The sequence below is a fragment of the Megalops cyprinoides genome, chromosome 12 (assembly GCF_013368585.1).
Source record: "Megalops cyprinoides isolate fMegCyp1 chromosome 12, fMegCyp1.pri, whole genome shotgun sequence".
NCBI lineage: Eukaryota > Metazoa > Chordata > Actinopteri > Elopiformes > Megalopidae > Megalops > Megalops cyprinoides.
In genome coordinates this window covers 9,044,194-9,187,667 of record NC_050594.1, presented here as the reverse complement: position 1 = coordinate 9,187,667, position 143,474 = coordinate 9,044,194, and the positions used below count along the sequence as shown (strand labels likewise).

At 43.2% G+C, this 143,474-nt stretch overlaps 5 protein-coding genes across 12 annotated transcripts; 2 read left to right on the top strand and 3 right to left on the bottom strand.

The window, feature by feature from the left end:
* Positions 1 to 21,384: 21,384 nt before the first annotated feature.
* On the bottom strand, positions 21,385 to 40,066 carry LOC118786863 (doublecortin domain-containing protein 2). Its single transcript, XM_036542204.1, has 9 exons — positions 39,774 to 40,066; positions 39,457 to 39,505; positions 33,978 to 34,054; positions 32,992 to 33,123; positions 32,442 to 32,591; positions 31,816 to 31,870; positions 25,148 to 25,301; positions 22,183 to 22,283; positions 21,385 to 21,537 (listed from the first exon to the last, which is right to left on the bottom strand). The coding sequence occupies exons 1-9, from the start codon at positions 40,064 to 40,066 to the stop codon at positions 21,385 to 21,387; spliced, it is 1,164 nt and encodes a 387-aa protein (XP_036398097.1).
* A 4,602-nt stretch (positions 40,067 to 44,668) lies between these two features.
* Positions 44,669 to 51,544, bottom strand: colec11 (collectin sub-family member 11). Of its 4 annotated transcripts, none has more exons than XM_036542667.1 (7): positions 51,417 to 51,544; positions 50,205 to 50,342; positions 49,529 to 49,600; positions 47,570 to 47,641; positions 46,967 to 47,020; positions 46,554 to 46,649; positions 44,669 to 45,860 (listed from the first exon to the last, which is right to left on the bottom strand). In XM_036542667.1, exons 1-7 carry the CDS (start codon positions 51,511 to 51,513, stop codon positions 45,436 to 45,438), a joined length of 954 nt encoding a protein of 317 aa, XP_036398560.1. In that variant the 5' UTR covers positions 51,514 to 51,544; the 3' UTR covers positions 44,669 to 45,435. The 4 variants fall into 4 exon arrangements, with proteins under 4 accessions (XP_036398560.1, XP_036398561.1, XP_036398563.1 ...); XM_036542668.1 differs by having other exon boundaries at positions 44,669 to 45,845; XM_036542670.1 differs by lacking the exon at positions 51,417 to 51,544 and adding an exon at positions 51,350 to 51,400.
* A 755-nt stretch (positions 51,545 to 52,299) lies between these two features.
* On the bottom strand, positions 52,300 to 57,701 carry LOC118787039 (40S ribosomal protein S7). Its single transcript, XM_036542439.1, has 7 exons — positions 57,636 to 57,701; positions 56,879 to 56,962; positions 56,680 to 56,751; positions 55,768 to 55,911; positions 53,920 to 53,984; positions 53,071 to 53,221; positions 52,300 to 52,395 (listed from the first exon to the last, which is right to left on the bottom strand). Exons 2-7 carry the CDS (start codon positions 56,951 to 56,953, stop codon positions 52,318 to 52,320), a joined length of 585 nt encoding a protein of 194 aa, XP_036398332.1. The 5' UTR covers positions 56,954 to 56,962; positions 57,636 to 57,701; the 3' UTR covers positions 52,300 to 52,317.
* Positions 57,702 to 58,829: 1,128 nt separating this feature from the next.
* On the top strand, positions 58,830 to 75,812 carry senp6b (SUMO specific peptidase 6b). 4 transcript variants are annotated; one of them, XM_036542435.1, is made up of 21 exons: positions 58,830 to 59,147; positions 63,727 to 63,845; positions 64,131 to 64,283; positions 64,802 to 64,872; positions 65,372 to 65,463; positions 65,654 to 66,044; positions 66,694 to 66,923; positions 67,507 to 67,650; positions 67,904 to 67,937; positions 68,296 to 68,484; positions 69,329 to 69,513; positions 70,496 to 70,623; positions 70,736 to 70,852; positions 71,085 to 71,207; positions 71,757 to 71,849; positions 72,316 to 72,599; positions 73,527 to 73,576; positions 73,986 to 74,077; positions 74,569 to 74,637; positions 74,827 to 74,977; positions 75,451 to 75,812. In XM_036542435.1, exons 2-21 carry the CDS (start codon positions 63,820 to 63,822, stop codon positions 75,637 to 75,639), a joined length of 2,811 nt encoding a protein of 936 aa, XP_036398328.1. In that variant the 5' UTR covers positions 58,830 to 59,147; positions 63,727 to 63,819; the 3' UTR covers positions 75,640 to 75,812. The 4 variants fall into 4 exon arrangements, with proteins under 4 accessions (XP_036398328.1, XP_036398327.1, XP_036398326.1 ...); XM_036542434.1 differs by having other exon boundaries at positions 66,694 to 66,944; positions 70,499 to 70,623; XM_036542433.1 differs by having other exon boundaries at positions 66,694 to 66,944.
* Positions 75,813 to 80,427: 4,615 nt separating this feature from the next.
* myo6b (myosin VIb) lies at positions 80,428 to 139,255 on the top strand. 2 transcript variants are annotated; one of them, XM_036542220.1, is made up of 32 exons: positions 80,428 to 80,560; positions 95,382 to 95,535; positions 98,660 to 98,729; positions 99,221 to 99,294; positions 100,336 to 100,465; positions 100,852 to 100,957; positions 101,182 to 101,237; positions 101,359 to 101,456; positions 102,109 to 102,273; positions 105,627 to 105,707; positions 108,560 to 108,740; positions 109,406 to 109,550; positions 113,115 to 113,272; positions 113,720 to 113,811; positions 114,602 to 114,674; positions 117,448 to 117,575; positions 117,832 to 117,927; positions 118,418 to 118,588; positions 121,894 to 121,932; positions 122,607 to 122,700; positions 123,490 to 123,620; positions 123,727 to 123,804; positions 124,340 to 124,469; positions 125,004 to 125,094; positions 125,737 to 125,887; positions 128,591 to 128,799; positions 129,525 to 129,603; positions 131,772 to 131,932; positions 135,506 to 135,609; positions 136,311 to 136,442; positions 138,069 to 138,287; positions 138,741 to 139,255. In XM_036542220.1, exons 2-32 carry the CDS (start codon positions 95,419 to 95,421, stop codon positions 138,938 to 138,940), a joined length of 3,759 nt encoding a protein of 1,252 aa, XP_036398113.1. In that variant the 5' UTR covers positions 80,428 to 80,560; positions 95,382 to 95,418; the 3' UTR covers positions 138,941 to 139,255. The 2 variants fall into 2 exon arrangements, 1 of the variants encoding a protein (XP_036398113.1); XR_005005359.1 differs by lacking the exons at positions 122,607 to 122,700; positions 123,490 to 123,620; positions 123,727 to 123,804; ... (8 more) ...; positions 138,069 to 138,287; positions 138,741 to 139,255 and adding an exon at positions 119,790 to 119,978 and having other exon boundaries at positions 121,894 to 121,925.
* Positions 139,256 to 143,474: the final 4,219 nt, after the last annotated feature.

The window sequence follows — 143,474 nt, the reverse complement described above, 5'->3', positions numbered from 1 at the left end:
GATACATTCCAAAACACATGACTGTGTCACATGGGAAAGTCCTTAGGTATGTGTTCTGGGCAAAATGCACATGTAATTAAAGACTGCACGTAGCTCAAGCGCCATGCTGGCCTGCACTTTAAATCGTCAGTTGACGTTTGAATAAAGCGGAATGAATGTTTGAATGTCTAGCACACTCCTTTTGGGCCGTTACGTCAGGAAAGCTCGTTACGTAAAATGCAGGCTTCGTAAACCTGGTGCACAAAACTGCAAACAGCATTTCCGACTATGGCATTCATCACTAACAGTCACAAATCCCTCTCACCAAGACATAACTGATTTTTGGCAGAACACTGCGCATGCTTTTCCTTCTTTTGCTTTACTGACATGCTGTTGCCAGCAACTGTCACATGCATTAGGTGGTACTATGACAGCCACAAAATGTATGTGTATTATTTCCTATTTATTGTGCACTACTGATTAAAGTCCTGCGCACACAAAGAGCCACAGGCGGACATTTTCCTCTGCGCGTCTTCATCCCGTTAAGCTTGACACAACATCAGCGGCCGCTGCATTATCACAGACTAATGCACATCGGACCTGCAGGATTTCTCCATGAACACCGGGTCCCACGCGCAATGAGCGTCGGCCAGATAAGGCACCCGAAGACCATTCCTTTTGACATTCACGACAGCAAACTCATCTGTCATGCTGTCAGAGGCGTGTGTCTGGTCTGGCTTTGGGTATATGAGAAATAATGATGGGGTGAAAATTGCTGTAAGGCTTGGCAGCCCTGGCTCTGGTTTGGGGAATTCGGTATGGAGGGACGTCTCTGAATAAAAACTCAATTTCTTTTGCCCGTGACCCACTGAATTGATTTCTCGTTCTGTATGCTTACAGTCCTTTTTTTCCACCATTTTGATTTTGTTTTCAGACTGTAGTCTCTGAATGCAGAGTTCATTGCGGGTGTCATTTTTTAAAAAGAAGCAGACAAGTTTTTTTTTTTCCCTTAAGAGTTTTAAGTTCCCAAAACTAGTAATGAAAATACTTACTCATTCAGCAGTGTGTTTACTGTAGCTGTTGTGTCTAAAATGTAATTTCATAACACTATTAAATGCAAATGTGTTCTGGACTAGTTATTGCAGACAACAAAATATTTTGGTATTAAGTTAATACACAGTTTTGTAATTCAGCAGCATATTCAAAATGCACTGTAAAATTTCATGTAAGGCATCATTTTTAGTGTGGAGATAGGTGGCTCATCATAATAAAGTTTTATTAAGGGAAATAAATTTGTTACTGAGAAGGAGTGGAGAGGATGCTAACACCCCACCCAACAACACAAAAATATCATGTTGCCACAGCAACAGCATCTTGTGACACGTTGTCTTTGTTTCTCCCGAGAGTTATGACAGGTGGTGACGGATTGGCCCGGCGAAGGACATGTGGCGGGATGCTCTAACCCCTCTGAGAGCCACGGAGTCAGTGTCACAGATACAGCGAAGAGAGAAAAAAGACGGCATTGCCCGCCAGCTGGGAAACGCTGAAGCTTGTGCAGGTTAACAGACGGAAACACGACGCAGCAACACGGTATTTGTGAATCCGTAAAAACACAGATTCAGCTTAGTGGCACGGCAGCTGGCATGCTCAGAACGGTGTTGGTTTAAATCCTGCCTTTGCACCCTTGAGCAAGTATATATAGCCTCAGCTACCTCTGCAAACATCCAGTTGTACATTCGAGAATGGTGATATATTGCCATCAATAAAGCTGTCTACTAAGCAAAAATATATACACACATTGTTAGGTAAAGCTTCTTACAACACTTCACTTCACTGTCTAAGGGCAACCAGGCTGTTTATTTATTTATTTCAAACAAATAAATATGGATGACTCGAGATCAAGTATGTGTCCTGGGCTCTTGAAGCCCTACAGAGCTTTGGCAGTTGGTGTAATTCCACCTTTTTAAAAGACGGCCAGAGGGAACAGGGTGGACGTCTCTTAAGCATCTCATTAATTCCGAAGCACCTCGTTCCACACCTGGCTTGCCGAGGACCGCCTGGAGAAAGGCAGAATGCTCGTTTTCGGGTCCCTGAAGAGAACAGCGTTTTAAATTATTTCTTGAGTGTGGATGGTTAGCATGAAGTGTCCAGGATTTTGCGATGTAGCTCCCAGGATTTGATTAGCCATAACATGCAGCAGGTCTTCAGGTCTGCGTTATTGTCAATGGTCACACACCTAACACTATGAATCAATGAATGCTGAAATGCCTCCTAGTGGGGAAAGTAAGGTGCTGACTTTACTTGGGGAGAGCCACAGTGAGGGCATCAGGTGAGCAAAGGATTCTCAGTCTCAGCACATATTCCACAGCTGCAACTGCAAGAGCCTTTCATTTACACTCCTCTATTCAAAAAGAGTGTATCAGTCTAAGGATCAGCTTGGGCTTCATTTTGAAATAATTTAGGTTTTTTAAGACAAGATTACTTTGGGGTTGAATTACATATACATGTGAAGTGATAACTGTAAGTGATATTTTCCTTTACGACAAGTGTACATTCCATCAGGTAAAATTTTCATTTTCTCACAGCTGTAAGATAATCTTTCACTTTGCACCTGTAAATCAGTACAGAAACCTGTGCCTCTGTACATTCGTATTTTCTGTCACTACAAATAAGACAAGATTGGTCATACACACTTTTTCATTTTGACCTTTTCAAAATACTCAGTATTTGTTTTGTTTTTCTTTCCTGTTGTTGTTGTTTTTTTTTTTTTTTTTTGCCAAAGTCCACCACCCCCCTCCAGCAACCCCCTACCCTCTCAGCATGGCCATCTCACTGGAGACTAACCTATCGGCAGGCACGGCCAAGCAGGCGAATCTCACTCCGCACAGAAACCCCTGTTCAGGAAGTATACGGGAGAGCAAGGAGTTTTTCAATGAATTTAGATGAGACCTCTAAGAAAGGTCCCTGATGCAGATACCAATGATCTTTCACTGTAGCTACCAGGGACATATTGGTTAATGGGGGAGGGGGAGTGTTTCACTGGGTGTAAAAAAAAAAAAAAAAAAAAAAGATGATGGATACAAATTGTATACTCGGCTTCCCGGTCCTTTGTTTGGTATTCCGTGTTTGTACCAGAGGTCATTAAAAAAGAACAGCCAATAACTTTGCTTCGAAAATAACGGCCAGACTGGTTATATTGCCACTCTGCCGATCTGTTGGTCCGTTTGACTGACAAACAGCTCAGAGAGCCCTTCAAGGATTCAGTGTTGACAGCTTGAAGTGAAAATTTTCAAGGGTAGTAATACAGTTTGGTTTTCATCCACTGTTCATTTGTTGTACTCCCCAAAGGAAGGAGAACATACGTATCCATTACCTTAAATATTTAGGAAGATGTTCAGAGCAAATGGCCTTGCACAAGATTGTATCAGGTAACATGAAAATGTCGTTATAAAAATGCATGCATTCATGCATGAGTTCCCACAGAGATTTTAGTTTGAAGACAATCAGTTTTGCAGTAAGAGAGGGTTTAGGTACCTGTGGACCAATGCTGCCATATAGAAAGACAAGGTGTTCATGTAAGGGCAAAAGTCAAAAGGGGCCACACCCATTTAAAGCAGTGATAAGCAAATAAATATTCCTCAAACCTTCAATACATTTCTGCAACACAGGCCATACCTGTAGTGTTCCCTGCTCCTGAAAAGTGTTCCATCGAATTGTTTGGCTGTTTTGTTCTGACCCAACTAGTTGTCTTCCTGCAGGGTTGTGTTATAGAGGCCTCTGTTTGGCTGAAACTGATGAGACAGTGAACCAATTAAAACTTCCATCCATTAACTGGTGTTATTATTCACAAAATCAGAATCCTTTAAATATTCAGGGACTCAGGTGAAAAGAGTACCACTTAGGAACCTCCAGGAAGTCATTTTGCCAGGAAGTATAACCACTTTCTTCTTCAGTTGGAAGTTTAACATCAGTGATGGCTAAAGTATGTGAGATATGAACAGCAAGTTATGATTGTTAATATACAAAACTTATTTCATTGCTTAACCCTCAATCTTAAAGTTTTAATGGAAGACAGAATGTGTTACGGGCATATTGGTGAAATACTGGTATTCGGATTTTGGGCACACAGAAAGATTCGTAACTCCCTCGTTGTACACATAAAAATAAAAATAAAATAAGTCTCATTTTTCACATCAACATTTCCGTAGCTTCTGTTGTAGGATATTGATCAATTAATGAAACGAAGTTTCTCCGTCATCTTTTTATATGTGTATCTGACAGCAGGCGCCCACGGAGTTATTATACCATATATTCATAGAGCAGAAATATGCCCCAGCCCACGATAATAGGGACTGTGCCTTTGTCTCCGCGCCATCAGGGGACTCCGCTGTGTTAAATGCTGGAGGCGCTTGTCGGATGGCCTAATAATTTATCTGAAATAGCTTCCCTGGGAGGAATCCGTAAGAAGTCAACATCTGGAATTCTGGGGATGTAGTCTGTCGTGCAGCGAGCGGGAGGTACTCCACACAGTGCACAGGGTGATGTGTTTGCACACCCTCGAAATGTTGTTGTTTAAAAAAAAAAAAGGCACATTTTCAAAGTGGCGTACTACATTCGTGTGAGCAGCCTTTGCGATCGTATACGGTCCCTTCTGTCTGGGACAAAACCGGCAAGTTCAGTTGATGCAATAGGAGTAGGTGAGGGGAACTCTCAGAACAGAGTGCTCTCCTGCAAAGAGAGCAGGAACAACTACAAAAATGCCACTGATTTTAGCATTGTGGGATGGTCTTTAAAGCACTAGGCTTATAACAAGTGGGGTGTAGGACTGGATCTCCATTTGCCCAGTGCTGGTGTACGTTTGATCAAAGTACTTAAAGTTAATTGCCAGTAAATGTCCACCTGTATAAATGGATGATAAAGTCAGATGCAAGCGGTGTATCACCAAGAGTACCTCTTAAAATGTTTTAAGCCGACAAGCTCAACTCATTAAGCTTAATTAGTTGTTCAATTCATTGTTCTTGGCATTAAAACATTTAATCAATCAAACCCCTAATTAATCTTAATTAAGTTAAACACTAATCCTTGTTGAGCAAATGGTCAGAGGGAAGAAGAACAAAAATAGTGAAAAATACCTTTGCTTTGATCTTTTTTTACTGGCGCAAATACACAACCAAGAGCACTTTTATTTCACAAAAGGGCTGCAGACTTTAAGAGTGTCAAACCAAATAAGTGCTCAATTATCAGCCCAGCCAGACGTTACTACTTGAGCCCAGTTGAAACTAAAAGCAGTAACCACGGTGAGTCCCCCTAAGACTAGGACCAAGAAACAGAGCTGTAAAAGACTTTGAACAAGACACCGGGCGACTGTGAAATGTTATGCAGAAACGAAGCATCACTGTGATTTACTCTTAATCCGTCATTATCCTGCCTTTGAAATGACCTCATTGGATGCACATTCCAATGGCTCTCTCAGTCTCCTCATTAACCAGGAGGAAATCAAGCCTGTACACATGCTGTCTTTGATGTTCCCAGACAGCTACAAGCCAAGATGAGGGAAAAAAAAAGAAGAAAAAAAAAATTTATGGGTTCTAATCAATTACAGCTTTCACCTTTGGGGCCATTGCCTTCATTACATCTGACTGGAACAGATAAAGGACGATATTCGGAATGCAGGCTGAGAATGAAAATCAAGACATCAGACCAGCTATAAGACAGAGGGACCATTTCACAGCAAAGCTTCTGCACACACAGAAATATCAGCAGAAACTTCCATATTTTTTAATGTACAATGTGATTTATTGCCCTCTAGCCATCTCTAAAATTGAATATGGATATCAACAAGAGGGCCAAATATGCTGTGTTTAAATGTTAGGAATTGTAAAACTTTATGATAGGTTCATTTAATTTCACTGGCTGACAAAGACAGGTCATCGTCAAGCACAATGGAATTTAATTGGATGGGTTTTTTTTTTTTTTTGGCAGGAGAGGGGGGATATAAACATTAGCATTTGCATGTACACTAAAAGGAACAGCTAATGTGAACACTGGAATAAATTATATTCCATAAAGATGTGCGCAACGGTTATAGTGGTATTCATTTAAAACGTGCTTGCATTTATAGCACAACTGTGCAAAAATATCAGAGTGGTTCACAATGTTTTGAGGGTATGTCATGTAAAGGGAGTTCTGTACAGGTATGTTGATGCCACGGTTGATTACCCAGAGGAACGCAGAGCTAGCTGAGCTTGCCACTGAGCAGTGGTACCTACACTTGCTTAGGTTTGACAGTTAGGTATGGTAATATAACACAGGCAGTCCCTGGTTCAAGATAATCCAGTTTATGGCTGTCCAGGTTTACTTGGACAACATCTTCCATTGACCTGTGACACAAAATCCAGATTTAAGATGAGACAGGGGCTGGGTGGCGAGAACAGGAGCAAGGAACCAACCCAGGAAATCGTGAAGTAAATTAACTGAGAAGTCAACAAAGGATTTATCTTCCCTGTTTGTTGTCTGCTGGGTGTCTAACGTAATGACAAACACCAGCTGCTCCCTGATTAAATGAAAGTCAAGCCGTTTTCTATGAATGAAAAACCATTTTTGCTACTCAGATCCATGCCCATATTGGAGTTACCTGTTGTTGCATGGTCATGTTATCCAGCCAGCCTATGACAGGGGCAGGGTACCTCCCGTTTTCAGGCTGTCCCTGACTGTCTCTTGACACCATTCAAGATTACCGGTTTGTGACCCTGATTTCTGCTCCAAATCAAATACAAATTACTGCGGTTTATTTTGCTCATGGATTTTTGAACACCTCCTCCGAATTGTCCATCTCTAGCAAATAAGCCGATGTCCATAAAGATGTCCGCAAGAAGTACCTTAAAGAATGACTTGAGTCTCAACTCATTTGTTTCCCATATTGTTTGACATTCTATAGTGGGATGTCTTCAATAGCCCCTCTCTCCCCCACCTACCTCCCCAGGACCACACGATTGGCTCACGTACACGGCAGGAACTGAAGAAATCCCCATGCAGCCGGTCTCACCGGCAGAGGTCAGCGCAGGTGGCCTCACATTCAAATTAATACAATTTTAAGTCAATTTCATCGAGCTGAAATAACTGCAAGTCTGCACTTGCTAATGAGGTCATGACAGCTTGGGGAAAAAAGAAAAAATTGAAATGGATCGCTGCCCATTAGAGCACCTTGAAAGCAGTGGCCTAATTGAAAGGAAGGCCTTCCTGGGACACAGAATTAGTGTGATGTGCTCTTTTGTTGAATTTAACAGGGTGCACCATTTGAGCGGGAACATTTGTTAAGTATATAAAATGAAGTAAGTAGTGCACACAAATACCATTAAATACACAGTGTACAGACGTATTAGCAGTAGACACAGTACGAGACTGAAAAAGGAGAGAACTTGCACAATGACAACCAGAACAAACTGCCAAGTGAGACATGGCTAAGACAGTGTGTTTAAGATGTGTTCAGGTGTTTCTCATGTTACGCTTGCTCTTTCACCAACAGTGCGTCCAAACTCATGTTGCCTTTCCCTAATTTGCTCTGCAGCAATTCCATTGTCAAGGACTCTACGTTAAGTAAAATCTGATTGATTGATTGATGGCGTTCCTCTTGGAAAGTGACACACATTAGACAGACAAACTTGAATTTCAGCCCCCTACATTTTCCCTCTCCTGGTTTGTCTGTGGAACTTACCAGACAAAGCAGACATAATGATCAGCAGCTCCAAAATCATCCGCCTCCTCTGCTGTCATTAAAGGGAAAATCAACACCGGGCCATTCACACCACGGACAAAAGCACTGAGGATCACGCATATTTTCCGGAACTCTTCCACTCGTTACAGGAATCCAACGGGTGGTTACATCCATTGTCTGCGTCTCTGGCTAATGAGCAGGAAAAAAAGGTACCCGCTCATTTGCATAATTTAATAGCATAGCAGGCACGTCTGCACATTTCGCCATGAGATTATAGCAGCTAATGACACTCCGAAGCACATGTGTAGTCTGTCATACACAAATGTGACATTCTACATGGCTTCAGTGATCTTTTTAATGGCCTATAATGAGCAGAATACGTCTCAACCATTTGCTTCTTTTACGACATACAGTAGCTTAAGACTTATTTTGTACCATTTTTTTTTTTTTAAGAACACGCATTTCATCTGTTGGTTTTTAACTCGGAGCCAAGGCCCGGGTTAAATCAAAGTAGTATTTCAAGCAGCACTGGTCGCCAAAGGCTTTGTACATCTGTCCGGTGCAAGCAAGTAATCCCCTACATGCGTTTGCCAGGGAAAATCTGCATTCTGCATTAATCCAAACTCCACAATGCTCGTTTGAGACACTCCTTTCATGCATGGAAAATGAATCACGCAATCTTCCATTGTAAAGATTTCTAAAACCGACTGAATAGCGTCTCTGTTTATCTGGGTCTCACACATTTGTCAGCTTTTTTGATGTCACTACAGTTGCAAACAAACAAAAAAAAGGCGTCTTTGGATTGTTGGGAAAACAGACTAGTCACATGTGCCAGTGTTGGGGTGCTTGGCGCCGGCTGGCATTGGCACTGACTGCAAGGTCCTCCAAGTTTACTTAAAAAGAAACGAAGAACACCTTTTCAGAGAAATGGGTTTAAATGCGATGAAGTCTGAGGCAGTGCAATCACACACCATAGCAAAAATGTGTTGAAAGCAAGTGCTGGGGGGGGGGTTACAATATCCTGCAGCTCTCACTCCAGTCTCACCACCAGATTTATCAGGTGATTTCATTTGTATAATTATCATTAACACTTAGACACAGTGAAGACTCCATTTAAAAGATCTATTTTAGATCATATATGAAAGTGTAACTGCAGCCAGTTTTGAAGTGAAACTTAACGGAGTTTTCCTTCCATAAGGCTGAGAACCACAGGCAGAAAAGACAAAGATATTAGAGCGGTGTACGTTACATTGTATTAGCGCATGCTGGTTTTGCTGTGGTAAATACGCGACAATTTATAAGTGAAGAAAATGGTTGGATTGCTCCTGTAGTTCTGTCATAAAGGGAGCCAGACCGGCAAACGGCAGAAGCAGTACCAAAGTTAGCGTGCAGGTTCATAGCCCTGGCGCCACGGTCTATATTCCGCAAGTATGCTAACTACGTGCATTATTACAAATAAATCAACTCGGGGAACTAAAGCAAGTGACTTAAACATTGGTTAAATGTATGTGAGAATATTCTGGGGGATAATACTTGTAGATATTATATAAAGGTAATATAACTTACCCAATTGTTTGGTGCTTTTGGGGTCGCGTCCGGAGCGTCAGGTGACGGAAAAGATGGGAAGGTGTCTGACGCGAAACTCTATTATTGATCTGCAGAAGCCTGAAAAAAGCCGAACTAATGTGGGAGGGGGATAACGATGATATTACACAGACCTGTCAAATGTTACAGTGCAATTATTGATTGTATTCTTCGAGCAATTTGGGTAATGTTGTTAATAATAAAAGTATGTAAATATTGTAATTGATTTTTACATAGTTGGTATGTTCTGGGGGAGGAGCTTAAGAGGGGAACATGAAGCTGGTCCCGATATTCAGTTGGGAGGTTTTGAGCTGAGTGGAGTTGAATTTTGCTGATTGAAAAACACAGCAGTTGTTAATGTATGTGTTCCAAAGTGTTTTTGTCATTTGTAAATAGTCTGCAGGCATTATTTTTCTTGCATTTCTTGGGGAAAATAAATCTCTCACCAGTGGTTTGCACTACAACTATTGTGCTGTGCTCGTTACTGTTCCCACTGCTGGGTCATCAGCTCACAAGTGGCACAGTGGTTAATGGCCTGACCGGTCCCCTGGACAGTTGCAGGTTTGAACCCCAGATGAGACAATTGCTCTTTTGAAAATAGATTTTTGTATACTTTTGCTATGTTTTAACCCAAATTATACACACATTTTATATACTAGTAGCAATGAATGTGGAGGGGTGCTTGATGAGCAAATAAAAGGCACAGTAGTACCCACGGTTCTCAGCAGCAATGCTACTGATTAGCAGACTTAGACTATGAGGAGAAAAATTTAGGGAACCACAGGGAGGTTGTAGGTTGTAATGTTGTGTGTTGGCACAGTTTCTGTTGAGCGTGCAAAGTAATTTACTTATTGGCTATTTCTACAAAGGGATAACATGTAATCTACGCTGTACGCAAAGCAAACAGCTAATGATGCCCTACAGATGTGTGTTTCCATCTAGTTGTCATGAAAACAGAACATTGACAACAAAGTCAATGCAATGATGCCAGCAAAGCTTTGCCATTATTTGGTTATTTCCCAACAGAGGTCCGCATCCTGTGATCAAGTATTGCAGTCATACTGGAGTCCCAACTCAATCGCGACCTTGCAATCATGAGGCAACTAACCCCATACAATGACCTTCTTATGTTCTTTGCCAGCCACTCTACCGTGTTCTTTATCAGAGGGGTTTTGAGAACAGAGGCGTTCTCATCCTCTCGGCACAGATCCATCCGTTTCAAAGGGCCTCATCTACAAAGTGACGTTCCATCCTTTCAACAGAGCGGTCTGAACACTGTCAGACTGGCTGCATCCTTACACACTTCTTACCCTCAAGATTACACAGATGAAATTAAACCTATGCACCTGGGTCAATGGTGGCAGCCCTCATTTTACACACCATCTACTCTAATATATTTTAATATCACAACAGAGGCTGAATACACCCTCACACACACATGCACACACATATATAGTCTCTCTCATATATATCACACTCCATATATATATACTCTATATATAATATACTCTATTATAGTAATATTATATTTATATATATATATATATATATTTTAAATAAAGAAATATATATGTGCATAATGTGTATAATGTGTATATTTTGATCCATTCCAATATCATTATGTTATTAGTTGATTCTGCAGGTTTTAATCAGGGGAGTAATTTGTCTCCCAGGACAGTAAGATTCTCTGTGCAATTACGCTGTGCACCACGCTTGCTGATTAGGCAGAAACACCAAAATAATTCATCAGAAAAATTGCGAAAAGAGTTCATCAGGCGCACGACTCTGAAATCCCACTCCGGACCTCTGCTTCTTAATAATTAAACCTCGCAATTAAGCCAGCTTACCATACGGACGGGGGTGAGGATCCATGCAATATTCATAAGAATACATAATTACACTATATATTCCTGGAATTAAAAAAAAAGATGCAAATTCACAACGGGGCTGTCAAGATGCAGACGTTTTTATTTGGTTCATAACAGGTTTTATCTCATGCGTGAGGAGTTTGCAATGAGGCAGGCCGCGTTTCTCCACCGGGCTCCGTCGCAGAAGCTTCCTGATCCGTCAGATTCTGGAGATAGAAGGAAGGACAGATACTGTTGATGCATTCAGAACCACAGCGGGGCTGGGGAGGGACTCTAATATCAAAGTGCATAAAACGCAACAAAGGCATACCTTGTAAAACAGGTTGACCACTGACTCTGTCAACATGAAAAGTAAAGAATTGCATGGAATTAAAAGCAGAGCCCGTCTGGGGAAAAAAAACGCGCCGGACGATAAATTATAAATTGCTTTCGTCTCGGCGAAAAGTTGGCCTGGCAACCCCCCCTGGATGGCGGGTGAAGCCGGCATGGTAGAGCGGGCTACAGTGGACAAGTTGGACGAGCTTTGCTTTCATCTGGTGTCGTGGCTCAAAGCTCGTCTGTGAATAGAGCAAACTGGCAGTCAAAGCTAACGTGTGGCCGGACTGAGGCCAGGCACACTTCACAGGGCCAGCCATAAGAACCACGGCCCAGATCACACAGAAGCATGCTCTTTCTTTCACATATCCCAAACCCACTCTCTCCACCCAAGGCCTTAGGACTCTGGATTTTTTTTCCCTTTTCCCTGTAACAAAAATACTGCTAGTGGAAACTTTTTTTCCCCTGAATACACCTGCTGTGGACAGCATATGGTGAATAAGTAGCTTTTTTGTAAACTTGATGTAGTTACTTGATAACGCAACTTTTTTGTGCATAAATAAATTGGGGCACAGCATGTAACATGGGATGCGGTAAATACCAATGAAACATGGTAAAAAAAAGTCACAGAAACTCGCAAGTTGGTACAACAGAGGAGTTACAGTTTTAACAAGGTTGCACACTTACCAAATGATACCAAAAACACTCAAAGGAAAAGCCATAGATGTAAAGCACTTTTCTTGCATTGCAAACCAAAAAGTTCAAAAGGGAGAATTTGAGAAAGAGAGGAGACTCACCCCTGAATCGTGGACACTGTGGTGTTCAAACTTGTCATATTTTCCTTTGGTCTACAACAAAATCAGAGAGATCAGTGTGGTCTTACGACAAGAGGAAGGCCTCACACACAGACTCCAGTTACAACACAAGGAATTCATTAAGATCAATACAGAGGACTGGAGCTTTCAGGGGACATTTAAGCATGAAGAGGATGTAGAATACTGGGCCATACAGAGAATAACCTAAATAAACAAATTCATATTATATTTTGATGCATAATGATGCAATATTCTTAAGAAATTAAAACCCCTGACAAACCGCACTGAGATGATCTGCATTTCATCAGTGGCATGAATATGCATTGTTGATGCGTCTTGGTTAATTATTTCTTTGCAGCTTAACTGTTTGTCTAAAATACATTATGCAGAGGAAAAAAAACATGAACAACATATTTAGACTTACTTATTTATGAGATGAGAATATTGGAGGGCACAATGGTTAATTTGGGAACCGCATCAAGCAAATTACGAAGTTGTCTGGGGAATATGGCTTCGGTTTATGCGTTATCCAGTCAGTAAATAAAAGGGAACTGCCGAGGAATTTGTCATCAAACCTAATTAGGCACATTCAGCAGTAAAATAAACGGAGCGCCACTCGCTTTCAGGATGCAAACAAATACGCGGGGACCTGAGAGTTTACTAAACGCATCTGCGGTGTGCAGCCCCCCACAGCAGAAGGGCATCCCTGCTTTGTAGCCTTTGATAAATACATCAGGTCAACCAGTTTAAAAAAAAAAAACAGCCTTTTTATTACAGTCACACTCGCAATTTACGCAGGTAAAATTCAAGGCAGCATAACAATCGTCATTCAGGCGCAGTCAGTCAGTTCTCCCGGTTGTGAATTTGATATACTACTCGTTAATTTGGCAAATGGAATCATTTAACCATGACGAGGCATACTGCTCACAGGCATGTAGTGTGTGTGTGTGTGTGTATGTGTGTGTGTGAGACAGAGAGACACAGACAGAGGGATTATATACCATGACTGAACACATCCTACACCTCCAGTGAATCATGGTGCTTTACCGCTGATACCAGTGCACCGTAAGTCTCCATAAATAACTTGACCCATTGATCGTGCTGCCAATAACTTTTGAAGGAGAACCTTCCCAGACATTGTGCTGTCTAATCCTCTGACAGAATGAACCAGGAGAAAGGTCTGCACTCAATCAAAAAACCGGCCACAGTTTGGAAGAGAGATTTGGTGCACACTTCCAGTGTGCTGGAGGTTTCTCATTTCCACCCAGTGGACAACCAGCAAACTAGGTTTAGTCCTCATAGACAGACATGTGGATTGGCATTCTTTCAAAAAAGCAGGTTTTGGTTCTCGATTCTGTTGGTTTGGCATTTATTTCCTTTCATCTGTACATCTAATAAATATTTTTTTCTATTTTATACATTTTTGTTAAGTGCCATATATGAATATGTGGCTCTGCACTCTGTATTTAAATCTAAATAAAAATCCTGTCCAAATCCTTCTTTTATCTAATATGTGGAAAAAGTGTATCCGCGTGTTTTAGAGTTCAGTAAATCCACTGTGTCTGCTTCTGCTGCAGCATCCTATCTCTCCTATTCCCTTCCTGTAACTCTAATTCTCAGCCACAAGGGCTCTGCTTCAGCAGATGAATCCAGGGGCCTCGGGCACAGTCTGGAGAGCAAGGCCTGTGGTTCAACCTTCCCTTTCCCTTGTCATCGTCCCTTCCCCTCTCTCTGCTCAATGCCTCTCTTAGTCTTTTTCCCTCTGCCTCCATCTATCCATGCCTCCTTTCTTTCTCCACCCTCTCCATATCCTAAATGGGAAACCATGTGGTGTAGTGTTAAGGAGCAGGGCTTGTAACCCAGATGTTCGATTAGTCTTTGGGGCACTGCTGTTGCACCCCTGGGCAAAGTACTTAACCCAAACTGCCTCAGTAAATGTCTACCTGTGTAAATGGAGAACATGTAAAAATGTTGAGCGATGGAAGTCACTCTGGATAACAGCATCTGCTAAGCCACTGTAATGTCCCCATCGTCCCATCACCTTATCCTCCCCTCCCCCAGTCCAGGACAGCAAATTGCATTTACATTCTTCATATCTAACTTAAAACAGAAGTATAAAACCATTCTAAATTCGAGGATTTTCAATATTGTGTGAGTCTCTGTGAATCCCTAAATTATTTCTTTCTCATGGCCAACTACCTTAAAGACTATTAACCAAAATACACATTATTTTTCACTGTCCATTTTCAAAGCATAAAAGAATTGATTAAATGAATTGGGAGTGATCACTGACTGATACCTTCAATTCCCACTGTGTAGTTACCTGTTGGAGAGTGTCCAAAATGAGCACTTAAAGGGGTATGGGAGAACAGCATGGTCTGTACAGGTGGGAGAACCTCAACAGCCATTTAATAGGAAAGCAAGTCATCTGGGAGTAACAGGAGTCCTGGTCAGATAGCACTACAGCGTATGGAAGCTCTTGCAGCTGTTCCCCTGGAGACACGGACTGGTGACAGGAAGGAAATTGGTAATGTGGACAGTGTCCACACAGACACTCTGTGTCGAGATTGTTTTTTTATGGGATGTGGAACACCATCGTTCCAGCGTTTTGATAAACCTCCTGTCTTTAAGCCATGATATCTGTGAATGTGTTCCACATTTTGCGCCATATATCTGTCAAATGCCATACATTATACTGACATGCATGACATACAAAAACTACCTCTCCCCGCTTTTTGAGGTGACTGCCCACAATTGTTTGTTTGTTTCAAGGATAAATGGTGTTAAAGTCTGTTTACAATCATTTTCAAGACTTCTCTGAATCATAGAAAAAAACACAAGATGATATGTCAGATTATGTCATGAACAGCCCGTTAACTGATTGCAAAACACAAATAAACTGCATTATCAGAGACAGGAATCTCCTATCCTGATCTACTAGTCTTTGTGGTGCCTCAACTCTTGATTGATTTAAGTCAATTTATTGAGAGTGGAAGACTGAGGTTGATTGACAGGTGATTCCTAAACCTGCAGACCTCAGGACCAGTAGATCTAGAATTTTCCATCCCTGAGCTTATTGTGTCTCTTTGTGTGTGGAACAGAATGTGCCTATTATTCCTTAACAAGAATTCCACTGAGAAGTATAGCAATATATCATTGTGTGACAATGCCTTAGTTTAAGGGCACCTCTGTCCAATTAATTCAGCTTTTAATATTTTCAGGTGAGCACTCACTAGGTGTTGGCTACATTATTCACAATCACAGATCAGTTTAGAAGACCATAACTAAAGTAAGTGAAAACTGCAAACCAGCTATGTCTCTTTGGAGCTGGTGCTCACCGTGTCACTGATAAGTTCAAATGCATGCTACTGCTGGTCTGTATATTCCTAAGATGTTTTCTGGAAAGCCAGCACTATGATCCAGTAATCTGCATGAACAGCTCCAGTGACAGCCTCGTGTGACCCCCAGAGGGTTTTCAATCCTTGTCCTGGAGGACACGCTGCCATACTCCGTCATCCGCTAACACTCTCAGCTGCCAGTACTTACAACCCCCACCAGATCTTGTTAATAGTACCTAGGTTCATTTCTAGGTACTATATACAGTGGGGGTATTCAACAGTATTCAACGCATCAACATTTTTTTTTTATTATTTCACAGTTCCAATACTTTTTTCCTGTGTCATTCCACTTTATTACACATAACTCTTTATGGATTGTAATACTATGATTTCTTTACCCGTGTGGACTTCTTGAGTTAATACCAATGTCTGGTCAAAATTTCATGTAAATTGCTGTATTGGAACTGTGTAAAAAAAAAAAAAAAAAAAAATGTTGACGTGTTGAACACTAATTTCCCCCACTATATGTATGTATGTATGTTATTACACAATCTGACCCAACTGGCCTGTGAATGACTCTTCTGAATGTCATTCTTCTTCCAGACATGCCCACAAAGTGGATTTGGAGCTTCCTGCAGTGTTCCACAATCAGTATGTAAATGGTAGAGAGTGTGGCCTGTGGAAACTGAGAGAGTCCCTCAGAGCCTATGTGACTTTTCAACAGCTTCATTCACAAGGTCTCCAGACTAACCATGTTAGATTTCACACTTTCACAGGAAAAAAGGTCCTTCAGGGAGCCCAAAAAGTCACCAAATATAGCAATAAAGAACATGGCTGAGAGGATAGTTAATGAAATCATGAACAAAGAGGTAGCCAAAACTTATTGATAGGGTGTCCCTCCAGAACCTGGTCAAGGTGGCTATGTGTTATTTCCTGCGTTGCTTGCAACAACCAACGACACCTCACAGGCCATGTGTCCAGTACAAACACAGGAAATGAACAGTGAGGAATCAGCAGTGGGATAACTCAGTAGGAAATATGTAAAAACAACACACAATTTGCAGAAGAATCTGAGGGCCTTGAAGATTTGAGCATACGCACTTCTATGGCCCTGATGTCAGGACTCAGGCACGGACTCAGACGCGGACCACGAGTGCTCCAATTACAGGCGTTTATTAGCAGAATCCTCAAACAAGCAGGCAGTCCAAAAACAGGCAGGGTCAAAATACCAGGTAAGCAGTCCAAGGGCAAAACAGGGATCAAAAACAGAAACAGGTAGGGCCAAACCTTGAAGGCAGGCAGATCAGGCAATCAGGACAGAAGGGCAGGCAAAAACGAAGTCGAGGAACAGGCGAGGCAAAAACCAGCAAAATCCAAACAGGGTAAACAGGGTAAACAGGGTAAACAGGCGGGAAACGAGACAGGCAGAAACACTGAAACGATCTGGCAAACAACACAGAGACAAGCAGGGTAGATATAGGGCTGGGCTGATTTAGGTGATGGGAAGCAGGTGTGCAGGCAGGCGGGTGGAGACAATCAGGTGGGCGGAGACAGGGCGGAGAGCGGGGCAGGGCTAGAACACAAGGAAAACAAAGGCACATGGACAGGGAAAAACAAAAACACAACAGCTAGGGGGCGGGAGCCCTGACACCTGAGGTTTTTATGAGAACAACATTAAGCTTGATGATTGACTTCTGAAGCTTTTGATTTGTTGCGGGCGTGCTGAAAACACTGCTTCTTACTGTGTTGTTCACGGAGCTTTCTCTATTAGCATGAGAACGGAACATTATGAGGTACAAGCAGTTGGTGAAGCACTTAATCAAGTCTGAATAAATCATGTAAAAGACTTAAAAGCTTCGATTCTGTGCTGTCTTCCCAGCCAGTAGCCTGGCTACTATCTGCGTGTGTGAGGCAAAGACAAACAGCTTGTGTTTCTTTTCCTTTTTTTTTTACAAGAGGTTCAATGGCCCTGCGAAGAACAACAGAGCAGCCCTCCCTGATTAATGACTGCACACTGTCTAATGAACAGTAATCTAATGATAAAACGCAGCCGCCCCCAGCGCCCTCAGGACTACCTCCAGCCGCAAGATCCAGTGACAGCGGCTGGGGTTGATTAGAGTTGACCCTGAGTGTGAAGGAGGCTTCGAGAGGGGCTAGCCTAACCCGGAGACCGGTCACCGGAAAACAGCTGCAGATGAATGGGAAGGAATCGAATGTGCAAAGAACGGGGGGGATCAATGGGGGGAGTCGATATCTATTTGATTCTTATCGCAAATATTCCACAGAAGAAGAAGGCGATTGATCGATCATCGCCAGCCGTATTGGCACATCCAACGATATTAATTAAGAAGAAGCGCTTAGCTGGCGGGCTGATAAATCAGCCAATATTGTTAAATTAAAACAAACGGTTGTGATAAACAGAACATTATAGGGCCTCATACAGATACTCTTGCTTCTACAGTTTAGATATACATCTTTTCCCTCATGGCCCCATCTTCAATAAACCGTGTTTAAGGTGGGGGCAGTGAGATGTGGGCATCAGGGAGCTAGGCTTACAACTAGAAGGTCACGGGTTCAAATCCCAGATATGATGCTATTGTACCATTAATAAAAGCATATAACCTGAATTTCTCCAGGAGACATCCAGCCATAAAAGGATAACATACATAACACACCCTTGATATGGTTGTTATTTATTTAACACTAGCATTATTACTAAACATACACCATAGGCTTATCTAAAAGAACATGTGGTACAATCACCTAGACACCCCAAAAGCAGGCATTCTGTCTGCTGTTTACTGACTTTATAAATACCAGCAGACTTTTGACAAAACATCTGGCATTTAGATATTTTATGAGTGGAATGAATTTTTACTTTTTAAAGTTGTAGAAAGCAGTCAATTTATCACCAGCATACAGTATTTCCACTGTGCCATAGTTCAGGGGAACAGAAGATGCTATCAGTGTCACAAGGACCCACTTTACAACATTTATAAAAACATTTAGAAAAATGGCATTCTTGATTGCCTCACAACACAAAATCCAGATTTATGGTGAGAGAAAGCCTGGAAAGTGAGAGTAGGAAAAATAGTGTCTTATTTCAGTTTGTTTTCATTCATTGAACCTGTGAGGGGGAGATGAGTAAGATTTATTGATTCTATCCTTTTTGTGTGTGTGGCGTCTTGCTCACCCAGTAGCTAATTAAACACTAGTCTACAGACTGCAGTTTACATCTTGCTGATCTCTGTGACTGTTCAGTGTTGTGACACACTTCATGATCGTTAGGGAACAATGTCCTCCAGCGTGTATATTTGTGTGTGTGTGTGTGCGCGTGTGCGTGTGTTTGTGTGTGTGTGTGCATGTGTGCGTGTGTGTGTTTGTGTGTGTGCGTGTGTGCACGTGTGTGTGTGCGTGTGTGCGTGTGTGCTGGATGAACTTGCCAATTATTCATTAGACTCCTCCCACCATGACTACTTCTGCCTGTAATGACTGTTTTCCTCTCTACAGGTTCCACAAAGCACCAGGAAGCAGATGCCAGGTGTCCGAGTCACAGGGTCTTGCGAGGGCTATGAGGAGGGGACCCTGACCTACTCACTCACACCGTGGACATCGCTGTGCTGCTCTGGGCTCCCCGTCACTGTGGGTCGATCACACGGCCATGTTTGAGCCTGGACTGCAAGTCTAAGCCTGCTTTTTGAACAAACACCTTCCCTGTCTGGGACACTCATGTGCCCATGTATGAGTATATTCAAATGTACAAATGTTTCCAGCTTGCATTCAGGAACATAACATTTTGTCCGTAGTAAAAAGAGCTTCAGTTCCTGATGACCCAATTTATGACAGTGTTTCCAGAAGTGCACTGTATTGCTCACCCTGTCATGTCCTTAGCTCTGGCATCTGCTGCCTGAGGTGTCATAAATGAGGAAATGCTTTTCAAAATCACTTTTGGACCACTGTTTGAACAACACAATTGCCCTCAGTGTGTTTGAACAAGAACATTTCACAGCCTTAAAAAAAAAAACATAGCGGCTGCAGTGACCCCCATCTCATCAACCAATCCCTGCTCTCCCAAGTCCCCCCTGCAAAAAGGGCAGCAACTTCAGCTCAACTCTGTGATAATGATCCAGCCAATTAGCAGAGTCCGGGGTGAGGGAAATAATTCAATCTTTTTCCATTGTCTCCATGCCATTCCCTCAGTCCAAGGCGGTCCTGATTCAGCAACGTGCCCATCCAAGTAAATGTGGCAATTAATGAATAATGTTATTGATGCGGCCTTTAACAAGGCAATAACTGCCCCGCAGAGTCAATAATTATTTCGATAAGAGTATCTTTATTACAAAAGAGCATACCGCAGCATTATCTCCATCGCACTTAAAGTATCTCCCATTGTCCTAATTGCCTTTGCTTGAAATGATAGCTTTCATTAGACAGTGCGCTCACTTGATGATCAGGTAAATGAGAGCTGATGGCTTTGGATTTCAAAGCCGAAATTGCGTGTTACAGTAATGTCCAAATCTGGGATAAGCTCATTACTGGGTTATACAATACACATGTAATGATTTGCTGAGATGTATTAGACTGGAATGAATGTATTTAAATGGCATCTCATTACTGTAAACCATAAATTCACATAACTCTAATGTAGCATATATTTAGGAGGACAGGGGGGCAGCCTTCCTTCCTTGTGAGGGCATCTAAAATAGTGCAAGACACAGCCAGAACAGACAACTAACTGGATATGACTATTTCATCAAAGACATTCTACTGTCACAAGATAATACACTCAGGTTTTGTTTCCTTTCTGCAAAAGAGCTCCACATTCTGGAACCTAAAGTGCTTCTGCTCCATGATTGCACCCTCTGCACATTAATATTAATGAGCACTCAAGCCTATCGCGTGTTTGATTCCAGAAGTTGTAAAGATTCTACTCATATTTCAGACAGCGATTACAATCTGACCTATGCTTCACTGTCTTCCCGCTCATAAATATTAACGAGAGCAGTCTTCATCGGAAATCTGCAGTCAACAAAATAATGATCCACAAAATCAAAGCCAAGTCATGCTTCAGAGATGGAAAGTGTCACAAATTAATGCTGTGAGTTCCTATAAATGAATATATGATTTCACTCTACATCTCAGCAATAAAGATATTGAATAAAAAAAAATCAATGTTTCAGCACACTGAAGGAACATAATACTTTGTCATTATGTTGTAGTAAACATTAGGTGTATATACATATTAAAACACAGAAATATGAAGCTTCCAAAACTGGACCACATATTGGTCCAATGTAACTGTACAATTACATAGGACATATTGGTCCAATGTAAATGTACAAATTTATTTTTCAATGCCTACATAAGCTTGCTCCATCAGATTTATTAAATATGTAAGACTGCAAGGTGCTAGTGATCTATTTGCTAGGGGATAAATGATCATTGCAAAGTTGCAGCATGTAAAATGTCTCCATCAGACAGCAGTTTCATCAAGAATTCACTTGTTGATCACAGGGAATTGTATGATTTGGGGGAATTTAATACCCATACTGGCTGAAACAACATCAAGTTTGCAATCATCTAGCAATGTTTTCTGCATCATTTGTAACCTATTTCCTATTCCTTTCAACATAAAGTCCCATCTAAGGACACAAATTAGTTGCGGATAACAACATAACACATGGATCTGAGTGCTGTAGTGTGAAATGCACCAATGCTAATTGTATTTCTCCTTCTCAAATAAATTCATTTGATAGGACAAGAGGGCCATGTCACTCCCATCCAGATTTACTGACCTTCTCAGAGCCCACTGAGGTGGGTCTCTGTGAGCCGGACGTCCCAGAGCGTTTCGGGCTCTGTCCCCTGCTCTGTGGAAAAGGGTCACCGTGGTCACACTGCTCCTCCTCCACGACTTTGGCCTCAACCTGGGAAAGCAAGATACCCACACAGGACTCGTCTACAACAATGATGCAATATCCCATTTCACACTGTGTATCTGTTAATCGGGCATATACCAACATAGCATGTTATATACCCATTTATCCTCATCAAAGAGGAGTTTACTACAATATATATATCCCTTTTCCCAGCATGACAGACAGCTTTACAGCACACACAATATTCTGTGTAACTCCTGATCATGTACAATTCTGCAAGTTATTGCAAGCACTATTCTCAAAGTAACACACACAGAGAACACAGTCCATTCTTGCCAACAAGCTTTAGCTGCACATAAAATGCAGAAATCAGAGTTAACGAGGCATGGCATGATTTAAAAATCGGCCAAAGGATTTTTTTCCACAAAAAAGGTCAAAAATGCTTACACTAACTGGAGGAACAACCAACATGAATGTTATCATCATAATATATTATTATTTAACATTTGTGGAACTATTTTGGACCTCACTCCAACACGGCTGAAAGCCAGAGGCTGGCACTGAAAAAGAGGGTGCTTTTGTGTGTGTGTGTGTGTGTGTGTGTGTGTGTGTGTGTGTGTGTGTGTCTGTGTGTGTGTGTTGGGGTGTGTCACCTAGTTGGCCGTTGTTTTCTTTTTCCGGAACAGTCTTTACCTGATCGATGGGCAAGTCCACCTTCATTCCTTGGTCTTCCTGCACCTCGGTGGCTCCTGCAGCCTCCTTCCGCCTGTCTCTGGCTTTGAACACACTGCCCTCTGAGGAAAGCGATTAATCACGGTTACCTCCACCACCAGCAGTCAGTCACTCAGACGTACGCCGGCATTTTTTTTCCCCTCCGTTTTTCCTTCAACTTCAAAGGTAATCAATGACTCCGTCAATCAATTTATTTTCTATGGACTGCGCGGTGAGACTGAAGGTTATTGCGGGTCTAGACTTTTCTGCTGAGTGAAGTCAAACCCCCCAAAAGTTAACCTGAAGAAAGTATGTTTCTGATTCACTCAGTGAGTTATGTGATATGAAAATGATATGACATGACATTACATTAAATCATGTCATTCATAAGTTGTATTCTACAAAGGTATAACATTATTTAGCTGGGCTTTTGAGGGCATTGTGTCTGAGGATTTTGTTCACCATCAATGCAGCTTTATGTTTACATCAAAACATATAAAGTGATTTCAGCAGATATGAATTTACAATCAAAGTGTGAATATTGTGTTTGATGTGGTTATAGCAGCACCTTTATTTGGCTTGGAGTCTGACAAAAGGATTGAACCTGGCCACAGATGAGGTTGTGGAAATTATAAACAGGGGAAAGAAAGGGGGAGAGATGGGGTCGGGGGGTGCCATCAACAGCTGATGCAGACAGAAAGTGGCAAGTTTCATATTCTAGGTCTGGTTAGGTGCATAGAGATTGACTGAAAAATTCTTCTTCTGAATGTTCACTTGGAAATTCAAATTGGCAACATACAAGGAGCAAAGAACATGCATTGTTAAACCCTGGCACATCCTTTTACTAGTGTTTTTGCTACCCAGTGGTAAATGAAGGTATTGTCATTACTTTGGGGGAGCCACCTATTCAGTCAGTCCTCCAATGAGTGGGAGGCAATTTCTAAGGCTCTGCAGCTGCAGAAAATTTGTGAGGCCTACATAAAAATATAATAAATCAAAAATGTGTAAGCACAAGTACCATGTACAAGCAGTAACATAACTATTTTAGGACAAACTTTATAGTGGACTACTCTCCTTTACGAGATGTCCCTTCTTGGTGGTACACTCAAGAGTCAGGCTGCATGGTTAGGAAAAGGCCAAACATTTGCAGTAAGTGGGTAAAGCCCTCAGACAGCAGCCTTGTGGGATATGTGTTACAGCCCCCCCCCTACTTTTGTGAGGCCAAATTTGATTATTTTTATTGCTTTTAGACGCCACAGGCTAAACCACTCCCCAGAGTAGGGCAGTCCTAAACATCAGTGGACATGACTACAGACCTCTAAAGAGCATTCATCCAACTGGTTTCCCAGCCCCAGACGTCTTAAGGACTTCATACCCAATAAAAAAAACCCATCACACACCAAGCATTTCCAGTGTCATCTGTCAGAAACAAAGATGAGCTTGTTTAAAATGCACAGGTTTTTTTTAATGGAATTAATGAGCAACTCGTTTTCTCCAGCATATATTAAAGTTTAATGATGAGACGACCCCCCCTCAAACACACACACACCCCAGCTCCCGCTAATGACAGACTTATGCGCGATGTCAATAGCATGCAGCGACACCCCATGCCTGACCGTCCCTCAGCGGCAGATTAAAGTAGTTAAAAGAGGCCTGTGGACCACATCTTTTTTTAAAACCATCAGTAATGAGTTTACAGGAAAGCTCTAGGGTGCAAGGCCATAGTGTGTCCGAGTGGCAGCTGGAGATTTCGGCACAACACTTTCATAACCACCACCACACACACAATCTACAGCTATATATGTATGCAGGCCAAAATATTAGGAAATTTAACTCCATGGCAACAGTTCTGGGAACAGGGCTGTGTGTGAAGCGATCCCATCTTTTAAAACATCTAGAAATGACTCCCCCCCAATACTCTCAAGGAATTCCTGACCTACATGTTATTTGCTGCTTTTGGATTTGGATATTGACCGTCGCAACACACACCCTTCAAGCAGAAACATTAGCAAGCGTGTTCCTGATGTTGTGCGATCACATAAATCGCAATCAAAGCTGTGCCACTGTCAGAGCAGCAAAAAAAAAAAAATGCAATTTATGCAGAGTTTATCAACTTTAAGATCGCCTGCTACTTCTGATTGCATTATGATGAATAACTTAGGCCAGGCTTGATTCTAAATTTGATCGCTCTGTTTCCCTTGCATGGTTAACAAGGCTCCCTGCTTGGATCCTATACATGCACTTATTGGCAGATTGAATTCATTCAGGGTTCAGAGTCCTTGATCCTGTTTGAAGCCGCATTGAGTTAAATATTCACCTTGTAGGGCTGTGTTCTTTCTGAAGGCAGCAAACGTGTTTCCCCCCATGTAGGTCATTCTCTAGAGGACGGTTTGTGAATTTGAAAGGAACCTATACCGTGAGTCTATCTCCAACAATGCAGACATATGTGCATACATACACACACACACACACACACACACACACACACACACACACACACACACTCATACTCTTAGTCACACTGAAAAACAGACATACCACACATAGACAGAAACATACACCAACACAAACATACACAAACACTGAAACACCTACAAATAGACATGCCACATCTATTCACACATTTAAACTGACTGACATACACAGCCTTCTACAACTACAGCAGACTCATTCTATACCTCATAGCGCCAGCTGTGGTAAAGGTGAGACCCACAGGGAAAAGTGAAAGTCACACTCCCCCTGCAGTCAGGAGGGTGCCTCTGGGTATCCCTCTGTGGTCAGGAAAGTAACTATACCCCACAACCACGCTGTGGTCAGGAGGGTGACCATATACCACCGTCCTCCTGGGTCAGAAGAGTAACCACACCCCACGACCCCTCTGTGGTTAGGAGGGAGACCACACGCCATCTTTGCTCCACCGTCAGGCGGGTGACTCTAAGGTACCTACCCCCTGAGAGGAGGCGTGGGGTTGTGGGGACCTGCTTGGGTGGTCTTCCTCTTTCGGGCCTGGCGTAGAAGCAGGAGTCCATGTGGTTTTTCAGGTTTCCTCTGGCAGGGAGCTCTGACTCATCTCCCAGTGACTGCACTCTGAAATCTGGAAACTGACCAAATACACAACATGGGTGTGAATTTAACAACAGATAGATACAGACACACACACACATATACTATATGGCCAAAAGTATGTAGACACCCCTCCTAATTATTGAGTTCAGGTGTTTCAGCCACACCGACCGTTAGCAGGTGCATAAAATCAAGCACATAGCCATGCAATCTCCAAAGACAAACCTTGGAAGTAGAATGGCTCGTACTGGAGAGCTCAGTGACTTCAAAAATGGCACTGTCATAGGATTCCATCTTTGCCACAGGTCAGTTCATGAAATTTCTGCCCTGCTAGATCTGCCCCGGCCAACTGTAAGTGCTATTATTGTCAAGTGGAATCGTTTAGGACCAACAACAGCTCAGCCACAAAGCGGTAGACCACACAAACTCACAGAGCGGGACAGCCAAGTGCTGAAGCGCGTAGCATGTAAAAACTGCTTATCCTCTGTCACCCACTACAGAGTTCCAAACTGTCTCTGGCTGCAACATCAGTACAAGAACCGTGCGTCGGGAGCTTCATGAAAGGGGTTTCCATGGCCGAGCAGCTGCACACAAGCCCAACATCAATATGCGCAATGCCAAGCGACGGCTGGATATTAATGCCCACAATTTTGGAATGGGATGTCCAATAAGCTCATACAGGTGTGATGGTCAGGTGTCCACACACTTTTGGCCATATAGTGTATAATACACACACACACACAAGCACATACTCCAAGACAGCACACATACAAAATACAGACACACGCTCCCTCAAACACACTCTTACACACATTTTCATACTTTGAGTCTACAGTGAAACTTTGCACCGCAAAGGAAATGCATTTTATCTCAGAAAAGGATTTTTCTGCCCTGTACTCACTTAGTTTTTGCATTTCAAACATACTTAAGCACTACACATTCCTGCACCCACCAGGGTCTGATACTTTAACAACTCAGTTGAGTACATCTGTTCTAAATGCAAATCAAATGAGCAGACACAGCATATGCATGACAGTGGTTCTCATTTACAGTTACAATGTCTGGTGTATTGCAGATATCTCAATGAATAAATCAATGCTGTCATGGTGTCTGAACCAACTGGCTAACACAGCAATGCTTGTGAATTTCAGCTGGTGACACAGAGGTGCAGGCAATTTCTTTAGAAATTAGATCAACAATGTGGCCATGTATGGTAGTATACAGTCCTTTATATAAATTATAACTATTAAGTAAGCTAGCAACTGATTCCATTGTCTGTGTAGGGGAATGCATCACACCATCATCCCAATGGCTTGCTGGATGCCAAAGAGAAACATCCATACAAGCATAAATGCCAAAGTATACAGATTCGACTGAGTTTTACTCAAAGAGAAAGATTCACTCCCTGATGCATATACATTCACAGATATACAGGTCCCGTGGGGTTTTCAAAAATGGAGGAGATTATCTACACTGGCATGTAAGTTTCTAGGTATATACAGTACATATGTGTGTGTGAGTGCTTGTGTGTCCTTGTGTGTCCATGTGTACACCTGTGTTTGTGCACATGCACACACGTATGCATATATCTGTGTGTGTGGTGTGCATGCACATGGCATATGATGTGTGACTGTGCATGTGAGGGTATTTTAGTGTGCATGTGTGTCAGTGAGTGCATGTGTGAGTGTGTGTGCATGCATGTGCACAAGTGCGTGTCTGCCAGTGTGTGTGCGTGCACGCGTCCGCGAGTGTGTTTGTGTCTGTGTGAGTGTGTGTGCGTGCGTGTTTGTTGTTCATGTGTAAAATGCCAACTTGTTTTTCCTCCATTCCTTCCTTCCTTTTCTCTTTTGCATTTTACTTTGACCTCCATTTTTCATGAGCTGATGCGCTCTGCAGCTCCCCTGCGACTCCCGCAGTATTGAATTCATCTGGTTCCAATAGATCCCATGCTCAGTCAATCAATCACTGGAGAGAGCAGCTAACTAATCATTTATTGATGAAATGGGGCAGCCGTGAATTTCTAACTGCATTCGTCTTATTTATCAAGCCAGATCAAACAATGAGAATCCAAACAGGCTTAAAGGGAAGCAGACTTCCAGGGAATAGCTTATTCTTCAGGCAGACGGCAGACGTGTAGGGATGAAAAGGGGTTTGGCAGCGAGATGGGGGAGAGAGAGAGGGAAGGTGGGAGAGTGAGAGAGGAGAGGGGGGAGAAGAGCAGTTGGGAGGAGGAGTTCACAGCTCTACTGAGACGGTGAGGTGCGCATCTGAATTAATTTCTCCACAAAAATGCAATTTTGTTTTTCACAGGTTCTACACATCTACAGGACTCAGAGGTAGCGATGTGAGATGTGTCTCCTGGTGGGGAGGGGGTTTGGTTACTGCGCTCCTGGCGAACTTGAACCTGAAGCCGCCTGTGGGGAGGTTAGCTGACCTCTGCCTTACTCAAGAACATACTGCGGGCAACGCTGAGACTCAGCCCACTAAGACAGCGCCCAGGGAGGGGTACAGTGTTTGTTCGTCTGTTTCAGGGGTTTTTTTGTTGTTGTTCTTCTTTAACCAAAGGTGATGTTTGTTGATGTTCCCTTGGAATTTCAAAAGCCTTTGGTGGGTTTACAGAAATGAAGGACGGGTTCACTAGAGTCCCACAGCCTGGAGAAATATCCACACTCTCTAATGCTTTGATAGCCTCCACATATCACACCTGCTCTCTTTGCTGTGTGAACTGTGTGGCAACAAGAGCTTGCAGGCATTTGTTCCCAACAAACAGCTCTCCCGTGGAGTTTGGAGCATTCAGTGCCTCCTCTCTGAGAGGCAGTACCCTGCAACTGGAAACTGGCAATCCACAGTCTAACAGCAAGAACAGAACAGAACAGACAAACACACAACCACAAAAGTAAAACTAAACGTTGCACGGAAAGCAAGAACATGCTCACAGACAGAGTAATCGTCCCAGGTGACGTGTGCGCAGAGGAAGAGTCAGCAGCGATGTCACTGCTGGAGAAGAGTGCTTCAGGGACTGGACTCGTAACCAGATGGCTGTAGGTTCAAAGCCCAGGGGGACCCACTGCCTATGCAGCACTTAACCTGCCTCGCTTCAGTAAATATCCATCTGCATGAATGAGCGAGGTGTAAAATCTAAAAAAAAAAAGCGATTTGAGTGGTCTTGGATGAGGGCGTCTATCTGAGGCAGATAAATAATGTAATGTAGTGTAACGACAGAGGCAGCGGACTGCCCTCTCCGCCGATGTCGGGTCAGGTGGCGGGGCCCTCCGAGCGTGCCTCACGTCTGAGCCGCGAGCGCGACGTGCGAGGGTGATTTTGGTCACCGCCGCGGTCCCTCCGTCACCAGGCCGAGCCGCAGAACACCTGCGAGCGCTGGTCACGTAAACGGCACGCGCCTCGATGACCTCATCGTGCCAAGATGACCTCATTCCCAGTTAAGTGGCTGCAGAGTCTCTCGGTGAGTCATGCCGGGTGCGGATGCGGTCTCAGAGAGCTGAGGCTGGCTCCCACATAATCAGCACATTACAGTCCATCTGCCTGCTCATTCAGGGCCACTTCTGCCCTATTTAAACACACCTCACAGGCCATTCGAAATGGCAGTTCACCTTTTTATCCATTTGTTGCTGGTACGCCTATCCCCAGATCCATTCAAGCTAGGTTCCCAGGTCTGCAAAACGTCAGTCATCACAATCTGACTTGGAACTAATGACAGTAGCAGATATCCAATGTGCCTTTCCTTCCAATGCAACAGAAACCTCAACCTTCTTTTGCTGCGATGTGCAAAATCAAAAGTCCTGATTCGTCAATTCCACAATGTCATAATAATCATAACTATTTCCACTCAGCTTGCTTTTAGCCACAGCATGTGTGATATGGGAAAGGAAGTTGAGAGTTTGGTTCTGGCCCAGGCTGAAGTGTTCAGTGTAGACACATTAAAACCCCCAGGCCATGCTGATGCCTAATGGAAATCGGGCCAGTGTAAACAGAATATTAAATATCTCACAGCTTGACATAGCAACCATTTACACAGCCAAAAATCTACCAAAGCAGCTCAACCTTAAGCTACTGTGAACAGCAGTGTTTCCATGGGATCTAAACCAATAACCTTGTGCATACAAGCCGAGTTGCGCAATCACTACCCCACTACCTTGAACCTCTCAGCAGCACTCTCTGATTTGAGGATAACTGAAATTCATGATTCTGCAGCTCATCAACAGCTCAGTTTTACAAATGCACTCAACTGCAGATGTCAAAGAAACACAGTACTCAACTGTAAAAGGGAACAAAGGGCTGGTCTCTGAATAATTATTGTGCTTTACCACAGAATCATCTTATAGCCTGTAAGATCCAATTTATCGCATGTTTGTCTAAATGAGGCCTGAAAGTGAATTTTAGTTTTCTAGAGAAAAAAATCCCACATGCTGTCTGAAAACAGACCCAGGGGAACGGGTTTTACTGAGCACAGCAAGTCAAAAAAAAAGCTTTCCCTGGGTTTTGCGCTGTCAAATTTCTGCCCTGAGTTCCCTTTAAGAGTAGAAGGGGAGATGCAACATGAGAGAAGCTGTGTACAGTTTGTGACAGCTGAAACCTTTCATGGCCAGTACACATTTCAAGAAGAAATGTAATAAGAAAAAAAGATGTTAAAGTGGAAGGAGATAAAGACTGAATAGTCGTAGTCTGGGGCTCCACACACTGTCCCAGCACTGTACGGGCATTGGCCGTTTACAGGCACTGGATAGCATGTAATAGCTAACTCTCTGCCTCCCCCTTCTGGTTAAAACTGGGAATACAACATTTCATAAGTCCACAACAAAGAGATGATAAAAATATACATAATTTTAAAAAATAAAGACAGACAGAGATTGAATAATCTGTCATGTGTACAATGGCAAATTATAAAGATGATCACCTACAGACCTTTAACTAAAAAAAAGTGGTTAAATGTTCCTGATAAGATTTATGTATATTATGATAAACTGAGAGCAAATACAATGACATGATCTAGTTCTCAAATGGCTCCATAACAGGTATACATAGCCATGAATATTTGATGTAATAAACCCATTTATACAATATACACCAGTCCATGATAACATTCAGTGCCCATTACTGTCTGAATCCATCCATAAGTTACCCTGCTTTTAGTGATTAAAGATTCTTACATTTAAATAGTGTTTATCAAGCACAATCAATTAATCTGAAAGTGACACCTGGAAGAAAACAAGCCGTTTTTTTCCATCAGATAAATTGGTAAAGGTGAAACTGTCATTTTTCATGGTTATAATAAACAGGCATGCAATATTTCACGTTGATCTTATCTCAGCACAAACAGCTGAGTGAGCATGTTTTCCACTGAGCTCGTTTGCACGTGTGTCAGTGTTTGTTTATGTGTGTGTGTTTGTGTCTGTTTAACCATGTGTGTCTGCATGTGCATGCATGTCTGTTTGTGTGTGTACATATGAATGTGTGTGTCTCTCTGAGAAAGTGTGTGTGTGTGTGTGTGTGTATGTGTGTAATGGTCTCTTCCCCACCACCCTTGAGTGGCCATGGTACATTTGTCCTGTGTGAGCACTGTGTATTTAACGACAGCATAAAATTGTCACAGTCTGAGACAGAAAGACTTTGTGAGAGAGCTTTCCTCTAGTGACTCTGTGCTCTTTGCGAGTCTCGTCAGATCTGATCAAGAGGTGCGGTCACACCGCACTGGGACACCTCATCCATGTGGAAGACAAGTTACCGCGACGCCCCTGTCAGACAGTGATGGATGACAATGACATCGGATACGGAATCACAGACCGCAAGTGTTCACGCAGATGCAAACACCGACCCCAATACAGCTTGCAAATCTTTGAACAGTCTGCCATTCTGGCTATCTAAACTGCCCATTCAGACCATCTAACTGTGATACTGTTCACTAACTCTGACACATTGCTGGTGAAGATACGTGATGGGTGCCACTGTTGATGGGAAGGAATCAGTCAAGAGTACAATGACCATTCGCCGACATTCATGCTGAACAATACCGCTTTTAGCTAGTTTGACCCCTGTTCGACAATGATTCAGATGTACTGATATCCAGAGCTTAGACTAAAAGATCCATTCAAAACAAAGTCATTTCAAAGACAGACTGCAACTGCAATGAACTGATCTTAACAGGATGCTTAACTACAGGCATTGTGCAGAATCAGGATGGGAATAGCTAACACACACACACACACACACACACACACACACTCATTCACATATATGCACGTACACATACGCACACATACACACACACACACACACACAGTTTTTTCCTCACACACAAACATCTATGCAGAGATGTCCTCTTTTTTTGCACGTTTCCTGTAACCTAACACTACTAGATTTTATTTCCTAATATAACTGGGAACTAATATAACTGCCCAAGGGGCTTTCTGGTATTTAACATAACTAAACACAAACTATGACACACACATTGATATTTACCGAATTAGCAGTTTTCACAGCAATACTTTCACTGCAATAATTAAACCATGAAACATTTTAAAGCCGCACACTCACCATGTCTTTTGTGTGCTTGTTTTTTCTTAATGGTGGCAGAAAATCATTGTGGGTCCTAATTAGAAAAATAATATATAAGTACTTCAAATTAATAAAATGAGTAATTGGAGTAAAAACTCACCAACTCACACCAATTAGCAGAAAAAGAAAAGACAACCATTTCCACACAGTTATCTGCTGTCGATAAAATATTGCTGGCAATCAGAGATATCAAGGACATCTTACTTTGCCCAGCTACATTATCAGTGCCACTGCATATTTACAGTATCGATTCAAACCTGCAACTTTCTGGTTAGACGCAAAATTCTCTAACCACTAAAGCTGCAGGAGTCTTGTTAACTGAGGACCTATCATGCACCATCAATCGCTGACTTGACTGAACCAATCAAAAGATTATGCTGCCCAGCATAAAGCGCAGTGATCGGTTTTTAATGTGTGGGTGACAGATAACATTTCATTTATTCGGTCACTCTCCCATTTTTCGGTTCAGAAAGGTCCTCACCCATAACTACAGCAATACAGACATTACAGCCAAATGCTTTCCACTTATTTCCAAATGTCATATTATTAATTATTTAAACTATAAAAAAAATACTTTTAAAAAGCATTTTGCAGGTGGTACCCACCCCTGGCTGTTGTCCCGGACAGCCCCTCTTCCTGGGATCCAGTGGTCATACGGAAGAAACCGGAACCTCTCGGTTCCCACGGCAACATAATACTGGCAGTTCTCCAGCTCAGCCACACCCAGTAAGGGGGTCCCGTCTAATGTGCAGAGCCTAGGAGGACAGCCAAACCAAAATCAGCGGATATCTCATGCTGTGACCCTGAGACAACATTTGAGAGAGAGAAAAAAACATCTCTCTCCTTTCTGCAGGACTGTTACTGAAGTAGTGTGCAAGTGCATCACAGTATAACATCAAACATGTAACACTTTTCGAATCATAGCAGGGATTATGACACAGTTTTCGTTTTTTTTCTTTCATATGAGCTAGAACCAGCAATGTTAGATCACCTTGCTGCCATAACGTAGCTTGCTGGTTGTGTGCTCGCTAGCTATCACATTTGCTAGCTAAAAAGCTAACATTGCTGTCTAAAATGCAAGTTAATGCTGACAAGCTGGCAACCAGCAAAGAGTAGTTGATCTGCTCTCGGAATCAGACAGCCATAGTGTCAAACCTGTGCACAGCTCCAGTACGGAGGTGAACCTTCTCAGTGATCATGGCCAGAACTCTCTCCCAGTTCCTCAGGGTATACTTTGGTATCAGTATCCGTGCTGGGGGAACCAGGACGTCGCCGTTCGTAAAGACACTGAAAGTCACAATGACACGTCCCTCTTAGTACTGCAACCTCGTTACAGGGGAGTAAGCCTTCCAACTTTAGATGAAAAAGCACAAGCTGTCAATCACTGACTCCTCCATTATTTGTTCATATAAGTGACTGATAACATGTGATAGCACCACCCACTCTGGGATTCACCCCACCATCATTATTTTCCAAAGATGTTGGCAATAACATGATCATAGTTTTAAGTTTTGAGCTCTTAATTATTAAATTGGGTCCATTTTAATACTAAATTAATGTAGGTGACGGATTCAGTGAAAAGCAGAGGCACCTGTAGCATATAGTCATGCAGTTTAATTAGAAACATCTCTGGAACTAGACTAGATGTTCTATGAAAAACACCCACAGTGGTTCTAATGACAAAACAAACCCCAGGGATAGTTTGTTTGTTTGTACATATCAAGTGTGTATAATTTAACCTTGTAAGACACATTTCTAATTTGGTGTGCGTTTGCTTGGTACAGGCAAATAAGCGCTGTCCTTAGACTTCATTTTAAATGCTTACTCACCTTTACCAGAATACTTAAAAGTGAACAAAGTCAAGTTGTAAACAGGCATAAACTTTAAATGATCACTGTTGAAGTGAACTCTTGAAACAGTACAAGACATACTTATTTTCAAAATGCATTGAACTGTCTGTATGTGCATTTACCTTTCACCAAATCATTTCAATTCAATCAATTTAAAGTGAATCTCAGTTTAACAGAATATCCCACATCATCCATCTGATGGGAATCCCTGTACTTTTTTTTATTAGCCTGTACATGGAACATTTGCTGATGTACAATAACTGCAGGGCAAATCCAAAAATCTATACTCACTTGATAGTGCATGACTCATGAATAATTTTTCTCCAGCGTGCAGAAACAATTATTCTGCTGTGAACTACAGGCCGTATCTGAAATACAAGAGAACAAGGTGATTACAGACAACCCAACAGAACCTAATGGTAAAGCTGTGCCTGCTCCCCCTCTACACCTTTGGTTGACAAAGATGTTAAAAGCTTGGTTATATGGAGGAAAATATAGGGATTATAAGAGAAACGGACTGCTGCGCTCTCTCAGATTGTTGGTGGGGCTTATGATGATGAGTGGCGTCTCTATGACACAATTTTGCATTCCAAATTAGGGGGGGGGGGGGGGGGGGGGGGGGGGGGTTGGGGGTGACAGCAACTGTCAAAATTTAAACCACAGAAGCATATAGGATGTACCAACCTTTACACAGGTAATTTATAACTGCTTGGTACATCCAACCTGGATTTCATTTTCTTATAGAACCACGTCAAAAAGCGAACCCCTTACTTAATGTGAGATATATTAAAGGTCAACTAGACAGCTGTTATGGCTAAAATGTTGGACAAAAACAAATTCACATTACATTTATCATTAAGTACATTTGCCAAGACTGCAGTGGATGACAAAGAGGGGATAGTACTGTGCAAAATTAAACAGATAATCCGTAAGTGGGATACCTTACGCTTTAAGAATGAACGCTGCAATTCCACTCGATAACTGCTGATGGCGCTGTTGGCCAAGACATCAGGAGAGTGTTTTTTTTTTTATTTTATTTAAATGTAGTCACTTAACAAAGGCTTTTATCCAGAGCGGCTTGCAGAGTAAGAAAGAAAAAGTGCATCTAATACACTATTCATCAATTATTCACTTATCTTTACATCATATGGATGGACTAATACAAAGGGCTTAATTGAACAGAGTGATCCATCCAGGCACTTTAAGATCGGTGAATCTGCACTGATTCCAAAAGAACCATGGCTACAGTGTAAAAATAAAAATGTTCACTTTGGCCCAGCTGGCTGTTCTATATTAATCACACAAAACTAGGCAAAGTCCTTTGTTTTGACAGACAAAGGCAAATGCTCACCGTTACTGGTGTGAATTAAATTTTAAAAGGAGAAAGCATTTATGTGTATGCTGCTGGTCACTTGTGACTCCTCCAGCATGCTTCGAAACACGAAAAAGCAGACTGTGGCTATTTCATAACCTTTGCTTCTACGCATTAATATTTAGACCATAATATTTAAATCATACATTTCCTATCATCTGAATGTGGGGGAAGTTATATTTCTGCCAAAGTATGTGAACCCATGAATGTACCGTATTTTAATAATTCATAATATAATCCATGATTATATGTATAGATACAATACTGTGCATGAATAATAAAGAAATACATTTACAATACACTAAAATATTGATAGATTATGTACAACCGAGTGAAGAAGGTGAGAGGGAGGTCAGTGAAGACATAATTGAGCTATCCTGCGATCTTTTATAAAGGTTCTAAATGTAAACTTTGCACTGGAATCCACACAAATGCAATCTGAGCAGGTCTCACACAGGGGTATGAAGTGAAAGCATGCTGCAATAGGTGTTCCACATGATTAGACACACTGAAAAGCAAACAATCCACTCGAAGCAAACAGATGACTGTTTCGACGTTCAGATATGGGACATAAAACAGAGATATCGCTCACATCGCGCAGTAGCTGAAGAAAAAAATGCCTTTTCTGCGAGCTGTGGGTGTACATGAAAGCAACACGCAGGAATGGCAAGGATCACTCAGGCAAAACACATCCCGAAAGCAGCAACAGGGCCAGGGATTACATCAATCAACCCAGAGGTCAAGTCAATTTTTCACTAATGCCATTTATGAATAAACTTGTACTGGGTGCCTCTTGCAGCTGTAAAACTTTCAGTAGCACACGGCAGTATAGATCTTCTATGACCTGTCTGTTTAGAACCTTTACGGACCGCAAGCTCACTCCAATATCAAGGTTTCTATGAGCGGTCAACAGTTTTCAGGTTCTTGCATGTAGGCCAGTAACTCTGCAATCTTTGCACAAGGCCAACACAGACCAACATGAACAGACCAAATTCAGCCAATACCACCCATTCCAGAAGCTGCCCATATCAATAAGCAGATTCAAAGACTTATTAGGAGCTGAGGCAGCCAAGATACCCTAAGTTAATAGGCACTTGAGAAAAGCCTATGGGAAATATTTTTCTTTCATTGTTAAATGCCACGACATCAGTAACATTATGTAAGCGAACTGCTATTTGCCCGAGAGGTGTTCAAGTCCTGTACAACCATTCAATGATAAGGGCTGTTAACTGACAAAAGAAAAGCAGTAGATTACAGTATAATCACCATTTAGTGTGGACATCTTTATGCATTTCTGAAATTATCTGTCAATGGTGTTTGTTTAATGGACTCTGTTTCACTGTTGCGAAATTGGTGTTTAGCTGGATGTAGTTTTGAAGCACACACAAATGAGCCACAGGCTCTTAACTCAGTCTGCCCACCTCTCACAGGTGCCACTTTGGCAAGGTCATGTCACCCAATCAACAGTCACCAGTTAAGATGCAGAAACTAATATCAAGCATGCATTTCCACAATCATGCACTGAAAAGAGTATTTATGCACTGCAATCCCTTTATGACACTACACCAATCCTTTATGGATTGCACATACCTACTCCGTTTCTGAACAATTACACCTCCAGGGTCAATTGTTCAAACTTATAACAACTGCACAATATGGCATGTTTGTTCTTGTATTAGGTTTGTTTTATATTGTTTTTGACAAAAAAAAAAAACAAAATGCTGCTTGCCTGAGTTTGAGAAGTCGAGTGTGTGTGCCATGGGGAGGGTATCTGCAGAGACAGGGAAATGGAAACATAGGCAAACCTAAGACTTTAACATTTTGCCATAGTGGTCCTAAGAAACATTAATGGTTCAGGATTTTCTTCCCAAAACAGGCAAAGTGTGAGTTCTGCCCTATATTGTCAAGTGTATCGTTAAGATATTATATGCATTTATACATGGAGAGTATAGATGAAGTACCAAGTCAGTTTGATTCATGGCTGCTAATCATGTTGTATAATCATATATAATCGATTTCAATTCTGTAGCCAAGGAAAAGGAATTGACACAAAAATAACCACACTGATGCAGAAATGCTGTGGTTGAGACTTTATAGCTGAAATAAAAATGTAAATCTCATAAATCCTTTTCTTGTGTATGACATTACTGGAAACACCTTTCATCATCTTGTTTCTTGTGCATGTACATTTTATATAATAGAACTTGAAGAACATTTTGACAATGTTGAGACATTGGTGGTTTCTGTCCAAAATGAAAATGAGGTGCTAAAGGTGAAAGGGATTTGTTGAAATTGTCAGTTGGTTCAGTTATCAAATATCTAGTAATTATCCAATAATCACCTAATATTGTGAAAAATGCATCTTCGATTCAGAATTACAGAATTTGAAAAACAATTAGAACTGACATTTGCATGCATCGTTTGCTGAAATATTCATCCATTCTCATTGCAACCATTTATATGTACATTGTTTCACACTTCCACAGAAATCTTCCAGAAAGCTGGGCAAAATGATGAACACAATGGCAAAAAGTAGTGAAATTCACAATGCCAGAATGGACACAACCAGAAGCAGCAATGTACCCCTGATGAAAGAACCTACAACAGAAGCTTGAAGCATGCCAAACGAAATATGGCTGCACAGGGGTGATCACCAAGCAAAGCCTAACCTGTGAAAGATGGGCTCGGTGCACAAATAACATTGTATTCAGTGATGTCAGTTTAGGTTTAAATTATAGCTTCAATCACATATACAGTATAAAATGGGCACCAAAATGCATATAAACAGAGAAAAAAGGCTTAAGTGTTAAGAGCCTGAACTCGAGATAAGATACAAATATGTCTTCTGTAATCCTTTCATATAGTTTTTTTTTTGTTTTAATTGTTCAAACTGTTGGTGGAGGAGAAAGATGTATGTTATATAACAACTGGCCATGAGTGAGGTAGAAAAGTACAGCAACAAGGTGCTTAAAAAATAACTTGTGCTTCATACAACTGAAAATCCCTTGTACCTTGTATTGCAGGACGTCATGCCTGTGTCAGCAGGACCATGTGCCTCACCAGGTACAATGATGAGAGCTGTTAATCTGAGAATGTATTTGTACGTGTGTTAATTAGCAAAAAAAAAAAAAATAAATAAACTAGTTTTATTTTCTTATCAGGTTGTAAAGGACAACCTCTGAATATTGATTAAAATAAACAATATTTCACTGTAATTACTACTTTTGCCCTGAAAGAAATCTCTTTGCAGTTAAAAAGTGTTTGCCATTTATGGTGCTTGGGGGGAAACGATTATGTAAACATTCAGTCTTCAATTGAATACATGAATATTAAATTAATCAAACATCCCCGATTTTATAGATAGCCACACAGACACATAGTTTTGGTTATTTGAATGGTTGTTGTGAATCACTACCAATAATGAAATGACTTTTACTTAAAGACATTAATGGGTGTAATCGACAGCAACTTTTGCAGAAGTTGTGAACTTGTGTTGTTTTGTTCCACTTGAGGCAGGAGAACTGCAGAGCCCCTACCTGTCCTTCCAGGCTCACCTGGAGAAGATGGAATTCAGTGGAGTCTAGGTACTCCACCTTCACTCAGTGATCTATTTATTTACCAAGCAGCTTCTTTACTATTACAATTATCTTGTAAACTTTATATATAAACTGTACTGGGCACATATCTGTCTATCATGTCTGATATGTATTTAGCAGGACCTGTTTACGGAATGAACACGTCTAATTCTAAAATGTAGTAGTTTTAAACCAGTGCTGTTGCAGTGGGGTTGTATGTGCAGTTTCAGCGATGGTGATAGTTATTTTTCTTCTCTGCATCTCAGTAGAAACTTATTTCAATCATTTAGAGTGTAGAGATGCAACTGTGGTGGTTATCCGCTGTAGAACAGCCCAGAGAACTGACCCCAGAGACAGGAGCGTGTTCTACTCTGTACCCCCACTGCTATAAAATGTGTGTAATTTAATAATCGCGTCCATGCCACAGCATACAGCTGGAAATGTTCATAGGCATTTTGTGTACAGAATGCATACCAGCGCATATAGGTCGCGTCCCCAATGTTTGTGGACTGTGTAATGGGTCTATTAATTAAGAATTCAGTGCTGGTGAGCAGTGGGAAGCGGCATTCAACAGTTAATTAGCTGAAAACTGACACCTGTCGCTCCTCGTAAACAACTTCAGACTTTTAACACACTTGGCTGCTGGGGGATTTTACTACTTTTGAGGGAGTTCACGGCCAATTTGATGGGAAAACACACTGGCGCTGTTTCAGGTTAGCATCCGCTTCGCGTCGTTGATGGTAGGTAATGTCACCTGAGCGCCAGGCAGGTAACTTCAGCTAATCTTTCCGCGTGCAACAGGTAGGCGCCTTTCAGTTCTTACCGGCTCGCTCTTCTTTCGCTGTGGTTTCTTCGTTGCAATATGGGAATAACTAAAAATAGAAACAATAGATTAATACATTCCCGAGCTGACCAGATGAGAGCTACACATGTGTGGGTAGGCTTTGCATAACACACGCATTGTGAAAGAAGAGACCCAGTTTTTAAATAGAAAAAATACCGCATGCATATAGAGTTGCAGGATAAACACATGACATTGGACTCGATGAACTGGCAGCAGCAATACCAGTTACAAGTGTTTAGCCTGTTAATTTGATCCATTGATCAATTTGTCAAAGCGCTAAAGTTCTTTGTACCTACTCGATTTTTTTGAAACGTTCAACTCCAGCTGCAACGTATTTTTCTCCGTGTTGCAGGTTCTCCAAATCTAGAATTCTGTGTCCTTCTCGAGGGGTGTAAACGTTCCTCACAGCCCCAAAAGGGGCTTCGAGCCCATGCGTGACGGAACTAAGGAAGCTGTCGAAGGTTAACATATGACGCTGGTTGACCACGATCTTCCGTCCAGGAAAGAAAGCATCCCCATTCCGGTACACCACGATGGTTTTCGTCGGTGGAGGTTGAGGAAGGGACGTTTTACCCGATGTCCCGGGCATGTTTTGCGTCCACAGCAATGCAATACTGACTACAACTGGTTAACTCCTTCCAAGCGCCGAGGTCAAGTGGCAAAAGTTATTAAATTAGGCCATGGTAACGTGAAACCCGGAGGTATCTGATTAAGACAAGGCGTTCGGTCGGGCGTGGCGCGTCCGATCAGGTGTCCGCAGGGTACGTTGGTGTCCACTGCATTTGTAAGGGCGCTTGCTCGGTTGGTGATTTGCGTGTAAAGTACCACCACTCTTGCTCGCTCAGTGTTTGATTTGTCTCCAGGGTAACCGGCAAGAGGAGGAATGAGACCTTGAAAATAATTACAGTGACAAAACACCGATTACTTCAAATTTAAATGAGAAAGCGTGGGAGAGAGGGAGGAAGAGCGAGCGAGTGAGAGGGTTCCTGTGGGGGAAAAAATTAACAGAAAAACAACATTTGGGCAAAAGCCATTAGGACACCAGAGCATCCGCACCTGTGGTGATAATATTTCAGTCCAGGCCCTACTTGCTAGAACCTATTTTAGGAAATTTAAATTGAATTCACCTCTAACATAAACTTTATGTGGCTTTTTTACTCCTCACTTGACACACAAAAAGATCAAATTTGAACGATTACTTTTAATATAGAGCTATTTGGCTTTGTGAGTCGCTAACACAGAAAAAAAATCTCGTCAGAGGGTCATAATGACATTAAAACCATCTCTAAAAATATGAATAAATATGTATTTTCTCCTGTATGTGCCTAAAATTATCACATTCGCCAGGTGGAAATGAACAGGGACCTGTTTTACTGAACACTCATAAGTAATCTTTTATAAAAGAGGCAATGAGAGATGTGAAAGACTCTTAGAGTACCAATGTGATTTATACTGGGGGTGGGAGATAGTTCTGCACCAGGAGATGAGGAGAGGCAGAACACACCGGTGCTGTGTTAACTCACTTTACTATGTCCTTCATTTGACTTGAGTTTGTTTCATTAAAAGAGGCAAACATTTGGACCAGGAGAGCGAAGAGGAGACAGTGGGCTTGTGAGCGGAAAAAATCCTGTTTAACGGAACATAACACAACAGTTATCAAAAGAGAATTGCTAAATTTAAAATCACAACACAGACTTAGTGGCAGGTACATTTTTCTTTATTATTCAGAGACAAAGGAAGGCAAGCTGGACCTAATTTATGAAACCAGTCCTGCTGTTCCAGGGTGTTTGTTTTAATCGTCTCACACAGACCCAGTAAGCCTGCCTTACATATAATGTCAAATATCTATCATGAATGTTACAAAATTCACATTTATCCCACGAAAATTGGCCGTCCATCACGTTTTCAAAAGTCAGCTTGAGGTAATAGTAGCTTTAATGTGTGAGGACGGAGTAGCCGCAGTAACTGATTAGTAAACTGATAATGATCTCCCATCATCCCTTCACACCATCCTTAGTGCAGCCTGGATGCTGTTGTCTGTTTTTGTTCGAGGCAGAAGTAACCAGAGATTTCCACTCCCATCACAAAGGCTGACGACTGGTTTCGGCCAGACAATTCCCGGTCAATGGAATGCATAATTCATTGCTCTGTTAATCATTAATAGCCATGGGGACCATTTAAATTGTTCCTTATTTAAAAAAGAAACAAACATGTCATGCATATTCAAAGGCATTTCCAAAGGGCCGCATTTGCATTGGGAATGCTGTTTAGACTCAGGTGCTCCTTGCGTCTTAAAATGATACATGAAAATTCATAATAAGAAATAAAGCATGTCCAAATTCACTCAGTGCTAATTCACAGGTGTGTATACAGGAAGACGTTGGAGTCACAAGAGATTTTTTGAGGCAACTGAAGCTGTAGAGAATTCCTCATGCGTCGCTATTCTACATTCTAGAATTCTCAATAAATTAAATGTGTCTGAAGAGGGCTCAGAATACAGTGCACACCTGAGTTGAGTACAAAGCAATTCTTTTGTTGATAATAAATCATTATTTTTATGGATCAATAAACTCTGTGGCCCAAGAGCATGTTATTTACTCATTACCTAAGTACCAAGCATATCTTCAAATTAGCCTCACCCAACCTAGCATGAGTGACAGCTTCAGACAACTCTGGCCACATTCACATAATCATCAAGAATTCAAAACAAGTAGAGATTACTGTACCATATTCAAATTATTGGATTACTGTATCATTGGAGCATGTCCAAATGCATGGAAATGTAGCAGGTACCTTTGTTGGAAAGGGGGTACTGTTCCCACAGGACAAGAAGTAGTTTCCCTTAATTGTGTGAGCAGAACCACGTGAGCCAGTCTTATTTACCCATTGAGCAAAAGTACACGTTTTTGTCCACAGATTCAGGAAAAGAGCAGGGGCTATGCAGATGTCACATTAACAGTGGTGTCTAATGCAGATCCACAGTTTTCTGGTCCTCTTCTTAAACCTTGTGCCAAGGTTCCTAAACCTTGGAACCACTGGTTGGATGGGAACCTAAATTACCTGTTGTGTCAGCTATCATACAGCTGCAGTTTAAAAGCATCTCTAAAGGTCTTCAGGACCAGAAGATTGCTACAAATAGCATCTTTGAATTATAAATAAGACAAAATCTTGATTCCACCAATAAGCAAAGCAATGACTTTGCTTGTTTTCTTTCTTTTCTTCAGGCTACTCTGAGAAATCACTTTCTGAGCTAATTAATAGCATGTCTGCTGCCTGTTCGGTTTGACCTCTGAAGTTAGAAACAATTTCCAGCAGGTGTAATGAAGACATTTGCATTACACCATGTCTAGTCAGTCAAACTGCTGTCTCGTCTCCTCAACTTGGCAAAGAGGCAGCACGAAGCACGTTTCATTTTACAGATCCCTGTTCTTTAGATCAGTTACATTAGGATGAAAGACATCTTGGGGCTGTCAACCCTCAGCTCATCAGCCAGGAACCACTTTAACCAGCTAAATTCTGCAGGCTTGTCCTGCCCATCATATATACTTCTAGAGAGAAAGAGAGCAATGTTTGTGTGTGTGCCATACTTTTCCCTGGGCTTACTGTAAAAGCTAAATATCAAGATTAAAAAAATGATCATTTCCAGCTCCATGTTTCAAGTTACATGTTACATGATAGCAGTAACTACTGATCATTTTTCAGAGAGCAGCTCCACGTGCCCTTTAAATGGACTGATATACAGCAGTTTTGATTGACACCACTTGTTTATCAGTACCTTTTATATGCTTTTTGTGTTGCTAACATAATGCACAAACAAACACAAATGATAATACAGCTTTTCGTGTCTCATCAATACATGATATCCCGAATATTCAACCAGGTCACTCTGCCTGAATTGAGCTTCTTCTGCTCCGTCATTAACTCTGAGTAAGAAATTTTTTAAAAAGTTTTCTCTTTTTTTCTTTCTCAACATTATGAATTGTGGAGTCATTGAATTTGCAGATGTATGGGTACTTGCTTTCTTTCATTGCTCATGGTAGAGAGAAGAGCGTGTTTTGGTTTGAAAGACACAGTGGTCATTAAGTGTACAATAGCAGTAGTGTGAACTCTCCCCTGCCTTGAAGGGCTTTTCTATACAAAGAAAACAGGGGTGCTTGAGTACTGGTCTGCTTTCCATTTCAATGAAACCACCATCACTAACTTACGTGGTGATTAAAGCGGCACGCATCACTGGAGGAGAAGTTTTCATGTGCCGCGATGTTGGTCATTCTGTTTGGTGCAGACTGGGACACAAACCTTTAGAAGGTTCTGTAGCTCCAGATGGCCCCAGAAGTTTTTAGGCTAACAGCACCATAAACTCTTTTGTACAATCCATGGATTCCATAAAATGCAGGGAGGGCTGTATCATTATTGTTCTGCTCTCTGCTTTGAAGTGGTTGACCGGTAGAATGACACAATGAGTCAGGGGTGGCCAACCAGGACACAGTGTCATTGTGTAAGGCCACTGTTAACACTACAACTTTTACTCCCATGGTTTCTGTAGTGTATTGATAGCTGTCAAATGTTTTGTATTACCAATTCATGCATTCATGTATTTGTTTATTTCATGTCTGCTTTATTTTGAGCATTGATTGAGAGGTGGCAAAATGGCTGTTTAGCAGAGCATATACTATGGTGATGCCAGTTCTGCTTCTGGTGAGGTGACAGAGATACACCGGCCACTCCTTGCTCAAGGGCCCATACATGTTTTTGTGTATTGTAAATTCAACTCATAATGGGTGTGTTTGGACTGAAAAGACATCATGCTGTAATTACAATGGTTTTCAGTCAGATCAAAAGCTGATTTAGCAAGAGCAACTATTGCTTCAGGGGTCACGCACAGAGCTCTGAAGGGCTTTATTAGGCACTAGGGCCGTAGGCAGTACTATGGCTGTCCATGCAATAAATAATAATCAAACATGAAGAAGTTAATACTGTTGGCAGCAGTTGACAGCTTGGGGAAAAATGCCTTTGTTCTGCTAATGTTGATGCAGAATTGATACATTGAGAATTGGTGTTATACTAAGGGGATGGAGGGCTGGTCCTGAAAGAGAGTCATGGCTATATGCTTCTTCAGAGTACAAAAGAAAACAGAACAGCTCTGCTCTGAAACTCATACAAAATTCTCATTTATTTGTCACCAAACTCCTGTTATAAACATGGTCCTGCAACATACATGTAGAGGAAAGCAAAACTGCATTTGGTTATCAAAGGAAAATGTGAGAAAAACAACAGAAGGTGAATTAAAAGAGAGAAATATACATTCAGCACATTTTGCAAAGTTTGCTTTCTGCTGTCGTTTCCACTTTTCATGTGTGTGGCAGCTTATACATCAGTGCACCAATAAATAAATGAATAGAGGTTTTATAGAAATATTCAGTCAACTGATACATATAAACGGTCCTTATAAACAACAAAGTAATCATAACATATAACAGGTTTGCATGTTTATATGTAAAAAAAAAAAAAAACACAAGAAAGAAATGATACATACATGCTTATGAAAGCAGCTCCAGCAAAATCATCAGCACTGTCATGATAAGAGCACATAGTTCTGGTTTCATTTTGTAGTGTCATTATTATTATTAGCAATATTTTTACTTATTTACTTAGCAGATGCCCTTGCCCAGGGTTATTTGCATAGTTTTCAAATCAAATGTCATTTACATGGCTGGATATTTACTGAAGCAAAACAGAAGTTCCTCGCTCAACAGCTGTGACCAACCCATGACTCGAACCCGCAACCTTGTGGCTACAAGCCCAGTTTCCAGGTTACCCATTGCTCCACACCATTGCATGTCCTCACAGCATGATGGCTCTGTGACAGCACACCGAAAGTCCCGTAAAAGGAAAGAGAGGAGAGTAAAAGACAGGGCGGCCAAAGAGACGACGCCACCCTTGTCTCCCGCAGAGCAGAGGTCAGACGGCGTCCTTGTCGAACTCGCAGACGAAGTACATGGTGAGGTGGCAGGCCACGTCCACCCAGGCCCCCGTGGCCACCATCTCGGTGCAGTCCTCGTCCTCGTAGGCGTCGTTGGGCTCGCCGTCGCGCCACTTGCTGAAGGTGGTCATGGGGGAGCGGTCGACATAGGCGAAGTGGCCCTCGCGGTCCAGGTCGTTGATGCCGATGAAGACGCGGCTGAGGCCGGCCTGTGTGATGTAGGCGGCAACGGCGGCATTGGCGCCCTCGTCCTTGGGCATGGCCAGGTGCCCGCCCCGCCCCTGGCAGTAGAGCTCGGCGTCCAGGTAGCGCTTCTCCTCCTTGACCAGCAGGTAGACCTTGCTGTCCGTCTCCTTCAGGCCGGCGACAGCTGCGGGGGAGGGCAGTGCTGAAAAATGAGCACCTGTGTTTCTGTGATCATGCCGCCGAGTCGCCAGAGGTCACAACGCACAAACGCGAACACATCGCCACAAACGGGAGAGCGGTGGGCACAACACACACACCATCAAGCAGCGGTGTCCACCACCGGGCCTGGAGATCCATAGAGCTGTGAGGTTTAGAGGTGCCTTTCAAGTTCCACTCAGTCATTAGTGGAATTAAGTAACTATCACACAGTGAAGTAGGATCTGAGATGGATTGAAGCCCCAAAGCCCATGGTTTATCAGTGGACACCCCTACTCACATCACTGCCAGATGCAATAGAAATGTAACACAGGACATAGAATTCATGCACTGTGGCAGACCAGGCCTGAGTTCAGACCGTGCAAGTAATCTGCTATCCAAGGGCCATTCTGTCCTGGTCCTGGAGGGCTGCAGTGTCAGCAGGCTTTTATTCCATCCTGGAACTTAGCAAATTGAGTCAACTAACTGACTTCACTGAACCAGCTAAGAACATTCATGGTTTACAGAAAGCTGGAAATCTGTGTTGACTGCAGCCCTCCAAGAGTGGAGACAAGTAGCCCTCTTCTGCTCAAGACACGCGAAAGATATTGGAAAGCCTATCTCACAGCAAAATGGGCAAATCTGAAAAAGAAAATCTTTCAAAAATAAAATGAACCTTTTGTAAGTAGTTTCTCCAGACATATTAGAAACATACCATTTTTAATGAACTTCAGGTCATTCGTCAGTTGAGCCACAAGGATGTCCATTTCTCCAATCATCTTCCTAATCGGGGCGCACTCACAGGGGACACCTGGCAACACATACAGCAAAGGGAGGAATCCACTTTGGAATCCACAGGTAAACTTTTGCTATAAACCGATATATTCCGTTGGACTAAATCAGAAATGCAACAGGTGAAGAGATCTGACTGGCAATGCAATTTAGTGGTAAAGAAAAGGGTGTAAAAACCAGGCACCTGTATCTTTAGATCCCACACAGGGCCCTGCTGACGTACCCTAATTCACCTGAATCTCTTCAGGGCTGTGTGAATGGATAATACTATAAAATGTAAGCTATGTAAACAAATACTGTAGTGTTTTAACACATCTGTGAGGGAAAATGTCATACCCGGGTCTCCGGCTGGTCCCTGTGGCCCTGGATCTCCCATATCTCCCTTTAAACCTGTTGAGAATTTATTATTCTATTATTGTTTTCCACTCGTGCATATAAGTCAACCAAACAAAGTCATAACAACTGTTCATGACAGCTGCTGTGAGAGAAATTGTCTTGCATTTAGACAGCCTGTAGAGGGCACTGCTGTAGTGGTTTTCTCTTCCTTCTGACATAAAATGAAAAAGACAAGCATAGTGCATTGCACACGGCCTTTATGTAAGGGAATCGTCCATCCTACAAGTCGTTATTTTTGGTCCGGTGATATCAAATGAACTGATTCATGCTTGCACAGCTATTCTGCTATCAAATGAATCAATTTATGTTCATACTGCTCTCCTGATATCAAATGAACCAATTCACAATCATATGGCTCTGCTGATATCTAATGACCCTATTTCACACTCATACAGCTCTTCTTCTATCAAATGAACCGGTTTATGTTCATATGACTCTCCTGATATCAAGTGAACTGATTCACACTCATACGGCTTATCTGCTAATAGAGGAAATGATTCATGCTTGTATGACTCTGCTGATGTCAAATGAACTCATTCATACCTTTGGTGCCACTGGGCCCCATCTTCCCATAACGTCCTATCAGGCCTTTCTGCCCTTTGAGTCCAGGGTGCCCTATGAAAGGAAACAGAAGATCAATACAGAAGGGGCAGCAGTGTAGTATAGTGGTAAAGAGAGGGGCTCGTAACCAAAAGGTTGTTGGTTTGATTCCCCACTGGGGCACCACCACTGTCCCCCTGGTCAGGGTTCTTAACTTCTTAAATGGATGATGTGTAAAAATTGTGAACTAAGTTGCTCTTGATAACACTGTCTGCTAAATGACTACAATTGTAATGTTATGAATACTACTATACTATACTTATACTACTATGCTATACTATATAATACTTAAGTGGCAGTGTGGTGATTTGATTACACTTTACACCTGTGAAACATGGTGAAAATGTGCTTAACACAACAATGTTAAGGTGTGGGTACACAAACTTCTCCCTAAGTGTGTGGATTACCAAAGTTGTAAGACAGAGTGCAACTGCAAGTCTAATGACAAGCAAAACGTACTCAGTCCATCTGGCTTGCCATTTGTCAGTCATCTACTGAATCTGCTGCTTTCAGGTTTAGTACTGAATCACCAGATTCTGCGACTCCATTACACTTCCCAGCAGCCTGTTTCATGCATTTAAGACTCACTGTGCAAATACTTTCTTGTGTCAGTGTGCAGTGTCATAAATTCCACTCGTGCCTTCTGGTTCTGTTGACAGAACCTGAAATAATTTCCCTCGTCCTCTCTCTTTAATCCCCTTCAAAAATGTCAAATATCAATACTTCCCTGGATACCCCTGGGGCTCCAGGTTAATGAATGCTGTGAGATTATTTAAAATGTAAAATTTTTGTAAAAAATAATTAATCCATGTGCCTCCAGGTTAATGGATGCTGTGGGGTCATTTAAAATGTAAAATCTGTAAAAGCAATTAATCCTTGTGACACTCACTTCTGGGTTAGAGAGAGATTAGAGAACGCAGTAATGACGGGAGACAGAGGCTAACTAAACATGGTCGTAAAATTGTTTTTTTTTTCTTCAGGGTAATTTGGACAATACATGTGCCTACACCAACAGAAACTATAATCAAACCTGGCATCGCTCATAGCTGTCACTGAGTGATATCTGACCTGGAACAGTGGAGCAGCTGCCCTCCATGGGTGAGTTTAGTTATGCTGTCACCCCCCCAACACCCCCACCCCCCCACCCCCCATTATAAACAGTCACCATCATTAGCAGAGTCTGTATACGGCTCCCCTGGCTTCTGCGCTGCTCGCACGACCTCTGACCTCCGTCAAGTAAACATTTTGTAGCTCTGGACTTCCTTACAGTGATGTAACGAGTCAACCAGGTCAGAATTTCACTGTCAGTCGGTCAGAGTCATTGGCTCAATGCATCTGTGATGACCTTTATCCCACAGCTTGGCCAGCTATACTTTGGCTCTGTGAGAAATTAAAACCCATGGAGTTTGGCCGGATGTACTGGAAATTTCTAAATCAACCCTGTGAAGTTCATTGATGCGGTATGTGTTTGATGTGTACAAATGCTTGGCTTGGGGTTCATTCTGAAATACTGGCGGACTTCTTTCCAGAAAAATGAGCATTCATGTCAAACTTAGATTAGAAATACACAATAATAGTCAAGTAAACTGATCATTTCTAGGAAACCAGCTCTCGGTGCCCTTTAAATTTTCCAGTTCATATATCCAGTTCATAGAAGTGAAACATTATTAACTTCACCTTTATACTGTTTTTGGCCTTTCTGTAAATGACATCATCAGGACAACATTCATATTACGTATCCATGTTCACTAATAATCATACTCCTCCCCTCTACTGCAAAGGATCATGGGAGCAGTGCAGCACTGGACACTGGAGTTCATGGAACGTTCAGTTCTTGCTCCTAGTCCTCCCATTTACTATACATTCACTGAATATGCCAAGTTCTGTTGAAGAAGAACATACCTGGCTCTCCAGGTGGTCCCACTCTACCTGGCCTCCCAGGTGCTCCCTTCTCCCCTTTCTCTCCTGGCTCACCTGTCCGAGGGACAAAATGTTACGACAGCACAGGTGTTGGGAGCTGGACGTGTTATTAGAAAAGGACCAGTTCCTTTCCACAGTGGGCCTCTACTGTTGTACATTTGAGGAAGATATTTACTTTGAATACTTTCTGTAAATGTCCATCTACATAAATGAATAATATGTAAAATATCACCTAAGTCAACTGGGATAAGGGTGTTTAAAACATAGTACAACATCAGAGCAGCAATTGTGTTTCTGCAATCCACACAAAAAAGACAAATTTCAACATACGCTTTAGTAAACACTTCTATCCATGGTGAATTACAACTCTGAGTTTTTTTTTTCCTTTTACATCATGAACATACCACAACTCTTCTACATGGCTGGATATTTACTGATGAAATTTACTCAATGGTATAACACAAGTGCTCCACCAGGGATCCAATCATACCACCTTCTGGTACAGAGTTTGTTACACAAACTGTCAATCCTGGTTACCAGACAGCATTTGAACATAATACCAAAACACCCTTTCACACGGGCTGTTAGACTCGGTCTGTTTTTGGGAACTATGTACAGCATGTTTTTCTGTGTCCTTCTGTTCAGACGCAGGTGGCACCTTTGAGTCCCGGAACCAGAATCTGGACCGAGCAGGGCTCCTCGGGCAGGTGCTGGCTGTGAGTGGATCGCAGCAGCGTCAGACCGAGCAAGGAAATGAGACCACACAGCGCCAACCCCTCGCCCCTCATCCTAGTGCCTGGAGTGAATCACACACACACACAGAGGTGTGTAAACATACTTACACACTAACTAAGCAGTCCCCCAGGACCCCAGGGGGTATGAGTGGGGTATGAGTCCTCACCCAGGAGGGTCAATGCAAACGGAGGCCAAAGACATTCTGCAGTTGATGTAGCATGCGTGCTCCACAATGCTGCATACAGAAGGCAGCTGTGGCGTGACAGCTGTAACACTCCCCTAACAGCACTAAAGCAGGCAATGATGCATCGATGCCGTGATGACCTTGAGGTGATTGATAACGTCTAACACAAAGGAGATATCTAAAAGCAATGAATCAAAACAAGGGATGGCATTTACACACTCAGAGTAAACGGGCCGCTAGAGAGCCCATGGCTAACGTTAAAATTCGCAACTGAGCAATCAATAGATACTAAGTAAATAGGAGGACTCTAATGTGTACTTTCTGGAGTGTAGACTGCACACTGACTGTGACGCTCAAATTAATATTAGTGTTTCTTCGTGTACTTTATACTAGAACTGGCAAATGCAAGTAAAAACAAAATTACAACTTATGTCACATATTTTAAGGGTTATCATGCAAGTTCATGCTTTTTTAAAATGTGAAATTTAAAGTTTAGTATGATTTAAAGCAAGCTGATTATCACATCGGACCGTGTGCAATAAAGTATCCCATTTGTCGGTTTCTGCATCAAGGAAATACACTAGACAAAATAATTTTCTATTCAATCAGCTGAGCTCAATTACTCTCAAACAAATAAGACTGCAGTATTAAAAGTACAAGATCATTCATGAGGGTTCACTCACTTGAATGGTAGCTCACAGTAGAAATCAATTTAACACTAAACAAAACAAATTCTATGCACAAACGAAGTATGCGAAAGAACATACTTCAGATCTCGAGCAGTTAAGGTGGCATCAAGCTTTCATAATGTCTCACAATACCCAGTGTTAAGCATCCTACATGACTGTCGTGAGTCACTGGTCCAGCCTGCCGTATAATTTTACCTTCGCGTTTCTTTAACCATCGGGAACAATGCCATGCGACAGTGTGGTGTGCGCTGAAATGACCTACCTTTTGTCCCGAAGTTTCTAGCCCCCTGAACGACGAGCGGCTCTTGGCTTGCGGAAAGGCGCAAATGAGGATCATGACTGTTTACAGAAGCTTGCATGCAGGTCTGCTAAGCGAGGGCTCGCGTTGTTCTCCTCTGCACGCTCCCGAACCGGGGGCCAGCGCAAAAGCATCCGTAAACACTCACGCTGATAGAGCAACGACATCTGGGCCGCGGAGAGATAGAACTGCGTGGGAAACCGCAGCACTGCTGATAAGCGGAGGCCCTCTGATAAAAACTACCCCAGATTCATCTTACAGAGGGGGCAGAAAAAAAACATTTTACTCCCATAACACTGTTCTCGAAACACACCTCTCAGTCTCTTATTAAAACTTCAATGAAGTTCACAGTTTCAGTTTGGAATCAAATATACCTCTAGCACTAAACAAAATGACCACTAGAGGGAGAACAACCCTGTATTACCCTAAGAAATTCTCAAGGGGAACTCTACTAATATTGCTAGGCACTTGACACTTTAGCCCATTGTCAACGGGCTTAACAGTAAAATGGGTTACCTCATTTTCCCAATTAGGTAGCATATTAAACTCCCTTACAGTTTAGAACTGGATGGTCCTGCAATATGGGATATATGCATTACTCAATAATACAGCAGGTTTTTACTATGCTGACCCAGTATCATGAGAGGAATAAACATAACTAAAAGTGAAATAGGTCCTGAACAGGATGTGATACCCTGACAAAGTTGCCATACTATGTACGTGTATGGCAAATAAGAGTACAAAGGTGCAACATATCTATCAGATGAAGCTGTGATGCAAATGCTATATACAACAGAAAAGAAAAAAAAAAAAAAACATTGGACAGTATAGTGACAGTTCACAAATTTATTTTGTCATCTGTCCTTTACAGCTGGAATTCTGGGAATTCAAACACAACATCTTTGCCGGTGAGCTTCTTGTAGACACCAGAGAAAGTCTCGACCTGAAAAGAACAGCACTTGTCACAAATGAAGGCTTGGAAAAAACAAAACATTGTTATCTATAGGATTCCAATGCTTACACTTTACTGCATCTGTTTACTTAGAGATATACTAAGTTTCAGCATTTGCTTTTTCACTTCACATTCCCAAAAGTAAAACTATTTTATTAACTGTGGAGACTTCTATTGCAGTATTAAGCCCCCTATAAAACAATCACAAACCACTTTGCTTAATTAATGTAAAACCTGGCTGAGAGACAGCAAAGTCTACGGCATTATCATCAGGCTGCACAAAATAGAGGATAAGAGCCTTTGCTGAGCGAATCATGTTGTCACGCTGTAGCATTCAAAAGGGTGCTATTCTTGCCGGCCTGGAGTGCAGGAACAAGCCTGCAGCCCAGTGACAGGAATGAAGCTTTGTGAACCCCACAACCGGTGAGTGTCAGACTGATCTGAGCGTGCAAGAGAGCAAAGCTTTGATTGATTGTGTCAAATGAGGCAGTGACTAACAAAACATCATCAGCTCCACCCCTTATGGCGTTCAAGCCTCACTGTCCTCTCCTGTCAGTGCTGTAGAGTAATACTGTCCTGTACGACACATGGAAGACTAAAGGCAAGCCAGGCCTTCCAGGAAGGACACGTTTTGGGGAGAACCGTGACTTTTTTTGTAGCGCTCACCTTGTGCTCGACGTTGTTTTGCTGCGCCTTGTCAAGGTGCACCTTGATAAGTCGGCTGCTGTCCATCTTAACGCGGATTCGCTTGCCGACGATTTCGCTGGGGAAGACCAGGTCTTCGAGGATGGCGTCATGCACAGCGGTGAGAGTGCGGCTGGGGGAAAGGAAAACCGCCAGCTTACTTAACGGTAGGACATTGAGGAAACAGCAACATCGTATATTTTCACGTGTGGACACTTTTCTGCTGGCTACTTTTCATTGTTTTCAGTACAAATTCCTTATATTACCACTTATATTATCATATTACAACAGCCCATTCATAAATAAACATGCAAAACATTAGATAAAGAAGAGACGTGCAAAGGAATTAATGTAGATCTGATTCTGTGTAATGCTTTATCTTAACCAATTATCCCAGCACTGAATACTATCACTTTTGAATTCAGCTATTTAGTTTTACTAGTTTTAAAGAGGTCTGGAAAGAAATGCTTTGAGTCTAACCTGTTGACCTTGTTTTAATAAAGCTGTATATTTTGGTCTACTCTTAGGTATCCCTGTGTAAGTCAATCATGCACATTGAGTCCTACATTGAAGGAAAATAGCCAGATAACCTGATAAAAAATGAGCACATTCAGCAATGTGATATAGCCATTTACAACAGTTCAGTGCCCTCAGTATACCATTCCAGCAGACTGCCAACTAGCATCGACTGTTTCGAACACTGACTGTTTGAACCAAAATGTAGAGGCAGCACAGAGCCGTTTCCATGATGTGTATGACAGATGTGTCTCATTAGCACACAAGGCTGCAGCTGGCAGCAGGTAAACCCCTGCGATTCCACAGGCGACTTACCTCCTTGGCCGTTTCTGCTTGTTTTTCGTGCGGCTCTTCCTAGTCGGTTTTGGCAGAATTCTCCTCTGTAAAATAACAATCAAACCTGGTTACTTCAAGGGATCATTACTACAGATTCTGTTTAAGGAGCCAAACCTGATTAATCACAAGGCCCTGACTACAGAAGACACAAGCCCAGATACAGCCTTTTGTCCTGAATCTGAGTCATGAAATTAGGCAAATATTTTTCATTTTACACATTTTCTCTCAGGAATCCCACTAATTTTCATTTTTATGGAACTTTTATTTAAATCAACAAAGAACATTTATAGCATCAAAAAACAAAGGCTGCTTGTGGAAGAGTCAACAACTTGCTTAAACACACCACAGTTAATTTGCTTCTAAGAAAGACGTAGCAAGGTGAATGATTCAAGGCTGCGGCTAACTGATGTCGCTGTGTACCATTACTTGTACAGAGTCAGCTAGACTTGATTATCATTTGTAAAACAACCAGGCTGCATTTGTCTGCCTTACTGTCCATCTATAGTCAAAGAAAAGTCAACTGAGCTCAGTTCAAACAGAGAGCAGGTGACCAGGAACAGACCTGAGAAGCAGTGGATTATGGAAGGTATACCATATGGAATGGTAGGTATAAAAGTGAGGAAGACATAAGCAAATATCCTTATTATTGGAAATATTCTTTGATAAATATCCATAAAGATATTAAAGCATCAAACTTCACACAAAGTTCAAGGAACAAATTTTCAAGTCGCACTCTGCTTTTTCCAGGATATGCATACAATTTTTCCAGCATGCATACAATTTTATCACAAAACACACTTCCACAGCTGAACATTTGCTGATGCAATTCAGGTTCAATACAATCATAAAAAAAAAATATATCAAATCATGAGTGGAAGGTCAGTGCCTCATCTGGGTACCAAACCTACAACCTTTCAGGTACTTTACACCAGCGTTTCCCAAACCTCTCCTGGAGGACCTAATGTTTTAGATCTCTCCTTGCTCCAACACAGCTGATTTAAATGAGCAGTTTGTTATTAAGCAGCTTCAGGAGTTCATAACGAGTTGATCATTTGAATCAGCTGTGCTGGAGCAGGGAGCGATCTAAAACATGCAGGACAAGGGGTCCTCCAGGAGAGGTTTGGGAAATGCTGCTTTACACTATATTACCACCTAACAAAGCCATTTACTACTATGTATTGAGATTCAAGCCCACACATCTCAAATTCAGAGGCCAGAGATTAATGCATTACTCCACAATGGTGCCTGAAGTTGCAACAGAAGAGATCTGACCATCTGCCAGATCTGTCTGATTTAGGTCCTCAACAATCAAGCCAAATGATTTCTTATAGATTCAGCTTCATATACTGAGCAAATCTTACACGACTTATATGCCCTTCTACACCATTAGACAACTTTCACTTGGCATCATTACAGGTGATGGTGACTACAACACTGCCTCTGCAATCAACAGGTCCCTTTTTTCCTGCTACGTTACAACCCAGCTTGGTGCAATTTCTGTTGTGACACTTGCAAGTGGACCAACCAAAGGCTTTGGTGTCATAATCATGCCAAACTCCTATGCTTATTTATTTCTGAGTGACATACATCAATATACACAAGTACAGCTCATTTTTAACTGGCAACTATGTCACAGAAAGCCAGTCGATACAACTGACATTCATGCATCACAAACAGGATACCACTGTTGCCCTGTCTGGCAGAAAGCACAGGGGGGTACTGGTGGAAATGAGCTCAACCATTCTGGGACTCCAAAGTCATTTCTCCTCCAGCTTTTGGACGGCAAATGCGCAGGGGACCTCCAAATAATGCAAAGCTAGGATTTACCTGCGCGATGAACACAACGTGCTTGCCGCTGAATTTCTTCTCCAGCTCTCGCACGAGGCGCACCTGGACCTTCTGGAAGGACTTCAGCTGGGGCACAGGTACGAAGATGATGATGGCCTTCCGTCCGCCACCAACCTCAATCTCCTGAGGAGTATATCCATTTCATAAAGTCACAAAACATTCTAAGCCGACACCCTAACCCAGTGCTACAAACATAGCTGCCGTTTCATGTTATCCATTTACACAGGTGGTATTGTTCAACCTGAATTGCTTCAATAAATACCTGTCTTTTCTCATGAGCACAATCATGAGAACCTCAAAAGTGCCCTACTCTGGGTTTAAACAAGCAACCCACTCCTTACAAGTCCAGGTCCTGTCCAAGAATGATGAACTACAGATACTGGTCCTGAGCCAATTACCACACTTCCTTTATGACATCATAACAGTGGATGCTATTTTGAATGTTACCAATCTCAGGCAGGCATCTCTGGGAAAAACTTCCCATTCTAGTAATGCTCTAAAATACCTGAGATGATGTAGCTGGACAGCATACAGGAAACTGCCTAAAAATGGACCACTGCTAGCACTCAAGAACCACACTGACAAGAGCTACCAGAACACTTTCTTGCAGGATCACTTTCAACAATGTGTTCTTTAGAAGTGCTATGCCCTGGTGAAGGCAGACATGCGTGCCATATTTCCAAAACAGTTTATGCAAGATCAAGCCATCAATATACAGTAAAGATGAAAATCAAACATCTGTCAAACGAACCACCACAACAATACCCACCTTGGCCATTTTATATATGTAGCCAAAGGCTCCACAAATCCAATATCCCTTGTGAAGCCCAAAGCCAGTAAATCCAGTGAGATATAAAATAATCCATGTACACAACTGGTTTATCCACTGACCTTAGCAGCAGTGATATTGAGTTCCCTTAGCTGAGCCTTCAAGTCAGAGTTCATCTCCAACTCCAGAAGAGCCTGCAAATGGAGAACACAAACATCTCTCAACACACATACATTGACCACATAATACAACCAGTAGCGTTCCAAGAATTGCTATGTTAGAAATAAAATTGAAAGCAATGTGGCCTAGCTGACCACTGACCTGGGAGATGCCAGATTCGAATTCATCTGGCTTTTCGCCGTTGGGCTTCACGATTTTTGCGCTGGTGCTGAACATGGCCTACCTCTGGAAAAGTCACAAAACATTTAGTTACACTCTGAATCATGCAATCCACAAGTCAAGCTGCTTCGTTAAGACAACTGGCTAGCATCCACAGTTATTGTGGAAAGAAGCATGACAGTAACTAGACAGCTAGCTAAATGAACACGCCCCAGGACGACAACAGTGTAACACCACTCAGGTGATGTGCTCGCTTGCTACCATTCCTGTATACCATCGGCTACCTGTCAACTTCTTTAAGCAACGTAGATAACTGTCATGCCATCTTGAAACATTCCAAATAACAAGCGAAACAGCAATATAACACGTCTGCTGTCAGTATTTCACATTTTATTGTGCAATTCTGTTAAACAAAACCATAAACGGCTATGCATAAAAACTACGACAACATTAGTAACAAACAGCTTTCCGAAACATTGTGCACATGTCACTTAGGTAACCTGGGTAGTCTAGGAAGCTAGTCAAGAATCCTTCCTTCAGTTAGCCGGTAAGCTAGCCAACGTCTCCCAAACTTCAACTGTGTTTTAATTATATAGAGAGAATCATCCGTTATTGGACAAGTAATAATCTAAAGTATCCATAGTCCTGGCCTTTGGATAAGGGCAAAACTGTCCGATATGTACATTTTCAACATATTTACAGGACATTTCAATTCACTGTAACAAATCCCACTACCGACCTTCTACACAGAGGGCCTGGGAAAAAGAAGGAAATCACGCGAGATGCTGCTGAAATCTCATTGTGCTGAAGAATCATGGGAAACAAAATTAGAGGCAAATTATGCTCAGAAAGAGAGCTGCGTTCTCTAAAGTAATTGCCAACGTACTTTTTGTTCCATCCACGTAGAGGTGCGTTTGGCAGAAATGGTGGTTCAAGCTATGTCCCGTTCATTGTCGCAATATTTAGAACCCGCTCTAAGTATAATGTGCCTGCCCCAGTTGTAGCAAATGCCACTTCACGCATTTCAGAGTTTTTGAGTGTTGGTACTTACAATGCTTAAACTTATGCAACTTCAGTCACTTGAGATGGTAACACAACTGACCAGCAACCATATCACAAATTGTGTACGTATATTACGCATATATGTAAAGATTACTGAACCAGACATGTTTAAATGGCGTGCTGTTATTTTGTAATTGCCGTCGACAGAATGCATCCTTTTGCATGCACTTACATTATGCACCTGGCAAAATTTTACATTTTACGTGGCGTAACATCGTCCTTCAGTACAAAGTCGCCCTCATCTGGAAACATAGACTAATTTACAACATCAGTACTTATTAGACAGCGTGTGTAAAGGGAATAGACGCTGCACAGTATTCCGCCTGCGCAACGTATGTGCTACCATCCAAACATACACGCATGTCATTTGCTGTCTATCAGTAAGATGTAAACATTTTTACATTTGTGGTGCTAGCTTATGAATAGCTAGCCTTGTGGACTGGACCAGGGTCATACCGTTTTAGCTAAAAGTATGCACACTCTAATGTTATATCTTCCTATTTGAATAACCGTGGTTTTCAGCAAAGAAGTTGTTTCCAGCACTTCGAGCTGAATATATAAAATATTAATGCCTTGCTCAACTTGACTGACCTCAGCATAATGTGGCCTTTTCTAACAGCGGCCGGGGGTTTTATTTGATACTAATCCTAGCAGAGAGGGAAACGCCCGGGAAGAAATTTAGATTTCGAAAGAGTTCCAAGAATTTGAACACCGATAAAACAGGGAGATTTTTCCTTAATTTATCAGCATCAGTGCACTCTACTTTATACTTCCAATCCCAATTTTGGAGTTTCATGTGTGTGTGGTCGTTGCCAGATAATAAGATAACGCACAACACACAGCTGCTTTGCAAAGATAAGGGACAAACGCAGCTGACTAGCGCGTTAGCTAACTATCCACTACTGCCAAAATTGTTGTCCAGTTAAATACACAGTGGCCTTTTCTAATGTTGAGCTGTTAGTAGTTCACTAAGGTAAACGAAGATCAACTCATAGAATCCTGAAGAAAAATGCACGTTAGCAGAGTTACCATAGCTGATTCAGAGAAACACTAACATCACTAATCGGAGACGCAAGCACCACCAGGCAATACGAGTTGACGCGAGACATAGCAGGTTCCGTGAGCAAACAAACATCTTTCTTTAAGAGTGGAATAACCATGGTCCACGACAGGAGTATTTTTATTCAAGGTAGGCTTTTTAATAATTATTTTATGAACGCTGTGATCGGAAATGTTACTAGGTAGCTAGCTATCTTACACTGGTAACGGTTCAATTGAGATGTCTAACGTGCAACTCAGTGGTGCGTATTTTGGCTTTTAAGTGACGCCAGCTAGCCAGCCAGTCTGCTATTAGCTATCACAGTTATTCCTTTAACGTTAGCTAGCTAGCTAGCTAGCTAGCGTTAGGTAGTTAACGTTACATTTTTTGCAAGAAATGACATCAATCATTGGTGGCCAAACTAAGTCTTTATAGCCTTGAAAGAACAGTAGTAAAATATTGCTACTTAGACAGAGACTTGCTGGTTGGGAAGTCTCGACAGGTCTGTTATTATAGCTAGCTAGCTATAACCAGCAAAGCTGCGGTAGTCGACCGCAAGCTAAGATAGTTACCTGGCTAGCTACACTGGCAGCTAAACCGTTCATAGTGGCATTCAGTCAAATCAGTGCGAATGTATTATTTTAGATAGCGACAGCGAAGATGGCTCCTTTATTCAGTGTTATCACGGATTTCACATAATGTGACATCTTTTAAAATGTGTGTCAATGGCAGTCATGCAACCTATTATGCTGTTTCTGTGGTGTTTTACCAGCTGGTTTGAGAGGGTAACCGGCGTTAGTATCACTAGTTTGAAAGCCAGGTAGCTAACGTTACACACCGAACAACATTAAACGGCCTAGAAAGTTGAAACCTGAATCAATATAAACGCAGGAAGATATTCATAGGACTGCTTTTACCCACACACATCTTTAAATTGTCTAATCTCATTAATGAGGGACCATGCAAACAAAAATGGTATTATGGCTGGCTAATCTTTAAAGATAGCTAAATATGTTTAACCTCAACCTTCTAGCCAATCTCACTGATTTGCCAGAATAATCCAGACATAACGTTAAGGGTTTCAATGTTGCCACACTGCTTAAAGTGATTTTTCTTCCCCGAGAGAGACGAGCTGAATAACTCAAATCAGTGGATGTATGTATGTGTAATTTTCCTAATATAAGTGGTTTCATGAAAGTAGATTCTGATTGTTTGAACATTACATTATGCTAAGAATATAAAGACTTACACAAAGAAGTTGATACATTGTGGCAAATGTGTTAAGGTGTGCCATAATGAAGCTGGGGTGACAGGTACTGGTCGGGGTGCAGATGCAAGTTTTGGTTTACAAGTCAAATACAGGCTATGTAAACTGCATGTGAAAATGACATTTCACCATGGGGAGAGGCTCAGTGCAATGGTTTACACAAAGATTTTACATTGATATTCATTCAGTCTTTCACACCATGTGTATAGCTTTGGTAAGGCCTACATTTGGAAGGAGTGTTTTGGTTAATTTGATAGTCAGATATTCTCTGGCTCCCTGGAAAGATTCCAAGTACATGCTAATGCTGAAATTTTGGATTCAGAATGGAACACTGTAGAAAAAAAAATGAAGATCGCAAATTCACTGAAAAGCTCAGATAATCAGGGACCAAATCTGGATGTAATACTGTACACACGTTGGATTGCCAGAGCCTGCGGTTCAGAGTATTTATTTACAATTCAGAACTACTGCCCTGTTTAATTTACTAGCCAGCTATGAGTTAGCACTGAGTTTCATGAAAATAGATTCCAGTGACATTTGTTCAACCCTTTCAAATGGGTGGTCCAACTAAAAATGTCAGTTAAGTTTGTTCGAGGTGTTAAGCCGCAACTATAGCTTGGACTGTTGAGGTCCGTGCTTACAGTGGGTGCTGCTTGTTAATGCAGATGAACTCTGGTTTCACTCTGGCCAGAAGGTACCAGAATACAAGTAGTAGATAGGAGGAGGGAGTAGGTAGTAGAAGGAGCAGTAACAGAAAGTAACATGATTGTCCATGTCTGTCTTAAATTGTTTCCGCTTTTTGATTTTTCAGCCAGCAATATCCTGTTCGTAAAAGCTTGTCTAGTGATGAGCATTTGAAATTCGTATACCAGTAAGATATAAATGCTGTGTTATTGGATTGGATTGTTGTTCTACGGTTTTTATGTGTGCATCTCTCCCTGTGAAATAGGCCTGGAACCAGATACGAAAACTTCAGAAAGCATTTGTATATTAAATGCTTTGTTGTGTCTTAGCATGGGTTTTTATTTGCATTACCCTATACTATTGTTTCTATACTTTTGCACTTGTGAGTATCTTACAAACCCATCAAACTGGGTTTTGGCAGCAGGTCCAGTAATTTTACTTGATTTGAAGCACTAAAATCAATGCTTTGTCCCAGTGCCTATTTCTCTGTATTGTGTGTCATGGTTTCTGCCGTGGTGAAGCATTGACACAGTGTGGCATTAGAAAAAGAGAGAGAGCCAGAGGCATTCTCACTGTCAAGTCATAGTAAATGTTTTCAACAGCACAGGAAAGAATTTAAAAAGCAGTGATATTCTGGGGCATCTGGGTCTGTCTGTCTGTGTTGATATTGCAGACACAGAATAGTTTTTTTTTATGGTGCTGTATTCACCTTGCCTTGTTTGTGGTTTGGTTGTGAATGTGGCTGTCTGTTTGGCATCTCTTAATCACATTCCATGTAGCCCATTTAGTAGTTTTTGTATTTCTTCCAGCAGTCTGACCATGTCGTCATGTCTAATGAAACCAGGGAACCAAATGCATACCGTTTTTGGAATTGCTGGTAATCCTTTGGATTGCGAGTCAAGCACATTTTGAATAGGCCACATTAGAGGGAATCGAAAGCCATTTGGCCTGAATTGAGCCATTAAGTTTGAATTGTGGGTGGCTGGTATTTTAAACACATCTGAAGTGACGTACAGGGACTGTGAGCTGATTTTTATCCCATCCCCTCTGTGGCCCACAGATCTTCCCCTGAGATCATAAATGAGCTGGGCAGAGTGAGGATAGCAGAGGGGAAGGAGGTAAGGTAACTGAATATCTTTCTTTCTGAAAGTGGAATTCCACCAGAAAGCATTCAAATAGTCTGAAATCATTCTATGTTCCCTAACTTGAAAACAACAGGAAATGTTCATTCCTACCTTACGTCGGTCAGGAATGTAACCAAAATTCCAGAATATTTTTTCTGAGCCAGGTACAGTCTGCACAGGACCTTTGCAGATACACTGATCCATATCATATATGGATGGGATGAGAGCAAACATTCAACAATAGATGAACCAATTCACATTGCTTAGAGACCAGTGAATCTCCATGTCACATTTTCAAGTGACATGGAGGCGTTGAGGATGTGCTGAAAGGAAGCAGGAGACTGTTTTTGCAGTTAAATCGAGTCAGTTTGTCAAACGTAGTGACGCCTCCTTTATTGTAATAGTTGTCACGACATCGATGGCCAGACAAGAGTGAGGGGGGAGAGTCAGTAATATCATACAGCAGTGAATCTGATGGTATTAACCACATCTTTGAGGTGTCACTCACAGCAGCGGAGTTCCCCCTGTTTGGTTAAAGATAATTCAGGCTTTCAGGAAAGGGTATGATGTTTGTTTATCACAGCTGTTGCATGTATTGAGATTTAAAGATTATTTTTGTAATAATCTGTTGTGAGTGGGTTCATGCTATGTAGAAAGCTGATATTGTCAATGTAAGTGGGAGATTGGTTTCTGCGCAGTCCACTTCGTACAGAATGTATAAAGTGTAAGAGAGAGGTATTTAGGGTTAGGGTTTTCCCACTTTCCCAGTGATTTAGAGGTGGATGGATTGTAGCCAGTCAGTGCACCAAGTTATTACCAGCAACAGCATTTGCAAAACCTTAGGAATGCTAATGTTGCCTATTTGTTTGGTCTGCGATATACAATTGTTCCTAAAATAGATCTCTTAAACAGTGATGGAAGTGTGGTTTCATGATACTGATAATAGGTGGAGCTGTCTTGTGTTGTTTCAAATTAACCAGTCAAAACACTCTTCTGTCCTCAGCAAAACACCAGGATTGGTGGGTAACTAATCGCTAACTACACCTATTTTTGGGATCATTCAGCCTCAGTCTCCCATTACTACCTTTGATTGAATCCCTAAACTAATCTGTTAGGTAAAAATGGAAGTAAACTCAAGATTATCTAGCTACAGACCATCCAGTTTTCACATAATCTGATAGTTGTGCAAAAATATGTAGGCCTATGTGCTTCATCTGCATTAGGCTAAAATTCAGAGAATTGGTACAGCAAATTTTGAGGTTAGCAATGCTGAATTTAAACAGACTGTTACTTCTCCATTTAGCAGCCTTTCTTTCTTGGGGTTATTTGATATGAAACAGTATGTGTTGAAAAGATAATTAAACAGTTTAAATTATGTTTCACAGTTAATCTATGTTTTCAGTTGTCCATGTGACAAACTCCCTCTGTTAGACTAGATAATCAGGAGTTGCCTGTGGATATATTGATTGACAGTGTTAAGCAGTTCTTTTTTTCTTGCTTAATTGCAAGCCTCTTTATTCCAGCAGAGGAAGGAGGTTTGCGTGGAGCGACAGTGTGCAGGCGGTGTACTGTATGTTTGCTACCAGCAGAAATTCACAGGTTGAATCTTCATTCAATTCAGCGTCTTTTCTCTTTCTCCCTGTCCCTCTACCAGTGACAGTTCTGTGCAGGCGAATCTTCGAAAACAAATTCACAAAGGCCTGAAAGTCATATCAGGTCACTGAAAGGAAACGTCATTGGGCTGAATATGCTGGGAGCTGGCAGGAAACTTGGGTACTTATTTGTTGTTTCTCACAAAGCTGTAGTCTGAAGGGTGTCAAAGGTGTAATTTGTGGCAGAAATGTACAGTTGGAGATTGTTCTGCCACATTGTTCCTCAAGTGGTTAGATCCAATTCTTTGTAGCACCAAGATGTACTGGCGACTATTTCCAAACCCTCACAACAGGTTAGGCTACCTTTTTTGTTTCGTTTTTCCATGTGGAACACATTCTCTGAATGGGCCGTTGTGATTTGGTAAGCCTCCTGTAACCTCTCATTTTCTTTGATTATCTCTTGAAGTGAAAAGCCCCACGCCGTAACTGCACCACAGATGATGCCCAACAGAAGCAACTATTTCCTTTTGAGCCCAGCTCCCTCTCAAGGTGTCGTTCTCCAGGGACCACTCTTTCAGCACAGCGACACGTCAGCCTTAGTCCGGAAGGCAGCCCAAAGGTATGGCTCCTTTTGCTAGCGGTTATGTTCATTTAGTCTAGCTATTAAATTAAATCTTATGATTTATTACATTACAATTTATTACATTAGAATCAAGACAAGTATACCTGTGCTTTACTATATAAGTAATCTGTGCTTTTTCAAGGACAGAATATTTGTGGGGAATTTCACTTATTTTGCTTACTTGTTTATGTATTTCTTTATTTTTCTTTATGTCATAAAAACAATACTTGTGTAATAAACTTATAAGAAGTTGGGCCATTCTTTGCCTTCAGAACAGCTTCAGTCTTCCTTGTAATGCTACTATACAAGTTTTGAACTGTTTCTAGTGGCATATTGGATCATTCTTTTAAGAAGGAAAGCTTCCGGTTCTTTGAGAGATGACAGAGAGATGAAATTTGAAAAGAAAATGAAAAGAGGTGAAATCTTCTCTGTAGAATGAAGACCAAAGACAGTTTCTTTTTTAAGAATTCTTTTACTGTTTCTTGTATCTGAATCTTGCCTTTGGTCTCTTGCAGGAAGGATTATACACAAGAAATACAAAGAGTAGAACTGGACAGCATCGTTGTCACCTGTCCAGAATCTCCAGGTGAGCCATTCTATTGCAGTACTTGCTTACATTTTGTTGTGTTTCTTTTCTGAATGTATAATCTCAGTGTTGTATCAAATAGTACAAATACAGTATCTATAAGTTGTCATTTGTAATTGAATCATTTTTGTATGTTGAGCTTATTATTCCACATATTCATTTTTCAATGAAGTGGTGTTCTTGATATAACAACTACAAGAACATTGACTATGTATGTTTTTGTATATTGCTGACCATCTTGGTGGATTTTAGTTTTGCCAAAGTGCCCAAAATGTTTATCGATACAATCAAAATCAGATTTCTGATCTTACTTGGCTGTTTGAGGGACCTCAGGTATTGAACAGATGAGAACACCAACACATTTATGATTATATGATTCTATGGTTCACTTCGACTATATGACCTGTCTTTTACTGAAATAGGCAAGCTTTCCTCCATAAGGACCCCTTATAAACAAGTGAATAACTATGGTGGACTTCATCTCCCGTGTCTCTGTCAGGGTCTGACAGCCTTGGCCGGGGAAGCAACGTCATACGGCGAATTCAAAGCAGACGGAGGCGGTCGTTGCAGGCGTCAAGCAAGGAAGTAGAGGTGAGAATGGAGAGAGGGTTTGGGCTCCAGATACAGCTTGTCCCAGCTGTGTAGTGGGGAAGTAATGAACCCGACTGGTTCAGGCTTTACATTGGAAAAGGGGTTTAATGAAGCAGTCTGATGCCAGCTCTACAGTGGAAAAGGGTAATAATGACCTGATACTGATTGCAATATGCCTGTCTGCCTGTAGCCCTTGCAACCAGGCGAGTCCCTCACAGTCTGTGAAGCGTGCGGCAAACCCAACCAGGACCACGGCAGTTGTCAGACCTGCGGGAACCCCCCCTCACAGGACACACCCCCCAGCCTGACAGACAATGCCCCGGTAAAAAACCCCCATTCTTCGCTGGCCAGACCGCCCATTCGCCTGCCACCTTCGGGACCAAACAGCCTACAGCTCTTTAAAAACTTGTACAGCCCATCACTGAGTCTGACAGCACCGCAGGTGGACACTGTGATGACCTCACCGACACATGTCACTAGGGGAGACCTGGTGCTGTCCAATGATGGAACAGGGGGCGTGGCCCGCTCCACTAGAAGCAGGAGGCAACAGGGGAACAACCAGCCAGAATCAAATGACACCAGTAAGACACTTTGCTTTTTAATGCAATTTGTGTAGATTTTTAAGCATGTTAAGTCTTATAAATTTTTGCAGACCACAGAATACGAGTGCTCGTGCCACTTCGTTAAATGGTTCAAAATATTTTAATCATTGTCTCATTATCAAACAGTGTCCTAACTGCCACTTAAATGAAGGATTTAAAGTGGTTTATTATCATTGTGGTGTATTTGGGAAATCAACACAGCACAGAGGGAACAGCCAGCAATGCAGTCATCGAGTATCAAACAGAAAACAAGTGATAACATGCAAACGCGTAGCAGTGTTTTAATGCACACTGGGTAGCCAACATAATTATCCTCAGGAGCACGTCATGCATATAGCCAAATAATGATCCATGAAATCACCACTGTCTTCTATAGTAGTGTTCACATGCTGCCAGTCTACGCCCCATGACTTCACATTACATTATACTATGGTACAGTAATCTGTAAACGCTACATTTCATTTAATGCATTCAATACACTTGGCTGTCATTTCTATAATGCATCAACAGCTAAAGACGCTCATGGTAACTTAGCAGCTGGCATCACCGTGCCTCATGGGTAACCATTGGTTTGCTGAGGTGGCGCGTTGGCAGTGAAAGAGGTCATGGCCACTGTGACCCGTTTCAGTCGTGCTCTCCAGTGACGAGGAGGCGGAGAACACGGGCAGCAGCGGCAGCAGGATGGACAGCGTCTCCCCCCGCCCCGCCGACTCCGCCCACTCCTCACCGGCGCCCACTGGTGGCCGAGTGGAGGCGGCCATGAAGGATGCCTCGGAGAGGGAGGGCGTCACCAGCGACTACTTCGCCAACGTGGACACGAGGATCACGCTGCCAAGGAAGTTGCGTATGAAAGACCCAGTATGTCCAGTTCTTCACTCGGTCAGTTTCCAAAACACTATACTTAGCCTGTGGATTACATTACATTACATTATTGCCATTTAGCAGACACTCTTATCCAGAGCGGCTTACATCGGTTACAGTTTTTTTTTTTGACAATGTTATCCATTTATAGAGCTGGATATTTACTGAGGCAATCATGGGTTAAGTACCTTGCCGAAGGGTACAGCAGCAGTGTCCCAGCAGGGAACAAAACCACCAACCTTTCGGTTAATAGTCCTGCTCCTTAACCACTATGCTACACTGCCGCCAGTCATATAGTTTTAAGCAGCTTGCTCCAGAGGTTTTTGTGCTTTAATCCAGTATGGGAAAAAGTATCCTAAAGCAAAGCACTCTAAAATCCAGTGTGTTTTTTCTATAGGTTTTCTCAAAAAGGGAAAAAGGGCAGAGAGAGGCAGCTATTTTGTTTTTCTTTCCCCGAATCATTCACTGTGAAAGTCATCTAAAAAATAATAAACACACGAAAGTAGAAAATGTAGTTGCTGCTAGTCACTATGGGTAAGTGTTAGTTTCTGCGACCTGAGAATGATTATTTCCTCAACAGTCTGGAAACTTGCCTGATGACTCCGGCATGAAAAGGCGAAAAGTGGGTTGTGTAGGCTCCGCCCCCACTTGTGACAGAATGATCCTGGACTGCAGAAGCGTGAGGCTGGGGACACTGCGAAGGATGGTCACTAAGCCTGTCATTGTGAGCACTGCTGCTTTCAGCACTGACACTCATTGATTTATAAGAAACTGTGTGTGTGTGTGTGTGTGTGTGTGTGTGTGTGTGTGTGTGTGTGTGTGTGTGTGTGTGTGTGTGTGTGCGCGTGTGTGAGCATGCGTGTGTGTACATGCGTATGTCTGTTTGTGCTTGCACACACATGCATGACTAGAAAAAATGTAATGAAGATGATGAAGATGTTCGACATCTCATTGATTGTCTCTGTCTTGTCTCTCAGTTCGCAACTGACTACATTCAAATTGAAACTGAAGGTAAGAAACCAGAAGAGCCAGTGTCACATATGTGCACTATACACTGTACATACAGCATCACAGAGTAATGCAAATATCATTTCCCTCTTTTTTTCCCCATTCTGTCTCCTCCTTATGCCCTTCCTCTTCCTCACTTCCACCCATTCTGTTTCTCTTTTTTGGTGACCCTCTTTTTCCTGCCCTCTGCCCTTCCTTTTTCTCTCTCTGCCCCTCCTCTTCCTCTCTTCTTCCCCTTTTCCTCCTTATGCCCCTCCTCTTTCTACCATTGAACCTCTTTTTCTCCCCTCTAATTTTCCTCCATATGCCCCTCCTCCTCCCCTCCTCTTCCTCTTTTCTCTGCACCTCCTTGTCCTCTAAGCTCCCGAAGAGGACACGTTGGAGAAGGTGGATCTGAGGACGTCGGAGCTGACCAGCTGTGAATGGTGCAGCGTCCGCAAGTTGCCGGCCCTCTTCCTCCAGACCACGCCTGCAGAGTGCCTTCGCCTGCGGACCCAGCTGAAGATGTCCAGGGATCAGGGAGGGGTGTGGTACGACTGTAAGGGTACAGGTGGGTTTCCCTCTTGTTACGGCCAGACACCTGCCAAAGGTGACTGCAGGCAGTCACAGGACAGTTAGCAGGATAAATACTCCGAACATAAAGGTAAATCAACTCAGCTATTCCCACTTAAGTGTTAAGCAAAGAGTTGTAAGGTTTTAGCTGGCTAGACAGTATTTTTTACGGGACTAAGGAAAAGATAGGTGAAGAGATAGCAGTGCACAAGAATTTCAGAAAGAGAATGGCCAGATTGGCACAATATACCACACTGGTACTCACTTAAAATACCTGAGGTGCACACCTTCCTGCACCTGTGACCCTGACGTCACATGACCCATAACCCCTACTCTTGTGCACCCTTTACTTGAAGTCATGTGACATACTCGTAACACTCTACAGTGCTTTGGAGCTTCTGAACTCTTTAAAGATGCAGCAGGTCAATCTAGTAGCAGTTTGCTTTGTGAATTACACCGATATGTCAGTTGTATTCAGATCTATTCAAATATTTATTCTGCTACTAATAGAACCCTGTGCATTTCATGTTGTACTGCTTTGTGTATTGTATTTTGAGGACATTTTCATACTTACTGTTACCAAAATGAAACCTTGCATTCAATGAGTCGCTTATGACTAAAAATGGAAACTTTAAATGGAAAGATAGAGGGAGAAGAGAGGTTTCATGATAAAATATTCATATCTAAAACCAAAACGCACACAGTCTAGAGTCATGCGTTCAAAAGTGTTAAGGCATCAGCACGCATTCGTTGACTAACGTTGAGACACAGTTTTTAAACACGGAGGCCACTTTCCATTCACATGGCAGTGAGCTTTGCTCTGTGTGCTCTGTCCCTCACAGATACGGATGAGAAGTACATCATATTGATTTTCGAGAACGGCCCCTCCATTCAGGAGCAGGTGCTTCTGGAGGACATCCTCAGGGAGATCGGCAGGGCCAACGGCCTACCCGACATCCCAGCCAAACTCTCCTTCCAGGAAGCCAATGCCCGGCTGGTGCGGTATAACAACATCACCAGAGAGAAGGTGAGCAGTGGTGTAGTGGGTAAGGATAAGCAGTGTGGGGGTAAGGAGCAGTGACGTTAGGGTAAAGAGCAGTGATGTTGTGGGTGAGGAGCAGTGGTGTAGGGATAAGGAGCAGTGGTGTGGTGGTAAGGAACAATAATTGAGGAGCAGAGCTTATAACCCAAAGGTTCGATTTCCAAGTGGGGCACTGCTGTCATACTCTTGGGCGAGATGATTAATCTGAATTGCCTCTATAGTTATCCAGTTGATTAAAGGAGTCTGCCATGCAAATGTAATGTGTGGTATTTCCAGTGTTTAAATCATTCATTTGCTTCATCTATACATCTTTAAGAGGCAGTACCCAGGTTGGGGATGGACCTGCAACCTTCTGGTGAAACATGTAGTTGCCTTCTCGCTATACCAAACTACTGCCGTATGCTTGCCAGGTTTTTCATTTCAGCACCTGTATCTCATTTATCTCTGGAAGCCACCCAAGTTGAGGCAAAATTAGAAAAATTCATAATGGCATGAAATAAAATTTGGTGTAGAGATGCTTATGTCAGAGCTTGTTATCTTGCGTAAACAAGCTGTGAAAATCCATACCATAGAAGTTATATTATTGGGGCACTGTAAGGATATAGGTGATATTTCTGTGCCTGTGTTTGTGTTGGATTGGAGCTGTAAGGAGCTCGGAGCCAGGCTTCATGAACTTCAACAGTAGGTGGAGCTACCACTTGTCTTCAGTAACTTGCTGATTTGAACCAATCAAGTGCATTGGTGTGGAGTGTGTGATAGGTCACGCTGATTTTGACTGACAGCAAATTGTACATGGCAGCTGCTGTCATTGTGGGGTTTATGAGACCTTACTTTTCCCATCGCTATGCGAAAACTATTTCAGGAGGTTTCAGGGTTTCTGTGAAAGTGCTAAGGGATGGGGCTGTGTTTCTTCCTGTGACTGGTGTTATGTTCCCTTTCTGTCCCCTGTCCCCCATCTGTCCCCCAGCAGGCGGGGGGATCTGGTACACAAACCCGCATGTCCACGCGCATCCACACGGCCACTCTCTGCAGCCGAGAGGACAAGCAGAGGGACAGGACGGAGCTGCCCCCCGCCTCATCTGGGCCTGTGGAAAAGTGAGTGGGTTTTCACCCCTCGGCGTCTGCGGGCTCTCTCGTGCCACGGCACCACAGTGCCGCGTGCGTGTTCTCTGCTGCTGTGGTGATGGTGTGCGTCGCTGTCTTCCAGGATAATTGTCTATCCCCCGCCCCCGGCCAAAGGGGGAATATCAGTCACAAAAGAAGACCTCCAGTGCCTCAACACAGGGGAGTTCCTGAACGACGTCATCATCGACTTTTACTTAAAGTAAGTGGAATTGCTTTTTTGGTTTGTTTGTTTTTTGTCAGGAAATACATACAGTGTTCATTTACCTGATGTTTTTTTTAGAGATTTTATGATATGGTTTTCAAGAAGCCCTAGAAACACTTTGTTTCATGTTATGCTTTTGAGATGATTTTTGTGGCCAATTTACAGGAAGACTGTGACATTGGCTTCATGTTTTGATTTTGAAATTATTTTGCATATTGCTTTTCTTCAGGTATTTATTTCTGGAGAAATTAAATAAGGAAGATGCTCAGAGGAGTCATGTATTCAGTTCCTTCTTTTACAAACGACTGACCCAGAGAGAGAAGAGAAGTCCCACAGACACCACCAATATCCCGTGAGTACTCTGCCAGACCAGAACATGTGTTCCTAATAAACTGTGCAGTCAACTCCTTATAGCTGCATATTGGATAATTGCATGCTCCTCTTTATTGTACAGTATGTAACAGTCAGATTTTAATGCTACTTATTTTGCTGCTATGTGCGTGTTCTAGATATGTGTACAGTTACAATACTCTGAGTATCTACAAGTACCAGCAGTCAGGTTGTATTGCTGTACTATTTAAGTTTGGTTTAAAGCCTGATTAAATAATTCAGACAATGACCTAGATGTTGAGCTTTGTTCTCATTTTCCTGTGTAAGTCTGATGGAATTTCGAGATGAGTTTGAAAATGTTTGAGAAAAGGTATCAATAAGTATTTGACAAAGAATACCGGTGAAGTAGTTTCCATCGGAAATGCCAAGTACACACCAAGTCATGTTCAATACGTCCAACCAAATGCTTCCCCTGGGTCCACACTCTGTACCACCCCATGAATGTCTCAGGATTACTGTCTCGTAGTACTGTTATCCCGATAAATACCTTGTGTTTTCTGTGGTGCACCAGGATACAGAAGAAAAAGCACAACAGAGTTAAAACATGGACCCGCCATGTGGATCTGTTCCACAAGGACTTCATCTTTGTTCCCATTAATGAATCGTGAGTCCCTCCTGCCATATAATATGACAAAATGTTTCTGCATACACCAACATCACAAATAACTAGTATTAACATTATATTGCTAGCTTGTAGTTTGTCAGCAACCAATGTAATTGTACGCTGCACAACAGAAGAGGAATTAATAAAATAAAAGTGAGCAGTGTTATAAATGATTTTATTTTTCTTTTGCATTATAAGTGAAAGTATCAATGTATTCGAATTTATTTCATCGCATGAACAGTAATTGAAAATGTAAGAGACGTAAATGTAATAAATAACTCGTAACCTAATCATAATGAATAAATCTGCATAATTTGTGTTAATGTGATATGTATAATTGAGGTTAGGCGTACAGCCAACAGAAGAACACATTTGCTGAGGATAGCAGTAAGCTGATTGGTCACTTTGTGTCTGTTGTGATTGGTTGCTCTATGACCAATCCCTGGCTTTCTTCCTCTCTGGGCAGGGCTCACTGGTACCTTGCAGTCATCTGCTTCCCGGGTCTAGAGGGGCCCCAGTTTGAACCCAACCCTCTTTATGGAGCATCACTGACAGGGCCGGTGCTGGTAACCAGCTCCCCAGAGGAGCACCGGTCAGCCTCGCGCTGGCAGGAGACAGAGCGGCCCTTTTTGTCCAGGACTCGCCAGTGCTCCAGGGCACCCCACTTCAGCACCATGGACACCTCCCAGGATATGACAATGCACTGGAACGGTAGCTGTGAGGACGGCTTCAGTGTCCTGAGCCGCACAGGTGAGCGGGTCAGATGGTGAAGACATCTCTGCTGTCCATACTTAGAAGGCCAGGTGTCAGGCCAGCAGGCTCAGGACTGGGGAGGCATAGGTGCTGCTGCTGCCTTTAGCAGTGTAGCGTAGTGGTTAAGAGGCGGGACTTGTAACCCGCTTCTTAACCACTACGGATGTCGGTTCGATTCCCTGCTGGGGGGACTTAACCCACAATTACCTCAGTAAATATCCAGCTGTATAAATGGATAACATGTAAAAAAAAAACTGTAACCTATGTAAGTTGCTCTGGATAAGAGCGTCTGCTTAATGCCAATAATGTAATGTAATAATGTAGCAGTTTACATTATCTGAATCATGTAAGGTGGCTGTTTGTTTGGGCTCTGTGGTGGTCACACACACACGCACATTGACACACACAAATAAATTACTTCTTCAGCTGCTACTTTTTACTCATTATCGCTTAATTTCACTGTACTGGCAAAGCTGTACAGGCTGCTGTAGGCTGACTCAATGTATAGCTGGAGAGCTGCAACCAGACTGGTTCAGTGTATACCCCTCCGACTGTAGAGCTGGAACGAAACTAGCTATGCCAGTCCAGGTTCATGCTGCCAGGTTCTTGCTGCTGTGAGATCACCATGCCCAAAAATGTACCCTTTTTGTGCATGTTGATCTCACAGCGGTTCACTGTTTTTTAGAAAAAAAAAATCTTCTGTCAGAGTGCAAAACCAAGCTGTGGCTTCTTTTCTAGGTCAAATACACTCTCAAAGGCCTCTTCTCCACTGTAATACGGCCTGGTTCCAGTTCTGCAGTGGAAAAGTGTTATAATAAACCAGATTGGTTCCAACTTTATAGTAGAAAAGGGCTATTTTACAGACAGTTCATAGATTTTCCTTGTACAGGGATGGATGGACTGATGAGATCTTTGTGTTTTCAGGTGGCTTGCACAGAGTCAGCACAGAGTCTGATGACCAGAGCTCATGTGGGGTAAAGGATTCTCTGTGTACTCTTACCTTTGGGGAACCTCAGTGTGCTGTGCTGTTTCAGATTACATCTCTTACATCTCCACGGATCATATCTCTGTTATATCTCAGTTCTCATTGGGTCTTTATATCATGTTACTTTGCAAAATGGTCTTGGAAATTCACAATCTGCACAGGAGCTTAGCTAGTGGGATATGTGTGTCGTATCATCAGACCATCAGGGATAACCTTGTACAGTCCAACAGCACTTATAATAATAATAGTAATAAATATAATAATAATTAGAACAGTGTATCTTATCACTTGTTTAGGATTGATGTAACGGAGTATATTAAGATGAACTGACTTGCTAAAGTGTGTTGTAAAGCTGAACCTGGGTATTTCAGTAATAACAGATGCGTCTCACTCTGTAGGATGATGGCAGTGAGGATGGAATGGAAGAAGAAGATGGTTTCGAGCCCTCCCATGCCACTGACTGGGGTTCGAGGCCTACCAACTGTAAACAGTAAGTAGCCAATGCTGAATGATGTTTCTGTCCCCACCCTGAGCCGAAACTTACCCCAAACTACCTCCCACCTCTCAGTGTGATAATGTCCCTATGGGCAGTGATCCACAGTGCTGTGGGTTTCAGAGATGCTGTTTAGATAGCTAATGACTGACATCTGGAACATCAATTTCCATACAGTCAGTGACTCCAGTTAATCGACAATAATAATAGTAAAAAAAAAAAATACCGCTTGTTGTACCTACATTTGCCCCTAGGTGGCACAGTAACATTTCCCATTTTTTTGCCTTTTCATGAGGATGACAAGGTATCTTTTTCCTGGGCACATAAAATAGAAAAGTATTTCCTTTGAATGTAAAATCAGCTGTAAATTTTGGCTTGCTAAATTAGTTTTTATACCGTAAAAAAAACAAGAAGTAATCAAAGAACATGTGCATAGGGGATGACTGTGCTTCCACAGCCTGCTTACAGGTGTGCTTGTCCATCTGCAGGCCCTGTATTCTCATCATGGACTCATTACGTGGCCCTACCAGGTCTACAGTGGTGAAGACCTTACGAGAGTGAGTCACTGATCTTTATCCTGGCTATGTGTTTATATAATACGTATCTCTGGTTACTGTGAGTATACTGACCATCTGCATGGTTGTGTTTTTGTGTCTATGTATGTGTGTGTGAATACTTGCGGTTGTGTGTGTGTGTGGTGTGTGCGCGCATGTGTGTGTGTGCGTGTGTGTACATGCACGATGCAGGTACCTGGAGGTGGAGTGGGAGGTGCGGAAAGGAACCAAGCGCAGTTTTGGGAAGGAGGTGATGCGGGGGTCCAGCCCCCGAGTTCCTCAGCAGGATAACTTCAGCGACTGCGGTGTCTACATGCTGCAGTACGTGGAGAGCTTCTTCAAGGTGAGCACTCCGCTGCACCTGTTCTCGTCTCCCAGGTTACAGTGAGGTCCGCTTTGATTGCAGCGACAAGTGTGTCAGTACCATTGGTTTCCAGAAATTACTGCTTTTCGAGCCACTTTATCTGCTGCTCCGCCATGTTGAAATTCATCTGATTAATTGACTGGTTGATGAGACAATTAATCACTGAATTGTCAGACTGACAGACAGCCCTGAAACACAGACATAGTCAGCAGTTAATACGACATAATTTCCTTTTTTAATTGACTGAATCCCTTAACATCTGTGGAAGTTATATTTATGGTGCTTTGGAGTCTGAAAGTAAGAAATATATAGTAGTTAGAGTATGGATATGCTCTGTGGTAGGTTGTAACATGTAGTTTACTTGGCAGGGCTATTACAGTTAATTCAGCATTTTAACCTTGTTACTCCACTATGTGTTTTTTTTTTTTTTTTTTTGTTCTCTTCTTTCTAAGAATCCGATCCCAAGTTTTCATCTGCCCATGAACCTGTCAGACTGGTTTCCACAGCATCTGGTGAAGAAGAAACGGGAGGAGGTGAAGGGGCTCATTTTGCAGATTCAGGATCAGCAAAAAAGAGACACACAGGGTCAGTGGCGACCTGCGGGCACTGACCCGGGATCTGTCATCTGGCAGAGCTCCTGAGAAGAACACCACCCCCCCCACCCCCCAAGTCATTGTGCGCTTATACTTCACAGTCCTCAGTGTCCTTGCAGCCCATCAGCAGGTCCAGCTGCTGTCTCTGCAGATTGTTCATTGCTACATTAGTTCTGCTTTTTGTTTCCTGGAAAATAATAGAATTTTTAGTTTGGTTCCGTCTCGCGACAACAGAGAATATTTGAAAAATGTAATGAATAAAGTGTGTACATATGTTGGAGTTGAGCAGCCTTGCCTTGTTTTTCTTCTCTTCATTAGCGAGTACGTACCCGCTGAACTTGAATATCGTATATAATTACATCACATTACAGGCTTTTAGCAGACATGATTCCAGATCCATCCAGAGCGACTTACACAGATTACAGTTTTTTCCACGTTATCCATGTATACATCTGGGTATTTACTGAGACAATTCTGGGTTAAGTACTTTGCTCATTGTTACAGCAGCAGTGCCCCAGTGGGGAATTGAACCAACAACCTTTCGGTTATAAGCCTTGTTCCTTACCACTCTGCTACATTGTTGAACCTAGTAAGTATGCTCTTGAAGGAGTTCTTCATAAGAGTTTTGTCTCATCAGTTGTGATTAAAAAAAACCTTTTGTGTGTCAGTTGGGAGAAATCTTGGATTTTGATACAATGGGATTATTAACATGGAGAGCCGACTGCTTTGTGAGGTGACATCTTGTCCAACTTTTCCCTGGCTAATATTTTTTTTAATTATTCATCCTTAAGGCCTTTCAGATGTCCAGATTTCCAGCTCAAGTTTATCTGGTATTTCAATTCATTGTTCATGTGAACCGCTTTGTAGAACTGCCCATCTGGTCCTGACTAACTGGTCCCATGGACGCTGTAGCTTCAGATGGCATTTCTTTGAAGTTGCAGGCGCTTGGGAGAATTCCTCAACATGTTACGGGTCTAAAGCTGGACAGTTCAGCAATTGTGAACAGAGAGAAACAGACAGAGTGCAGCTTAAAAACCTGATTTACTTACTCTCAGTGGTTCAATGTTATTGTATGGGTCTGGGAGAATGCGACTCATTCAGGATTTAATAATTGCATTATCAGCTTAGCACGTCTAGGCATGCACACTCATGGATTTAAATAGGCTTTTGTACAGTGCTGTCTTGGGATTTGTCGTTCTCTCTGCATCGTTTAGGTGCCTGGCTTTATTTAATTTTGTTTGACCGCAGTCCAGTGAAGTCTTGTTCCGGGACTTACCAATTACACGTTCATTTTCAGCGTGGAAGGAGTTTTCGGAGCACAGTGACATACTGTAATTGAATAGGAGCAAGGTCTTATTGGCTGGGAAGTCTGAAGGCGGTCCTTTTGAATTCACAAAGGGAGCACCTGCGAGTATCAGAAATACAGGGTAGAATACGGTCATCGCTTCTGCTGCTGTCTAGACAAATGACTGCTTTACCTGTAAAACAAGGTTGCTTTGTTTTCTCCAGATGGTGTGCTACTGCTCCACGCCTGTGCTTGCCTTAAGGTGCCAGCTTCACCTTACCTGTAGCATGAGACATCTGGTTGAAAACAATTGTGTATAAATATTTTAAAAGCTTCAACAGGATCACTGCTCCCTGGTTCTGTGTGGGCAACGGTACCTGACCATGTGTTTCCTTCTCATGGGTGTTGAGCGATTCTGTTGATTATGACTTTTCAGTATTTTTTGTGATTCTTTAACAAAAACTTGAGCAGCGGTGGAAGTCCTTCTTCAATGAGCCCCGTGTTAAATGGCTGCACGTCTGCCATGTTGAAGCCAGCTTTTGCTTCACATTGAGATGTAAAGAAAATGCATTGCCTCCTGACAGATTGCGCAAATGGTGTAGTATCTACACTATCTATGACTTCACAGGTTCTCATGGGAAACATAGAAAGTGGTTTGGCATCAATGTGGTCTGAATATAAGCAGTCATTATTGATATAGTCATTCTACTTCCCCTACACATTGTAAATAGCAGATTCCTTCTTTTGTTTCAGCACCTAAAAAGGTAAAAGCTGAAAATACGGCATGCAAGCAATATTATAAGCAGTAATACAAAAGACTGTTAAACTGTTTTCATGCGGGTTCACACTAAATTTGTAAGCTTATTGCTTTTGTTCTTTTTTTAAGAATGACAGCAAAAAATGTCATGTTGTAATTCATATGAGAGGGCAAAACCTTTAACCTTAACCTTGGTGCAAAGGCACTTCTGTTTTGGTAACAACTGTAGGCAACAGTCTGTCACAGTGCCCCTCACTCAATCACTATGAGTGGCTCCCCAAGGTAAAAGCAGTAATAACATTTTGCCACTAGAGGGCAAAAGGGAAGCCTTGTGCTCGGCTTTTGAACAAAGCCCTTTCAGTTCTTGTCCCCAATCAAGTATCCTGTTGCCCCACAGTTTTTACTGTCCAAGCTTTGATGACCATCTCTTTTAGCTCCTTCCTGTCTGACTTGCTGTAGATGGTTGATTGTGGCTCTGCAAAGCTCAGGGGATCTAAACATGACATCCGTTGCCGTTCAGCGGCTGATTAATGGCCTCTCCCATGATCCGTTTGACACACAAGGGCAGCTTAACTTTGAGCCGCTGTCATTGTACCACAGTTCAAAGAAAAGTTTCAGAGAGTATTTCATTCTTTTATTTATTTTTTTCTTTTACATTTAAGAGGCTTGGTGCTTTGTGAATTAGGCCGTGATTTTTGCACTGTGTGAGTGCAGTCATGGCAATCCGTCCAACATAGTGTTTTAGCTGTGTGTTTTGGTCTCTGATTAGATCTCATTATGATGGCTTTTTTGACTGTCGTTATGGTTGCACCACAGAAACATAGCCTTTGGTGTTTTGCTGTCCAATAAGTGACAAAAAGTCACAACATTGCCTGTGATTAATAAAAGTTAAGTCCAGATCACTTTGGGCTCTGACTGAAACCTTTCTGGTTAGCCGCTTGCCCTTGTTTTCTGTAGTACAACCCCTTGTTCTGCCCCAGAGATCCCCTCATTTTCACTTGTGAGCATATGAAGTGTGTAGGCTATACACTGTGACAGCCTGTGTTTAAAAACCAACATGATCAAGTTTATTTGCTTGTTAATACACAACTCAGTTGAATTTTGTTACCTATAGGGCATCCTCAGTGATGGCGATACAAAATGATGATTGACTGTGTTCTAAATTCAGATTTACCGTGTTAGGTTATATTTATGTAGTAGCACAGTAGTTACTGTATGTTCACCACCTGTTATATAGAGCATGTTTTACCTGTAACCATATTTTTGTTTTCTTGATTCAGATGATCCAGAATTTAGATGATGTATTTTGTGTTGAAATTAATAATATAATAACCACCGATGAAGCGGTGTAGCGGTGTAATTTTAACAAGCACGCGGTGGTTATTGTCTGGCTGACGGACAGCGCATTATCCAGCGTTGACTTGGGGACACAAGTGCGAGTTGGCATCTCGGGCTCGGATTATTAAACGTCAAGAAATGAAAAGACATGTAAACATTCGGAGAGACACGTAGGTTTACACGGAATTGTCCCCACGCTGAAATGTGATACAGCTTCAGCACTGAGCGTTTCAGATGTCTTTCTAATTAGATTTACTCGCCCCGTATTGGCTTTCAGTCTGAGATAGAATGTCCTCTTAAAAATGCGTTAAAAGTTTTGAGTTACTGGCCTCTCAAAAATTCATGACTGCCATGTTGGCATTTGTTGTGCCTCAGTGGAAACCATGGCGATGTGTCAAGTTACCCGACAATATCAAAAAGGTGCCGTTTCAGGGTTTATAGCCTATATTTTGCACCAAAAGAGGACGTAAAATTGCTTCCAGTCTAAGAAGAGGCATATGTTTTTGGTTTATACATTTCTTAGGTCTTTCAATGAATCATATTCATTGCCGGACTGTTTCAAAAGTGTAATGTTCTATATATTCTGAATCCACCCCCGCAATATTTCCAGGTTCTGTATATTGGGGAATAGGCCTATAGCGTTTTGTAGAAGTAATAAAACTTTATGTTCAGTTACTACTGACTCTTAACGTAAATGTTTCAGACAATTACAACTAATGATGACACCTGCTTCGCAAAACCATCACGTTGTGCTGAATAATGTAAACGGATAAAATGTAGCCTACATTGTCATAGCCTAACTGAATTATGATGACAGCGAGGTATCCGTGGTTGAAGACAAAATCTGTATAATCATGGGAGAGTCTGGTGTGATGCTCAGCTTATTAGTAAGACAGTGAATTATCTCTGTGGGGAACCATGATGGCAGATCTCAAAGAGTTATTTAGCTCAACGGTAATCTGTGTTCATTTATGAAGGTAGGCTAATATCATGCGTAACTGTAACATCAGTTTGCTTTTACTACGTGTTTAAGGACATACATAATATAATCCTTCATAATCATCAAGTGTTGGAAAAGTATCATTTGAATAATGACAGAGTTCTGGGAGCATTTCAAATGTTTAATCAACATGGTCATAAGTGAAATGCATGCATGTGGTAAATCTGGCATATTCGACTGATCCAAAATGTAATCTGTTCAAATCATGCAATCAACCCGATGATTTGATTTTACACTGCATAGGTTCGGAAGGGCAAAATCAACTACTATAAAAAGCAACAGTAAAGTAAAAGTCCAGTAAGTCTGCAAGTATAAAATAAGGACCAAAAGTGCACCAATTACAACTGTACAAATCGATGTTGTCAAGCGCTCCAGCTGGCCTATATCTGCAGCTGCCTCTTTCCTCTTGACGTCACTGCCATTCCCTGGACTTCATCATTCCGTGGGAGACCGGGATCTGGCAGCGTTACGGCAGGAAGAGGACAGACAGGAGCGTGGATCTACACTCGGGATCTATTAAAGGGATCATTAACTTTTTAAAATACAACAGCAAGAACGCACGGGCTCTACGCTTTGAAGAACACTCGTAGTAAGTGGCACACTTTAGAAACTAGTGTGTGCATTATTCTTTATTTGAGCTAGCTGCCCAGCTAGCTAGCCAACCCGCTATACTAGAATTAAAGTCACTCTGTAGCTGCAATGTTGTTTAAGCATTTTATGGTCCACAAAATACAGTTTGTTTACCAGGACAATCTGAATACCAGTAGTTGTAGTCCTGTGTGGACAGCTAGCTAAGTCAGTAAAAATCTATGGAGCTAGCTAGATAACTAACTACAGTGGTCGCTGCTAGCAAGCTTGCTACGTTATCGCTCTAGATGTAACAGTGTTCAGCACACTTAGCTAGATAGCTTGTTCATTAGGTACAGAGACTAGATATGCTCCCGATCACGATATGACCAACTAACAGTAGCCGCATTTGGAAACCGTGGTGGCTGCTCGCTGGTTGCACTGTTCCCTAATTCTTATGACAGGGCTGGAGGCAGTCCCAATACAGAACTAACGGTTGACACCTTACTGAACGTAAGCTAGCATGCTTGTTGCACTTCTTTTGGACGGCAAACGCACTGTCCTACATACCGGAATTTCATATTACTTGCTCGTAGCTATAGCCTGCGAATTTAGACCGGGATGCAACTTCACATAGGCTGTGTGTTTATGTAACTTAGCTAGAGCTAACGTTCAATTAGCCAGTTAGGCAGTGCCACTGACGCGATTGAAGACGGCTCAGAGTGAAAAGGGTATTATTATCTAGCAAGAAGGGGATTTGGCTTGGCATAACGGGACAGGTTTGGCTGGCAAGAGAAGCGGTTGCAATTTTATGACGGTGAAAACTGAAGGTTGGCTTGAATACACTTAAAACACCTAAGCACTTGCCTATGTCTAGGCAGGGTAGGAGAACTGCAGACAACTGTAGTGACAGAGGTGTTAGCGCAGTACGGCTAAAACTTCAAAGGTTGTGGTCTTGGACGGACTGTACGGTACGTTTGCGTCTTCGTTGCAGTTTTAGTGCGCTGGACAGATACTGTGACTTTTGTACGCACAACAGTGCTGATGCCGTTGCAAAAAAAGTTGCAACGAGCATTAAAGACGGTCGAACCATGTGAACGTAACTTGTATATTTATAATATAGCTCACATTGACTTAATGTCATTAAAAACATAAAATTGCATTAGTATAAGAAAAGTGTCCGGTGAGAATCGAAGTGCCTTAGAAATATTCTAAAAGCCGCAAAATTTACTTAAAAGTATTGTAATAGGTGCGCTTATGGTTTCTGTCAGTCATTGACTGGGTGGTGTTGGAGCTGTAGTTGTGATCACAACCCTCAGGTTCGCATTAAGCTTGGAAGCTCCACGGCTACTACAGTAGAACCAGTTATCACATACGATTGTAGTGTAGTTTGGGTTAAACCGTGAAACAAAGCCAGGAATGCATTCCATGACTAAACAATGAATTTATTTTCCGCTTAATTTTTCTTCATGAACATTTATGACTGCTAACTCCTGCTGTGGAGCCACTAAGGAAAAATAAATAACTTTTTGTGTAGTATTACGGACAGATTGCTTTGTTTCTGCTAATAGCCTCGTTGATATTTGAATTAAAATGTTTTACCACATAGAATGCAGATGTTGTGTCAATACTCAGATGCTGATAAATAAGAAAAAAAAAACAAGGAAAAGTTTAAGTAATATTGATCATTAATGATAAATAAAAGGCAAAACCCCCTGTAAAAGTAGACATTTCCTGAGTCCTGTGTGACCTTTTTATAAAATGAAGTCATAGAAACATCAACTCACAGAAATAGCTGGAGGTTCTTAGAGTGGTGGGCCAGGGTGTTCATTTTTTGATTATTTCATCTCTGAAGCTGTTGATTATTTGAATATCAGATGAATTTGAATGCTAAGGGCATAGTGAAGCCTTCAGTAAAATCAAAGTTACATCCACCAGTGTCTCCTGCATGGATGTTGTCAGTGCAAGGCAGTTTGAGATGCTGGATCCTTTGGCCTTTGACTCCTCACTCTTGTTTCTTGTCAGGTGCAATTCCCATGATAACACTGGTGACCCCCAGTAATCTTCATCTTACTCTGAGAATGGGGGGCACCTATTTTATGAATTATTTACACTTTGTTGCACAAAACACCATACATTTTTTGTTCATCATGAATCAAACCACCAATTATTTGTCTATAATCAATTAATGGGAAAGTGTCTGAACCTGTCTCATAAAATTATTTCTGATGTTGTTGCTAGGCCATTCAAATGAATGTGTGACATCTTTGAGACTATCGACTTGGAATGTGTTGTGGAATTCTGGAATTAGGAAATTCTGGAACGTTCTCCTTGTGGTCTTCTCCCTGCAAGCATACGTGTCCTTGTTTGGGTAGGAGGAACTGAGATGCCAGGGTCATGTTTCATTTGGTATGGAAGAAGACATCAACCCTATTGCCTCAGTCCACGGTTGGCTTCAGTGCCATTGTAATTAGTGGAATGTGATATGAATTAGTCATGTTCCACAGGACAGATCGCAAATAGCATGATGTCGGGTGTCACCCTATACTGGCTTTAACGCTCCAGTCCCCCAGTCCAAGCCATCTAGTAAATACCGCGCCGCAGATTGGAGCGTGTTCGTGGCTGATACCTCAGGTCACACGTTTCACTTTTGCCGGCACCGTGTCCTCGTTTCAGTAGGCCAGCCTTTGTGAGCGTGTCAGGTAACATCACCGTGTCCATCACCTTGTGGTGGGTAGAGATCTTGACTTCTGTGATCAGGAGGCAACAGGTTTGAGTCTCTGTGTCATATCTTTGAGCAGGGTACTCAATCTGAATAGCACCAGAGTAGCACCCAGCTATATATGGACAATATGTAAATAGTAAGCTAATAAGGGCCCCTAAATAAAGGCATCTGATAAGCAAATGGATACTAAGAATTTGCCACTGACAGACACGGCCAATGTCAGATAGCACCCACCTATATATGCAGAATATGTAAATGGTAAGCATCAAGTATCTGATAAGCAAATGAATGCTAAGAATTTGCCAAGGACAGACATGGCCAGTGTCAGGTATTAATGGGATGGGCTGTTGCGTGGGTTTATATAAAATCAAAATGAATGTTAATGAAAAGCCAAGTGAGATGTAGTCCTTGCCGGTGATCTCATGGGTAGTGCCTGCCAGTCACTGTCAGAAACCTGATCCTGCTGTCTTTGTGGCATTATCAGCGTAGGGGCCGCGGCTGTGAGCTGATACCGCCGATCGCATGGCGGTGATGGCTAGCGGAATGCTGGTCAGAGTGCGTGCGTACGTGGGCCAATGCTGCAGAACCGCGGCCCGAATCACCTTGGTTCAGCCTAGTGTTTTGGCAAAAGCACTGCATCCTACTAAGGCCTGTGAGACCACAACTTTCTAGCAGAAGATTTTGAGTGCTTGGTGATGGTTGGCAGTAAGTTCTTCCCCCTGTCTGTCCTTCCATCTGTCCTAGGAAGACTTCTACTAGTGCGTGGATATATTTGGTTGTTGCGTCAGCCTCGCATTGGGAATCTAAAAGAAAAGGTGGTATATACTGAGCTTTAGTTTACTGTAGACTGGCTAAGGAGATTAAAGATGTGGAATAAACCTTTTTGCTATTTTAAAGTAATCAGTGCTGCTGGTTGTAGGTTGATGCAACTGATAAATATGTCCTAGCGTTTGAGTACTTCAGACTGAAGTGAGCATATTTCTGAAATGGATGCAGAGTTTCAGTGATTTTAAAGTCATCTTGATGGTTCATCTAACTTAATGTTGCACCATACTGCTGCTCCACATTGCCGCATGCGAATCAGTGCTGCATTGATTCAAAAACAAGCCTGGAGTCTTGGTGTCTGGTTGTTGGTGAACCAGAGCTTCCCTGCGTTTGTTTGTTCTAGGGAGATAAGGTTTTCCATCATGGTGTTTTTAGCCACTGAGCTCATACAAATGATCCCGTGGCCAGGCAAGAGGCTTCAGTGACACAGCGAAACACTTCCTGATTGGATCTCCTGATCGTGTAAAGGCATTATGGATTTAGGCTAGCTGAACTTCAGAACAGGGACCTCTTCCTGCTGGATCAGAAAGCCCATACTGAGGGTATATTAGGTCAAAATTAAAATGGGAAAAAGGGAAGTGGAAAAGTAGGGAAATTACATTAAGTAGAGGACATTTGTCATATTTAATGAGAAAACAGAAAAGTAAAAATGTACAAGAAAAGGGTATATATGCAAGAAGAAACTGATGAATACAGTTGACTTACTTCAAAGTTAGAGAATAAGAGAGAAAATGTCAAGAAAGAAAAATTGAAAGGTGTTTCATTCTGGTCATCTTATTCCACAACTTCACATTCTTACTATTATAATGCTGTAAGCAGAATCTCTGGAGTTAAAGTGCCTGTTGGTGATTCATGTTTGAGGAAACCAGTCATACATTCCACTTTCAGTCATTTTGGAACGTTTTCTTCCTTTTATATAGCTGGCAAATCTACATACTGTTTATTCATGCTGTTTTTACCCAAAGGAAAAGTTAACAGTGATTTTTCATTTACTGTTTATTGTTGGCGCACAGTCCCTATATTCATTTTTTAAAAATGTATTACTTATTCTCTTTTAAATCAGATGCATTCGGCACACACCTCAGTCTCCCCTAGAAGTCTGATGTCATATAGGTGCCTTGTTAGCCAGACAGGAAAAGCCTGTGATGAAAATATCTCTGGAGCCTCAGGCCTTGGCTGAGCATGCTAGTCTTCATTCAGAAGGGCCAAGCTCTTCCCTGCATCCTGTCTGCCCCTCGCTGACACCACCGTGCCTTTTCCACATCCTTTTCCTGGCATAAGCACAGGAAGTGGGAGCTCTGGGCTCTGCTGGGGGTCCAGGAAGCCCCTGTTGACCCAACAGGTCCGGCCGCTGTCTGCACCCCCTACTCCCCCGGGCTACCCGAAAAGCTCCCTCAGTCACGGCTTGTTTTTCTTGCGACCTCCCTTAGCCAGACTATGACACCCTCGAGTATGGATTAGGAAAGATTGCTCAGAAGATTTTCGTGGGAGTGGACCTATGGCTGTGTGAGTGGGCTGGCTCATTGTGATGATTTTTTAGCCCCCCCCCCCAACCCCCCACACACACATACACCAATACAGAGCCTAATGCTTATGTGTGACATGTAAAACTTTGTGTCAGCTGATCTTGAGAAAAGGATTATGGGAGAGAATGCTGTGTGTATAATTACGGATATGTGGGAGTGGTGGAAATGGGAACAGGAACTTTCCCTTGGACATGTTCCCAATCTCGTTGCAGGGGATACATCTACAAGCATTCTCTTTTGGTTCGTGACACAGCAGATGGTGGTGTTCGGGTGTGTGACTTATGCCCTGTCCTATTACATGTCCTTGAGGGCTCAGTGTCATTCAGCGCTGGCTCTGTGTAATGGATGGCCATGGTCTCATTGTCCCGGAAGTGAAGAACTCCTTGGTGTGGTATTTGTTGGTGATTGTATTCATAGGCACTCAGAACATAGCTATTGTGTGTTTGGAAACACCAGTATTGTTTCAAATGTCAATAGAATTTGCTCTTTTCTTTGATCAGATGCTAAAATAAAAAAAGGTACATTTACCATGACCATACTTAAGGTTAAGGTTATGACAGGGGATATGAGAATATGACACTTAAGGAAGAGCAATTTTAAGGAGGAGGAATTTACCTGCAGTGATCATTAGAAGAAGTGCGATGTGAAGAGCATCATTTTGAATAACATTTGATTAGATTTGAGAAGGTCAATCGCATTTGGTTGCAAGCAGCAGGCATTTATAAAGCGGCCAGGCATTGCGTGTAGTAGTTTTCAGGGAGGTTCATTTTGAAAACATGTCAGATTGCTCAGCAAAAATGAATTTCGTGCCGAAGTTAGACATTATGTGACCACCACGAGGGAAACTCCTGATGATCATTTCTCAGAGAACAGCCCCAGGAGCTCTTGAAGGACATGCCAGTGGATTGCTGACAGCTGGTGCTTTGACTTTAACATGCATCCTGACCTCGGTACAAAGCCCCTTTGTTTCCCCCCCCTGTCTCTTTGTATCGGGGGGTTAGAGCAATATACCAGCACACAAGGAACTCCGTTTATATTGCCGCAGGTACCTGGCAGCCAGCGCACACAACGGCACTGGACAGTGAGGTTTTTCCTCTGAATTTTATTTGCATATAAACATAATCATTAACATCCATCAGAAATGTACTGTTGTTACACAATAACACAGTAGTTTGCAGACACGCGTTGCAGGTGTGCTGAAGTCTGTTCCTTCTTCAGCCTTTGGCTTCTGGCCTTTCAACCGCATGCTGGTGCAGCACTATGTGCAGTGTCAGTTGCCTGGCAACGTGTCAAAGTATATTGGTTTATTGGTTCTAGTGGATTATTAGCTTAGGGTAGCCTAATGTTTGGAATGCTGACCTATGTTTATGGCAATACAGTGCACAAAATATGTCTTTTTAAATTGATTTTTCTTTTTTTTTTATTTTCATAAGCTTTACTATTTTGTCTCTGTCTGTGTATGACTTTGTAATTTAGTGTGTTGTTATATTTTTTATGGCTCATTTCTGTTCTTTATTGTGTGTTTATTCTAAAGTTGCTGTCTTAGCCAGGGACTCCCTGGTTAAATAAAGGAACTAATTAAAGACTTGGAGAAGACAGAGAAGTCCTAGAACTAAGAGTCCTCAGTAAAACAAATAATTTTGGTTTTTACACAAACATTACCCACACAAATACACACAATTACACAAACATGCCTTCCTCAGTTCAAAATGAGCGTTGTTTTCTGTCGTTAAAAGCCAGTAGACATTATGTTGGTGATGCTGTAGTTGTAGTTGACTTGTAGGCTCAGGAACTGGACTAACAAATAATTGTAATGATAACATCTTCTACTTTTATGGCAGATATTATTAAAATTGTGCCAGTGTGCCATCTTCCAAATGTAACATCTTAGGATGTGTAGGCTGTGGAAAAGTGCATGCAGATAAAGATCACATTGGACTTTGGTACGTTTGCCTGATCAGCGGATGATTCTTAGCCTGCCTCAGGGGATGACTTGACCTCTCACACATGGCCTCTTTCATCAGACATCCTGTCTCGACTGGCCTCCTCTGAAGTTTGAAATTATCGCATGCGTGCATGTTATCCATGTTCCCTGCTGTGGGCTGCCTTGGAGAATGAGAGCAGGTGACACTTCTGTCTGAGACACACCCTTCCCACGCCCACCCCCAGCACACACACACACTGGGCTGAAAATAAACTGTATTGGTGATAGGTTGTGAGATTTAGCGAATTATGTTTCTTTCGTGTGTGTGTGTGTTTTTTTAATTGTCAAAGAATCATTTGTAATTCTTATGTTTTTTTATGGAGTACAGTGTCTCCAAAGAGGTCTTAGACATGTACCTTGAGAGCAGCAGGTTGACAAGCTCCCAGTTTTTTAAATGTTCCCAGCTGTCCATCTATCCAAGGAGACCTGCACAGCTTTCATTTTCAGCACTGCTCCTCTATACAGCTGCATATTTACCACAGTTTTTCAGGTTGAGAGAATTGCTCAGGGGTACAGCGGAAGTGGCCCAAACATACCTCCTGGTTTGAAGCCCAGCGTCCTGAGCACTCCGTACCACCCTGTGAAACCCTCTCCTCTGCAGGTCGGTCAGGATGACCTGATGCTGAGGACATAAACTCAGCCCTCTTCGGTCCAGACGCTCGTCTGGATTCATGGCTCTTTAATCCTCTTGCCCTTGTGTCGGGATCATTTTCCTGTTGCTGCAGCTTTTCTGTGCGGAAAGCCCAGTCATCGGAGTCAATTTGTTCTGTGGTTTTCACTTACAAAGGCAAGGAAAACATAGAGGTTTGCACTCCTTATCAAAAAGGGGAGCAAAAATGAATGTACTTCCTGTATTTTTGTTTATTTTAGTTTTTTAAGATAGCATGTGGATGGCTGAACAAAGAAACGACTTTCATCAGCAATTTAGCTTCCTTGTATTTGATTGGTTGTTGTGTTTTTGTTTGTGTTTTTCATCAACAATATTCAGATTGTTAGTAGTTTCCAGTTATGCTCAATGAAAAAGATACCCAGGCGACTCCATGAGAAAATAAAACTGAGGGAAGGTGTTCGATTGGATAAAGCACTCATCGGGGGGCCTTATAGTGCTTAGAAGATCCAACTAAATACTTTCTTTGAGGTTCATTTTCAGATGCTTTGTCCAGGAAAACTGCATTTCAAGCACTAATTAGATCTCCATGTTAAATAATAACTGAGGGCTGAACTGCTATTTCCCAGTAAACAGCCCAAGCTTCCTTTGAAGTTGTTAGATGGATTAAGCTAGGCCTTCTGATAGGCAGTAACTTATTCATGAAGGTAGCCGCACGTCTAAATCACATGCTGCAAAGAGCTGTGTGAGTAAGTCTGTTTGCGCGGTCTGTGGGAGATATCCTATTTTTAATGAGCCACAGTGTTTACCTTCCACTGGGAGCTTGCACAGGGAGCAGATCCACACACCAGGTTTCGCTCGTCAGCTGCAGGCTAATGAAGTCTGCAGCATAGTGCTTTAAAATGAAGCAATTATTGCAGTGTGCTGTCTGCTCTCAGCTCATTAAAACTGCATGCTGGGAGCAGCAGGGTATTACTGGCATTTGTTCCAACATTACCGTTGATCTGGTTCTTGAATGATTTAACTCCGTATAGTGCATGTAAGCTTTGTCAATTGTTATTTTGCACCTGGTAGGTAATTCCTAGGATATTTTAAGGGAGTTTCTACATTTTAAGATTAATTACCTTTGGTAATTCATAAATCATGGCTCACATCCAAGAGATCTTCATTTATGTACACTTTCATTCAGGTAAATGAATAATATCAGTGATTGTTATAATGCAGGGTTCTTAAGGGTCCTCTAGATGAGTGTTCAGAGGAAAGGAATAACACTACATTTTTATTTTTAAATTTGTTAGTTCACAAGTAGTCAAATATTGAGCCAAGTAATCGATCAGTGAAGTTATGGTTGATATTCAAATAACTGGATATATGCCATTACCTGCAACAGGTGGATCACAGGCATGTGTCTAAGTGACCGCCACTCTCATTGAAAGAAAGGCAGTGCCCTTCTGAACTGGCATTTTTCTCCTCAGTGTAATGTCTTGAAGGTCTTCATTGCTGCAGGTCACCTGAAGTTGGGGTACCATTAGTTTCAATAGTTAGTTGTGTGTCCATATCAGCCCTTAATCTCTGAGTGTGTCAGCACTGGTGAATTCCTTCGCCTTCTGAATACTCTCCTCACTGCATCCAACAGATCTGCCATAATCCACTGGCTGAACTCAAACCTGAAGCAACGCTAGTTTTCTGGTCTTAGTGACATACGAGGAGTGGTTATGATAATTATTTGTAATGGGGATGTATATTCATATATTCAGCAATGCATAGGGATTTGGATTTCTGTTAGGTAAAATGGCTTCCTATCAGGACTTAAGAAATTGTATGCCACAGGATATATTGTCATCTCCTTTCTTCATGTTCGTGTTCTGCCCTGTAATTTCTAGTGCTATTTATAGTCGACACTCCTACATGAGAGTTGTTTACCAGTTAGATACATAAGAATCCAGTATTGTGCATTCATTCCTTCACCATGCACCATCTAACTGGCTGCAGAGTCATGTGTTTGGGCATGATTCGTGAATTGGCAATAATGTAGGCCTGCAACTGTAGCTTTGCTTGTTATCAGTTTGGGTGATACTATTGATTGATTTAGTTGAGTCTTCCTCGGACAGAGCTGAATTTCTGTACTGGCAAGTCTGACAAATGCTGAGGAGCTTCCAGAGAGAGATACTTTAGAAGATAATCCAGAATTTATCTTCGTCTCTCCTCTGTCAGTCAAGTTTGTCTTCTTGTGTCCCTTTGGAATTAAATTTTGTAACGCTCTGGTTTTTTCTTTCCTCTTTTGAGGACTCCTTTGCAGTGTTTCCCAGCAGGAAGCTCACTGTTCATTTGATGTGTAGCCATATAGCGGTAACTTTTTTTTTTTTTTTTTTTTTTGAAGGAAGAGTCTAAAAAGTCGGTCAATGAAGTTGTCCGATAACAGAGCAATAAATGTAGAATGGATATGGATCTTGTTATCAGGCTGTTTGAGAAAAGTTTTCCTCGTGTGCAGAATTTGTGTAGGGGGGTCCATTAGCTGGCTCCAGGATCTGTTATCTGTTATCTGGTTCTGGGCCTTTGCCCTTCATCTGATGTGCCGCTATGGTCAGAAGTCTTTTCTGTTTTATCTGCGCCAATAAGGGCTGTCGCTAAGACCCCACACGGAAAAGGAAATCAGGTGGGCATCTGGGAAATGATTAGCTGTGGCATTGGCTGTAGCGCTGTTCGTATGGTGGGTTAGCTGTGCTCCACATCGGCTTTTATGACATCCTTGCAGGTTTATGAGGAAGTGAAGTAGCAGAGTGAATGAGCCTGGTAACCAGTGAGCTTTGCTTTTTCAGCAGCTGACAATCCTCTGTCAGTGACCTTTGATCCCTATCCCAGGTCTGATTGGATCACCGAAGGAGGGGGAGTCCCTAATAACAGCAATACTGTGGGATTGTAGAATGAAGGTCAGTTTTTTTTTTAAACAGGGACATAGATCTGTCTGTGCCGACGTCACAGGAAAAAGTGGGCAGTGGCCTTGTCCTTGGAGCTTTTCAAAATCAGTGCCAGTCTCTATTATTCAGGATCATTTCCTGCTTGGTGTTGCATTTGCCATTTATTCCAGACAGATTTGGATTTCTGCAGTCTGCACTGATAACAAAACCAGAGACTGTCTCGGTGATATATGATTACGCTTTCGTCCTGACTCCTGTAATACGCATTTGAAACACAGGGAGATCCCGTAATTCCATCCGAAAATCCCCTTTCGTGCCGATGGCAACAAGACACAGCATGGGGGCACAGAGTTTTGGGTCCAATTTCTTACTGGATTAAGGGACTATTTTTCGAAACTGAATCCAAGAGTGAGGTTTTTGCAGCTACCCTGGCCCTTCCCCTGCCCTCTTTGGCAGCGCAGCGTCCTTGGACGCGTTCGTGACCGAAGTCGCCATGCTCAAGCGGCTTCACGCGGCCCGCGGACAGTTGGAGATGGGCGGAGTCGTGCTGTGATGCTCTCCAGGGTGTTACAGCAGGGGCTTGCTGCCTAATCCCGCTTCTATTTTTAGCGGCAAAGCGATTAGAAGCCGAATGCTGAATCGTGACATATGCTCTGAATAAAGTTCTCTGAGTGAGTTTCGGCCGCTGTAACGTTTGACCTTGTCCTTTCAGCTGAATCCTGAAACCATTTAATGCCATGTTTCTTTTTTCTGTCTGTAAACCCTGTGGAGTATCAGCTGGCTCATCTACTATTATGTAATATAATAGGTCTCAAAGTCTTATGTTGGCATCACTAGATTTAATCAGTTAATACAGCCTGTTTGAAAGTAACGCATATCAGTGTTTCCCATGGGACTTTCAATGGGTGGGGCTCTGTGGCAGCTGGGAGGGAAAGGAGGGAGCATGTTTCAAATGACCAGGTGCAATAAGTAAATATAAGATGTAACTGTAATAAGATGAACTAATATGTAACAATAGGATTTTTTTGTCTAACACAGCGATAATAATTGTGTGTACTGTGTCTTTATCCAAACACTTATTTGATAAAATTTACTTTGAAAACTACTAAAACTACTAAAGCAAGAATCATCATAATTGAACAAAACTAGTTCATTTACCAGTGTTTCCTAAATGGCTAAAAACTGACTTTCAGAATCATAAAGATTTGATTTTCACCAAAATTCACAACCAACTATAGGATGCTCATCAGTCATGCACTCTTCTTCCAATAATCACGTCCATCCAGAATTAGATCTGTGGTTTATTTTTAAGTGTGGAGTTCCAGATGAACAGTACATCAGACTTTGTTTAAAAATGCTTTATTCAACATTTTCTCTTTATCTATGTGAGAAATGTCCTGAGCAAAATTCCTCAGATATGGAACAAAATTCTTTCTTTATTAAAATAAAATTCTTTATTAAATAAAATATAAATAATGATAATATGACTCATGTTATCTAATTGGAATGTGACCATGAGAATTGCTGATACAGTGAAGGCTACAATGCCATGGTGCAGTCATTGTCCTTAAATAATTTCAAACATAAAATAATATGATTTTTGTTATTCATCTGAGGCCTTTGCACTTCTTTTGGCATTGTATTACATGATGTGAAGGAGGCCAAATTGAATCTCATTAGTGGATTACTTTATTTTTACAAGCAAAATTTTGAAACACCCTTATTATAGAAATTATTCTGACCCAGTGTTTTTGATCACTGTATACAGTTTATGCTTATGCACTTTTGTACGTCGCTTTGGATAAAAGCGTCTGCTAAATGAATAAATGTAAATGTATTATTACTTATAAGAAGAGTGCACTGTACAGTCCCAGCTAAATAAGTGTGGTGCACTCGCATTCAGGTGTGTCATTCCAGGGGAAACTCTGCTATCGTATGTTCCATCTGTACTGGAAGTAAAAGTGCTTTACAGGAAGTGGGTTTTTTCTGGTCTTTGATTTGGCCTTTGAGCCATCCGGGGTTTTTTGCACGGTCTAGGAGACACGGCAGACTGCAGCGTTGTGTACTCTGCTCTGTGTGATGTTGCCCTGAAGTGCCAGCTCCATTATGAAGTGCTGCCATTACATCATGAAGAAAACACTTTCATCTAGTTGTTTCTGAGGTCGTTTCCCCCAGCGAGTTTCTCCCTTTATTGGATTTTTTGAAAGGATCTGGGCCAAATGACAGCTTGATTTGGTGCGGGCATTGTCGGCGCAGAGAGAATGCTGGCATTGTCGCAAACACCAAGTGTTGTTTTTTTTTTTGGTGTGCAAGCTCAGTAATTGACAATCGGGCATTGAAGAGGTCCCTCACACAGAGGTTATGACCTGGGAAACGGCCATACAAAAGCGATGACTCTGTCCGTAGTGCTTCTGAGCGTGAGAAACTTCATCAGGAATTATGGGTAAAATATTTAGCTGCTCATTAAATGGGCCGGAAAGCCCAGGGTGCTGTTTGTGAAGTCCACATAATTCATTTTTCTTGTGATCCTTTAGGCTCTAGAGATGTTTTGCCACACAAGTCCCCGTGACTGATGGTTGTATGCTGGCTTTAACTCCTATAATTTGATGTAACGTTTCCAATTAAGTTACGCAATTGTGCCTTAATTACTCCACTGATAATGAGTTTGTTAAATACTCATAATACTCAATAATACTGGATTTGACATGTACGTTATCTGCTCCAAAGGGCACCAGGGGTTAATTGCAGAGGAAGAACCCAGGGAAAGTGTTCAGTTGGACATACCAAATGTTTGCAAACAACTCATATGCATAGACCATTTATTTTGCACAGGCCTAGTATTTCAGCACGTTCCTGGAGTATTATTTTATGACATACATTTACACAGTAAGTCAATGTTAAATCTTTTGTGGAAGGAGCAAGTCATTACGGGTGTAAAAATGTATAAAATGTAAATATGTATCTCAATCTGAGAATTTGTGTCACTTAAATGAATCAGTAATGCAGATCATATTAAAAATAATAATTCTCAAAATTATTGGGCAATTAATTCCTTGTTATGGGGCTGACAACAATGACTTTGGTAACTAATTATTCTATTAATTAAGCATAAACAATTGACTCAGCTGCCCTACATTTCCGACGGGCAGACATGAACAAGTGGGTTGAAGGAAAACTAATTATTCTGCTATTTTATTACCGCAAACAAAAATTCAGCTGCGTTCATTCCTTAAAGAACATTGCTTAAAGATGTTCAATAGATATTTGATTGAAAGCTAATTAATGGAGTTCTTTAGGGAAATGAGCACACACTGACTGAACAGGACCAGGCCTGGGAAACACTGGGCTATAGTATTTCTCAGAGTCCTTGCTCTGTCGTCAGTCCATGTATACAGGTAGCTCTGAATAACTCAAACCCTCCACTGAAGTGGGCATGGCTGAGGAGGTGAAGGTATCTGGATTTATTGATTTTTTTTTTAATCAGCCCGTGAGGGAGTGAGAGGGATTTTGTGCTAGGGGGAAAACATGTTTTTCTCCTTCTGTGCGGCCAGTCTCAGGTGGTGCTGGTGGCAGGTGCCGGCACACTGACAGGGCTGGAGATGTTTTGATCCCCCTCACCCCCCACCGGAGTGATGTCCCTCTTGTCCCTTCTCGGGGTTGCCACGGGAAACCTAACCCTGCTCCCGGGCGTCGTGCTCCCTGGGGGTAGCCGCTCCTCCAGACGCTAATCGCTCTGTGTTCCAGGATCAGAGGTTCGTGTAATGAATAACACGATAATTGAAAGCCCCCGTGGAGCAGACTGATTCAATGATGTGACGGAGCGCTTCTGGAGCAGAGCTGACATCCTCCAAGGGTGTGCAAATGTCAGATTGAATTTTGAAAGGCACCCTGTTGCTAAGTTTGCGAGACGTTGATACTTGCTTGTGGATAGAGCATCATGGGCTGTTTTTCAGTTACTTTTCAGTTGCACAGGTCTAGTTGTGCGTGTGTGCGTGCATGTGTGTACGCGTGTACGTGGGTGTGTATGTGTATGTGTCTTTGTATATATGTGTATGTGTGTGTATGTGTGAGAGAGAGAGAGAGAAAGAGAGAGAGAGAGATTAAAATTAAGTTCATTTTTGGTGGAAAAAGTAGGTAAGGCTTTGAAACCCCAGCGAAAGGGGTTTAGTAGATTAATAGGATGTTCCAAGCAGCATCTAGTCAAATATCCCTGTTATAGACATTCTCTGCTGACACGTCTCTGCTCTTTCCCCTGCAGGGCCCATTGTGTAGCAGTGGTGTAGCAGCGGTGTGCAATGGAGGATGGGAAACCTGTGTGGGCCCCCCACCCAACGGACGGGTTCCAGCTGGGTACGATTGTAGACATCGGGGCGGACTCCTTAACCATCGAACCACTCAACCAGAGGGGCAAGGTGGGTACCATCCCAAGTAATTAACCCATTAACGTTAAGCAGTAAAACGAGGTGATTGCAAACTGTGTCAGTCAACAAGCACTGTGGGGAAGCGGTCATACTGATTCATATAAAAAGAACACTGTAAAAATTACCAGATCAGGAGAGGAGAGAGGTGTCCTGTTAAAGATCCCTGATGTCTGTATAGCTGGACGATGTAAACACTTGAGTGCAGGCTCAGTCCTGCGTTCCTTCAGTTCAAACACAGCTATGCTACATGCCAATGCTATCCAGGAGCCTGCAGGGAAGGAACAAATTGGCTTTGTTCGGCTGGGGATTTGGGTGGGTAGGTCAGCCAGGGTTTCCTCGGCTCACCCGTCCCAGGCACCCTGCGGTTCGTCAGGCACCTGCGAGCTGCTCACATGATGTCAGCAGCACCTGTCCTGCAGCTGGCACCACCAGCTATGCTGCAGTGGCCTGCGTGACTTGCAGAGCGAAAAATAGCCATTAACTGCCAGTTTATTAGAGGATTGGGGTCAGCACTCCCTCATAAACGCAAAGGTTGTAGAGGTGAAACGAGCCGCTACAAGGGCAAAAGGCGTTAAAAAGATGATATAAACTCAGTGAGCTGTGAGAGAATGTTGTGATTAGAAAAAAAGCAAAGAAAATGAGAGAATATTTGCACATTTGTTTATGATTTAGAACTTCAATGTTTTTTTTGTTTTTTTTTATTTCCTCTGGGCAGAGCTCAGTAAACATTGGTGCTTCTGTCCCTGTCCTGGGCATCCACCTCAATGTCACAGGTGCAAAGCACAGGACACGCAGAGAGTATGACATACCATGGGAGGGACATTGCCCCCATCGCGCTTAATTTGAGAATGGGGTGCACAATGCAGTGGTCTCCCTTTTGCCATTACTGCTCACTCCTGCCCGTGCTACTCGCACTAGAACAGCATGTCCAAAAATGAATCCAGGATAGCACATTCGGCCACCGTTACCAGGGATTACTGCATTGGTTTAGTTGGTGGTGACACTCTGGCGCCAGGAATACTGTGTTACTGTTTGAGTTCCACTCGAGAATAGATCATTATGGTTAAAAGCAAAGGCACTAATGTAGGGTAAATGGTGTTCTCTACAGCAACCTTTCCGCCAGCCTGCTGTTTTTTTTTTTTTTTTTTCCTGCTGTGTAACCTGGTAGGTCAGGCTCTTGAAACAGCCAGAGTACTCTGTGCACCTGCTCGTAAATCCCCTGCCCTCTGTGCCGGAGATGGCAGAGTTGCCTCGCTGTGCATGGTGCTGTCACCCAGGCTGTCATTCCCGTTGTTTTCACTGGCGGCTGTGGTGGTACTTCCCGCCAGCCTTGAGTGTCAGTCCATATGTGGATTGCGGAGATAAATATTAGGAGGGAACCGAGCACACAACGTCATGGCTGATGTAGATAGTGTATGGTGCGTATCAGCATCAAGGTTTCTCAGTCTACCTTTGACGCAGAGAGGGAGAGAGCGGACAGCATTTCAACCCGTGACTCTGTGGTTTCCTCTGTCATGCACCACACAGAAGGAAACATGGATACGGTGTCGGTCAGAGCTGGGAGGAATGTAGGGCACATTGTGACTTCAACTGAGCAAGGGCGTCACATCGGCACCAACTCTAGAGGTTTAAAATCTCACAGTGCCGTTATTAAAAGTATAAAGAAAAATGCCTGACATTGTTGTTGAAATACCCAAAGCGTCACATGGCCGCCAATAACGCTGTTCCAGGGTGAGTTCACACGGCCTCGAAGATTGACCCACATTCTGAAGTAAGCAGAACAAAACGTCTTGTACATGTTTTCTTTATAAGGATGACTTTTTGAGCAGGAGGCATAACAACAACAACAATAGTGACATAATAATAATAGTGATAAGAATAGTAACTGTTGTCCTGTTTGTATGTGAATCCTGCCCATGTATTAAATACTTAACATGAATTGTTTCAGCAGAAAACATAGGGCTATCCTGTATAAGTAGATAATATGTACAAATATTATCACCTGTAAGGGTGTCTCTCAGTTCTAATAAAACAGAACATTACTAGCCCTTTTCACAGGTCCACTCACAAGAGGTGCAGCGTAACTTGGGGTGTACATCTGTCCAGTGAGGATAGTGATGTCACCACTCTGAGTCACAATAGCAAAACAACCAATAAACGGCACAGTGCCCCTGATTTCCATAGACTCGAGTGGACTTTGTGTTTGAGGACCTGTGCTACAGTCTGCGTGGCTACGCTGGTCTTTGAGTTGGCTCAGCTCACTGGTACCAGCCGATCCTCACTCCATAAAGGTCACTGCCTCTGCCCGGTTCTGCACGTGCGGGTTTTGGAGTCCGTGAACCACGGGCCCGCGCTGATTGCGTCAGTGGCCGAGCGGAGAAGAAGGCGCATTAAATCATAATCAGTATTAATGCGGTGAGGACCTGGAGTGGTGCTCCTGTCAGGACACAAAGAAGTCCCCCCCACCTGCGCCCGCACTGATGCACACCCACACAAACCCGGCTGTCACCTCTGAGAACGGGACTCTCCTATTGAGTTTCCGCTGAATTATTGATTAGCATCAGGTGTCTCTCCTGTTGCGTCTCACACAGGCACCTGTTCCTCTGAAGTCTGCGTGAGCAACTGTTGCAGCCTAAGGCGTCTGATACATTGCCATCAATTACTTTACCGTTACTTTTCATAGATTACTTTTAAAATGGCATATAAAAAAATCATAAATATAAAACCTATATGAATATGTACGAATAATAATATGTAAATGTATGTGTATACACGCATATAGCTAGACATAAATATATGTATGTATGTTTAACTATGCATGTATATATATAAAATACGGTTCAGCAAATTTGGCACAGTGACTTAATTAAGCCCATAACAATAAATAATTCAGGTTTCGCATCTCCACGATTTGTCATTGTAATGTCTAAACAGCACATTTGACGTACGTGACCTTAATCTTCGGGCCCTGTGTGTGAACTGCAGTGACAGGCTTTGGGTTACCATGTCAGTCATGCTGGAGGCTGCCACACTTTCAGGGGCAGCACTCTGACAGTGGAGACGCGTGACGCTCGCGAATGCCAACCATGTGACATTTTTCGTTTGCGTGTTGCAGACCTTCCTGGCTCCCATCAGCCAGGTGTTCCCAGCTGAGGACGATGTCAACAAACATGTGGAAGACAACTGTAAGTTTATACAGAGGTCAATCATGTATTGATGGAGAAGAGCATTTTATAACTCTTACTTTGAATGAACGTTATTACTGGCACAAATGATACAAGTCCTCTTTATAGGAAATGAAATTGCACCAGTTTCAGTTGTTGATAAAAATCATCACAAATGGACAAGTAGTCAGGCAATGCATCACCCAGGAGAGCTGTATGAGAAGCTGAAACCCAGAGAAAAGTTTTGGTTGGACCAACAACTATTTATAAGCTAGTATTGCAAGAGTCATGCTGGGTGTATACTTGGTATCTCACTAAAATTATTCCTGGGGTTAATTTTCAAGTAGCCTATTCATTGAGTCATTGTATTATCATAGTCATAATATTATGTTGTGCCTAGGGGGTTTCAGTTTTTATTTGCTTTTTGGTCTTATGAATCCTTTTTGTCTTGCTAAGAGCCCTCTGGGGTTCCAGAAGTTTTGTTTTGAAACAGTGGTATTTTTCTCCTCCAGGTTCCCTTATGTACTTGAATGAAGCCACACTTCTAAACAATGTCCGTGTGCGGTATAGCAAAGATAAGATCTACGTAAGTACTGTTTACATGTGCCATTTTCACGTCTGTCCGTCCTTAACATACTGTAACATAACAACCATGTATTGAAACTGTTCCTTTCCCTCATGCCTGTCAGCTTTGTGCCATGGGATATAAGCCCTATTTTAGCCACATGGTCTGTTGGAACATTGACTCATTGTCCTGATCTGGTCCTCTCATTTCTATAACGGTTTGTTGTCCCCTGGTTTCAGGGAGGGGTGTAGTCCGTAAAAGGGTGTGTGTGTGCAGAGCAAAGTTTGACCAAGGTGTCCTCAGACCCCCTCCAGGTCTGCTGTCACCCCTTTGCGGGTGTGGCCATGCCTTTCAGCACCCTCTCAATGTGGCCCATGTGCTGAAGCAATCCCCAATGCACTCCCCCTGCCCCCCCCATCTCAGATGACCTCGCTAATCGCCCCTGAGATGCTATCCTGTTGCCGGAGGGGAAGCTGATCAGGCCTATCTGAGTGACATGGTGATGCCTTCCCATCTGCCCCTGGAGCAGTTTGGGACAGGTGGCAGAGAAAGAGATGGGGGCGCCTGTAGACAATGCTTGACAGTTCCTTCCAGGGGACACCTACTGACTACAGTGTGGAACTACAACTGTCTGTAGAAGAGCTGTACAGCGGACCACTTTTGCGAGAAAGCAACTAAACTGCATTTTATTGCAGATATTGATGTTTGCAACCTGACATTATCCAGAACAGTAGATCTGAGCTTCGGTCAGTTTTTTCTAAACAATCTCACTCTCGGAACTTTACTACTCATTTTGCCTGGTTTTTGCGCTTAATTATGAGATACTCCTGTACTTATCATCTGATTTACAACCATATAAGTAGGCCCTTAAAAATACAGCGTGTCATTCAAGATTCATTGATATATCTCCCTTTGCCCTCTTTGCCATCATTATTCATGACAGTGACTTGTCATCATGGTTTATCCCTCTGTGGAAACACGCTGGTAAAATGTGTGGCCTGTAAGTTCGGAAAATAGCTTTCATTTTCAGTGCTTTAATTTGTGCTCACTTTATTCCTCCAGACGTTCGTAGCCAACATCTTGATCGCAGTGAACCCGTACTATGACATCCCCAAACTCTACTCACCGGAAACCATCAAGAGCTACCAGGGGCGGTCCCTGGGCACACTGCCGCCCCATGTTTACGCCATCGGTGAGAGGGCGTGGCCTCTTGGCACGGCAGTGAAAAACCCAGACACTACCACCAGATGGCAAACTGAATTATTTTCACAAGGAATGATAGGGAATATTCAATTATAATGATTCATTTATAACTTTTAAATGTGTGTGATCAGATATCAGCTACATTGATGAGTACTTGTTAATTGAGAAAATCTTGTTGATCTTATATGAAGGGATAACATAGTTAATTGAAATTATTAGTCCTTCCTACCTGAAAGGACAGCATTCAGACAGCAAATAAATTGATATGCACATCTGCAGTGTCCATGCTCGTCATGCTCTTCTCTTACTCCACCAACATAAATCTATGAAAATCTTTTAAAGGACGGATTTCTTACCTGTGTTTGTGCTTCTCAGCGGACAAGGCGTACCGGGACATGAAGGTGTTGAAGATGAGCCAGTCCATCATTGTTTCGGGAGAGTCTGGAGCCGGAAAAACAGAAAACACAAAATTTGTCCTCAGGTGTGGCAGAACGATCGCTCGCTTTTCATCACATTCCTAACTGTAGTGTTCGCCAGGATAATGTAGATCTTGAACATTCGTCTTGACAAAGTCTAAATGAAGTTACTTTTCTGTCTGTATTGTTCTCTTCTTTCTGTATTCTTCTGAGAGACCAGGTTTTGATTTTAAATTCCTGTCCATACATTTTATGAATGAACCTTTTTTTTTTGTTGTGTTTTCTGCAGGTATTTGACAACATCCTATGGAACGGGTCAAGATATTGATGAGAGGATTGTGGAAGGTATGATTCTGTGTTTGTAAAATGTTTGTATGTCATCTCAGTATTTTAATTACAGCCATGCGTACATGTGTGTTTGTAGACAGTGAGTGTTTTTTCTCATGTTTCTGTTATTGTCTTACAGCCAATCCCCTGCTGGAAGCGTTTGGAAATGCTAAAACTGTCAGGAATAACAACAGCAGTCGTTTTGGGAAGTTTGTGGAAATCCACTTCAATGAGAAGGTACCGTCACTGAAGGGCCCTGTCAAATATTAGCTGTTGCTGCCTGCTGGCTGGTGCAGCAGTTAAGCAGCTGGGCTTGTAACCCAGAAGGTTGCAAGTTTAAATCCAGGTCAGGGACACTACTGTTGCACCCTGAGGTAAGACACTTAACCTGAATAGCTTAAGTGTAAATGTAATTGGATATTGTTCCACATGTTAGCTATGAACGTCACCCTGGATACAGGCACCTGCTGGAGGAATAGGAGATGTGGCTTAAAAAACAGGAGATCTTTATTTGAGAGTAACACTTTTTGGTATGTCCTATTGGTCACATCTGATTGATTCTGTTTGCTTGGCTGTTTGCTTTGTGCTTCCAATTGTATATGCAGCTTTTGAAAATAAGAGGTATTTCAAGGGATGAGAGAAGGCTAAAGAGATGATAAAAATAGTGTATCTTCAGTAAGTTCATGTTTTGGTTTCATAGTTTTATTCACCATGCCACAGTCTATTGCCAGACAGTCCAAGGCTAAGCCACTAGATAATCCTAGGCTACATTGCCAAACAATCCAAGTCATTTGAAAATGCTGCTGTACATAGTTGAACTATCCCTCAGTGGTAAGATGTCTTTGCATAGCACCCGGTCTGACCATTCCATGCTGTTCCTGTGTGGCAGAATGCAGTGGTAGGGGGGTTCGTGTCCCACTACCTGTTGGAGAAGTCCAGGATCTGCGTGCAGGGCGCCGAGGAGAGGAACTACCACATCTTCTACCGCCTGTGCGCCGGTGCGTCCGAGGACATCCGGCAGAGGCTCCACCTCGACTCCCCAGACAAATTCAGGGTAAGAGGGGTCTTAAGTCCTGCCTAGGAGGGCCCCACCCTCAGGTCACAGGTAGTTTAGTTTGGTGTTCATTTTCCTCAGCTGGTCTGTTAATTTAACCAACAGGCAAGTGGATATTTACAGTCGCAGTGAGTGTGCATTTATTTACAGGCTTGCTGCTTAGGTAACTTACAGCATGTGGAATTCACTTCCTCGACAGGCTATCTTATCAGCACTCGTTAGCTTGATTACTAATGAGCTCCTTGCAGCCCCAGGATCCGCAGCAGCAACCAGAACTGCTCAGCCAGCCCCGGAAAGAGCACAGACAGTGTCGTCTCCGTGCTGATTCACTCTGACCTGGCAAACTGTAGGGGAGCGGGCAGAATGTTGACCTTTGACCTGCGGAGGTGGGCGATCAATTTGAGCCCTTATTCTCCATGCCTAATCGGGCATTCTGAGCGGGGTTCTCTCTGTTCCGCTCATGGTCTGAACAATGTGGGCCCGGTGCTGCCAGACTCTTCATGGTCTATTTAACGGTCTCTGTCTGGGGAAAACCCTTCTTCAAAGTAATGGCATTCTGACACAGCTTAAATATGCAGAAAGTCTTCCTCATTTTAACACCACCCTTTACGTATTTCCTATGTTTCCACACGCATATTTCCATGTTGTTTTACTAATCACTTAGTTTCAAAATATCTGTGATAAATAGCTATTCTGCCTGAACATTAGAGAGCACTGAGTGAGCACTTTTAGACAGTAATATGACCTCTTGAACTCTCCATCTCTGTGTCTGCTAAGATCACAATGGTTTTGGAATTAAACCAGCAAGTGTTTCTGCGAGTTATATAGTGCAGTAATTCATTACAAAGCCACTAGGGGCCGCCATTTGCTATGTAGAAGATGAGCTCCTGCTGTGTTGTCTGTATGTGGAGATGGTGAACATGTGAGTTGCTTGATTGCTATTTGTTTGTGGACTAAAATATCTACTTACTCGTTCCTGACCCTGGAAGGCTGCGGTGCCTGCAAGGCTACTCAGCCCTACCACCTGATTAAACTGGTCATTGCCCTGATTAGATCATTTTAACGTCCATCTCCTCAGTAATGAATGCTAGTGGCTGAAGGAGAGCTGCAGAACCTGATTGAGTTCAGTGCCCATGGACTGGTCCTACCATTGCCTGGCAGCAGCTTCAGGGGAGATTTTCACTTTGGCTCCTCCTGCTGCAAACTTTCGGTCTCTGATACCGAGTTTGTTTTACACTGTAGTAATGCGTTAGTAAGCATGGTCTAATGGTGGCAGTGTAGCATAGTGGTTAAGGAGCAGGACTCGTGACTGAGAGGTATCTGGTTCAATTCCCCACTGGGGCACTATTGATGTACCCTTGGGCAAGGTACTTAACTCACAATTGCCTTAGTAAAATATCCAGCTGTATAAATGGATAACGTTGGAAGTAGCTCTGGATAAGAGCATGTGCTAAATGCCAATAATGTAAATAATAATGTAAGGTAAATGGTGTTGACATCTGGCCCAGTCTCCTGTGAACAGTGGCAGCTTTGTGTGACCATTCTGTACCTTCCCAGCTGTTTAAGCAGAAGAGTGAATTAATAATTTAAGTACACAGGCTACATCTTTCTTCATTCACACAGGTTTTTGACTGCCACTCTCGTAATGTTGTGGAAGTAAGGGGAAAAGGTTGTCTAAACACATAAGTCACCGCTGAGACAGATTTCCTCAGTTGTTTTTCCTGACGGCAACTAGGAACAGAATTGAGCATCCTCTCCATCAAGAAAAAAACTTGTCGTCTGGGAGAGGCGTCCCATAATTGCTCCGTATGCATTTTAATTGATTAATTGCCAGTTTATCGTAAGCACTAATGTGGAGAATGGATGCAATGGGGCGTGGAAAGAAAAAAAATCAACAATAATTTATCTTGTCAGAGGAATTTTTACAGAACGCGTGAGACGGAGCACAGGGCTTCTCCGGAAGCTTCCTCGGGGACGTCACCATCGTCTCCGTGGCGCCCGGCTCATGAATCTTACATTACGAGTCGCTCTTACCCCTGCTCTGTGTCTCGAGTGCGCCAATGGTACCCCCTCAGCGGCTCAAACCCCGCCATCCCGCCTCACAGGCGATCAGTGCGGCACTGCGCACGGTGCTCTGAAGAAAAACTCCTTCCTCAGGATCCCGGCTTTCTCTACATTTGCTACTCTTGCCGCTCATTTTTTTTTTTTTCAGTTTATAGCTATTTATGGAAGTCGTGATCTGCGTAAAAGGGTTGAAAACAGTTTTTTTTCCACAAAAGAAAGTTTAAAAGGAGTGAATGCTTTGCAGGTTCTTGTAAGGAAACTGCAGTAAGAGGGTAGATCAGAGGGGGCTGCCGGGGGTGGGTTGGGGAATTCTCTGTGAATGGCTCCTTTTTGTGGCTGAGGTAATGATGGCTGTTAAAAGAGAAGACGGAAAGGTTAAGCTTTGATAAAGGACGATTTAATAAATCATCAGCTTTATTTATGCCTAAGCATTTTACAATGATGGGAGAGTGAGATTTATTGAATCCCATGTGCTGTCAATCACTGACTTGGATGAACTGATCAAAAGACTTTGACTTTGCCGTCAACGGCAATGTTCTGTAAGTGGTGCAAATCAGTGAAACTTACGATAGCTCTGCTCACTTTGAGGATAATCGGGCCTCACCTTCTCAGCATTCCTAGCTAAATCTCTTCCCTGCTCTAAGAATCATGGGGTCATTAAATGGTTCCCACCTCACTGAATGGCATCTTTATGTCAGGACCTGGTCTGAGGTTGTGAACGATGTTCCCTGAGGTAACTGCCGGTCCGGCTTGGACGTCCGAGCACTCAGACTGTGAGACGGTGAGTCTGGCCCTTGAGCTTGGAAAGGACGTCATGCATTGCAGTATTCATCGCAGACTGGGACAGCGTGATACATGACTGTGACCGAAGGTCATGCTGCCCTTTTGGATCATTGTCTGTGCCTTGATATAATGTTGCTTTAATAATCGTTTTTGAGAACCATGTTTATGTTGATGGTGGTCACGGCTGTATGCTTTTATCTCAGCAGTTTTTCTTCTCGGCACTTCTTCATGGATATTTCACATGACATGTGATTTATTTGTAATGTATTTATCAAAGCCTAGATGACTTTGTAATTCACTCTTGATAAGATTATCAGCATTAATGGATGAGTGAATGGGTGAATGAGTGAATGAATAAAACTCCACTACTAGAATGAGTAACTTGTCTGACACAGACAATCTTGTCTTGGATTCCAGTTTCATCATTTTGTCCACAGTTTCAGATCAGTCTATTTTAATGTGTGCTTTGCATTAATGTTTTTTTGTCCCCCTCTCTCTCGCCATAGTATCTGAATCGAGGCTGCACCCGCTACTTCGCCAACAAGGACACAGACAAGCAGATTATGCAGAACCGCAAGAGTCCAGAGGTACGGTGCATTCCCAGTCTGCTTGCTATTAAACCCTTGAGAACCGTGTAAAATGTTTCCAAAGGTCAGGGACCCGCCTGTTCTTCTGAATCCCGAGATTCCATTTTCCAGACTCCTAACAGTCTGAAATGGATTGGACATGAAGAGGGGTGGGAGGTGATGTTTTAATGTACTGAACTGAGGATTAAAGATTCTTCCTATGATTTACTGTCTGCCTGTTGTAGAATTTGATTATACTTCCTTTGACGGTGTATGCAAAAGGTATTACTGACTGCTAGCTACATAAGCAGCTTATGACACCTGGCACATTCATTGATAGTCATTATCGTTTTTTCCTGGCTGACATTAGCCCGTTTGACATGGTAAATGATGTATCACTTTGATAGTATCTGTCAGTTCCCATAAATGGAAAATGTCATACTGTACAACTATGACAGTTAATGTCAGTTGACAACCATGTCATTCCCTGTCATGATGATGTCACTCTGACCTGGAGGACTATGCACTGAGCCTCTTTGACATCTTTTGTCAGCTGGAACAAGTGTTAATGAATGCCAGTGAATGTATATGTCAGGTGTCATTCATGGAGATATTATGCAGACTTTATGCATACCCTTTCAAAGGTTACCTGTAATTCCTCAGACTGTGTTTTCATGTTCTTCCTGATAAGGAATGATATCCTTTTGGACCTCTTCCTTTGGGTTGGATGTCTATGACCAGATAATGACAGACAAGCTCAATCACCTCTCAGCTTTATTTTCCAGTTACTCTGGTGTTACAGCCCTGTGTAACGGAACTTTATGAAATAACATGGAAGTGTGTATGGACATTTTTTGTGCCACAGGAGAGATGGATGAACACTGGCTGAGTCTGAACCTCCACGAAAATCTTTTGCCGAAATTCTATGCATACCTTGCTCACTTCTCAGCTTGGAGAGTTCATTATAAACTCTTCAGGCGTGCATAAAGACCTTGCAGCATTAACGAGATTTTTTTCCCTCTTTGAAATTCGTTTGCATGTTTCCTCTGGTTAATTGCATAAAATATGACATTAATTTCAATATCATTGTTTTACATGCCAGCCCTTCAGGAGCTGTATACTAAAATATTATTGTTACTGGGAAATTGCAGAAATTGCTTGGATTCTCTCTCTCCTTTTGGAATATTAAAGACTTTTTGTGTTATCCTTGTTAAGTATGTTTGAAAATGCATTTTTAATATTTGCCTTGAAGTTCACATTCTGAAAATTCAGGCTTCCAGAATGTTTACTACAATTACATGTCCATCTAAATTTCAAGCCAATGCTCGTATGGAGTCTACCTTAGTATACTGAAGGTAGCTCCCTGAGTCGTTATTACTAGTTACTGGGAAATTACCATTTAACATGTATATCCAATGGAACTTGAAAAGGCTCTCTACAAAACTGTGAGTATTAATCCCAATGAAAGAGTTTAGTTTGCCAAGCTCACACCAGAGTCATTCCCCTTAAAATGCTCCCATGTAAAAGCTACTCCAAGTATCTTCAATCGATTATCTGAGTTTTATTTTTCTCATAGAACCACTGTAAGTTCCTTTGAGCAGTTCTGTTAGCGCTGTAGAAAAGCGTGTCTCTTTATAGGTGCCTTTGTCACAGAGCAGTGCTCTGCAGATCTGAGAACTGGCCTCAGTTTCATTATGTCCATGGATCAGAATGGATTTGTTGCGGTTCTGTGTCATTGTTGTGTCTTTTTAATCAACACCCTTGTATGTTTCTCTACACTGCTTCTGCCCTGTGTATTGCAGGATGAAAAGGTGATCACGTTCGGGAGGTGTTTTCTCTCCGTAGTAAATCCTGAGAATCTCTCATCTCAGAATTTACATCTTTTGAGGTTGTAGTGGGGCCAGCGCTTGCATTTTTTTCTGTGCATGGTTTTTTTTAGAAGCGATATATGGAGATATATTGCAGTCTTGGCTTAACTGTCTGGGTTTTTCCAATCCTTTCCAGCGTTTTTTGGTCTGGTCGCAGAATGTCACAGTCTGAAATGCTTTTGACAGAACTCTCTGATCAATGTATGAATTCTGAAACCCACTCAGTTTTGATGTCTGTTCAAAGCCTGTTTTGAAGAGTCATGAATTTAATCCTGTTGTGTTGACTCATAGAATGAAACACAAATCCTGATTGATATGGCAGAAACACACATCTGAGACTGTTTTAGTCATCTCTGTGAAAGAAAAAATAGGTACATTATGTGCACTACTATACGTACTACACATATAGATGATCTGTGAGGGGATATTAGTATTTTAGTCTTTGGCAAACACAATCCCCTGTTTTTCACTTGGCTGTATTGTATGTACTGTGACATTCTGTGGAGCGTGTCTCTGTTTTGGTGCCTGTCAACTATCATCACTGACTTTATCCCCGGATTTCACGGAGACGTGGATTGCAGATCCGCTTTCTCACCACGTTTCGGTGTGAGGTGAACAAACGTTGCTGAACACAAACTGAGAAGAACCTGCACCAATGATCCGGTTGAGTGTGACGGGTGTGGCGAATCACAGCGTTAACGCCCGTACCCCTTTGTGTGCGCTCTTTAGTTAGGCTGGTAACTCTGACCCACCTTTGACCTACCTAATTACAAAAGACAAACTCGATAGCATTGCCGATAGCATTTCAAGATTTGATCCAGCCCCATTAGTCAGCGCTGATTGGAGGAGGTGGGATGCGGGGGGCGGGTCAAAGTTTGAAATTAATTTGCCAGTATTTGGTGCAAGGCTGCATGTATATGGTCTCTGTTAACAGCAGGCTTTGCAGTATGTGGCTGAGAAGAGGAAGGAGGAGGGAGAATTAACTTTCTCATTGTGATTTGGTAGCATCTGAAGTCGGGTGCCCTCAAGGACCCCCTGCTCGACGACCAGGGCGACTTCAATCGGATGTGCGCCGCAATGAAGAAGATCGGCCTGGACGACACGGAGAAGCTGGACCTGTTCCGCGTGGTGGCCGGAGTCCTGCACCTGGGCAACATTGACTTTGAGGAGGCAGGGAGCACCTCAGGTAAAAGCCCAGGAAGACAGGCACATGTATGCACATATAAGCACGTACATTCACTTGCATACACATACTTTTACATACAGTGCATAGCACATGTATGTACAGACGCACACACACATAAACAGATAGTGATTCAGCTGAACGCAGAATAAGAAAAAAATGCACTAAAATGACCCTGTAGCCTGTCTCTAACCGATGGTCTTTATTATTCTCAGGTATGAAAATTGGTATATTTATACCTTGACATAATATGAACTTACATTCAGGACTGATTCATCTGTTTTCCATCACTGGGTTGTAAAAAAAATATAATATAAAATGTAATAATATGTATATGAATATATATGAATATAAATTAAGTGGTATTCAGCAAGTATTATGTCACAATGAGGGTTTCAGTCCATTATTTATTTTACTGAAAATAATCAGTCATTTAATGTGATCAATAATCATTTTACATAGCTGCATAGAACACTCCCTTCCTGCCGGTGGATACTGTCATTATATGTTGCATTAAACTGTTGCTCATTTAACTTGAATGGACACAGTTATGTTCTGTTGTGCTAGAATTCGCTCTGGATAAGAGTGTCTGCTAAAAGCATGTAACGTAATATAAATGCAGCTGAGCCTCACTGACTTTTGACCTGCTGATCTCTGCGTGTCTTCAGGCGGCTGCTCCCTCACGAACCAGTCCAGCCAGACGCTGGAGTACTGCGCCGATCTGCTGGGGCTGGACCAGGACGACCTGCGAGTCAGCCTCACCACCAGGGTCATGCTCACGACAGCAGGGGGCGCCAAAGGAACGGTCATCAAGTAAGGCTCAGCCTCAACGCAGGGCCGGCCGGCCGGCACGCCCCACTTATTTTTACTCATAATCGATATCCTTTCATGTCCTACAAAATGAGCAGTGCGCTCCTCAGCTTTTTTTTCTGTGGGCCGCGGGAGCCCTGCTTAGGAAATAATGAGCAATCCCCACCCCCCTCCCCCCTATTGGTAATTTGAGGTGCCCTCTGTTGGCTCCTGTTGGTCACATGTGGGAGGCGCAGTGACCGCATTGTTCTCAGTTTCTGGCCTCTGCGCCCTCCCCGTCCACCACTCCCCGGCATTTGCATTCTTCCTTTCTTTAATTATTTAGCGGCTGGCTTGGGCAGTCGCACTGCTGTAACCACGGAAACCACAGAGGTGTGCGTGGCGGCGTTGAGTTGTGCCACAAAGGCACTTTAAAGGAGCATGTAGGTCCGGTGCGTGATTTCAAAGGGGAAAAATTTATTCAGAGTTCTTGTCGCTCTGGGTTTATATGGCTGTGATGTAGGAGTGCTGGTTTAAAGGCGTTTCTCGACCTGTGTCAGGTATTTATGCTGTCAGTATCTTCTTTAGACCGCTTTTGTTAGCTGTAACAGTGCTGCATGAATTTGGCACCACAAAACGTTCTTCAATATTTTGAAGTCTAAGCCAAGTGTGATGCACTTTTTAGGCTACAGTGGCCCTGCAGAGCATGTTCTGATATCCACAATTTATTAAATGTGGTCAAAGGGATATGACACTTTAACCTCATTTAATACACATTCATACTCATCTTCGAATATCGCCACAGATCATCAAAGGCTGAATAAGGCCTGTCTGCTTCCTCAGCTATGGATTAATATGGTGAACAATCACTTAGGTCTCTCCCCTCAGTCCTCATATCAAATATGCACATCCAATCAAATACATCCACCATGATCATGTGACTTCACACTTTGTTTGCTCTTACCACAGAGGAAACGTTTGTTGTACGCTGTTTGCGATGTGGTATGATTGACAGGGTATAACATCTGCTTGTTGGCAGTTTCCCTGGCTTGTGTTCCTCATCGGAGTTGAGAACAGTCAGTGAGTGAGCAAGGGAATTAGGTTCTGTTTGCGTGAGAGTGCGTTTACTCCTTGCAATGTACTGGCACTTCTAAAGGCCAGTGGCCGTTTAAACACCTACCTGTCCCATCTAAGTAGTCTATATTTATATAGTTTGCATAAGACAGAAAGCCACAGTTATAGGCAGTCCATTTCAGGATGGCTTCAGTCTGGGTGCTGTTGAGAGGGTTATTGTTTTTCCCTCTCAGTTCACCAAGTTGACACATGGAGCCCATGATCAAGGCCAGGGCTCAGCATGTTGCCACATCACACTTTCTGTACCGACTGACCGAATATTCCCCCACTGCTCCCGCTGAACACAATGTGGAGCTGTCAGAGTTCGGAATGAAAGCTTCCTAACCTGGATATTTTTGCAGACAGCAACAGGAGCACCGTCGGGCCTTTTGTTCAATTTTTATTTGTGTGGCAGAATATGAGGGCAGAAAATTTGGCAGATTAATATTCACGGCGTGCAGGGAGGTGCGTCTGGTCTCATGAATAATGCATTGCAGTCTGCACAGAGTGTCCCGCGGTCACGAACGCCATGTTGAGGGGATCAGGGCGAGTCCCCCGGGGGACAGCACTTTATCAGTCAGGAGGAAGGTCTGAGAGGGGAGGGGCGGCTCCGTAGTGGGGGGAGGTGATGGGCGGGTACTGGAGGGCGTGATGGGCGTGGTTGATGTGAAATGGCTGTCGGGGGGCTCGGGGGTAGAGGGTGGGGTAAACTGAAGACAAATGCGAGAAGGCAAGGGACCACTACAGCACTACATTCATGCAGAATCTCAGAAGTATGAGAATGTTTGCAACCAGAAGGTTGTGGATTCAACTCCTTGATGAGACACAGCAATTGTACTCTGGAGTGCAGTGCTTAACACGAACTGTTTCCATGAATATCCATCCCCACAAACGGAGAGAACGTCCAGTGTGACTAATATAGGTAGCTAAGAAGGTAGCTACAGGTAGAAAAGAAAAAAAAAAACGTTTGTTGTGATTCTCTGGGAATAACTACCCTGCCCCAGCAATAAAAACTACAGACCCGAGTTTCCTGTATCAGAGCACCTTTTTGTTATACCTGGGAGCAATCAGCTGAATTTGTTTGGTCTTCGCTCCTGGTAAACAAACAGCAGCCTTTGATCTGCCTCAATCTGGTTCACAACCCGATCGTTTAAGTGAGGAAGCCCGTTGCCGTTAGAGCCACACCGATCTAGTCTCTCCTTGCAGCTGCTGAAGCTTGATCACACAGTCACTCTCATCCCTGCAGGAGTCCACTCTCTGTTGTCAAAGCACACTCTCACACCCTGCTCATACCCACAAATTGAACATGTTATCGTATTTGAGGAGACAGCAGACAGGTGTAGTTATGAAAGTAATAGTAATAGGCATGTGGTTCTTGCTAGGCTCTAGCTGGCTTCCTTCAGGACCACTGGACTAAGCCCTTTCCTCTTGCAGATTCAAGAGAGGGACCAAGGCCAGGGAGCGAGTCCAAAGTCTGAGGAAAAGGCTTGAGTTACTGGCAACTCTGTCGCTTTCTGGGTTATTGCAATTTTATGGAAGTGCAGTGTCCTCCAAAGTGAGATAAGAGAGAGATAGTAACCTCGGCCCATTGTCATGAAGAACAGCACGAAACTGCATGGCTGGGCATAATCTCAGCTGGAATGTTGTCCATTCATCCCTGTCGTCTCGCACTGGAACAACTTCATTCCTGATTCCTGTCCCTGCTGTACTGTCTTCACACTAGTACCTAGCTTGTTGCATTTTTGAAAGGACTTACCCTCAAGTCCGCATTCAGCTGTACACATGGATAAAATGAAACTGTTTGTCCTGAAGGATATATAGTTATCTGGATATAGCTCAAAGTCCGTGGTGGGGACCTGAGTACAGGAGCAATGTTCATTAACTCCACCAGCAGAGGGCACTAAAGAAGATGCTTGAAACCTTAAAAAGACAGCAGTCATTACTCTTAACATGTACCTCAGTGTTTATTCAGCCACTATTAGAGTCTAATGTACAAAGTGTACCGGAGCTGAGGTCATCCAACGGCCTTAGAGGGAGAAAAAGAGTGGGAAGCTAATAATGATTCAACGTTAATTAGCTCGTCACCCAGGAGGAAGCCATGTTGAGCACACGGTGATGTCTTAGCTGGAAGGATAGAGGTCAGAGCCTCTGAGTGTCTGTTATGGATATATTAAAACTCACTGTATAGCTGAACAAAGACAGAGTTTGAGCAGGGCTCAGGTGGGTGTGTGCATTATAAGTTTTGTAACTTTTTTTAATGGTAATTTGTTTGAAAGGTGGATCAGAAAAGGTCACTGTGTCCGGAAACTTTGGCCAGTTTGCCCCACTAAAACAAAGCATTTTTTTTTACCAAGTGCTCAAAGGCCATCTGAAAGAATCGTTTATTGTGGTCCGAAGCGGCTCTGCCTTTTGGGAAGCCATGGCCCAATTTTCTGACCCTGCTATGCCCCCGCTTTGCCCCCCCCTTTTCCCCAGGGTGCCGCTAAAAGTGGAACAGGCGAACAATGCGAGGGACGCCCTGGCCAAAGCCGTGTACAGCCGCCTCTTCGACCACGTGGTCACCAGGGTCAACCAGTGCTTCCCCTTCGACACCTCCTCCAACTTCATCGGGGTGTTGGATATCGCTGGGTTTGGTCAGTACAGCTGCGGTCCTCTCCTCTGGTCCTTTCCCAAGTGCAACCTTGACTTGCAGATGGGTTCTGCTTTTCTTTGTTGTTGGCCTCTATAAATGAATTCAGCATCATGGTTAGTGGGGGCACTAGGATTAGGGTTGGGATTTATGCTAGTGTTAGGGTTGGGGGTGGGGTCAGAGTTTGCGGTTATGTTTAGGGTTAGGACTTGAGTTACGGTTGTCATAAGGGCCAGTGTTGAGGTTGTCTTTAGAGTTTGAGTTAAGTTATGATAAAGGATGTCACATCCATGGATGTCTTTTTATGAGACTATCTTTGTGGATGTGCAGCCAGACCCTCCTCTGAAATAACAAGAACAGCGGGAAACATCTTAGAGAAAAGATTCATGTTGGCTTTTTGTGTGAAGCGGTGCATTATTCATGTGATTTCTGTTTTTGTTTTTCCCACCAGAATATTTTGAGCACAACAGCTTTGAGCAGTTCTGCATCAACTACTGTAATGAGAAGCTGCAGCAGTTCTTTAACGAACGCATTCTGAAGGAGGTGAGAATTCCTGAGCCGAAGCACCGCCGCTGTGGTTCGGCCTCAGACGGGACCCCATCAGGACAGCGGTCGGCACACTCTGTTTCTGGAGGGCCGCTGTGCATGTGGGCTTTGCTGTAGTCCTTTGTCTTCATTTTTAAATCCTTCTAATCAGTCACTCAAGACTAATCAATTAAAAGTTGGGGGCATTCTCGACTAAAAGATACATCACAGCAGAAAAGGACACACGTGCCCTCTGCTCACACGGCGTACTGCAGTGCATCGTGGGAAATGCATCAGCTTAAATGTATACGGCGGACTAATTGGGCTCATTAAGTCAGCATAATCGTTTGGAGCAAAAGCCCAGCGTGCGCACCAGCCCTTGAGGGGCCGAGTTTGACACCCCTTCTCCTAATGTCTTATTCGTGGCCGCGGGGGGTGGTCTCCCGGGCACGTGACAGCAGGCGCGTGAGCGAGTCAGTGAATGTCCTCTGCTGCCCAAAACAGAAGGAGGCGGGGTCATTCCTCCGCCCTTTTTTGTCAGTCGTCCCAGCGGTCAACCCTGGTCATGGGTGTGAAAGGAGCACACGAGCTCAGGCTGCGATTTGCATAGCTGGCACAGCTTCACAGAGCCGGTGACTCCTCTGGGTGTGTTTGGCGGGGAGGCAGGTGTGGGTTTGGATGCTGCTTTCTCCGAGCGGGTTCCGGAAGGGCCAAGGGGAACGTCTGCATGGAGAACAGTGTTTATCTTTGCTGGATCTGCATTAACTGATTAACTGGAGTCCTCTCATGCCCTCCTCATCCTTTCCAGGAGCAAGAGCTGTACCAGAAGGAGGGACTGGGGGTCAATGAGGTTCACTATGTGGACAACCAGGACTGCATAGGTTAGTTTCATGTGCACACACACACACACACACACCTGCTCTCACACCTTCTCCAACTTCAAAAGAAATATGTGCACAAATGCTTCTGCCAGCTCCACATGCAGTAAGCCCTTTCCAGCAAGCTTTGTGTAGCCCTAGTTTACGCCTGAAACCATACCGAGTCAGTCAGTGTTCTCTGCCCACATGATTTCGATGCAGGCCCAGTGTTCTGCATTCTGAAGGGACACTCACACTATCCCCTTTTGCAGCAGTGTGTGGTAAACAAAGCTCTCAGGCCCGGAGTGGGAGGCCCCGCAAAAACAACTGCGGGCATGGAGCAGATGCAGGAAACTTGGGGGGTGGGGGCCAGGAATAGGTAGGACCAGCAGTGTAGAATAGCGGTAGCAGTTTAGAATAGAGGTAAGGAGCAGGGCTCATAACTGAAAGGTTGCTGGTTTGATTCCACACCTTGGGCATTGCTGATGTACCCTTGGGCATGGTACTAAACCCAGAATTGCCTCAGTAAATATCCAGCTGTATAAATGGATAACATGTAAAAACTGTAACCTATGTAAGTCGCTCTGGTTGGGAGCGACTGCTAAATGACAATAATGCAGTGTAATGTAATGTAGGTAGGAGAATGTGGACGTTGATTCAACGTTGTAAATACGCAAAGCCCTGCCCCTAGAGCTGTGAGAGAGGAACGCTATAGCCGTAGGACGTAAGAAACTTCCAGAGGCCTTGGATATCCCATCCTGCACCCACACCAGAATTGCATAGGCCAGATTGTTTAGGGGAGGGTTATGGCCTTGTACCATGAGACTGTTGCCTGGTTCTGGTAGAAACTAATGTGACAGATAGAAGTTAATGTGACAGAAACCCAACTAATCTTAGTGAAGGAGGAGAGCCCAAGACAGCACTAGGGGTGGTGTGGAAGTCTCCATTGGCTATAATGCAGGGCATCTTTACTTATTATAAACCCAGTGAAAATGGGCAAAAGGCAGGCTAATCTGGTGGTGTCAGATACCGAGAGCTATTAAGAGATGGGTCCATTTGCTCTGTCTGAAAGACGGCACCCAGTAGAGCTCAGCAAAGGTGCATTCCTACTGAAGCCGCACAGCTGCCTGAAGCTAAACCAGTTTCAGGATAATGTGGTCCAGTTTCATCCATCCCCGACTTACTGTAATCACTGCATCCTATAGAGGGCGACGATGAGCCAGAGCCAAACCTGTCAAGGCGTATGGCAGGATCACGCTCACAGCGGCATTGCCTCTGTGGCAGCATCTGATGAGGCTGGCCCATTGCTTCTCACAGAAAAAGGCTTTCCTGAAAACAAAGACAGAAACTGTGACATGACAAAATGATTGATGTATTTAAATATATTTAAATAAGTATGACAGGATGAAAGGGATACATATGCACAAGTAAAAGGTATGAAAATAGTTTTCACAAAGGACTAAAATTGTTTAAAATGAGGAGTACAAAATTTACGCGAACCTCCCTGCTCCCCCCTTTTCATGTGTGTCCGTATTTATGCTACCTGGTCCTTAATTGGAAGACGTGGCTAAGCAAACGGCATACCCAGCACCTGAACAGACAGATGCACTCACTCCTATGCGCAGTCTGACAAAGTGAAACTGATGAAAGAAGGCTTTGATATCAAACTGTGTTGGTGCAGTCTGAAGTGCAGAGCTTTTCAGAACAAACAGATAGAGTCATACGCGGTAATTCGATCAGAAACACGGAGGAGCACGGGCCGCTGAAGATTGCATCTTCGAAACAGCGTTGCTTTGATCCTCTCTGTCTCTGCCTCTCGAAGCCTCAGCCAACAGGATCCCCTGGAGAAGGAAGTGCTCCGTCTCTCGGGGTTACCCCACGAATAATGAATACGGTGATCGTTAAATAAAAAAAAAACAGCGATCACATGACACCGCGTCATACCCCTGTTCAGCTCCCAACTCAAGAGCAATGCCAGGCCTCGTTACCGCAGTCCAGTCAAACTCTGACAGACAGCTTGTCGTCAAACTAAACCAGCGCATCGCCTCCGCCACGCCCCCCCTTCCCCCTCCCCCCTCCCCCGGCGAACCCCATTTTAGTACCCTTAATATTCAAGTGTCGTTTCAACGATCCGTTGCCGCACTTTGACTTGCAAATATCCGGCTCCCGCTCAATGAATACCCATAAATTCATGAGCAGGTTTCTTCTCATGCAGATATCCGCGCCTGGCTCTGTCACATGTTGTTCCAAACGGCCCGCTCTCATTGTTATGTTGCATTATTGATATGCCAAGCAGATGCTCTTATCCAGAGAGACATGCAGTGTTTATAGCCTCTGCGTCCCTCTGCAATCCATTGATACTGTCTAGTTCAGCGCTTCTCCTTCTCCTGGTTGTGGTGGAGCGCTGTTAGTGTGGGTTTTAGTTCCAGCTGGGCACAAATAATGGGGCTCAGTGCCCCTCACTGAATACTGATCTGCATTGGACATCTCGTGACAGCAGTCAGCTCGTCCTTCATTACTTAAGTTCTGTTGACACTGAACCAGATACACACAGTGGGTCCTCAGCACTAGAGTTGGGAAATAGTAACTATAACTTGCAACAACTGTGAAACAAAGACACATTTATAGGAATCAGAATGGTGTGCTGTGCAAGTAGGTATTTTATATGGTTGTAGGCTCTTAGGTTATCTAAAGAGCAAATGAGCTGATGTAAGGAGTAAATTAGGGACTTTTATATTGAGCAGTAGAATCACGCCCGGGGTTTGAACCTATGCCGTACTGCTGCTTATACCCACAGACCTGGTGGAATCGAAGCTGGTAGGCATCCTGGACATTCTGGATGAGGAGAACCGTCTGCCGCAGCCGAGCGACCAGCACTTTGCCGAGGCCGTGCACGCCAAGCACAAGGACCACTTCCGCCTGACCGTGAGACACACCCTGCTGATTTACCTGTTAGAGGGCAGGGCGGGGCGGGCTTACTGCATCCGGGGTCATGTGTGTGTGTGTGTGTGTACAGATGTGTGTGGGTGTGTTTGGGCTGTGTGCACAGGTATATGTGTGTGTGTGTGTGTGTGTTTGTACAGGTGTGTGTGTGTGTGTGTATGTGTGTGTGTGTGTGTGTGTGTGTGCAGGTGAATTTGTGTGTGCGTGCAGGGCCTGATGGTCCCCTCCCACCCCGCAGGTCCCCAGGAAGTCGAAGCTGGCGGTGCACAGGAACGTGAGGGACGATGAGGGCTTCATCATCCGCCACTTCGCTGGAGCCGTGTGCTACGAGACGGTATGCCTCTCAGCAGCCAGCCCTGCTGCCCTCTCTCCTTCTACCATGTACTTTTACCATGTACCACACCCACTGGTCTTTTGTGCTGGAGGTTGCTTTGGATAAGAGTATCTGTTAAATGAATGAATATAATGTAATGCAATGTACCATGGTTGCCCCATAAACCTAATCTCACTGACACATCATACGTTTACAGCAATAATGCGTTACAAGTAATACACTGAAATGAGTGGTCTGCTTGTCATTCGTAAACCCACTGCAACACAAACCCAGAGCAGACATGGCGAAGGCCCTGCTCTGCCTTGGCCCCATGTCAGGAACAAGCCTATTCAGTTCTCACACAGTTCAGAGCGTGTGCTTTAAGCCCCTGCTACGGTCACTGCAGCGGGCCCAGAGCGTGTTGAAGTGAAGTGCGTGTGTTTTGGCCCGTTGGCGAGAGATGACCGCGGTGTGTCTCGGGGACCGCAATGTGACCGTGGTGTGACCGCAGGCCCAGTTTGTGGAGAAGAATAATGACGCCCTGCACATGTCCCTGGAGAGCCTGGTGTGCGAGTCCAAGGACAAGTTCGTGCGGGAGCTCTTTGAAAACTATAACAACGCCAAGGACTCCAAGCAGAAGGCCGGGAAGCTTAGCTTCATCAGCGTGGGAAATAAATTCAAGGTGAGCAGAACGCGTTCCTTTGATTTTTCTTTAGCCTTTTGAGCTGTGCAGCACGTCACAGCTTTCATCACCAGCTCAGGTGCTTACACGGTAAGATGAGGGTGCGCCTTTGATTTTTTTTTTTTTTTTTTTTTATTTCTGACATGGATTTATGCAGCTGTGGTTCCTAACCCCCGGAGGCTCTGTACAGAAAATTGTTTCATTTCGTGCCTGTGTTCTTCTTTAATGACAACTGTTATTTGCCTTTGCTATTTATAGGGAGAGTGTGTGTGTGTGTGTGTGAGAGAGAGAGAGAGGGAGAAAGAGAACAAGAGAAAGGCAGAAAATATGAAACAGAGTATGTGAGACAGACAGGGAATGAAAATGTGACTGTGTGTGTGTGTGTGTGAGAGAGAGACAGGTAGGAGAGAGAGACAGATGGAGAGAATTTGAAACAGAGAGTATGTGTGTGCGTGTGTGTGTCAGAACTCAGGAGACAGAGGAGATGGATGCCAAAAACAGGTTTAATAATCCAAACGGGCAATCCACAAAACGAAGTCAGGGCAGGCAGAGTCAAAAACCGGTCAGACACGGTGACCAAAACCACAGGGCAAAAATGAGGAACGTAGTCATGAAAAACAGGCAAAGTCCAAAACCAGAAAAACACAGCAAACATTCCACAAATCAGGTCCAGAAATTGTAGTCAAGAATAAACAGGCAAAGCAAAGGAACCAACAGGCAAACCAGAACAGACGGCGAGTAGCGAAACAGCAAACTGAGACGAACTGGCAAACAAGACAGAGACAAGCAGGGAGATATAGGGCTGGGCTGATGAGGTGATGGGAAGCAGGTGTGCAGGCAGGCAGGTCGAGACAATCAGGTGGGCGGAGACAGGGCGGAGAGCGGGGCAGGGCTAGAACACAAGGAAAACAAAAGCACATGGACAGGGAAAAGAAAACAACCGGCTAAGACGCCGCAGTCATGACAGTGTGTGTGTGTGTGTGTGTTTGTGAGAGAGATAGAGATGCAGACTGGGAGAGGAAAAAATGAGACAGCAGGAGTGTATGAGAGAGGGAGAGGCGTACTGAGAGAAAGCTCCCACTACCTGCAGACTGTGTTGTCACTTGCTTTCAGTTTCCTGTGAGAGCATGCTGTAACTCTTTCACTCTTTCCTTCCTTTTCTCCCCCACCCTCCTCTACCTGTAGACCTCTCCACCTGTAGACTTCTCCACCTGTAGACCTCCTCCTGTTCTCCTGGGCCTTTCCCCCTAAGAGAGCCGGGAATGTTACGACAGGGTAACGTCAGCGGAACGTTTCGATAGAGAGAAGGAGAGGCAGAGGGGAGTGCAGAGCTATTGGGGGGGGGTTGAAGTGGGTATCAGTGAAGCGTAGACTCAGCCAGGGAGAGAAGGTAACTCGCTTCATGCTGAACCCCTCTCACCAGCAGAGCATTAACCATGTTCATTACCCCTATCCCCTGCCCTCCGCCTGCCCCCATTTCTGTCCTGCCCCCCCATCCCTGCCCCTGTCTCTACACCCATCCTTACCTCTGTCCTAATCTGTATTCTCAGCTCATCCCTTTCCCCGCCCTCATCCCTGCCCCCTCCCATAACCGCACCCCTTACATCACCCCTTACCCCTCCCCCTCTGACATCTCATCCACATACTGTGACCCACCTGTCCCTCTGTGGTCTTGCCGTCTGTATCGTGCCACTTGTCACACCGTTCCCCTGTCCTTTCAACCGAAATTCACTGGATATGGCACAGGATACATAGCATGGCTCCAAGAGTGTCGTTAGTACTATAATAATATTTTAATCTGATTGATGGATTTTATGTGTAATCTGTCTTTACCTCGTACTGTAATTATTGTTAACGTGATACTGAACATGATACATGTGACTAGAAAGTGGGTTAAACCTGAGAATGAGATTAAGTTTAACCTGATCTTTTGACCCAGTTGTGAAGAAGTCAGTGAGCTTATTCAGTATTTGATTTCACCAATAGGTGAGTGTCTCAAGGCCATAAAGGAAACTAAGGGAGAATTAAGGGGTTAAAATACTGGTCATTGTGACATGGGTGTTACGTGTCTGACTTCACAGGTATGGGCTCTGAGTTGTATTGGCTGTTAGAAGAGCTGTATAGCCAGGGCACAGATATGCCCTGGTATCTTCCAGGACCCACAGTCCTCCAAAAAAATGAATCCATTACTATCTGCAGGGATAGCTAAAATGCCTAGTAGAATAAATATGTCAGCAGAAATGAAATGTTGACTGTGAGATTCTCTTCGTTCCTGGTGTAAGTACTTACAGGGCCTGTTTAAGAACAAGAGGAATTGTTCACATACTCAACAAATTATGAATGGCTGTTGTAAGTGGAATTTTTGTCGACAGCCATACACGATCCACGAGGCCACAGCATGTGATGGATCACATTGAACTTATTTACCTTCTTTTTTTAATGTATTTACTCAGCAGACACCCCCTCAAGGGCGAGAGCAACTCGCACAGCTTTGTACCGAGTATGCATTTATACAACTGGGTACTTACTGATGCAGTGAATTTCTATTAGCAGATCATATAATATAAAGATCTCTCTCAGTGGCACGCTGGAAACATTTCTCCCTAGGATTCAAACCAATACCCCACCGGTCAGAAGTCTATCCACTGCGCCACACCACTGCCTTTGACACTGATACCCCATATGAACACGGTCCAGCCCTCCAGAATTTAAAAGTCCTGGTTAAATTGGATTTTCAACCTCGCAGCTAAATAGATTTGGCACATGGCGATGAGTGTAATCGTCTGAATGCTGCTTGCTGTAAAATGGCCATCAGTACAAGGTTAAGGGAGGGGTGTTTATTGTTGCCAGAGTGCTGCCTCACACCGAACAGGTGCGGCATATATTTGTGCCAATTTGGATTTTAGGATTCAAGGCGACCACGCAGTGTTTAATGTCAGAGATCTAAGCTGTCTGCTTGATTGAGACGCCGGTCGCCCACTGAATTAAGCAGAGGAATAGCGTTGAACATCGGGCAGAGGCCTGTCTTCCCTGTGCCAACCCCTGCAGAAGACTGAGGCGGTTGAGAGCGGAGATCCATCTAGTGTTGAGTCAAAACACCGTCACCTGTCTGACATCCCACAATGCACGTTTCCTGTGTTCCCCATCCCCCCACCACCCACCCCCCACCCATGTCTGATGGAGTTGTCCTCACTGCCTGTTTGATGTGACCCCCGCCCCCCCTCCCCAAAGCACTGGCTGTGGCACTGGCGGTGTTACCCAGCATGCATTGCTAAACTGTCCACTTCACTCTTCCCCCTTCACAGACCCAGTTGAACCTTCTGCTGGAAAAGCTCCGCAGCACGGTGAGTGTGTAAACGTGCCATTGCGCTCCTTCCGCACCGATGGGTGCTTGTGCAGTTTCTGTGGATCGGAGGACATGCAAAGCTGGGGTCCAGTTGGAGCCTGGCTGCCCTTACTGTCTGTCCATACTGCCTTGCTCCCACACAGTAAATGCATCTGGTGATAGCCATGCTGAGACAAACACGCAAAGATTACAGGGAGGAGCATTACCCACTTGCCTGTTACCAAGTAATTACCTGCATGTAATGAGCAACATGTACTCTGTGCTGATCAGGCAAAAGACTCGCTGCGTCTGATTGCTCTGCTTTTTGCAGACCTTATCTCAGTTTGCAGCACAGATGCCACCATATGCATTACAAGACCTGACACACAACTGGTAAAAGAAACTAGTCCAGTGGCGTTCACTGAAGTTCCAGAAGATTCTGGTCTGTGCTCCAGCTTTGGTCTTGGATCACCTGTTACTACAGGTGTATATCACCTACTGGTAGAAAGGCTAATCCAAATCCCTCAGGACTAGATTACCAGGAGCAGTAGTGAAAACCACTGGACTAGCCCTTCGTATGCAAATACTGAGAAAGGAACCTCCTGCTGTTGTTGATGCTGATTTGGTTAGTTAAATTTCTTAATGACCAGTGACTTGATGACGAAGACGTTATTTTTTTTTTTCTTTTTAAAGGGCTCCAGCTTCATCCGCTGCGTGAAGCCCAACTTGAAGATGGTCAGCCACCAGTTCGAAGGAGCCCAGATTTTGTCTCAGTTGCAGTGCTCTGGTGTGTAAAGATCTGGCAGTGCAATGCACAGTACACAGCCACACGGAAAGCCACAGCTAACAGCTTCTCCTGCTACATATTTTCCTTGACATTTAAACATTTGCATCGTAGTGGATACACTAAGCAGGAAACTGCAGTGTGTGGACATCCATGTTTGACAGAGGAGTTATTTATTACTTTGCTTTAGGCCAGTGCAGTTTGTTGTTTGTTCATGATTGGAAGCCTAGCTGGATTTCCTGTTCCATGTTCCTGGTAGTTCGTATTTCGCTCTCTGTACTTGTATCTACCTCCCCACTGCTTGGTTTTACTTCAGGACGTCAACGTTAAAGGCAGCATTGTAGCTTATCATTGTGTAACAATGCTGTTGACTTCACTTCCATGCAGATTGTTCTTTGAATTTAAATGCCATTTTGATCTCCACTTCACTCCTAACCTCCTGTAAGTCATCCCAGGCAGCTTCCTAATGAATTTATGAATGCATGGATTAATCAGTAAACTAATTAATTCATGCATTCTTTTGTCCCACTATCCATTCATACATCCTTTCTCTAAATTGTTCTGGATCAGAGCATCTGTCTGATAAATAAATGCAAATGTCAATGAATGTATGAATAAGTAATCACTAGTCAATTCGTAACTGTGTAGTAAATCATTAATAGATTAAGTCCACCATTTTCATTAATACAGCTGCCATTGTTATTTCTATTGCTACTAATGATAATAACTACACATATTAATTATTGTGTTGATAGTAATTGATTCATTCCCCCCTCTTTGTTCCTCTCTAAGGAATGGTTTCGGTGCTGGATCTGATGCAGGGGGGCTTTCCCTCCAGGGCCCCCTTCCACGAGCTCTACAACATGTACCAGCAGTACATGCCGGTTAAGCTGACCCGACTGGACCCACGGCTCTTCTGCAAGGTCTCTTTCCTCCTGCCGAACCCCAGGCTGGCTCCAGCCTTAAGCACACGTTAGACTGTGATTTAGGATGGTCTGGGTCTGACAGGTTCGTTCTTCTCATCCGCAGGCTTTATTCAAAGCCCTGGGCCTGAATGAGAACGACTACAAGTTTGGGCTGACCCGAGTGTTCTTCAGGCCTGGGAAGGTAAGTTTCTCTCTCTCTGTTTGGGAGACATAGAAATGTCCTCTGGTAAATTTTAGCAGGCTTACACAGGCTGACTTTTATTACATTACATTACATTACATTATTGGCATTTACTGAGGCAGTTGTGGGTTAAATACCTTGCCTAAAGGTACAACAGTAGTGCCCCAGTGGGGAATCGGACCGGCAGCGTTTCAGTTAAAAGTCCTGCTCCTTACTACAATGCTACAATTCTGCCTCTTTTTTATTATTTTTATTGTCACAATGTGGCTTGAAACCTAATGACAATAATTGTGGGTATAAAGCTAATTCAGTTTCTTAAGGACTTAATTGTTCTTGTCGCTACTGTGATGTGTATGTAATATATCCTGCTATGTTACATTGCATCGAGCGAATAATCAAATTAATAATTAAGTAAAGAGGGAAGTTTATTAGGAAATACCGAGTCAAAGTGCTACTGCTGGGTATGAGCAAGTGCCACGTCACTCTGGAGTCTGAGGGTGTGAGCTCTGCTCATGAACCGATCCCATTCCCTTAGTTCGCTGAGTTCGACCAGATCATGAAGTCGGACCCGGAGCACCTGGCGGAGCTGGTGAAGCGGGTCAACAAGTGGCTTATCCACAGCCGCTGGAAGAAGGTCCAGTGGTGCGCCCTGTCCGTCATCAAGCGTACGTACCGCTCGTCCCCGCCCCTGCCCGCCTTCCCATCATGCACCTGTCTCACTACAGGCACACAGGATCAGTGTCAGTCACAACAGGAGATGGTAAAATGACTCACCTTCATTTGGTGTCCTGAAAAAACTCTAAAAATCTCCACCTGACCGCCCCCATTCCCTCCCTGTCCCCTGCCAAGAAATGACATGTTTCCCTTTAATGGAAAGCTGTAGAGGACAGTACTTTCGGGAGGAACACTGGATGATGTTGGGCACAGCCCAGTGACTTGGGAACATTTCGCCGTGCGGTGTGTAATTGCTCAAGGCGCACACGGAAGCGGCCCACTGCTTTTTCCCATTTATTTAATATTCTTCCCTCCCTTCCCTGCCCTTTAAATGAAAATGTTACAAGTTGCACATTTGAGCTGGATGGACGAAATGTCAGAAGAGGAACCCAGACTGTTCTTGTTAGTCGGTGACGGCTCAGCAATGCAGAACCGGACGTGGCGGTTTTAGCCACTTACTTGCCCCCTTCTCTGCCCCCCAACAGTTAAGAACAAGATGAGGTACCGCGCCGCCGCTTGCGTTATGATCCAGAAGACCGTCCGCATGTGGCTGTGCAGGAAGAAGCACAAACCGCGGTGAGTCCCTCGTCCAATCAGAGAGCGCGCACTAAATCTCCCTCCCATCATGCTTTTTACTGCTACATGTAAACCTCAGTCACGGTGGATGAGTTTGGATTGGAAACGCTGTCATAAGTTGAAGACAGTGATGTTTGATGGAGGAGGAAATTATTGCTCTAGCTTTAGGGCACCACGGGTAGTTGTTAGCTGGGGATAGTGAACACTAAATGGATTTGCTGTGCCTGGAAACCCGTGGCTTGTTTCGTACTCTGCATTCTCCCATTTTTCTCTGTTTGGCTGGAGGGCACTGAAGTCAAAGGCAGTGCTGTAGGCACTGTAACATAAATCCAGTCATACTCAGTCCCATGAAGAAGTTGCTGCACACAGAGCACCTCTATGCTGAACAGTGTCATTTTGTCTGTCTGCGATTGCAGCAGCTCGAAATGGGTCTGTCTCTCTGTTGAGTGGATGTCTGCTGTTTTAAACCACTTTAAAAATGTGCTGTTCTGACGCCTTATAAAGATGAAGGATTTTGCAGCAGAGAGTGAATATTCTACCCCTTGTACCTGCCACCCATGGAGGGGAACAGCAGGGAATCGTCCTCATCGTTTTGGCTGGTTCCACTGATTGTGTGTGTGTGTGTGTGTGATGTTTCTGCAGAATTGACGGGCTGGTGAAGGTGAGGAACCTGAAGATGAGAATGGACGGGCTCCAGAAGGTGGTTACCGGGCTGAAGGAGGGCAAGCAAGAGATGAGCAAACAGATCCAGGAGCTGGACGCCTCCATCGACGCCCTCATGGCCAAGATTAAGGTGCGGCTCACCCTGCCCTGCTGCCGTTTCCATGCCAACCCACCGCGACTCGTTCCACAGCCCTCCCCCTGTCCCAGAAATGAAGTCAGATCCTCGGGCCTGTCTGCAGCTGACCCCTGTGGTCATCACTGTAATTTCCACTAGGTCAAAATCAGAAATGTAAATCAGTTAATCAGTTAAATTTTATTTTATGTGGCACTTTGCACACAATAACTTTCACAAAGCAATAGCAGATCATATTTCACATATACAATTTGAGAGACATTGTAAAGGAACACAAAACAATGTGTTTTATAAGCAATATTAGAAAAAATTGCTCTTGATGTACATAAACATACACACACACACACACACACACAAAATGTGTGAAAGTGGATGTTGAGGCATTCTGACTTGAAAACATTTGGTGATTGGAAACTGCACATTTTTACTGGTGGTCGTTAAGGCCTCGTCAGTCTCACAACGGACACAGCGAGTAACCGTGGAGTTAAGAATTCCCCTAAATGAGGGTGGCCTTCTCTCGTTCGCCCTCCTGCTTATCTCTGGGGTTGTTAATTACCAGCGTGGGCTATTTATGTGCTTGTTGTTGTTTGCGATTGAGCGTTGCTCGCCGCATAATGTCTACAGCCCGCATGATGGACGTCTAGGTAACATCTCATGGCGTGCACCCATGTGAACGGTTATCCACATTACTCACAGTTCATCACAAGCTCCAGATTAATGATTCACAGCCCCCCCCCCAGACCCCCCAGCCCCCCCACCCCCACCCCTACCCCTGGTGACTCAGACGCACCTGTGCTTATGGTGACAAGTCTGGTGGCATTTCCATCCCTGTCCCCAACCTGTCTCTGGCAGCTTAGCAGAAGCCTGAGGAGCAGGCAGTGACAGCCGTGATGGGGCTTGTTTTTTTCTCCCACTAACGAGGATGGACTTCTGAGACATGTTTGTGGAAGCTGCCTTTCTCTTTTGATTTGGAGAGGTTGTGTAATGAGGGTTTTGGCTAAGAACATCTTTAAAGAACTGTCTCCCCCTTTTTTTTTCCAGTCAAATGCCATCATCTGTGTGGGACTTGCATCATTTTTCATTTGCTCAACAAAGCCCCTCATCCAGCTCACAGAGTATAAATCTTCATACATTCATAACACTAGGTCTTCCCAGCACCGTTCAGGTTTATAACTACGCTCCAGGGTGCAACAGTAATGTTTCGCACTGGGGTTTGAGCCCACAACCTCCTGGTTTAGAGTCTGATTGATATGCCCATTACACCACACAGTAACATTCAAGTACCTTTTGCAATGCAATGTTTTCCTGGAAAACTTGTTGTAACCTGGATTATGTAGAGCTGAATCTAGTTTTCCCACAGACACAATGTTAGGAGTGAGGGTTACGTTCCCGAACACGGGCGGGAAATCAAATTTTTAACACGTAAAAGGCTAGATAAATATGTGAGACAGATACTCATGCAATATTCATAAGATATGAATTACAAATAAATATTTGTACATTTAAATGTACTATTGTATGATGTACAGTATAAATATTCAGTATTGTAGCAGACACTGTGTCATGGTTAGGCAATGACAGGGTATGGGGACTGAAAGATGCAAATGACTGTCTTTGAATAATGTTAATGTAAGATACGGGATGAGATGGCGTGCACTCTCAAAGGGTGAAATAAATATTCCTCAGCTCCCTCTCACAAGTTGACTGAATCAGAACAAGAAACAAAAAAGACAATGGCCATTTCTCACTCTCGCCTTCGGAGCACGGTCTCTCGCTCTCTCTCTCTCACCTCAGAATTCTGAGTTTGTGTCATAAAATGATTGATGCAATTTTTATAAATATAATAACTGGACCATTATGAAAGGGAAATTGTCTGTACCGACATCCTAATCACCTTAAGTGGACCAGAGTAGGCTAATCGGATATTCTGTCTCTCAGCAAAGACAGAACACAGGCATACCATAATATAACTTACTTTTAATTTCAGTGCAAGTGTCTGAATGTTAATCTTGGTCTTGTAATTTTTGACAGTGCAGTACCATTTGGAACAGTCACGGAACTGTTACTGTGTCATTGGTGCTCTTTTACTCCCATTCTGTTTCATGCTTGCGTTCGCCATATTTTGCTTTTCTGTAACTCATTTTGTGAAGCTCTATCTGATGAATCCCGCCCTAAGAGTGACATCTTGAGGGAATGTGGATTTTATTGGTTTTGGTTGGTTGGTTGATTGACTGATTAATGTATTGATATGCCAATTGATTGATTGATAGATTGAGTGATTCATTCTAGCCACCAGTCTCATGCCCCCATCCAAGGCGACATCTTGAGTAAAATTTGACTTGGTTGATTGATGGATTGATTGATGCAGCAATTCGCCGATTGATTCATTTATCCATTTAAGCCCCAACCTTATGCTTCTGTCTCCCCCCGTCCCCCTCCAAGTAGACATTTTGAGTAAAATTGGATCTGGTCGGTTGATTCATGAATTGATTCATTCATTTCTTCAAGTCCCAGCCTCATGCTTCTGTCTCCCCTCTTCCCCTCTGAGCTGGCACTTTGAGTGAATCTAGATTCTGTTTTTTGGTTGTTTAACGGATTGATTGATTCGTTCATTCATTCGTTTACTGATTCACTGATTGACTGGTTGGTTTGCTCCAGCTGCACCCTCACGCCTCTGCCCCCCCCCCCCCCCCCTTGCAGGCCACGGTGATGAGTCGGGCGCAGATCGACAGCGAGTACCAGGCGCTGGTGGGCCGGGTGGAGAAGCTGCTGGGCTCCATGCAGAAGAAGAAGCAGGAGGAGGAAGAGCGGGAACGCCTCCGTCGCATCCAGGAGGACATGGAGCACGAGAGGAGGAGGCGTGAGGAGGAGGAGACGCGCCGCAAGCAGGAGGAAGAGGACCGCCGCCTGTGAGTCCGCCCTCCCCTCCCTCCGCTGGGGCGCGCTCGCTCGTCACAAGCCAGCGATCCCCCGCACTAAAGATGTCACTGCCGGCTTTATGGGCTCTTGACGAATTCCGCCCTCCCCAAACTCACCTGGCTCGCCCCCTGAAGGGCACGTCCTGGGGGACCGTTAAGGCGGTAAATTCGAGGCCCTCGGAGCGTAACAGTGTCGCAGGGCCTTGATGGAGTCGTCCTCGTTAATATCAACATGAGCTTAATTCACCTCCGCCAAGGATGCGGTCCGTCTCCAAAAAATAGCGCTGCTCAGGTTTTTTAATGCCAGCTCCCCCTCGCTGAAGCCCTTTGATGAATTAGGCCCGCGCCTGAAGTGTTGTTAATATTGTTATTATTTATTTGCCCTTACGTTACAGTTTTACATATCCGTTTGTGCACCTGGGAATTTACTGAAGCAATTAAGATTAGGGACCTGTGCTCAAGGGTACAATGGCGGTGAGGTGAAAAGTTCCCGCTCTGCCACACCACACTGCTGACGTATTAGGGTAGGGTGGGGTGACGAAGGCACAGGGTGGCAGCCGCCTCCTGTTTCTGGAAAGCAGCTTGTGTTGCATTAATGGTAGTGTTTGAGGCTGCTGATGGGTGACAGTGATTTCCCTCTGCCAGACTTGATAGCCTGGCGCAACAGCCAACTTTGAGTGCTAACAGTCTCTGCCCCTGGCTCCTCCCCCTCACAGGAAGGCAGAGATGGAGCTGAAGAGGAAGCAGGAGGAAGAGGAGAGGAAGAAGAGGGAGGAAGAGGAACGCAGCATACAGGTGGGTGTCGAACAAAGCCCGGTTTGGGGGGGGGGGGGGTGTTCATGCCCCTTTTGGACGTTGATGCCCTTTCTCGCTCACCCTGTCTCATGGACATGGGTCGGAGCTTTCGGCCTAAAGCCCAGCAGAGAAAGGGTTTTTACCGGGTTTCCTGAGCAGTGAGTCAGCCCCAGCCCATTGATATTCATGTATAACACTACCGCTTTTAGCAGGCGGCCTCGCCAGATAAACCTGTCATCGTTCATGACTTTCAGAAGCTCCCCTCAAAGCTCGCTTTCGGCATCCGGCTCGAACCCCGGACTGGAGCTTCACAAACGCCTTTCAAGTTGCCTCTTCGCATTGAATTATTCTCAGCTGTGTTCTTAGCTCTGGTGTCCTCTTCACCTTCAGTCTTAAAAGTTCTCTTCCTCAAGCTTCCAACTTTTGTTTTTGCGGGGTTGTTTTTGTCTTTCTTTTTTTTTTTGTCCCAGATTGTGAGAGCTCTCGGTCTGTCCCTTGTCCCCTGAAAGTGTTTGAGCAGCCGGTGTTCCTTGCTGACCTGACACATGCTGTCCAATTGACATTCCCTTGTGGTCCAGACAAACACAGGAAGGCTCATTAGTGGTGGCGTGACCATGGTAACGAGTCTAGTCACGTCCGGCCAGGCACAGTGAAAGGGTGTAATTGTTTACGTTGCTGGTGCATTTGGAGAGAGTGCCCCATAGTGAGGGTACAGTTATGATAAAAAGGATCTGGAATTTTTCCAGGACAGATTCCACTCAGATGTAGTAGACTTTGAGACATTTACCTTGGCTCTTCATCCTGTTGAGGTCATCATTCTTCCTTAATAATAAACCTGGCCTGTCCCACTTCTGCCCTCCGGCATGAATGCAGTGGCTGTGGTGAAGAGATGAGTCTACTACTGTATTCACTTTGCAATTCCAAAACAGAGTTGATTAGTGTTGTATTGATCGGTTGATGGACCTCATTTTTCAGGGTAAATAAACGATCATGCTAAGTGACCACACTGGCCTGCAACAAGACAGGCCAACTCAGACCCAGTTCCAATACATCATCCGACACACCAGCACTGAAGGTCTTATTATTAATTATTACCTTCTGGTGTTTGTTCAGAACCCCCTATTTGTCCCTGAAACCCAGGGAAAGTTTGGACACTCCGTGCGTTAAATCACGCCTTGATTAAACCCTTTACCTGGGATTTTATTTTCAAAATAATTTAGCCTTTTTTTGCAGAAAACAGAATTTCGTTTCAGTCTCCAACTTTGTGGACGTCTTCATTTTAGAGGGAGCTGTTTATTTGGGAGCAGCCACTCTGTTGCTGTGGCAGTGAGATGACTTGTGACACAGAGTAGTGTGAAGTGTGTAGAATACTTTATGAAGCAGAGCATGCCATGTGTACTGCAGAACTGCACTGTTCACAGAAAAAAGAGGAAGAAAGAAGACTAACTGTTGTGTTGTGTGGCTGCATGTTGGTATATCTTGGCATATGTTGGCACATTCTTTCTTTGCGTTGATTTGTATTGTATGTTTTGTGTTCCTGCATACTGATTCATACTGATGCGCGTTTACATGGGTTTATGTGTGTTTCCATGCATGTTTGCACGTGTGAATGTATATTTATTTTTCTTGTGTGAATGCATGTTGATTTGTGTTTGTGTGTGTGGATGGGTGCTGATTTGTATTGTGTTGTATGTGGATGGGTGCTGATTTGTATTGTGTTGTATGTGGATGGGTGTTGATCTGTGTTTGTGTGTGTGGATGGGTGTTGATCTGTGTTTGTGTGTGTGGATGGGTGTTGATTTGTGATTGAACATGTGGATGGATGTTGATCTGTGTTTGTGTATGTGGATGGATGTTGATCTGTGTTTGTGTGTGTGTATGGGTGTTGATCTGTGTTTGTGTGTGTGGATGGGTGTTGATCTGTGTTTGTGTGTGGATGGGTGTTGATCTGTGTTTGTGTGTGGATGGGTGTTGATCTGTGTTTGTGTGTGGATGGGTGTTGATCTGTGTTTGTGTGTGTGGATGGGTGTTGATCTGTGTTTGTGTGTGTGGATGGGTGTTGATCTGTGTTTGTGTGTGTGGATGGGTGTTGATCTGTGTTTGTGTGTGTGTGGATGGGTGTTGATTTGCGCTTGAACACGTGGTTGCATGTTGATGTACGTTTGCAGGCGGAGATGGAGCTGCAGCTGGCCCTGGAGCGGGAGGAGGAGGCACAGCGGCAGGCCATGCTGGAACAGGAGCGCCGCGACCGCGAGCTGGCCATGCGCATCGCCCAGAGCGAGGCGGAGCTCATCACCGAGGACGCGCAGCTGGACGCAGGCCTGCGCAGGTAATGTAGCCGCCCCCGCAGACACACTCCCCCAAAATCCACTCGGCCAAGACTCCTGGGAACAGGACTAGACAGAAAATGTGTGTTATTGGTGAGATTGAGGCCAATCAGCAGACCCTCTACCATCTGGTCTGAGGTTGAACCTCATTGGAAACAGTTTGTAGACCTAGACTGGAGCTCAGGTCTATTCTTCTCAGCCTGCATCATGGAGGAGGAGGAGGAGGAGGAAGAGTTGTTTCTCCTCTACAGAGTTGTGAACAGTAACCTCTTTCTCTCTCTCCCCTCCCAGTAACGGCATCTCATCCCCAGACACACCAATGTAAGACAACAGAACAGCACCCTCTTGCTGTTGGTTACCCCCCTGCATGTTCTAATCTCTCACCAGCCAGAAGAGAATGATTACCTCTGGAACGGAATCATTAACAATAGTTTTTATTTGGAAATAACCTAAATGCCAGATTCTTTCCCCAATCAGTCCCGCCTTGTGCTTACTGGCCATGGGCCAAGTACATCTCGGACATAATGAGATTCAGCCGTGCTGCCAGGATCAAACAGATCCTGGCTGTGCTTAATTTTACAGGCTTGGTTATATTTACTGTTTATACATTTTTACTAATGAAGTACAACTTAATTATAAAGGTAGATTGTAAACCTATGGTGAGCAGGTCGTAAAGAGGTAATAAACAGAATTGATTTAAAAATCTACTTTCCGTATGTTTGGATTTGATGCTTAGAAACTCACACTTTAACACTGATATACAGTGTAATATAATGTAGTGAAACACAAACAACCATCCTGTAAAGTCTGCTATATTTCCCACTTGTTACCTCCTTACGACCTGTTTGAAAAAAGTTATACCCAATCATTATACATAATAATGTATCTGTCAGTCGATTCCTTGTAGTGTAAACGGGACCTTAAAACAGTATGAAATAGATCGTTTGCCAAATCAAATAGGGATATTGAAAAGGAAATCGCCTTTTTGCAATCAATCTCCATACATCCGCAGTAACCTGGAGGCACTGAGCCAACCTCACTACATTGTCCTCTATTTGCAGTGCTTACGGACTTCACAACCTCAAGAGCTTCACTATGTATGTTCTTTTTAAACATGACTTTTTTTTTAAGTATTCATATGTATTCAGTTATGGAGGATGGAATTGATTCATAACCAGCTACAACTAGTAGAAGCTGTGGAAGCTTTTTACATTGTACATTTGTATTACATGTCTAGTTTTCTATGTACAATTTTGTACAACCAGGTAGAACTTGTGCTCCTATTGCATTAGAATCTGTTACCTGATCAGTTACCATTATTTTTTAATTATGGGTGTGGCACTAGGACTGTAGCAGATTGCTCTTTTGAAAGAGGTGGATGGTTTACACATATTCCAAACTAACATTGCTTCAAAGCACTCTTTTTTGTATGGAGTACTAAAACTAGGAAGGACCTACTAGCTCTAAGCTTAGTAGCATGAGTGTTACAACTGACTTAGACCTGAGATGCTCTCGCTGCTCATTAGAGAATCTGGGGAATCTGTACAGAATCTGTAGGGAATCTGGTCTGAGATCAGCACTTAGGGGAAACTTTTACCTCTAGCGGAAGCTATGGTTTACGGTTATGGTTTAGCAATTTGACTGGTGATGTCAGAATGCCTACTGATGTGTTGGTCCTTGTTTGGTTCTTTTATTAGTAAGCATCTAAATCATTGTTGCAGTTCCTAAAGGTTGCTCCTTGATATTTTAGCTCAAGTTGTAAAAAACACTGGTGTGTTTGTAGCCTCTTCATCAGAGTAATCTTCCTAAAGAGTAGGTTTGTACTGAAAAGATGCTGAAAATATTCTCAAAACCATTCGCACATTTCTAACTGTTGCTCGTTGAAATGACCATGTCCTTTTAGGGAGGAAATGGCCAAAGAGATGGCTGAACTGATGGCTAGGTGGGTACTGTCTCATGTGTCTGTCATGGAGGCTAATCAACGAAATCAAAACAAAGTCTTCAGGAAAAAAAACTGAAATGAACGGGATCAATACGCACAAAATGGAGTGATGTTGCGCATGCCCCACAGTTTTGATCATTCTGGAGATTCCACTAAATCGGCATTGCCAGCCAGCAACATTGTGAAATGTCAAATGTGTGAATGAGATGGATGTGATATCTGAGATGTGTGCCTGTGTGCGTGCCTGGATGTATATCTGTTGGTATGTGCAAGTGTGTTTGTTTGAGCATGCATGTGCACGTAATCACATTATTGCCATTTAACAGACACTCCTATCCAGAGCTACTTACATAGGTTACAATTTTTATATGTTATCCATTTATACAGCTGGATATTTACTGAGGCATTTCTGGGCTGAGTACCTTGCCCAAGAGTACAACAGCAGTGCCCCAGCAGGGAATCAAACTGGCGACCTTTCGGTTACGAGTCCTACTCCTTACCGCTATGCTGCACTGCCTATCTACGGTAGCAGTCAGGCCCCTGGTGACTCATGAACCATCTGAGGATGGCATGCAGGTCACTCTTCTGTTAGGTTAGTGAGCATGCACAATATTGCAATGGTCCAAGCTGACTGAGACCAACAGAAACTTGAGAACAGGGTGATACGGTCACTGGCTGGCCTCAGACTCACCCTCTTCTGCAAGACCCAGGACCTCCATGAAGCCAGCAGGTCAGCAGGCAAGGCCTCAGAGCAGAAGGCAATAGGATTAAGGTGTCAGGCCTGATCTGACACAAAGCCCCGCCCCCCTGCTGCAGAGGCACCGCCCCCTGACCCTGGAGGCAGACTCTAAAAGGGGAAAATCCCGGCATTTACCTAGTTAAAGGCATCAGTGCGGCTGACGTGACTCACGGCTTTGGAGTTAAAAGAGTGTACACACACACGTGCCAGGATGGTTGATAACCCCCCTCCCTCTCGCTCCTGCCTTTTACACATGTATGTAATCAGACGTGACGTTCCTGGAAATCCCCCCCTCATGGATGTCATATCTGTGGCTCTAAATACCACCACTCAGCTGCTCCTGAAATATAGTGGGCCGCTGTTAAGCTGAGATACACCACTTTCAGCCTGGCATCTAGGGGAAAATTATTTTTATTATATTGTTTGGCAAATCCCTTCTTTCAAGCAACTTACACAGCATACTTTTTTCACGTTAAACATTTATACAGCCTGATATTTAATGAAGCAACTAATGCTGAGCACCTTTTTCAAGGTTACAAGGACAGCTCTCCGGCAGAGAATTGAACTGGCAGCCTTTTGGTCACAAGTTCAGTTCCTTAATTAGAGTCCTCCGCCTCTGATTGCATGACGCTTACTTCCACCACAGCAGTAGAGTGGGGCCCCCTGTTTGAAAGTCATGAGAGGAAGATGACAGCTGACACCAACTGTTCCCTGTGTCCCAGAGTCTAATGGCATCAGGAATGCGGCAAAACATCTACTATTCCCCTCACTGTTGGGGAGGGGGGGGGGGGGGGGGGGGTTACCAGCTCACCTGCATTCAGGATTCCCCTCCAAGCGTGGGTGCTGACAGGGTGTTGCTGTTTGTTTGTAACTGGTCTGTCTTTGCCACTCCAGGGGTCCCCAGGTGCAAGCAACCAAAGCCGCCGCAGGAACCAAGAAGTACGACCTGAGCAAGTGGAAGTACGCCGAGCTGCGAGATGCCATCAACACCTCCTGCGGTAAGAGCCCGACCCCAGTGATGTTCACCCCCCCCATCCCGGCGCGCCGCATCAGGCTCAGCCAATCAGGGCTCTGCCCCAGGCCGGAGGCACCCCCGCTACATTTTAAAGAACCTGCTTGAGGGGAGCCTCCCCAGGGAAATGAACAGTGGAGGTGCATCCACTCCTTAACCGCCCCTTGATCTCATATTAATGCCTGCGGTTAATAATTGATCCTGCTCTCACTGTCAAAGCGGATCTGCAAAGAAGGAATCACCTGCTACGTTCAGGCCAGACTTTCTGGAGTTGTGTCACTTTAATCTTCGGAGCTGTATGAGAATCTCAAATAGCTTTTTATGTCCTGAGGGACTTGGAGGTGCAGTACTGCCTGAGAGGAGATTGGTGTCATTATGATTTATTTGTTTAGCAGACACCTTTATTCAGGGTCAGGTGCATTTTACATTTAATCACATCTATATGACTGGATATTTACCCAAGCAGCCGAGGTGAAGGAGAGGCAAGAACAATCCCTTTCTGAAATTGTTTTTACTGGAAGTTTCTCTTCTTTTGATGTTTTTTTTTTCCTTCCTACAATGCAATTAGGTGTTGTCACCTGTGCATGACTGTGCGGGGCTGTGTGTGACTGTGCTAGCCTGGGCATATTTGTGTGATTTCTCTGTCCATTTGGCTGTCATTAAGCCATCTGCCATGACACTCCGCAGACATCGAGCTGCTGGCCGCCTGCCGCGAGGAGTTCCACCGCCGGCTGAAGGTCTACCACGCCTGGAAGTCGAAGAACAAGAAGCGCAACACGGAAACTGAGCAGAGGGCCCCGAAGTCCGTCACTGACTACGGTACGACTTCCGTCCGCCGCTGAGTGCCGCAGAGACTGGTCCGGCCGAGAGCGACTCTTGACAGCAACTTCAACTTTTCAAAATCGGCCAGGGAATGCGTTCAGTTGTGCTTATCACACGTAATACAGAGGGCCGTTATCCAGCTAAACACTTTCCCTGGGGGTCCGCTTCAAATACTTACTTTCTCTTGAGAACTTATCATTCATTCCATGGTATAATATAATTTCAGAGATGGTGGTAAAGTGAACTGCAGATGGTGGATGAGACGACTCCTTTTTCCGTTGAAAGCATAGCTCCCGCTCTTTCCCATCATTTTTAGCACGGAAATTGCATGAATTATGTATTTCTTCCTCTCTGTGGGGCACAGGAGAAATCTGGGGGGGTGCATTTGAAGGTAGGCATTTTCGTCTGAGCATGGGTACGTGGGGAGGCATTTACATCACCGGAAATCCTTCTCCTTTCATATCTTTTGATGCACAACTGGATATTAAAGCCAGTGATTTAGCCGCCGGTACACCATGAACTGAAATCTGTAATATGATTCCAAACATTCTGAACCAATTTCTGGTTCACTGCAGTACCACTTAAGTCTATGATTGATGTTTGAGAATTCAGTCTGAGACCATACTCATGTACCCGGCTGAGCAGCCGGCAGTGTTTTTCCACGTTTGAGGTGGATTTGCTGAAATGCAAAGGTGGCGGCTCACCTTTCTCTGTCTTGGGGCGGGTGGTGGCGATGTGCAATCCACCCTAATGGACGAAATGGCATTGTATGAGGGAATGTTGTCAGAGCTGGCCCCCACAGTGACATTGTAATAGTTATAATATATATTGGAGTCACTTACACTGGACGTGAAGAACCATTAAGGGCCTTTTATGTGCTGCTCTGTATACTTTACTTAAAGCTGTTCCATCTTTAATACTGAGCTGCTCTGTGGCCTCACTTCTTTTTATATATGCCTCACACACTCGGAAAACACAGGTTCATGTCCACTCCTTTATTAAGGGTTTAATTTTATTGGATCAATTTCCAGACCAACCCACTCATTACATTACATTACGTTACAGTTACATAACAGATGCTCTTATCCAGAGTGACTTTAATAGCCTTTACAGCTTATATGTATTTATAAATCTGGTTGCTTACAGTTTGGCAGTTTGTGGCAATTTGTGTTTAGCACCTTGCCCAATAGTGTACCGGCAGCGGTCCACCTTGGAACTGAAAAGGTGTTTAACCCTGACAAAAAGGTGTTTAACCCTGACAGTGCTCCTTACTATCACACCACACTTCACTGTATGATCCCTGAGACTGTTGCACACTGTGTCCATACCTGAACCCTGCAGCCGAGCTGACTGCTGCACAGGTCTGTGGGCTGTTCAACAGGTACTGAGTGGAGTTCACCCCTAGCAGGGTAGATACAGGTAAGTGGCGTGACAGAAATGGTCACATGTTTGCTCAAGAGAAACCAAACCACCAAGAATCAGGCTGAGCATTGACAGGGAGGGGCGGTATGGAGATCAGCGGGTGTTTCACGAAGCCAGGGAAAGCTGCCTGTTAGAGGGGGAGATGTGCAGCAGAGTGAGCAGGTACAGGTGTGACAGTGACAGCCCCCCCCACCCCCACAGCCCAACAGAACCCGGCCCCAGCCGTGCCCGCCCACCAGCAGGAGGTGGCCCTGAACCGGCAGCAGCGCTACTTCCGAATCCCCTTCATACGCCCGGCCGACCAGTACAAGGACCCGCAGAACAAGAAGAAGGGCTGGTGGTACGCCCACTTCGACGGGCCCTGGATCGCCCGGCAGATGGAGCTCCACCCAGACAAGCAGCCCATCCTGCTGGTGGCAGGTGTGTCCCCGATGCCATTCTGCTTCCTGTTTCCTGTCAGAGTGGGGCCACCCAGCCCTGCGGTACATACATATATGTGGCTTGCATTGCTTGGTTCTAATCAATGCATTGCAGTCTTCTGATAGCTTAATTAAATTATCAAAAGAAAAATCTCCCAGTGTTTTTTCCTAGTAATTAAATACCAAATCACGTTAAACATTTATCCCTCTTTCCCGTTTGTCTGTCCTAAGTTTCTGACTGCACCTTTTTGGGAGAGCCCCTCTCTTCTGTCTGTCTATCTGTCTGTCTGTATCTCTTCTCCATTGTCTGTCTGTCTGTCTCTTCTCTATTTGCCTGCCTGGAGTCTGGCCTGCTTTTTTGTGAGCATGCCTCTCTCCTGTCTGTGTGTCCCTCTCGTCTTTCTGTCCCGTCTGTCAGTGCTAACGCTCTGTCCCCAACATGCTGCGCCCCCAGGGAAAGACGACATGGAGATGTGTGAGCTGAGCCTGGAGGAGACGGGCCTGACGCGGAAGCGGGGGGCGGAGATCCTGCCGCGGCAGTTCGAGGAGATCTGGGAGCGCTGCGGCGGGATCCACTACCTGAAGAGCGCCATCGAGAGCAAGCAGGCCCGGCCCACCTACGCCACCGCCATGCTGCAGAACCTGCTCAAGTGAGGCCGCCCCGTCGGACCGGGAACTGCATCCCAACGCCCGGATAACCGACGTCTCAGTTTAAACCGAACTTTTTTTTGGGGTTAGCTTTCATCTTTATTTCTGTTTCTGGTTGTCAGTTCTTTTATAGTTCGGGAATTTTTTTTTCTATTTTTTTTTTGCAGTGAACCTTGAACCCCACAAAGAAGAGTCAGCGAGGCAGACTTCTGCGGGGTTTCTGTTTTATGTTTGTTTTTTCCTTCCGTTTGTTTTGTTATTTGTGCGATTCCGCCCTATGCTTTAACTATGAGGCCTTAAAATTACGATTTCACAACTGAAAGTAGCAACCACTTCAAAGCTGCTCCTCTGCAAGAAAGTCTAAAATTGTGTATATCGATGCTGAAATGTTAAATAAGAATATTCTTACGGCTTGTATTGTTAATAGTGATTTGATTTTTTTTGTTGCTTCATGGATTTTTGTTTTCTGCTTAAGATCGTAATCCTGGATTTCCAGTAGGACCTTGATAATGTTTTCTGTTCATCAAAGCTTGCTCATTGTGACTTTGTACCAACCGAAATGGTGGTGAGAATTTGCTGTTTACATTGGTGATAGAACATGCTCAAACTGGATTTCATCTTTTAACTGTAAAAGGAACAGGAATGAAAGAGTATGAAATATGATGCTTTTCATATTCCTCTCTGTAATACAGATGGTGCTGTTTGATACACACACAATAAAAGGAAAAAGACGGAGTCTCTCCATCCGCTTTGTCTGTAACTTTGAGTAACAGAATTAGCCAAGCTTAACATTATTTTCCACTGCTTAATCTTCCACTTCTTCTGCTACTTTTCTTTCACTACTGAAATTTGCAGTTTCATTTCAGAAACCAGAAACCGCAGAACTCAGATGTTGTTGAATTATAACAAGACAAGTAAGGCTTCATTAATTTGTTACTCAAAGCTAAGGGCAAACATTGTTAAGCAGTCATAACCACCAGATGAATACTGTAGGTAATACTTTCAACCCCATAAAATGGCATTGTTTCTGGTTAGACACAAGGTAGCATGAAAGACAACCTGTGGTGCTTTGCCTTCAACTCTGAGGAGCGAATTGAGGGCATTTTTTTCACTCTTGCGCTGTATTTTTCCCCTCCTTTCAGTGGCAGCTGACTTCATCATTACTAAGAATCTAAAACAATGTGCTTGTTTTAATTCACTACTCAGAGCTGATGGGAAAGCACGCTGGCTGAATATCTCTTAAAGTCTTTCTTTCTTGTAGCAGAGGGAGCTTTCAGTTCTTTTCATTCACTTAACCCATGTCATTTGGACCATTTCAAAGCGAAAAGCAGTTATTCAGATGAGGCTTCAAGACCTTACTTCATTGATTGATCTTGGCTGTTTTTCTTCACATTTTGTTTTATGCAAAGTTTGATCTGATTAGAAATGGAAGGGAAAAGAAACAGTCCCTAAATTACTGGCTGGCAGTGCAGAGCCCAGATGGCCCTTCCCCATTGTCCTGGCATCTTGCACAATTTTTACGGGTATCCTTCTTAATTACTGGAATGTGTGCTCTTTTCCGTTACTCAAAAATAAGGCCTGGAGTTTCCAAAATGACTGTGGTTTCAAAAATGTGGTTTAAACTATGCAGTAACTAGCATTTAATAAGCTGTGATCTACTAGAAAAGAAAGGAGAAAATGTTATAGAAATGCATTTTTTAAATTAAATTAGAAATACAGGATATGCTGTAGATTGAAAACATGAGTATGTATATTTCAGGGCCGTATTTTTTATGCATATTGTTTGCAAGTCAGTTAAGACTGACATCTGAAATGGAAGCCGCTTATGATTGCATGCGGCAGCTGGTATCTGCAGGTGAATGATACTGCAAAGCTCTTAAGAATGTAGTGAATCTCCCATCTATTCTCTTAAACATCATCTGGTGTCATTACACTCAAGCATGTAGGATAGTCTTTATATGTAGTATATGCTGAGAGATTGTCATTCCAATTTAAATTTAAAGAGGTGTTTTTGAAGGACGCATTTGCAGGTTGGACATAGAACAGATTTACAATGCCAGTGCACACAGTTGCACACAAGGAACTCTTTAAAGTACAGCGTACTATAAAACATAATTCTAAAGCAATATTTTGTCTAATGCAAACGCAAATGAAAAGTGACTGTTTATACATGGGTAATCTTGTTACTGGAGAGTCAAATCCAGTAGATGTGCTAGGTTTCTGTGCAGTAAAAATGTACAGGGAGTCCTCATTCACCTGTGTTAATTTGTCCTAGTAATTGATCCAATGAATTAATTAAGGGTTTGAATGGAACAAAAACTACAGCACTCTAGGACACAATGTTAGCCACTTTTGGTTTATAAACGGCCTTTGTTTGAGACTTTCTCACGTGAAACTGGAACCTTCGCCTCAAGGTTGTTTATAACTGTACTTGTGTAAGGCTTGATTTTCCCTGGCTTGCTGTTTGATTGCGTTAATGCATCTCGGGCAGTTATCATCCTGCCTGGCGCAAGAGAGAGCGAGCATGATTCAGACCTGATTATTTATTTGTCAAGCGAGGATGAAGGCGATTACCGCCGAGCGTCTCCTCAGATGTCCTTTTAATGCGTATTAAGTGAATGGTGTTGACGTGCTCAGGCGAGTCACTCGGTACAGTCATTCCTGTGATTGTGCGTTTCACCTCTGTCTTTTTTTTAATGCTGGTGTCTTACCAATGTACTGCGATGCAGACAATAAATGCATTCTATGTCTAACTCGTTAGCCTTGTCGAGTGTTTTAGAGTGAGTGTAGGGTCTTTTCTGTGGTTCTGTATGATTATATTTAACAGCAGCACCTCTCCTCAGCCCCACACGCACATCCATACAGATAGATTTAAACACAGTACAACTTTTAAAAGTTCCTGATGAGTCTCCAGAGTGCTCATCTCAGCCTAATGACACCAGACAGAATTAGTCATCATATAACAAAGGCGAGTAGAGAGTTATACAGAGCTATAAGTGAACAATGGAGTCTAAAGAGTCTAAAGAATAGTCAGTTTAATTTCTTCTATGTGACAAATCCAACACTTTTGTCTAGAGTCAAGTACGCCTTTGTTGGCTACATCCTAATGAGACACCCCCTCTCTGGTTTCTTACAGGGGTAAATGGAGGTTTTTCTCTGCCTTGGAGAGAGAGAGAGAGAGAGATAAATTTTGGGCTTCTGATAATATCCAAACAATCTGGATATTTATGAAGCACAATGAGTTTGAATTGAAATATGTATACTTTGAACACAACAATAACTGTACAGTAACCACTTACTTGGCTTAATGCTTGAAGCAGTATTCTTGTAATTTAACCATACTACTGTGTTAAAACCAAGAATGGATTGGGGGTGTGGTTATTATAATCACTCAATTAAATCTTTCCAGGCCGGTATCAAAATGTTTTTAAATTACCCTACAGGAATAACCTAAAGATGCCTCCTGGCCCAGTGCAACTTTCTGGTTAAAAACTTGACTTTGATTAATGGAAGCAATACTAGTTAGCAAATGAAGGCATGGAAATTTGGTATAAGATGGCAAAAAAATATTTAAATCAAAAATCCTGGATCCTTCTGTTGCATCATTTGTTGTTTCCTAGCTCATTGAATACATTATCATCCCTTTATGTAGGTAGGCTCCCCAGGGAAGATGGCCATTTTGTCTGTAACATGTATGATATGCACTTGGGGCCTGTTACTGGGTCCACAATGAAATGAAACCAACCTATTCCCCTTGTTCCAGAAAGAATTTTGGTATGTATTATTTTGAAATTAGGATTGGAAAGCCTATAGTTTCTACAGTAGATAACGTTATGTTTGGGTATTGTCTGTGGGGGAGCTTGGAAGAGGGTCGTAGACCAACCCCTCCCACCATAAATATCTTACAGTCCCTGAGTTGTTAAAATTATGGGCAAAAATTTTAAAGAAAAGACATTGTTTGACCTCTGTGGAAATTTCCTGCTGGTTTTGGCCCTGGGTGTAAGCTATTTGAAAGATTTTGTGACTAATTTGAAGCAGTAAAACTATAGGATTGACATTTCATAAAAATATAATTTAAATGAGAATGACATTTAAACAATCAGGGTTTGGTGTAGGGGGGGCATTCCTGGGACTGAGAAAATTTATGATCAAAAACATCAACTGATATTAACCAACCAGTTGAACTTCCAGTTGCAGCAGGTGTAACTGCCTGTAGCCGCGTGTGGCTAGTGTCAGAAAAAAAGCTCTGAGGTATGCTTCTCTAATCTATGCTCTTACAAAAAACGAAAAAGAAAAGAATCTGTACTTCTCAAAGGATTCGGGATGAAACCCTTTGATGAGAAGAGGAGACTCAAGCGTTTGTTTGCCAGGCCTTGCAGCTTGCAGAAGGCTTCTGAAAGCACAGCAGTCAACACTAGAAAAACAGCACCATCAGTTTGTCAATACCCTCCGAGAGTATGAGCTGAATAGCAATTTCAACTGAGCAGTGAACTTTGTGTGCTGTGAATAAATTGTGTTTGATTATTAACTTCGCAGAGAT

Excerpts from the sequence above, each read along its gene's own strand:
- LOC118786863 (XM_036542204.1), bottom strand. The coding sequence starts at position 40,066 with ATGCCCGGGACATCGGGTAAAACGTCCCTTCCTCAACCTCCACCGACG. Across the intron at positions 32,592-32,991 it reads CGTACTGGAGCTGTGCACAG|GCTCTGCACATTAGACGGGA; the intron begins GTTTGACACTAT and ends CTGTCCTCCTAG. Across the intron at positions 25,302-31,815 it reads ACAAGCACACAAAAGACATG|TTTCCAGATTTCAGAGTGCA; the intron begins GTGAGTGTGCGG and ends GTATTTGGTCAG.
- colec11 (XM_036542667.1), bottom strand. The coding sequence starts at position 51,513 with ATGCAAGCTTCTGTAAACAGTCATGATCCTCATTTGCGCCTTTCCGCA. Across the intron at positions 49,601-50,204 it reads TCTGGTTCCGGGACTCAAAG|GTGAGCCAGGAGAGAAAGGG; the intron begins GTGCCACCTGCG and ends TCCCTCGGACAG. Across the intron at positions 47,642-49,528 it reads GGGACCACCTGGAGAGCCAG|GGCACCCTGGACTCAAAGGG; the intron begins GTATGTTCTTCT and ends TTCCTTTCATAG.
- LOC118787039 (XM_036542439.1), bottom strand. The coding sequence starts at position 56,953 with ATGTTCAGCACCAGCGCAAAAATCGTGAAGCCCAACGGCGAAAAGCCA. Across the intron at positions 53,985-55,767 it reads ACGTTGTGTTCATCGCGCAG|AGGAGAATTCTGCCAAAACC; the intron begins GTAAATCCTAGC and ends GTTATTTTACAG. Across the intron at positions 52,396-53,070 it reads AAAACAACGTCGAGCACAAG|GTCGAGACTTTCTCTGGTGT; the intron begins GTGAGCGCTACA and ends TGTTCTTTTCAG.
- senp6b (XM_036542433.1), top strand. The coding sequence starts at position 63,820 with ATGCTGGGAGCTGGCAGGAAACTTGG. Across the intron at positions 70,853-71,084 it reads ATCATCGACTTTTACTTAAA|GTATTTATTTCTGGAGAAAT; the intron begins GTAAGTGGAATT and ends GCTTTTCTTCAG. Across the intron at positions 74,978-75,450 it reads ACGTGGAGAGCTTCTTCAAG|AATCCGATCCCAAGTTTTCA; the intron begins GTGAGCACTCCG and ends CTTCTTTCTAAG.
- myo6b (XM_036542220.1), top strand. The coding sequence starts at position 95,419 with ATGGAGGATGGGAAACCTGTGTGGGCCCCCCACCCAACGGACGGGTTC. Across the intron at positions 123,621-123,726 it reads ACCCACGGCTCTTCTGCAAG|GCTTTATTCAAAGCCCTGGG; the intron begins GTCTCTTTCCTC and ends TCTCATCCGCAG. Across the intron at positions 125,888-128,590 it reads CCCTCATGGCCAAGATTAAG|GCCACGGTGATGAGTCGGGC; the intron begins GTGCGGCTCACC and ends CCCCCCTTGCAG.